This window comes from Garra rufa, chromosome 14 (genome assembly GCF_049309525.1).
Source record: "Garra rufa chromosome 14, GarRuf1.0, whole genome shotgun sequence".
NCBI lineage: Eukaryota > Metazoa > Chordata > Actinopteri > Cypriniformes > Cyprinidae > Garra > Garra rufa.
Window position 1 is genome coordinate 3,889,837 of NC_133374.1, and position 142,636 is coordinate 4,032,472.

General features: G+C 33.9%; 3 protein-coding genes across 7 annotated transcripts in view; 2 read left to right on the forward strand and 1 right to left on the reverse strand.

The window, feature by feature from the left end:
• The window catches only part of parlb (presenilin associated, rhomboid-like b), an 8,453-nt gene extending 169 nt beyond the window's left edge, over positions 1-8,284 (reverse strand). Inside the window, exons 1-10 of one of the 2 annotated variants that reach the window (XM_073818017.1) lie at positions 8,132-8,284; positions 5,823-6,024; positions 5,602-5,706; positions 5,447-5,495; positions 5,217-5,312; positions 2,199-2,348; positions 2,028-2,098; positions 1,843-1,944; positions 1,648-1,745; positions 1-319 (exon numbers count right to left, since the gene is read on the reverse strand). The exon at positions 1-319 is cut by the window's left edge and continues 169 nt beyond it. In XM_073818017.1, the coding sequence (XP_073674118.1) occupies positions 205-319; positions 1,648-1,745; positions 1,843-1,944; positions 2,028-2,098; positions 2,199-2,348; positions 5,217-5,312; positions 5,447-5,495; positions 5,602-5,706; positions 5,823-6,024; positions 8,132-8,232 (1,089 nt within the window). In that variant the 5' untranslated portion in view covers positions 8,233-8,284 and the 3' untranslated portion in view covers positions 1-204. Of the gene's footprint in view, positions 320-1,647; positions 1,746-1,842; positions 1,945-2,027; positions 2,099-2,198; positions 2,349-5,216; positions 5,313-5,446; positions 5,496-5,565; positions 5,707-5,822; positions 6,025-8,131 lie in introns of both variants that reach the window. The other variant, XM_073818016.1, reaches the window with a different exon arrangement.
• A 2,012-nt stretch (positions 8,285-10,296) lies between these two features.
• On the forward strand, positions 10,297-25,032 carry LOC141284624 (nucleotidyltransferase MB21D2). The gene is made up of 2 exons (XM_073817619.1): positions 10,297-10,577; positions 20,827-25,032. Exons 1-2 carry the CDS (start codon positions 10,343-10,345, stop codon positions 22,089-22,091), a joined length of 1,500 nt encoding a protein of 499 aa, XP_073673720.1. The 5' UTR covers positions 10,297-10,342; the 3' UTR covers positions 22,092-25,032.
• A 10,528-nt stretch (positions 25,033-35,560) lies between these two features.
• On the forward strand, positions 35,561-121,571 carry LOC141284496 (fibroblast growth factor 12-like). 4 transcript variants are annotated; one of them, XM_073817458.1, is made up of 5 exons: positions 35,561-35,879; positions 103,418-103,528; positions 110,182-110,285; positions 118,491-118,689; positions 120,950-121,571. In XM_073817458.1, exons 1-5 carry the CDS (start codon positions 35,855-35,857, stop codon positions 121,078-121,080), a joined length of 570 nt encoding a protein of 189 aa, XP_073673559.1. In that variant the 5' UTR covers positions 35,561-35,854; the 3' UTR covers positions 121,081-121,571. The 4 variants fall into 4 exon arrangements, with proteins under 4 accessions (XP_073673559.1, XP_073673557.1, XP_073673558.1 ...); XM_073817456.1 differs by lacking the exon at positions 35,561-35,879 and adding an exon at positions 64,088-64,333; XM_073817457.1 differs by lacking the exon at positions 35,561-35,879 and adding an exon at positions 75,301-75,666.
• Positions 121,572-142,636: the final 21,065 nt, after the last annotated feature.

Here is a 142,636-nt window from a genome sequence, read left to right on the forward strand (position 1 = left end):
GCTACTCAGATTCAATTTTCAAATTGGAGGCGGAGCTTGATGACATCACAGTAATACTACCATTACTCACTGTGACTGAAACGGACCTCACCCTATGACTCTCTCACGGCATAAACAACAGTGCATGAATATCTGTGTCCATTTCTCAAACTTGTTTCTTTTTCTCCATGTCACCTGCTCAGTGTCTACCCATGATGCAATGCTCTAAATCGAGCCGTTTCCGCCAGTGCCCGGTCCTCTCGTTCTGAAGTCATGCCACATCTTTACCAGTGGCTCTCTGTTCTTCCAAATCAGCTCATGGCCATAAACTATGTACCAACTAGAGGAAAAAAGAAAGAGATATAAACATGCTTGTTTTTGCATGTTTTCAACTGGTAAAAATAAAAAAATCTCAAGTGGTCAATTAAAACATAATCACTGTTTAAACCCACCATTTAGGAGTTACAATGCATCTCAAATGCTTCTTGTAAACATTTTAAGGCGAGCATCTCAGATTGAGTGAGTACACACCAGGGTTGTTATATTTAACTAAAACTAGAAGCATAAAAAATAAAATTTAGTTAATTAAAAAAAAAATAAACATTACTTGAAATAAAAAAAGCAAAAAAAAAAAAAAATTTAAATTTTTTTCAGCTTCTCATTTTTGATTAGTTTAATGAAGATGTAGCTAAAAAACTAAAAATAATTAAAACATTTTTTTTTAATTTCATTATGCCTTTGTAATTTTTTTATTAGTTTCTGTTTTTTTTTCTACATATTTCTACAGCTTTATTTTAGTATTAGTAATTTTACTACTTAATCACAATTTTTCAAATTTTCTAAAACTAAATTAAAAAAAGAAGCATAATTTTTTTTTTGCTAATATACTTTTAATTTTAATGACTAAAAAGATGCAACTAAAAAACTAAAAATAAGATTTAATCAAAAATAGACAAAAAAACATTTACAAAAACTTTCAAATTAAAGTAAAAAAAACGTTACAAGTAATTTGCCAATGTTGTGGTAGTATTATTTATATACTATTAAAAAACATTAATATCTTGACTTATACTCTATTTTTCTTATATTTTCGGGTTTCATTTTCATTTTAGTTAAAATTTTAGTAATTTCGTTACATGTTTTTGCAATTTTTATTTATTCGTTTCTGTTTTTTTCTATATATTTCTATAGCTTTAAATCATTTTTCATTTTAGTAATTTTACTACTTAATCGTAAATTAAAATTTTTTAGTTAGCTGTCAAGGCAACAGTTCTAATTTTCTAAAACTAAACTAAAACTAGAAGCACAAAAAAATCTTTTTAGCTAATTAAAATAATTAAATGTTTCTTGAAATAAAATATAACACTTTTTTTTTTTCAGCATCTTATTATTGATTAGTTTAATTTTTAATGACTAAAAAGATGTAACAAAAAACTAAAAAGAACAATTAAGAATTAATCAAAAGTAGACAAAAAAAATAATTATTTACAAAAGACTTTAAATTTAAGAAAATAAATCAAATTAATCAAATATTATATATTTTGACTTAATCGGGGCAACATTTCTCATTTTCACTTCAGGTTTTTCATCTGACATTTACATTTAATTTCACCTTTTTTCACTTAACAAAAACAATATTTGAAGATCTAAATGTAATGTGTTACTCACATGCCGCATAAAGCTCCACCTAAATGAGCTGCGTGGTCGAAAAAGCGCCATCCCAGAACCAAGCCTGCGGCATCCAAGGCGACAATGGCCTTAAGTGCCTGTTTGGAGAAGATAATGAGAATGTTGCAATTTTTACTAAACAAAAACTTTGTCTTACACACACACACACACACACACACACACACACACACTTACGTTTCCAGCAGTGAAGGTGAACATGGGGAGGAAGATGATGGCCAGTTTGGCTTCAGGCATTTTAGTGCAAACAGCCGCTAGAACGGCCATGATGGCCCCTGACTGACACAACACAATCATCTGTTCATGACATCCATATAAACACTGATGAAAACCTGAAATGTTTAATCTGAAAACACACTCACCGCCCCTAGTGATGGACCAAACCGACCCATCGCTGTTTTACTCACATAACTGACAAATGTAGAAATCACACCTGAGAACATGGGCACAGAAAGATGAAATCCAGTAACACAGATGCATTTATAGAGACTAGGAGGGTTTTGGCAATCTGTAAACTCCTAAATGTCACAGACCTGAGGAGAGGTAGAGTGCCATGAACTGCTCTTTGCCCATCATGTTGACGATGCTCGTTGAGAAGCTCCACAGCACGTACATGTTGGCCGCCATGTGAAAGAGAGAATAGTGACTGAATGTGGACAGCAGCATGGGCCAGCACAGTGCCTCTGAAACCACATCACAATCCAGATTAAATAACAGTGCAAACCAGATCAGAATACAGAGTACATTACTGTGCAAACCAGATCACAAGTCGATTTAATAACAGCATAAAACAGACAGGAATGCAGAATAAATGACTGCATAATCCAGTTTAAATTACTGCATAAACCAGATTACAATCCAGATTAAACTGCTGCATAAACCAGATCAGAATGCAGAATAAATTACTGGATAAACCGGAATAAACTATGGTAAAAACCAGATTAAATAACTGCATAAACCAGTTCAGAATGTGGTTTATATTCCTGCAGAAACTAGATCAGAATGTGGATTAAATTACTGCATAAACCAGATTAAATAAATCTATAAACCAGTTCAGAATGTGGATTATATTCCTGCATAAACTAGATCAAAATGTAGATTAAATTACTGCATAATCCAGTTTAAATTATTGCGTAAACCAGATCAGAATGTGGATTATATTCCTGCATAAACTAGATCAGAATGTGGATTAAATTACTGCATAAACCAGATTAAATTACTGTGTAAACCAGTTCAGAATGTGGATTAAATTACTGCATAAACCAGATTAATAACTGCATAAAACAGTTTAGATGTAGATTAAATTACTGCATAAACCAGATCAGAATGTGGATTAAATTACTGCATGAACCAGAATAAATTACTGCGTAAACCATATCAGAATGTGGATTATATTCCTGCATAAACCAGATTAAATTACTGTGTAAACCAGTTCAGAATGTGGATTAAATTACTGCATAAACCAGATTAATAACTGCATAAAACAGTTTAGATGTAGATTAAATTACTGCATAAACCAGATCAGAATGTGGATTAAATTACTGCATAAACCAGATTAAATTACTGTGTAAACCAGTTCAGAATGTGGATTAAATTACTGCATAAACCAATTAATAACTGCATAAAACAGTTTAGATGTAGATTAAATTACTGCATAAACCAGATCAGAATGTGGATTAAATTACTGCATAAACCAGAATAAATTACTGCGTAAACCAGATCAGAATGTGGATTATATTCCTGCATAAACCAGATTAAATTACTGTGTAAACCAGTTCAGAATGTGGATTATATTCCTGCATAAACTAGATCAGAATGTGGATTAAATTACTGCATAAACCAGATTAAATTACTGTGTAAACCAGTTCAGAATGTGGATTATATTCCTGCATAAACTAGATCAGAATGTGGATTAAATTACTGCATAAACCAGATTAAATTACTGTGTAAACCAGTTCAGAATGTGGATTATATTCCTGCATAAACTAGATCAGAATGTGGATTAAATTACTGCATAAACCAGATTAATAACTGCATAAAACAGTTTAGATGTAGATTAAATTACTGCATAAACCAAATCAGAATGTGGATTAAATTACTGCATTAACTATATCAGAATGTGGATTAAATTACTGCATAAACCAGAATAAATTACTGCGTAAACCAGATCAGAATGTGGATTATATTCCTGCATAAACCAGATTAAATAAATGTGTATACCAGTTCAGAATGTGGATTATATTCCTTCATAAACTAGATCAAAATGTAGATTAAATTACTGCATAAACCAGATTAAATTACTGTGTAAACCAGTTCAGAATGTGTATTATATTCCTGCATAAACTAGATCAGAATGTGGATTAAATTACTGCATAAACCAGATTAATAACTGCATAAAACAGTTTAGATGTAGATTAAATTACTGCATAAAACCAAATCAGAATGTGGATTAAATTACTGCATTAACTATATCAGAATGTGGATTAAATTACTGCATAAACCAGAATAAATTACTGCGTAAACCAGATCAGAATGTGGATTATATTCCTGCATAAACCAGATTAAATAAATGTGTATACCAGTTCAGAATGTGGATTATATTCCTGCATAAACTAGATCAAAATGTACATTAAATTACTGCATAAACCAGTTCAGAATGTGGATTATATTCCTGCATTAACTATATCAGAATGTGGATTAAATTACTGCATAAACCAGATTAATAACTGCATAAAACAGTTTAGATGTACATTACTGCATAAACCAGATTAAATTACTGTGTAAACCAGTTCAGAATGTGGATTATATTCCTGCATTAACTATATCAGAATGTGGATTAAATTACTGCATAAACCAGATTAAATTACTGCATAAACCAGATCAGAATGTGGATCAAACAACTTCATAAACTAGATCAGAATCCAGATTAAATCAGATGCTGTCGTGATAATGCCTTTAAAACATAGTATTATTCACATAATATTATCAATTAATATTAATTTAATAATATTAGGAATCAAAATATTCATATTTAGAATTACTTTATTATACGTCCATTTCTTGTTTTCATTTGTAGTTATTTTGTTATGTGTTTTTGTCATTATGATTATTTTTTATGAATTTTTCTATTTAATTTTATTTTATTTAAACTTTAGTGTTTAGTTATTTTAAGTTAATCATTGTAATGCTACATTTTTATTTTATTTTAGCTCAAGTCTCCAATAGCAAAAATGTTTTTGTTAGTTTTAATTAAAAACAATATCCCTGTTTGCAAATTCTGAAATACTTCTAGGCACAATCTCGCTAACAGAAATCATGTTTACTGTACCAGAAATCATACTCTTTATTATTCATTTAAGAATCCAGCATAAAACATTTTCAATACCAAAAAAAACCCTGAAAACTTGTCAGATTGTACAATAAAGTATAAACCGGACCATAATTAACTTTTTCTAATCCTACACAAGGCAACATAAACAAGACTGACCCTGAAATAGATTTGTTATTTAAACGCAGCACATTATGAAAGTGAAACAGTTGAGTTGACTCACTGGAGGCAGGGTTAGATGTGAAGTACTTGAGCATGGAGCGCTGCAGAGAAGGAACTCTCCAACAACAAAACACCAACGCATTTGCTGCAATGATGCCTGAAGGAGAGAGAGATTGGTTCAGAGGGAATAGTGCCCAAAGAAATAGATGGAAATGATCTGTTTCTTTAATTAAAACATTGTCTCCATAATATATACTATGGCTGGATTTGGTTTGTGTCATTCAGACTAACCTGTGACTGTTTTCTGTCCATCACTTAAACTGTTCCACCACTGATTCACCTGCAAAAACACCACACGTCCATTAAAAACTTTTAGCAAAACATAAACGTCCATTAAAACAGACACACACCTGTTTGCGCAAATCTCCTTGCTTCTGAGGCCGTACCTTCTCCAGCCAGTCCGCTTTGACATCGTCAAAGTAACTCTGTACTTTAGATTTTAGACTTTCGTATTGCCATATCGCTGCTCCGCCGAATGAACAACCTGTAAACTGAGCTGGAGTTATTACGATATTCTAAAAGATCATAATTCGCACACATATTAGACTTTATTCAAGAAATACAAGCACATGAACGAGGCTCATCAGGTGTCAGTAAATATACCTACCCCTATGGTAAAGACAAGCGGTTTGACCAGTCTGCCAAATGACCTGGTGGGTACGTGTGGGGTGGGCGGGTCTGGCGGGGGAGCCACATTCTTCTTCTGCAGGATTTCATTTTGCTCCGCCTCCTCTGCCACACCCTTTTTTGGCTCCACCTTTTTCGCTAATTTGCGGAAGCCACACCTCTGCTGCGTCTGGAGAGTAAATCTATTTGGACAAAAGTGATAAAATACAGCATAAAAATTTATTTATTGTGATTTTTTTAGTGGGTGGAATGTGATAAACAGTAAAAAATGTTATCTTAATTTAATTATATATATATATTAGGGATGCACCGATATGAATCGGTCGATAATGCTTGCGCGTTTTGTCAGTTTGTTTACTGCTGATTACAGAACCGGCTTTACTGACAAAACGCGCAAGTGATCGGTCGATACATATCGGTGCATCCCTAATATATATATATATATATATTTTTTTTTTTTGTAAAAGATAATTTTTAAAGAAGTTATGCATATATTTATGTAGTGTGAAGTCTGATCTTTGAAATATAAAGGGTCACTAACTTTGTCAATTCTTACATTGTTTTTTTTAATAATTAAAAACTCTTAATAATATACAAATAGCATGAGAGAGATTTATCTTAAATGTTAAATATTTATGTTCATATAGTGTTATTTAATATGAAATATTTTCCCCATGACAATTTTAAACAAAATAAGATCAGAATGCATAATAAATTACTGCATAAACTGGATTAAATTATTGCAGAAACCAGATTAAATAACTGCATAAACCATCTCAGAATGTGGATTAAATCACAGCATAAACCAGAATAAATAACTGCATAAACCAGTTCAGTATGTGGATTAAATAACTGCATAAACCAGATCAGAATGTGGAATAAATTACTGCATAAACCAGACTAAATAACGCCATAAACCAGTTTAGAATGTGGATTAAATGACTGCATAAACCAGATCAGAATGTGGATTAAATAACTGCATAACTGTGTACAATTATGTCAAATAGTATCTGTTAACATTTTTATGCTTTTCTTTTCAATTTATAAAAGTTGTAATTTATTAAACCATGCTTGAAACTGTCAAACCATAGGACAATTTTAAGATTTGACTCAAAAATTTAAAATATTTAATAACACTACAGCTTTTATAACAACAGTTCAGTGTAAGACAAAGAAATGTTTAACCATTTACTGCATTTTAAAATACAAAAGTATTAATTATATGTGACCCTGGACCACAAAACCAGTCTTAAGTAGCACAGGTATATTTGTAGCAATTGCCAAAAATACATTGTATGGGTCAAAATTATCGTTTTTTTCTTTTATGCCAAAAATCATTAGCATATTAAGTAAAGATCATGTTCCATAAAGATATTTTGTAAATTTTCTACCATAAATATATAAAAACTTAATGTTTGATTAGTAATATGCATTGCTAAGAACTTCATTTGGACAACTTTTAAGGCGATTTTCTCAATATTTAGATTTTTTTGCACCCTCAGATTCCAGGTTTTCAATTAGCTGTATCTCAGACGAACATTGTCCTATTTTAACAAACAATATATAAATGGAAAGCTTATTTACTCAGCTTTCAGATGACACAAGAATCTCAATTTCAACAAATTTACACTTATGACTGGTTTTGTGGTCCAGGGTCACATATACATTTTTTTATCTTGTGGGACAGGGAAAATGCCATGTCATATTAACAACCCTTATATTGTTTGATAAAAGTAACCTTGATAGTATTTACATATAATAATAATAATATGGGATGAGCCCTCAATGTATAACATCATATAATATAAAATAACATTATCTATCTATCCATCTATCTATGTGTGTGTATATGAAATATAATATAATAAGTATTATAATACATAATTATAATACAATGTAGGCCAAACTGCATTTTATCTGTCATATATATTCAGAAATGTATTTATTTATTTATTTACTTCGCTTGCAGAGTTTTGGTTGCATAATTAGGAAGTTTTTGAAGCAAGTTATTACTAATATTTATTATTTATCACAATACATAAGCTCCACGGTTATTTCAGGCTCTCTTTAAATATTATTTACATCTACAAATGTCATGACGCAGAACTAAACAGGCTTTTACAATCTAAAAAGTAGCTTATTATCATTATGCTGATAATGATATTGATTTCGTTAAACAGTTGAAGCTGTAGCTGTAATGATGAATGAGTTGATTAAAGCCACTAAAGCTCCTGTGAGAGACGCGATGCGCTCAGCAAATAAACACGCAGTCAGAGGAGCGTTTGTTACCTGTTTGTCAGGTAGTGTTTGTTGATGATGTCCTCTGAAACCCATCTGAACACTGAACCCCTCACCGCCATCATCACTGCTGCGACCCCAATGCTGCTCATGCAGGTGCTGCTTCCGCTTCCGGCTCAGAGCGCGCCCACAGCGGCGCCTGCTGGAGGAGGACGCGCACTGACACGCGCTCAATCTGTGCGTTTGACAAGATCTAATTTTAAAATAAAATAAAAGAAAACGTGTATTTTAAATCTAATGCATATACATTTACAATCAAAATTGGTCAAAAATCACGTTTTGATTTATTTGCATGCTTACATATTTGTTTATTTTTTACTAATCTGTTAAGTGAGCAGGCTTTGCACATTTTTTTGTTTTTATTCACTTACTAGTTTTAGTCAGTTTATTAATTAATTCATTTATTTGCAGGTTTGCACATTTGTTTTTATTTACAATTTTTTTTTACTAATTTGCAGCACAGTTGAATTAAATAATTAATTAAATGTAATTAATTTACTTGTTTTTTCAAGTTTATTAATTAATTACTTTATTGGAAGGTTTGCAGATTTATTTATTTATTTAATTATTTATTTGCAGGTTTGCGAATTTAATTGATTTATTATATTTCAGAGTATTTGCACATTTGTTTTTATATTAGTTTATTCATTTGCAATTTTTTGTCAGAGTTTATTAATTAATTAAATTATTTTAAGTTTGCACATTTGTTTATTTATTTGCAGGTTTTAATTATTTTATTATATTTGGAAGTGTTTGAACATTTGTTTTTATAGTAGTTTATTCATTTACTATTTATTGTCAGAGTTTATTAATTTATTTATTTATTTGCAAATTTACACATTAGTTTATTTTATTCATATTTTTTACCCATTTGCAGTACAGTTTAATTAATTATTTTATCTTTTATATTTATTTAATTACATTTTACTTGTTTTTTCTTTATTGGCAGGTTTGCAGATTTAATTATTTTTTTTTCTTGTTTTTTTTTTTTTGTCAGAGTTTGTTTATTTTTTCATTTTATTATTTATGTGCAGGTTTACGATTTTATTGACTTATTATATTTCGTTTTTATATTAGTTTATTCATTTACTACTTTTGAGTTAATTTATATGCTTTCACGTTTGCTTATTTTATACATTCTTTTTACTCCTTTGCATCACAGTTTAATTATATATTATTTTTATTCAAGTACACACACACACACATATATATATTTTAATATTTATATATTTATATAAATATGTATTTATCTATTTTATAAATATTTATTTATTTATTTGCAAGTCTGCATATTTATTTATTTATTTTATTCTTTGTTATTCTGAGTTTGTTTATTTATTAATTTAATTATTTATTTTCAGGATTAATTAAAATTTATATATATATATATATATATATATATATATATATATATTTTTTTTTTTTTTTTTTTTTTTTTTTTTTTTTTGGCAGAGCTTGTTTATTTCTTCATTTAATTATTCATTTGCAGGTGTATATATATATACATATATATACATACACATATACATACATATAACCTGTTTTTTTTGTTATTAATTAATTCATTAATTTGCAAGTTTGCATTTATTTATTTATTTTTTTTGGCAGAGCTTGTTTATTTATTCATTTAATTATTCATTTGCAGGTATATATATATATATATATATATATATATATATATATATATATATATACACACACACACACACACACACACACATACATATAACCTGTTTTTTTGTTATTAATTAATTCATTAATTTGCAGGTTTGCATATATATATATATATATATATATATATAGTTTTTTGTTTATTTATTAAATGTAAAAAAATTGTCGTAATGTAAAATGTAAAATATTTTAGCAGGTTCTGAGCCTATTTAATTTAATCTAGTTTATTTTTTTACGATTTCTTATTTATTTATTTATTTATTTGCGAATTTGTAAATTTTTTATTCATTACTTATTAATAAAAGCACTATGTGGCACGTTTTTCATTTGTCTTCATGTTTTCCTTCATAGTTTTGTTTTTCATATATTTGTATTTACTTATTGGCTGAGGCGGTGGTTTAGCACGTGTCTAATAAAAAAACAAATCAGTGTGAGTCTGCAGCTGCGCATCACTCACTCACGCCCTCCAGCTTCAGTTCAGTTCAGCGCCTGCGCTCCACACTGCTTCGGTTCCAGCGTCTCCTCACGAACATGGCGGCGCCAGCGCTCTCCAGCCGGGCTGGTTCAGCTGGCAGCAGCCCCACCGCCACCCCGAGCAGCACCAAACACATCCCGAACTCCCCCGAGCTGGACTTCAGGTCCGGAACCAGGATAGAGGAGCTCAACCGGCTGATCGCCGAATTCAGCAAGCACGAGCAGCGCGAGTATGACGACCAGCGGGCGCTCGAGATCCACACGGCCAAGGACTTCATCTTCTCCATGCTCGGTGAGAAAGAGCTCTGCTTCTGCATGCATTCTTAGCGCACCGACACAAAGCAACACATGCATGACCTGCACCTGAAAAGGAAAGTGCTCTTTTTCATCTGTCTTTGTCAAGCGCTTGGCTCTGTGTTGAGCAGCGGATGGGTGTGTTTGCAGCTTCAACACCCTCAACTCGCGTTTGCACCCTTATTCAGATGCTTTATTTGCATCAGATGTCAAAATCAGCGGATCTGCTTGCTGTTAAAGCGACAGCTCAGTCAAAAATAATATTCTGTTATTATTTAGTGACCAGGATGACTTTCTATCTTTTGTTGAAGAAAATGGGGGATGCACACATTTTTAAGCATCTCTGTTTCTATTCAGTGAAAGTGGAAGGTCAGTGACTGTCAAGCTCCAGAAAGAACAAAAAAATGCACCTTTCAAGCCATAAAATGTACATTTTAAGCTGTTGTTCAGTGGAAACTAAAAATATAATAAATGATCTAAAAAGATAACAATCACAAACCTGCAAATAAGTAAATTCACTTAATTATTAAACAAAGTGCTCAACATACATAAAAAAAGGAAATCTGCAAACCTGCAATAAATAAAAAAATGTAAATGAACAAAAAGAAAATGCATAATAAAGTAAACATTAATTACACACACATTAATTTATGTTAGATGAGTAAATAATGCCAGAATGTTAAGAACAAATATTTTGCGAAATAAAAATGTAGCCTACTTTAGGAGCATCTTATTTTTAAGATTTATTTTTAAACAGGATAAATATAGATTATGAAATATAAAATATATATATATATATAGATTAAATAAATTAAATTTAAAGCAGTACAAAATATGAAAATAATATAAATATAATATAAAATTATGCACTTTTGAAGCCATAAAATGTAGATTTGTTCACTGAAAATGTTTGTGTTAAATGTTCAGTGGTAAATAATGACATAATGTTCATTGCTTTGGGTTTGATTATTGTAAGGAAAAACAAACCATAAATAAAAACTGCTCAACATGAAAAAAGAAAATGTGCAACCCTGCAATGAATAAAGTAAACAATATAAAAATTAAATGAATGCATTAATTTAAACTTATGGAGTTAAACAAGCCTTAAAAAAAGCAAAATTGTAAAAAATATTTAGGCCTAAATCAGTGAATGACTGCCAAGCTCCAGAAATAACAAAAATGCACTTTTAAAGCTATAAAAGTAAACATTTTAACTTTAAGCTGGTTTATGCTGAAAATGTTAACCTAAAATTTTGACAATTTCATTGCTTTGGATTTGATTATTGAAAAAGGTGAGACAGCCTGAGGAAAAGCAAAGGTGAAAACTAAAATAAGAAATTAGATTAAATGACAATTATCCCAAATATAATGAATGATCTAAAAAAAATAACAATCTCAAACTTGCAAATAAATAAATAAATAATTAGAAAATGGTCAACATAAATAAAATAAGAAAATCTGCGAACCTGCAATAAAAAAATTAATTGAACAAAAATAAAATGCATAATGAAGAGAATATTAATTACGACTACATAAATTTAACACATTAATTAAAACTTAAATAAAGCATAATTGTATATTATTTAGGCTTAAATCAGTGAAAGTGGAAGGCTATCAGTGACTGTCAAGCTCCAGAAAGAACCAAAAAAATGCACTTTTGAAGCCATAAAATGCACATTTGTTCACTGAAAATGGTCGTGTTAAATGAAAGTTAAGTATAATGACAGAATTTTCATTGCTTTGGGTTTGATTATTGGAAAAAAAAACAAGGCGAGACAGCATGAGGAGAAGCAAATGTGCAAACTAAAATAAGAAATGAGATTAAATGACAATTATCCTAAATATATTAAATGATCTAAAAAAAATAACAATCACAAACCTGGAAATAAATAATTCAATTAATAATTAAACAAACTGTAAAATGTAAATAAACAAAATAAAATGCATAATAAAGTAAACATTAATTGCAAACACGTTAATTAACGCATTAATTAAAACTTGTGAAATTAAATGAGCGTTAAGCATGCAAATAAAGCAAAATTGTATAAAAAATATTTAGTCTTAAATCAGTGACAGGATGAAATTATTGATTATTTTAAGGAAAAACAAGGCATAAATAAAAACGGCTCAATATGAAAAAACAAAATGTGCAAACCTGCAATAAATTAAACAATATAAAAATGTAAATGAATGCATTAATTTAAACTTAGGAAGTTAAACAAGCCTTTAGCTTGCAAAAAAGCAAATTTGTATAAAATGTTTAGGCCTAAATCAGTGAAAGTGGAACAAAAATGCTCTTTTAAAGCTATAAAATTAAACATTTAACAGTTTATGCTGAAAATGTTCACCTTAAATTTCGACAATTTCATTGCTTTGGATTTGATTATTGAAAAAAAACAAAGCAAGACACCATGATGAAAGCAAATGTGAAAGTTAAAATAAGATAAAAGATTAAATGAAAATTATTCCAAATTTAATGAATGATCTAAAAAAACAATCGCAAACCTGCAAATAAATGATTCAGTTAATAATTAAACAAACTGCTCAACATAAATAAAATAAGAAAATGTAAATAAATAAACAATATAAAAATGTAAATGAACAAAAAATAAAATGCATAATAAAGTAAACATTAATTACAAATACATTAATTAATGCATTAATTAAAAAATTATAAAATTAAACCAACCCTGTGCATGCAAATAAAGCAAAATTGTTCTTTTTTTTTTAGAAACTGACTGTATAAAAATATTTAGGCCTAAATCAGCAAAAAAATTAAAGCTCCAGAAAGAACAAAAATTAACCTTAAAGCCATAAAATTAAACATTTTTAACTTAATAATTAATAATGTTAGCTTAAATGGCAAATGGCTGATGGAAAATAAGGACAGAAGTTTCATTGCTTTGGGTTTTATTATAGGAAGTAAAAACAAGGCAAAACAGCATGAGGGAAAGCAAATATGAAAACTAAAATAAGAAATAAAAAAATGGGAATAACAAATTCAAAAACCTCCAAATAAGTAATTTATTTAATAATTAAATGAACTGTCAAACATGAATAAAATCAGCAAATCTGGAAACTTGCAATAAATACATTTAAAAAATATAAATGAATAAAAATAAAATGCATAATGAAGTAAAATAAAATGTAAAAAATGCACAAACTCCGCCAAAGTATTCACGCATTAATTAAAAATATAATAAAAATAAACAAACGCATAGCATGCAAATAAAGCAAAATTGTGACCCTGAACAACAAAACCAGTCATAAGTGTCTTTTTTTTTTTAGGTTGAGATTTATACATCATCTGAAAACTGAATAAATAAGCTTTCCATTGATATAGAGTGCAAAAAAAAAAATCTAAATATTGAGAAAATCGCCTTTAAAGTTGTTCAAATGAAGTTTTTAGCAATGCATATTACTAATCAAAAATTTAATTTTGATATTAACAGTAGGACATTTCACAAAATATCTTCATGGAACATGATCTTAATATCCTAATGATTTTTGACATAAAAGAAAAATTTATAATTTTGACCCATACAAGGTATTTTTGGCTATTGCTACAAATATACTTTTGCTACTTATGACTGGTTTTGTGGTCCAGGGTCATAATTGTTCTTTTGTAGAAACGCATACTTTATAAAAAAAATCTTTAGGCCTAAGTCAGACCTGTATGACTGAAAAATGCATCACATTAAATGTAACAGTTTATGTTAAAACTCTGCAATGCAATTCATAAACACAAGTCTTAAATGTCAGTAAATGTGTTTTGGAGTGTAAATGGTTGTGAGTTAGAATAAAAATGCGATGTTCAGCCAGACCAGCTGGAATAAGTGGCACCAAATTAGCGTCGTGTGGCGCCATCATTACATAAAAATAGAACCTAAATGCTGCGTTTATTTGTTTGAGTTGAATACTCCGAGACGCCGAACAGAAGTGCTGCACTGTGAAGCAGACGATCCGTCCGGACGCATGAGTTCAGGAGCAGCGAGCATGATCCAGCCTCAGGGTGATGCAGGCTGTCTGTGCAGTGACTCTCTGTGCACTGTCTCACGCGTGTTTACTCAGCCGTGCGCTCACACACTCATCTGCGCCGGAGAACAATCTGAGGACAGGATCAAATCAAAACTGACAGTGTTTACTTCTTTAAGTCACATTACCAAAGTAAAATGGGTTGAGATCTCTGTTGGGTCATTCTGTGTCAAGTCAAGAATTTTGGAAGCTTCCCCTGCTAAAACTTTTGGATCTGGTAGTATTTTTTTCTTAACATAAATGGAGATGAAAGCCAGAATATTAAATGGCAGGACGGGGGTCAAAATGTCAATTTTCACCGGAGATTTGGAGCCAAATTACAGGGTGAAAAAATTACTTTTTGAAAGATGGCAGGATGATTATTTTATTTTTACACAGAGATTGGTAGGTCTGTTAGTAAAATATGTTGACTTTAGCAATCTTTGTGGCATTTCCTGCTAATTGAGACAGTTAAAACAGGGTAAAAAGCACTTTTTGTCCAAAATAAAGCATTTTTTCACCAAAGTTTGCATGCCTGTAGCTCAAGAATTATTACAGATATCTAAATACCCTGCTGAAAAACCAGGCTGGTTTTAGCTAGTCATAGCTGGTCAGCAGGCTGGTTTTAGAGGGGTTTTGGCCACTTACCAGCTAAAGACCAGCTAAAACCAGATACTTCCAGCTAAAACCAGCCTAGGCTGGTTTTAGCAGTTTTTTTTTCAGCAGAGTATCCTTTTATATTTTGGTTCTTAAAGGGGTCCTAAAACCAGCTACTTCCAGCTAAGACCAGCCAACCAACCTAGGCTGATTTTAACTGGTTTTTTTTCAGCAGGGTATCCTTTTATATTTTGGAACTTAATTCCTTAAACTAGCTACTTCCAGTTTAAACTAGCTAAGACCAATCTAAGCTGGTTTTAGCGTTTTTTTTTTTTTTTTTTCAGCAGGGCATCCTTTTATATTTTGGTTCTTAAAGGGGTCCTAAAACCAGCTACTTCCAGCTTAAACTAGCTAAGACCAGCCAACCAGCCTAGGCTGGATTTAGCTGTTTTTTTAAGCAGGGTATCCTTTTATATTTTGGAACTTAATTCCTTAAACTAGCTACTTCCAGTTTAAACTAGCTAAGACCAATCTAAGCTGGTTTTAGCGTTTTTTTTTTTTTTTTTCAGCAGGGCATCCTTTTATATTTTGGTTCTTAAAGGGGTCCTAAAACCAGCTACTTCCAGCTTAAACTAGCTAAGACCAGCCAACCAGCCTAGGCTGGATTTAGCTGTTTTTTTAAGCAGGGTATCCTTTTATATTTTGGAACTTAATTCCTTAAACTAGCTACTTCCAGTTTAAACTAGCTAAGACCAATCTAAGCTGGTTTTAGCGTTTTTTTTTTTTTTTCAGCAGGGCATCCTTTTATATTTTGGTTCTTAAAGGGGTCCTAAAACCAGCTACTTCCAGCTTAAACTAGCTAAGACCAGCCTAGGCTGGATTTAGCTGTTTTTTTTCAGTAGGGCATCCTTTTATATTTTGGAACTTAATTCCTAAAACTAGCTACTTCCAGTTTAAACTAGCTAAGACCAGCCTAAGCTGGTTTTAGTGTTTTTTTTTTTTTTTTGTTTTTTTGTTTTTTTTTTCAGCAGGGCATCCTTTTATATTTTGGTTCTTGAAGGGGTCTAAAAACCAGCTACTATCAGTCTAAGCCAGCTAAGACCAGCCAACCAGCCTAGGCTGGTTTTAGCGGGGTTTTTTTTTTTCAGCAGCGCATCCTTTTATATTTTGGTTCTTGAAGGGGTCCTAAAACCAGCTACTATCAGCTTAAGCCAGCTAAGACCAGCCCAACCAGCCTAGGCTGGATTTAGCTGTTTTTTTCAGCAGGGCATCCTTTTACATTTTGTTTCTTAAAGAGGTCCTAAAACAAGCTACTTCCAGCTTAAACCAGCTAAGACCAGCCAACCAGCCTTGGCTGGTTTTAACTGTTTTTTTTTTTCAGCAGGGTATCCTTTTATATTTTGGAACTTAATTCCTTAAACTAGCTACTTCCAGTTTAAACTAGCTAAGACCAATCTAAGCTGGTTTTAGCGTTTTTTTTTTTTTTTTCAGCAGGGCATCCTTTTATATTTTGGTTCTTAAAGGGGTCCTAAAACCAGCTACTTCCAGCTTAAACCAGCTAAGACCAGCCAACCAGCCTAGGCTGGTTTTAGCTGTTTTTTTAAGCAGGGTATCCTTTTATATTTTGGAACTTAATTCCTAAAACTAGCTACTTCCAGTTTAAACTAGCTAAGACCAGCCTAAGCTGGTTTTAGTGTTTTTTTTTTTTTTTTTCAGCAGCGCATCCTTTTATATTTTGGTTCTTGAAGGGGTCCAAAAACCAGCTACTTTCAGGTTAAGCCAGCTAAGACCAGCCAACCAGCCTAGGCTGGTTTTAGCTGTTTTTTTTTAAGCAGGATATCCTTTTATATTTTGGTTCGAAAAGGGGTCCCAAAACTGTATTTTTTTGATTCAAAGTACAGCAAAAACAGTAATAAATTTAAATATTTGTACCATTTAAAATATAAAAAAACTCTTTTTCTATTTAAATATATTTTAAAAAGTAATTTATTATGTGATTTAAAAGCTGAATTTGTAGCATCATTTACTCCAGTCACATGATCCTTAAGAAATCATTCTAATATTATGATTTGCTGCTCAAAAAATGATTATTATTATAATTATGTTAAACAGCTGAGTAGAATTTTTTTTTGTAGGTTTCTTGAATAGAAACAGCATTTATCTGAAATAGAAATCTTTTGTAACGATATAAATATCTTTATCATCACTTTTGAACAATTTAAAGCATCCATGCTAAATAAAAGTATTAATTTCTATCATTTCTTTCCCAACAAAAAATTTACTCTTAAACTGTTTTAAATATTAATAATAATAATAATAAATGATTCTTGAGCAGCAAATCAGAATATTAGAGTGATTTCTGAAGGATCATGTGACACTGAAGACTGGAGTAATGATGCTGAAAATTCAGCTTTGAAATCACAGGAGTAAATTACATTTGAAAATATATTCAAATAGAAAACGGTTATTTTAAATAGTCAAAATATTTTTTTTCTGTAATTTGGATCAAATAAATCCAGCCTTGATGAGCAGAAGAGACTTTTTTTTTTTTAAACAAAAAAATATTAAAATTCTTCCTGTTCAAAAACTTTTGACTGGTAGCGTATCTCAACATAATTTCAAATTCTAGCTTACAATTTTATTTTACTCTCAATGCAACTTAATGTGCAAATTATTAAATTATACACATTTTAAAGTTTCTTCTTCATTCATGTATTTCTTTCAGCAGAAAAAAATATCAAAATAATTGTTTTTAAGCCGGAGAGCCCTGGTTGAGTCAACACAGGGTGACCCTCTTGCATGTTGAGCTGATTTTACTCCACTCTTATTAAGATAGATGCTCAAATTGTGGGCCTGAAGGTATATTTCTGAACGTTGAACTCTCTGTGGCCTTTGGAGGAGTATGACAGATGTTCAACGACCAAACACACACACACACACACACACACACACACACACTAAGTTGTTTTGGTTTTTCTGAGTGTCTCTGGAGGTTCTTCTGTTGCGGCTGCTGGGAGATTTTAATACCCCTGAGTCACTGGCTGGCGCATGCACACTTAATCATAAAGGTTGAGCTCAGGTGTGACTGGGGATTATTTTCTTCAGGAGTCTGTTGGCTGTTTCTCCCAGTGTCTGGTCTGGAATGTTCTTGTGTTTGTGTAAGAAGTGCTTTATAGTCTCTTGCATTTGCTCTGTTGCTCCTGTGGTTATAGATTAACTTTTATGTCAATTGCTTTATTATGAAATTTTCTTCTGTGAAGCAACGCACTTCACTTCCTTTAATGCTGCACTCAGCTCTCGTCAGAATTACTGCAATTGTGAAATAACAAAAAATGGTTAGTTTCTGTGGCAACACCCATGATGCCAAAATGGATCCACTTGCAAAAAACTAAAGATGCTTGCATTCATTTATTTAAATAGACTTAAATTATTTTTGCAATGCCATTTTGTAAGGTGCAAAAATGACACTGCAATTTAATTCACCCACCCATTCTCTTGTAAAACATTAATCAGCTATAATAAAAGTGCATTTTAAACTTCAGTATTTCTAGAGCCACTACTAAGTGTGAGAAGTCATCAGTTTTCAAACTCGTACTGTTTCAGAAACTGTTTCAGACACTATTGTTTTTTTGTTTTATTGTCTATTGTTACTTTCACAAATTGCACATCAGGGCTCCAAAATACACACAAACACACACCCTGTGGTAATAAACGAACAGTCTCTTTGGGTGAATCTCATTAAAACATGTCAGAATAAAAATTAGTTATTATATTTTGCATGAAGAAAACAAAGCCTGTTTTTTTTTTTTTTTTTTGATGCTATTTTCATGACATTTAAACACATTAACAATCATTTTACTTTATAATTTTTAAAATTCACATTAGGTAAAATATATTTTATAAAATCACAATAAATTAAGTAATGCAGTCTCTGTTGTCTTGACATTTGCATTAATGAGAGTTAAAAGGAATAAAATGCTTAATTGTCAAGTGGGTTTCATGAGGTGCATCCCTTAAAAAATCAAAACAGAAATTTGAATTCATGCATTTGAATAATGTATTTTTTTTGTAGTAAATTATATTTTGCATGAAGAATACAAAGCCTATATTTTAGAGCTATTGAGAACATTTTCCATTTTGATGCTATTTTCATGGCATTTAAACACTTTATCATAATTATTTTACTTTATAATTTTTAACGTTCACAAAAAAATCTCAAAATTAAAGGTTATAAATCAAGTATGTAGTGGTACAGAAATACTTTGTAATTTTTGCATTAATGAGAGTTAAAAGGAATGAAATGCTTAATTGTCATGAATAGACTTATTAATTATTTGAATAGACTTACTTAATTATACAGTATTTCAAGTGGGTTTCATGAGATGCATCCCATAAAAAACTTTGTATAATCTACAAAACATATAGGTGCATTGAATAATTTATTTATTTTTTGTAGTAAATTATATTTTGCATGAAGAATACAAAGCCTATTTTAAAACTATTGAGATGATGTTTTTCCATTTTGATGCGACTTTCATGACATTTATAATGTATTATAATATTTTTAATTCACATTCGATTAAAAAGAATTATAAAATCGCACTAAATTAAAGGTTATAAATCAAAAGTAATGCAATGGTATATGAATACTTTGTAATTAGTGTAGTATAGTCTTGACATTTGCATTAATGAGAGTTAAAAGGAATGAAATGCTTAATTGTCATGAATAGACTTATGATTATACAGTATTTCAAGTGGGTTTCATGAGATGCATCCCATAAAAATCTAAACAGAAAACTTGGTTGTATATTCTGCAAAACCTGATATGTGCATTGAATAATTTATTTATTTTTTTGTAGTAATTTTAATATTTTCATCATCATGTTTTGTAATTTGTTACAAGCTGTTTCCAACTTGTAAATTCAACAAAAACATGGATGTTTTTTGCTTATAAACTCAGAGAGATTTACGTTTTATGCAAGCTTGTTAAATGAATCCGAAAGTTGTAGAGAAACATCCAAGCCTTTGTTCAAATTAATGTTCATTAGGATAGAATTTCAATAAAACTTCCCACTTGGAAAAACTTTTATTTCGTCATCAAACACTTCTATAACATTTTGGGTCAAATATATTCCTTTTTACAAGGATATATAGTTCGTTTTTGGTCAAATGTGTCTTTCTAGACCACAAAACCAGTCATAAGGGTCAGTTTTTTTAAAATTGAGATTTATACATGAGTTGAAAGCTGAATAAATGAGCTTTCTGTTTATGTATAGAATCTGAAATCTGAGGGTGCAAAAAATCAAAACAGTGAGAAAATATTTGTTGGAAAAAGTTCTTAGCAATGCATATTACTTATCAAAAATTTAATTTTGATATATTTATGGTAGGAAATTTACAAAATATCTTTAAGGAACATGATCTTACCTTAATAGCCTAATGATTTTTGGCATAAAAGAAAAATCGATCATTTTGACCTATGCAATGTATTTTTGGCTATTGCTACAAATATACCCGTGCTACCGGTGCAAGGGTCACATATATTCACTTTTACAAGGAAATATAGTCTGTTTAATCTACTATTTATAAGTACACAAAATTTGTCCCTATCTAATTATGTCATTTTCTGTTTTCAGGCATGGTGCAGAAGTTGGACCAAAAGCTTCCAGTTGCCAACGAGTACTTGCTGTTGTCCGGCGGGGTCCGGGAAGGCGTGGTTGACATGGATCTGGACGAGTTGACGGTTTACGCACGGGGAGCCGATTACGACATGGACTTCACGTTACTGGTTCCCGCGCTCAAACTCCACGACCGAAACCAACCGGTCACGCTAGACATGCGTCACTCAGCGCTCTGCCACTCCTGGCTCAGCCTGCGTCTATTTGACGAGGGAACCATCAACAAGTGGAAGGACTGTTGCACCGTTGTAGACCACGTCAACGGCGCCACCAATTACTTTTTCTCACCCACGCTGGTGGCCGACTGGTTCTACGAATCCATCAGTATGGTCCTGGCGGAGATTCAGAAGAAGCCGCAGCGTGGCGTCCCACGAGTTGAGAAAGTTGAGCGCAATGCAACCGTCATCTCCATCATCTTGGGCGTCGGAGGCAGTCGGATGCTGTACGACGTAGTTCCAGTAGTGTCCTTCAAAGGCTGGCCAGCGGTGGCTCAAAGCTGGCTAATGGAGAACCATTTTTGGGATGGGAAAATCACGGAGGAGGAAGTGATTAGTGGGTTTTATCTGCTACCTGCATGCTCCTCTACAGGCCAGAAGGAAAACGAATGGCGCTTGTCGTTTGCACGCAGCGAGGTGCAGCTGAAGAAGTGCATCTCTGCGAGTCTCATGCAGGCGTACCAGGCTTGTAAAGCTCTGATTATTAAGCTTCTCTCTCGACCCAAAGCTATCAGTCCGTATCACCTGCGCTCGCTTATGCTTTGGGCCTGCGACCGCCTGCCGCATACGTACTTGGCGCAGGAAGATTACGCTGCGCACTTTTTGCTTGGGTTGATCGACGACTTGCAGCACTGCTTGGTGAATAAGACCTGCCCAAATTACTTCATCCCGCAATGCAACATGCTAGAGCATCTCAGCGATGACACGGCCATGCTGCACGCTCGCAAGTTATCGTCCGTTCGCTCCGACCCAGCAGAACATTTGCGAAGCGCGATAGAGCATGCAAAAGCCGCGTCACGACTCACGCTTGAGCTCCAGTGGCGTGGAGGAAGCTCAAACCTGTCATCTCCGCTGTCAGAAACTGGAGCTGATCAGCAACCGGATGACCGGCTTGCGAAGAAACTCCAGCAGCTGGTCACAGAGAACCCTGGAAAGTCCATTTCAGTTTTCATCAACCCAGACGACGTCACGCGACCTCACTTTCGCATCGATGACAAATTCTTTTGAAGCCACGCCTATTGATCTGACTGGGGAACCAGCTCACTTTCACATCCGTAATACATTTTTGAAAAGCCACTTCCATAGATCTGATTGGATGCTTGCTGCAAATGACATCCTCATTTTTTAATTGATGAGAAATTATTCTGAAGCCACGCCCACTGATCTGATTGGGTGCTGGCTTCAGTCGACTTCATCCAACCTCACTTTTGCATTGATGACATTCTTCTTAAGCCACGCCCATTTGATCTGATTTGGAGCTGAGAACCTCACTATAACATTAATGATAAATTCTTCTGAAGCCACACTCTCAGATCTGATTGGGTGCTGGCTGCAAACGACATCATGCAACCTCATTTTTTAATTAATGAGAAAATATTCTAAAGCCACGCCCACTGACCTGATTGGGTGCTGGCTGCAGACAACCTCATGCAACCTCACTTTTGCATTGATCTACTTCTGAAGCCATGCCCCCTGATCTGATTGGGTGCTTACTTCGGGATGAGCTCACTTTTGCATTGATGACATTCTTCTGAAGCCATGCCCATTGATCTGATTGGGAGCTGAGAACCTCACTATAATATTAATGATACATTTTTCTAAAGCCACTCCCTCTAATCTAATTGGGCACTGACTGCAGACAACCTCACTACAGCATCCATAATCAATTATCAGTTCCTCTGAAGCCACGCCCTCTGATTTGATTGGATGCTGACTGCAGACAACCTCACTATAGCATTAATTATCAATTATTCTGAAGCCACGCCCTCTGATCTGATTGGGTGCTGGCTGCAGACAACCTCATAGAACCTCACTTTCATTGATGACATTCTTCTGAAGCCACGCCCCCGATCTGATTGGATGCTGACTGCAGAAGATGTTACATGACCTCACTTTTGCATCAATGATCAATTCCTCTGAAGCCACACCCTCTTATTTGATTGGCCACTGACTGCAGACAACCTCACTATAGCATTTATTATCAATCATTCTGAAGCCACGCCCTCTGATCTGATTGGGCGCTGAATACAGGTGACCTCACTGTAGCATCAAGGATCAATTCTTCTGAAGCCACGCCCTCTGATCTGATTGGGTGCCGGCTACAGATGACCTCATAGAACCTCACTTTCACATTTTTAAGCCACGCCCCTTGATCTGATTGGCTGCTTACTGGGGACGTGTTTACTTTTGCATTGATGACATTCTTCTGAAGCCACGACCCTGATCTGATTGGGCGCTGACTGCAGACAATGTTACATCAATTCGCATCGATGATAAACCCTTTTGAAGTCACACCCATTGATCTGATTGGGCGCTGGCTACAGACAACCTCACTTTCGCATCCATTACAAACTTTTCTGAAGCCACGCCCATTGATATGATTGGGCGCTGACTGTAGACAACCTCACTACAGCATCAATGATCAATTCTTCTGAAGCCACGCCCTCTAATCTGATAGGGCGCTGACTGCAGACAACCTCACTACAGCATCAATGACAAATTCTTCTAAAGCCACGCCCCCTGATCTGATTGGGCGCTATTTTTTCTTTTTTTTAAGTCCCAGAAGCAGGAAGCCGTGTGTTTTGCACAGCGCTGGAGATGTTAAACGCTTCAGGCTCTGAATATGATGTTAAAAATGGACATGATCCTGTTTCACTGCTGCCAGTTTAAAGTCGTGTTCACATATCTGTTCCTCCCCATTACGGATGCCCAACTTTTACGGGAAGGATAGAGCGGGAGATTTATGGAAGGATGTGGGGGGAGGACAATTTGTGCATGGCTCATGTGGAAAACAGGAAACCCATAACTCCACTCAGAAGTGCAATTAGACAAAATGTGTTTATACGCTTTACTTGTAAGTACACTGTAACATGATACTGTAAACAAGCTATTTTAGACACCATCGTTTCACAAACACACTTACAGGACTTTATTCTCACAAACTGCACATTAGGACTCCAGAAATTCACACAAACACACTCCCTGTGATGACGGATGTTTCTTTTTTAACACAGTCTCTTGGGGTGAATCTCATTAAAACATTTCCGTGTAACATTTTACCCCTACCAAATAGGTATAATTAAATTTTGCGTTTGCATTTGAACATAAATTGCTCTTTGTGTTTTAATTTAATACAATTCTCATTACTGTAATACAGTGATATCTAAAAAAAATAAAATAAGCCTAAATTAAAGATCATGCACCAAGTAAAGTTGCGGTTTAAATGATCTTTTTTTTGCATTGCATTAATGAAAATGTAAAATATGCTTATCATTAAAAAAAACTTGATCCTAAAACCCTAAAAAGTTTTTTTTTAATTGCTTTTGTGAGATTCACCCCTTTAAAAAAATCTGAATGGAAAACTGTATTGCTCTGTTTTATATAAATATATATGCTGCTAAAGATGATAGGTGCATTGAATAATTCTTGTTTTTGTAATAATTTGAGTATTTTGACCATTATGTGATGTGCTTTGTAACTGTACATACTGCTGTAATTAACCCCGCCCACTTCTCCCAGTTTGACCAATCAGCCTCAGCCAATCGTGATGCATATCTTTGAATGTGATTGGTAGGAGGGACGATCAGAACAGACCAAACATGAATTTTCAAGCTCTACAGGGACCAATCGTAATGCCTTATCGTGGAAATCAACCAGTGGGATGTTTTTATTCCGATTAGAGACTCTTTTACAGCCCCGCCGTGCGTTTCTCTTCATATCCGAATCAGGACATATCAGAACTAAACAGAACCTGATTTATTTTAACTGTCGTCATTAGGCTTAATGTCCATGAGAATTGTGTGTACATGTTATTCTTATGCTTAATATATCTCTAAAATGCCAGCGGGCTTGTGGACACCTCAGCAAAATAACATATCTGCTCTGGATCAGTGTTGCATTGCATTTTAAAATTGTGTTTGGTAAATAAAGCTGTACAGAAATGCAAAAATGTGAGACTTTGACTATTCTGTTTTGCAATAACTTTTTTTTTTTCAGTGTAAAAATGCAAATTTAGTTCTCATAAGATTCATTTTATTTGAAGAGACATCTGCTCTCCAAGGCTGCATTTATTTGGTTAAAAAAACAGCAATAAAACCGTAATATTGTTAAATATTATTGCAATTTAAAATAGCTGTTTTCTAAGTAAATATATTATAAAACAATTTATTTCTGCAATCAAACCTGAATTTTCAGCATCAAAACTCCAGTCTTAAGTGACACCTGATCCTTCGGAAATTATTTTAATATGCTCATATGATGCTTAATAACTTCTGATTATTATTAATGTTAAAAACGGTTAATTTTTTGTGAAAACAGTGATGCCTTTTACTTTTCAGGATTTTTTTGATGATTAGAAAGCACAAAAGAACAGCATTTATTTTTCTTTTACTTTTGATCAATTTAATGCATGCTTGCTGAATAATTTCTCACAAAAATATTTGTGAGATTAGTAGATGGCAATATCAACGGATTTTGTTCTTTGCTGTGACTCATGTGTAATCAGTCTGCCAAAAGCTGCTATATTTATGCACAAAATTGGATTGCAAGAATGACATCAATGTTGCATGCAACCATTTGAAGCATTTAACCTCCTGTTTCACATTCTACTTGTTTGAGAAGTTGGCTATATCGAAATATATCGCTATATTACTGCTTCTCCAGTAACTCGTATAGTTAGAGAGAGCACCGTCAGGGATCATAACCCACATGCTGTCAGCTAAATGCTCTTTTACTACTGTATTAAAAGCACTGACGTCGTAAGAGAAACATTTGGATGCAGTTTTTCCTCCAGGAGCTCAGCTCAGCTAAAGTGCTGCGACAGGGAATTGCAGAAGTGTGTGTAAGAAACGTAAATGCTGAGAAGTTTATCAGTACAATAGAACGCCTCTTTGTAAAGTGATGGTAGGTTGTGTGTGTGTGCGTGTAAATGCTGAGAGGTATTGTTATATCTTGCTGACCTGAGGAAGGTGGAGTTTGAAACTCTTTTGCACACATTTAGATATGACACACCTGCTTATTCAGTTTTGCTTAAACAGCTAAATACCAAAATAATCCAGCTCAGTTATATATGAGTGTTTGAGTTTGCGCAGGCCATGCCAGGTTATTTTTGTTTCTTGTCGTCTCAGCACCTGTCTGCCCACCTGCGACTTACCCACTGTTGTGGGTGTGTGTGTGTATGAGAGAGAGAGAGAAAGAGAGAGGTTTTAGGTTTGTTGACGTTCAACGATTTTTTGCATAAGAGAGTGGTGCGGTCATTTGTAACTTGAATGTGCCAGGCTTCTGCACCCATATGTAAAAAATGCATTCAAATATATTTTTTAATTTTTAAAAATGTATTTTTTACCAATATGTAGCCTATTTTCGGCAATTCTTTGTATATTTTTTGTCTATATTTTTAAAAGCACTGGAGAGAAAAGTAGAACGTTGATCTGTTTTTCGTGGGTCTTTCATGCCGAAAACGTACTCGTTTACTAACGTAACCTCAGTTCTCTCTAGGGAGGGAACGAGTACTGCGTAAGATATCTTACGCTAGGGGAAAATCCTTTTCCGCGAGATATTAAAGCCAAAAATTAGCCTTAATTTTGTAATAATGTAAAACGCGTTGCAGCAGCATACAGACATAGGCGAAACAGCTCGCGCGCCTATTGGCTGCTCTGCGGCAACTGCAGCAGCCTATCGAGCGAGGCCTGGCGTGACGCCAGATCCAATGAGGGCATTTCGCGCCCACTACATCGCGTCCCACCGAAAAGGGCGTGGTCTAGGCCTATAAATACCGCTCGCAGGCAGCTATTATCTGGTTTTTCATCATCGAAGCAACCAGAGCGTGCGCGTGCACGGCAAGATACGCAGTACTCGTTCCCTCTCTAGAGAGAAAAGAGGTTAAGTTAGTAACCGAGTACGTTCTCTTACGAGAGGTCTCTCGTACTGCGTAAGATATCTTACGCTAGGGGACCCAATGTAAAACGCCGTGCATGCTGAGATCTGACACCAAAGACCCAAGGGCGAAAACCCGGGGTTCATATAGTTCACAATCACCCAGGGAACTCACAGGGAGTCCGGGGAAGAGGGAGGGGCAAACCCGCACTCTTCCACATAGTGCAGCGTCGCTCAGACGCTAAGTTCATCGTACATACAGGGCGGGGTTACGGCTTGAACTGACGTGGAAATGTGGGTCTTACACAGTTTGCCCAGGCACATCTACTACTTTCACTGTCGACCCTCGAGCTGTGCTCAGTAGACGCAGCATTCCGAGCTGATAGCATCAGGTCAGACAACACTGATTATCTAGACTGACAGCAGCCTGGCCTGTAAGGCGGGAACCTCCAGGTTGTAAAACCTTATAAATGTAGACGGAGAGGCCCAGCCCGCCGCCGTACAAATATCTTGCAAGGCAATCCCACTCTACCAGGCCCACGATGAGGCCACGCCCCTCGTGGAATGTGCTCTGACACCCAGCGGGCACTGCATGCCCTTGGAAGCATTTGCCAGCGCAATAGCATCAACTATCCATCTGGATAAGCTCTGTTTCAACGTGGCCAGTCCCTTGGGACGCCCATAGAACGAAACAAAAAGCTGTTCTGTCTGCCTAAAAGCAGACGAGCGAGACACGTAAGCTCATAATGCCCTGACTGGGCATAGGAGGCTCGCGTCCATTTCCTCGTCAGTGACCGGTAGGGCTGACAGAGCGATGACCTGTGCCCTAAACGGTCTTTTGAGGGATTTCGGAACGTAACCATGCTTGGGTTTGAGTATGACTTTAGTGTCATTAGGTCCAAACTCCATGCACGTCGCGACTCACAGAGAGTGCGTGCAAGTCCCCTATGCGCTTCACTGAAGCGAGAGCCAGCAGAAACACAGTCTTAAGAGACAGGTATTTCAGATCAATCGTCTGCAGAGGCTCGAATGGTCCACCTTTCATGGCCTCTAGTACCACAGAAAGGTCCCATACGGGGACTGAGGGAGGTCTGGGGGGATTCAGTCTTCTAGCTCCTCTCAGGAAGCGGATGACTAAATCGTTCCTTCCTATTGACTGACCTAGCGTTGTCCTCGAGAACGCTGCTATGGCCGCCACATAGACTTTGAGCGTGGACAGGGTTCTGCCCTTGTCCAGCAGCTCTTGTAAAAAGGAAAGCACCTCCATCACACCACAGTCAGTGGGTGACGAGCCGCGGGCTGTGCACCAACCCGAAAACACAGACCATTTTGAGGAATAGAGCCGTCTCGTAGACGGGGCTCTAGCCTGCGTGATCGTGTTTAATACTCCTTTAGGGAGTTCGTCATATATTCGCTGGTGGCCCAGACATGAAGGGACCACAGCTCTGGGTGAGGATGCCAAATCGAGCCGCCGGCCTGAGAGAGAAGGTCTCTCCTCACTGGTATCGGCCACGGGGGAGTGCTCGTCAGCTGCAAAAGCGCTGGGAATCAGGGCTGGTTCTCCCAAAACGGCGCTACCAGCAGTATTGAACATCCTTTTTCCTTGACCCTCTCTATCACCTGAGGTAGGAGAGAGACGGGGGGAAAAGCATAGAGATGATGGCGGGGCCATACGTGGGCCAGCGCGTCCTTGCTTTTGGAGAAAAATTCCAGACAGTGAGCGTTGTCCTGAGACGCGAACAGGTCTACTTCCGCTCTGCCGAATTTTTTTCACAGTAGTTGAACTGTCTGTGGGTGTAGAGACCATTCGCCTGCCGGAACGTTGTTCCTGGACAGTCTGTCTGGCCCTATGTTTAGGAGCCCCGGCACGTGCGCTGCTTTCAGCGAGCGCAGGTTGCGCTGAGCCCATACCAGGAGGCGTTCTGCAAGCCTGTACAGGTTTCTGGACCTGAGACCGCCCTGGCGATTTATGTCGGACACCACTGACATGTTGTCCGAGCGGACTAGTACGTGGTTCCCCTTTATTTGGGGACAGAAGCGCGTCAGCGCGTTCTCTACTGCTAGCATTTCGAGGCAGTTGATATGCAGGAGCTTTTCCCGTTCTGACCACTGGCCAAAAGACGGTCTGCCCTCGAGCAGAGCCCCCCATCCCGAGGTGGACGCGTCCGTAGACACCACTTTTATTCTCGAGGAAGTCCCCAGGCTTACACCTGACTGGTACCAGTCGACTGCTTTCCACGGTTTCAGGGCTGTGACGCACTTCTGATTTACCGTGAGACGAAGTCGACCGGACGCCCACGCTTGGCGCGGTACGCGCGCTTTCAACCAGAACTGCAGTGGGTGCATGCAGAGCAGACCCAGCTGGAGAACTGATGACGCTGAGGCCATGAGACCCAGCATTTTCTGGAATTTCTTGAGCGGGACGGACGCGCCGCAGCGGAACGAGCCCGCTGTGCGCTGAATGTCTACCACGCGCTGTGGTGATAGCCGCGCTATCATTGACAGCGAGTCCAATTCCGTGCCCAGGAAGGAAGTCTTCTGACTGGGAGACAGAGAGCTCTTTGCCCAATTGACCCTGAGACCCAAATTCTCGAGGTGATCGAGTAACATGGTCGTGTGCTCTACGAGCACTGAGCGAGATTGCGCTAGAATCAGCCAATCGTCCAAATAGTTCAGTATGCGCACGCCTTTCAGTCTGAGGGGAACGAGCGCTGCTGCGTCCATGCACTTCGTAAATGTACGGGGTGCCAGGGACAAACCGAACGGCAGGACTGTGTACTGATATGCCTGGCCCTCGAAGGCGAATCTCAAAAACCGCCTGTGACGTGACGCTATCTGTATTTGAAAATACGCGTCTTTCAGATTCACTGACACGTCTCCTTGGCGAACTTGCGCGAGGATTTTTCTGGTCGTGAGCATCCTGAACCGTCGCTTCACCAGCGCTTTGTTCAGTTGCCTTAGATCTAGTATGGGTCTGAGACCCCCGTCTTTTTTCGGTACCAGGAACTATCTGCTGTACAGCCCTCCTACGCTTTGAGCTTGAGAAAGGGGCTCTATGACTCCTTTGCTCAATAGTTTCGCCACTTCGGCTCGAAGTAGGTGTGCTGCTTCTGCCTGCATCGTGGTCTCGACACGCACTGTATAGCGGCGCGGGCGTCGGTGAAACTGTAGCGAATAGCCTCCTTTTATAATGTCCAGCACCCCTTTTTGAAACCCCGGGAAGCTTTTCCCATGCGTCTGCATGAATAGCTAGAGGTTGAATACGAAGCGCGCTCCGTTCGTTCAGTAACGGAGTGGTTTCGGTGTGCTGTGGCACAAGAGACGTGCTCGTGACATTCGAGGCGAGGGCGCTGATAGCGGGAACTCTTATGTCTGTGTGTGGATGTGGTTGTGTGGCAACAGGCACATTTAACACACTGCAAACAACGTTCGCCTGCATAGAGGGAATGCACTTTGGTTTCGTTTTTACAGAAACCTTGGGGCGTGCATAATGTGATGTCTGTGGGCACTGTGAAGTGGCACGTTTACCACATGTGAAGCGCAATCGATCTGAGTCGATTTTATGTGCGTGGGACCTGTGTGACAGGCTGTGCTTGTGTGTAGTGATGGGCACTGGGAAGTGGGCATGCTTACTACACATGAGACACCATCGGCCGTGGCCGGGACACCAGAAAATACACTCTATTGGGGGTTTATCTGGGTAGCCGTGAAAACAACCTTTGTGTGCAGGCAAGCGGGCGACAGAACCGGCTTGTTGGCTGCAGAAAACACTGGAACAGTCACATTTAACACACTGCAAACAACGTTCGCCTGCATAGAGCGAATGCACGTTGGTTTTGTTTTTACAGAAACCGTGGGGCGTGCATAATGTGGTGTCTGTGGGCACTGTGAAGCGGGCACTTTTACCACGTGTGAAGCGCAATCGATCTGAGTCGATTTTATGTGCGCGGGACCTGTGTGACAGGCTGTGCTTGTGTGTAGAGATGGGCACTGGGTAGTGGGCATGCTTACTACACATGAAACACCATCGGCCGTGGCCGGGACACCAGAAAATACACTCCTTTGGGGATTTATCTGGGTAGCCGTGAGAACGACTTCTGTGTGCAGGCAAACGGGTGATGGAGCCGGTTTGTTGGCTGCAGAAAACACTGGAACAGTCACATTTTCTGGAACTGGACGAGCGAATAACTTTGGTGGGGGTCCGGCGACAGCGGGACTCGTACACCGTCGTTTTCCTAGTTGTGCTAGGACGACTTCAGAGGCTCAGGTTTCAACTCAACTCCGGCGGGGCGGCGGCCAGACGAGCGTGAACACGGTCTCGCGCCTTGAGCCTGACAGAAGATCCGAATAGGCCAGTGGGTGAGAGCGGCGCGTCGAGAAATGCGGTACGCTCAGACTCAGACATGTCAGAAAGCGTTAGCCACAGGTGCCTCTCAGCAACGGTGAGAGGCCATGTTACGCAGCGCTGACGCGGCTTGGCGGCTGCGAAAGCGCGGCGGAGCAGGTTTGACGTCTGACGGCAAGCTTTAGAGGGGAGGGCCGACTTAGCACGCCGTCCAGCGTGGACTGCTATCGCCTCTTCGACCGGCGGTAGAGAGAGGTATCCTCTATTCTCGGCGTCGTCCACTGTGGAGAACACCAAAGAAGTGGATGGACGCACTCTCGCTGAGCAGGGGGCATTCCAGGACTTAGTCAGTTCTTCGTGAAGCTCAGGAAGAAAAGGCGATGGTTTTGACGCATGCGCGTTCCCCTTTTGGCGGGAAACAGGAATCCTCTTCCTCCTTCATGGCCCCCTCGTCAGCGGCGTCGATGGAAGCGGTGGCAGACAGCGGCCGCTTTACGTCCGGAACAGAGGCTGACGAGGTCGGTGAAGCAGGCGGGCGAACCGGCGAGCTTTGTCGGCTGGGGGAAGGTTCCGGGGCCCGCTGGGCACGGCGCTTTTTATGGCGCGACACCGCGGCGGGCGGGGGAGCAGTCTCAGTGAAGAAGGCCAGGCGAGTCCTCAGAGTCACCATTGGCATCTGCACGAGCCTCAGGAAGGCATCTTTAAAAAGACGCTTTGCTCTTTTTAGAGAAACAGTGTGTATCGCAGCGGCGGCACACACTGTAGATTATAAAGGATATGGGCCCCGGAAAGCGCAGCAGGAAGGCAATGAAGGCGGCGCGGCCAGCAGCTTCAGTGACTCGTCCCGCTGAGATGCTCTCGATCGACGGCGCGGCTTCTTCTCCAGCTCCATCGATGCATGTGCTCCGCTTGAAGGATGAACAATCAGATAATAGCCGCCTGCGAGCGGTATTTATAGGTCTAGACCACGCCCTTTTTGGCGGGACGCGACGCAGTGGGCGCGAAATGCCCTCATTGGATCTGGCGTCACGCCAGGCCTCGCTCGATAGGCTGCTGCAGTTGCCGCAGAGCAGCCAATAGGCGCGCGAGCTGTTTCGCCCATGTCTGTATGCTGCTGCAACGCGTTTTACATTATTACAAAATTAAGGATAATTTTTGGCTTCAATATCTCGCGGAAAAGGATTTTCCCCTAGCGTAAGATATCTTACGCAGTACGAGAGACCTCTCGTAAGAGAACTCTGCTCATATTTTCTGCATAATGATGCATTAAAAAGTTAACGACCAAACGGGTGTTTATAAAAGTTCACATTGCTGTTGCAGATTAAATATAACACAGATAAGATTAAATAAATATTTTTACAAGGTGAAATGTAGATTATTAGTAAATTGAACTCCTTTCTAAACATCTCTACCTAACCGCCGGTCGCGCACATCTGCCATGCTTGTAGTTTTTTAACACGTTTTATTCGTGTTTGTAGTTCTGGACCGATTCCTTTGCCAAAGCGTAATGGATTGTGGGAAATATTAGCCATTAGAGTGTGCATGGATCCACACTTCAAAAATCGACCTGAAATAGTAGACTTTTGGCATACTCTTTCATACTATGCTTTGGGACACGCTTCTGGTAATCGCACATACTATTTAGGATGGATAGTTTGAACATTGGGAAGCAGGGCCAGCCTAATTAAAATGATTCTGTGAACCACCATTTCAGATCGGGATTTTGGAGCGTGTATCACGAATCATTCAATTCACAAATTGATTCGCAAACCCGCTTTTGTAGATCTGAATCAAAAAATTCACAAACCGGTTTCAAAATCATAATCTAAATCAAATTATTTGCGATACGCAATTTGAGGTCCCGATCTGAATCAAATGATTCACGAACATACTCCGAAGTCCTGGTCTGAGTAATGATTCACGAACCACAATTTCAGATCGTGATTTTGGAGCGCATATCGCGAATCATTCAATTCACAAAATGATTCGGGAACGCTCTGAAGACCTGAATCAAATGATTCATGATTTGAAGTCCCGATGTGAATCAAATGATTTGCGAAACGTGATTTGAGGTCCTGATGTGAATCAAATGATTCACAAACCCACACTAAAGTCCCGCTCTGAATCAAATGATTGGCGAATGCGCTCTGAAGTTATTATCTGAATCAAATGATTCGCGATCCCGCACCAATGTCCCGATCTGAATTAAATGATTTGCGAACCCGCTCCGAAGTTCTGATCTGAATCAAAAGATTTGCGAACCTGCACCGAAGTCCTGATCTGAATCAAATGATTTGCGAAACCCACACTGAAGTCCAGACCTGAGTAATGTTTCGCGAACCATCGATCAGAACTTCGGAACACAGATTGTGAATCATACAATTCCGATTGAATCAAATGATTTGTGAACCCAACACTGAATTTCTAAACTGTAGCAAATGATTCGCAAACCCGTCCCGAAGTTTCGATCTGAATCAAATGATTTGCGAGCCCACACTGAAGTTCCGATCAGAATCCAAAGATTCACAAACCCCTTTCGAAGTCCTGACCTTCGGTGCTTGGCCCCTAATGATTCCATACACGCTTTGAAGTCTTAAATCGATTAGAGGGCTTCGAAACAGTGAATCATTTTAAACTGAATTTGGAGTTTCACCCATCACTATACCTGTTTTTTTTTCATCAAGCGATGTTGAAATTCGAAAATGAATAGATCTTTTGATCTGGGTTTTGAAGTGAAGTGAAGTGAATCGCTTGAACTGAATGATCGAAGTCACGAGTTTGAATCAATCGGAGCAGTTCCAGAGCAAACGCCTCACTCAATTGAATCGGTTTGTCTGTTCCTCCGCTTCTGGCCTGGCGTCCTCAGCCATGTTTACAGGACACTGTCAGTACTAACTCGCTAGTTTTATGATATTAACTGAAATAAACGAAAAAGAATGTTGTTTGCAAATAAAATAGGCCTATTTAGCTATATTTCTATTCCACGATAACATCCATCACAAATCAGGTGAGGTAAACGGTTTATTGTTAACTAGTAAAACACTCCTAGTGAAATACTATGATATTTTGGTGGAAATGTTTTTGTAAGACAGAGTTCCATGTCAGAGTTCCAGACAAAAATGTCTAAATTATTATTATTATTTTTTTAGTCAAAATACGATTCATGTCACGGAGTCAACCTGACATCATTTGGTTAGACCAACGAGTATTTTTGGAATGCTGTCTTGTTTAATAAATAATTAAATTAATACATAATCTTTTTTTATTTTATTTATTTATTTTTAATGATTATTTTGGACCTTAGTATAGGCTAGTATGGTTGTATTTGAAGATTAATCAAAATCAAATGCGTCTTGTTTAAAAACCTAATTTTACAGACCTGCATTTGCAGATTTCTGAGAAATTACCTTTTTTTTTTTTTTACCCTGTTTGTGTTTGTAGGCTGTTTTTATTTCTTATTTACTTAGCCAATTTTATAAAGCATTTTGATTAAGTTGTATCGACTTACTTTTATATTAGCGGTATGCAAATATTTATATAGCCTATTCATTATATTATATATTTTATTATATTTACTGTATTATAATTACTATATATGTGACCCTGGTCCACAAAACCAGTCTTAAGCAGCACGGGTATATTTGTAGCAATAGCCAAAATGACATTGTATGGGTCAAAATGATCGATTTTTCTTTTATGCCAAAAATCATTAGGGTATTAAGTAAAGATAATGTTCCATGAAGATATTTTGTAAATTTCCTACCGTAAATACATCAAAACTTAATTTTTGATTAACAAAATGCATAAGAACTTCACTTTAACAACTTTAAAGGCGATTTTCTCAATATTAGATTTTTTTTGCATCCTCAGATTATTTTCAAATAGTTTTATCTATCCTATCCTATCCTAACAAACCATACATCAATGGAAAGCTTAGGCTATTTATTCATATGTATAAATGCCAGATAATGTACAATAAATGAACCCTTATGACTGGTTATGTAGTCCAGAGTCACATATAAATATATAATTAGAATTATTTGATTCTACTAATAGGTATATTTTAGTCTTGTAAATAATATTTTTGTTATACTTATGCTCTATATTAATTAATACGAATATATCAGAGTAGCCTACCCTGGTAATACAATCTGATACCATTTGTGCCATGGTGGGGTTGATCTGAGGATCACTTCGGGACTCTTTTGTGAAGTGTCACATGACACCTGCGCTGACGTCACGCCCGTGTGTCTGATAGCGGCGGAGCTGCGGCAGCTCCCGTTAACGGCGCGCGGAACGAGCCCCCGGTCAGACACACGCACACTCACTCACGCGCGCTCCAGCATCAGCAAACACCACCACGCCCGCGATTCCTCAGTCGCCTCAGCACCGGCCGCCGCGTGAAGTGATTGACAGCTGCTCTCACGTGAGAGTCGCGCCCGCGCGCCGCAGCGCAAGCCAGGAACCGACGCGAAGCGGACGGACGCAGCGAACAACGTGTCTTCATCATCGGCATCTTCATCCTCCGTGACCGACAGCAGCGCAACGGGAGATGGAGAGCAAAGACAAGAGCGCCGGTGAGCGACTTACGCCATTTCACGGACAGGGTGCTGTGTGTGCGTATGTACATGAGTGTTATTGTGTAAGTGTATGTGTGTCTGTGTGTGTGTGTAGACTGCGGTACTCAGGTCTGCTGTCCTGACGGGGTCTGGGTGGGGTGTGTGTGTGTTTTTGTCTGTGTGTGTGTGAGTGAGTCTGTGTGTGTTCATATGTGATGCTCATCAGATGTCAAGGGTGTGTGTGTGTGTGTGTGTTATTCATCTGCAGATGTTGTGTTAAAACATCCTGATGCAGCAGAAATGCCTCCCTCATGGGGTTCGGCCAGGGAAGGGTGGTCTTTCTCCACACATCACATCCATCACAGTCCTGGGCGTGTGTGTGTATGCGTGTGTGTGTGTGTGTGGCGGGGAGCTGTCGATACATTGAGTTCCTTCACATGTTGAGACACCTGTCTGCATCATACAACATATTTTTGAGAGTGTTTCGGAGTGTAGCCGATTGTTTTTATCTTTTAACATCAGTTTATTGATTTCAGGAGAAGTACAGATGGCATATGGTGGTGTTCTTCCATGCAAGTCATCAACATTCAGCAGGGGTAGCGCTTTAGCTTTACTGCACCTGAATGTTCAGGGGAAATATATGGAGTGTGTAGGAATATTTCTGATGTGGCCTGGTAGCATCGCATATCCCTCAGTAGTTACTGCACCTGAGTGTGTGATGTTGCTGTGTTTTATGGCCTAGTATCCAGCACTAATAAATGGATTTGGGTCAGTCTGAATCTGATATATGTAGCTGTTCGTATGTGCGGTAAACACAGCGGCCCCAAAACCTATATAGACTCTTAATAAATGTTCTTTATTGCCGTCTGTGGTTGTGTGAGGCACCTTTGGAAGTTTCCATTGTACAAAAGGCCCTTTATAATGGTATAAAATTTTTCGAATTGTTCTTCTAAGAACTGTTCTTTGAAAAATTCACTCTTAAATAGTTGATACACTCTTAAAAATGTTTATTCAAAAACAAAACTTTTTGCATTGACTTTTCAAATCAATTAATTGCTGTGGTAATGATTTTAGTGAATCTATGAAGCAAATTATGCACAAAACATGCAAGTGCATGAGCAGAAGTTGCTGAATTGTATCCACCTTATTCTTTACCGCAATTCAAGCTATGCTCTTAAAAACAGGATCTTTATTGGTATTGATGGTTCCATGAAGAACATTAATATCCATAGAGCCTTTCTAAGGTTCTTTATAATGGAAAAATGTGATAGTTTGTTGAATTCTAGTTAAATTGTTCTTTACTAAAAAAAAAATGGTTCTGATTGCTGAAAGGTTTTTTGGCGAGCCAATAATGCTTAATTGTCACACAGAAGTGCTTAAATGTCTAATTAGATGCTAAATATCCAATGTGCAACCAAATGCGGCATCTTTTTCTTAGAACAAACTTCTTGCATTAACATTTTAAAATTAATTGTTGTGGCAATGATTTTTACTGCATGTATATGAAGCAATTTATGATCAAAACATGCAAGTGCATGAACAATTTTGTTTTCGTGAGTTGCTGAAATCTATCCACCTTATTTTCACTGCAAAGCAAGCTACAGTCTTCTAGACAGACAGTTTATTGGCACTCAACATTAACATTCATGGAAACTTTCCAATGCACAAAAGGTTCTTTATAATGAAACATATTATTCAAATTGCTCTTAAATCTAAAACTGCTGTAGCAGTCATTTTAGTGCATGTTAGAAGCAAGTTATGATCAAAATGCACAATTGCATGAACACGTTTGTTTCATGAGTTGCTGCATTCTATCAACCTTATTCATTAATGCAGAAGCATGCGATTCTCTTAGAAACAGGCTCTTTATTGGCGTTGATAAATTGATTAAGATTCAAGTAATCTTTCCATTGCACAAAAGGTTCTTTATAATGACAAAAGGGTTATTTGAATGGTTCTTTTAAGAACTGATCACTAAAAGGTTGTTACATTCTTTAAAATGTTTATTCAAAAAGTGCTAAATAAAGTGCAACCAAATGCTGCAGGATCTTTTCCAAGAACTAACTTTTTGCATTGATTTTTCAAATCATTTAATTGCTGTGGCAATGATTTTTAGTGAATGCTTAAAGCAAATTATGCACGAAACATGCAAGTGCATGAACACAAGTTTGTTTTCAAAAAAGAGGATGACAGAATGCAGAAAATTACCTTGAAATTATGTTTGTTCACATACTTTGATGTTTTGGTCATATCTTTTGTGTTGCTCCTCTTAGATAATTGGAGATATTTGTAATTCTGTTTACTTTAACTGAAAAATACATCTGCTGAAAATCACTGCCACACCAACTGATTAAAAAAAAAAGCTATTAAAATGCAAAAAGTTAGTTCTGAATAAAGATGTTTCAGCATTTGTTTGATATTTCAGATCTAATTATAGACATTCAAGTAGTTTTAAGTCTGACCTTTGTTAAAAAATAAGGTGAATAGAACACAGCAACTCATTAAAACAAACTTGTGTTCATGCATTTGCATGTTTTGGTCATAACTTGGTTTATATATCTAATAGATGCATGCATGATAATTTGCACATCGACATTCAATCATTTTTAGTGAGATTTACATTTTTATTAAAAATAAACATTGTAAACAGGGGTTTTGGAGAACCATTTTGGGTTCCCCAAAGAGACTTTGAGTGATCACTTCTTAGAGGAAGCATTTCTTCCTTGACCAAGAACAATTTAAAGAGCCTTTTTCCACTATTTAAAAAGGTTCCATGGATGTTAAAGGTTATTCATGGAACCATCAATGCCAACGTAGCTTGCCTCTGTATTAAAAAAATAAAGCGGACTGAAGGCAGCAACTTGTGTTCATGCACTTTCAGGCATAACTTGCTTCATACATCCACTAAATAACACTGTCACACCAGTTAATTGATTTAAAAAGTCAATGCAAAAATGAGTTCTGAGAGAAAAAATGCAGCATTTGTTGGCACACTTGATACTTTACATCTAATTATAGACATTCAAGCATTTTTGTGCATGACTTGCATTTTTAAGAGTGTGACATTTTGGGCTCCACAAAGAACCTTTAAATGAACAGTCTTTCTTGGTGAAGAACATTTTTCCATTATAAAGAAACATTTGTGCAATTACAAGGTTCTATGGATGTTAAAGGTTTTTCATGGAACCACCAATGCTAATAAAAAGCCTGTATATAAGAGTGTAGGTTGCTTCTGCATTAAAAAAGATAAGGCTGATAGAACGCAGCAACTCATGAAAACAAACTTGTGTATAATTTGCTTCATATATGTGACCCTGGACCACAAAACCAGTCTTAAGTCGCTGGGGTATATTTGTAGCAATAGCCAAAAATACATTGCATGGGTCAAAATTATTGATTTTTCTTTTATGCCAAAAATCATTAGGAAATTAAGTAAAGATCATGTTCCATGAAGGTTTTTTGTAAAATTCCTACTATAAATACATCAAAATGTAATTTTTGATTAGTAATATGCATTGTTAAGAACTTAATTTGGACAACTTTAAAGGTGATTTTCTCAGTATTTAGATTTTTTTGCACCCTCAGATTCCAGATTTTCCAATAGATGTATCTCGGCCAAATATTGTCCTATCCTAACAAACCATACATCAATAGAAAGCTTATTTATTGAGCTTTCATATGATGTATATATCTCAGTTTTGTAAAATTTAACCTTATGACTGGTTTTGTGGTCCAGGGTCACATATGCACTAAAAATCATTGGCAAAGCAATTAATATATTAGATATTTTGCATCTAATTAAAGAAATTCAAGCATTTTGGGCTCAAAGAACCTTTTAGTGATCAGTTCCTTGAAGAACCATTTTTTCTTTAGTGAAGAACAATTTGAATAATCTGTTTCCATTATAAAGAACCCTGCAATGAAAAGGTTCACCTTATTTTTTATTTTATTTTTTTTATTTTTTGCCACAAAGCAAGCTACATTCTTAAAAACAGCATTGATGGTTTCTTGAAGAACATTAACATTTATAGAACCTTCCATTGCACAAAAGGTTCTTTATAATGGAAAAAGGTTCATCCGATTGTTCTTCATTTAAGAAAAAAGGGTTCTTTCAAGAACTGATCACTGAAAGGTTCTTTGGGGAGCCTAAAATGCTTGAATGTCACACTCAAAAGTGGTTTAATGTCTATAATTAGATGCAAAATATCAAGTGTGCAACCAAATACTGCAGGATCTTCTAAGAACTAACTTTTTGCATTGACTTTTCTAGTAAATTAATTGCTGTGGCAATAATTGTTAGTGCATATGAAGCAAGTTATGATTGAAAGACATGTGCATGAACACATTTGTTTTCATGAGTTGCTGCGTTCTATTAGCCCTATTTTTTAATACAGAAGCACTTAAAACTATGCTTTTTTTTTTTTTAGCATTGATGGTTCCACGATTAACCTTTAACATCCATAGAACCTTTCCATTGCACAAGCGATTGTTTATAATGCAAAAAAGGTTTTTCAAAATGGTTCTTCCAAGAACTGATCACTGAAAGGTTCTTTGGGGAGCCTAAAATGCTTGAATGTCACACTCAGAAGTGCTTTAATGTCTATAATTAGATGCAAAATATCAACTATGCAACCAAATGCTGCGGGATCTTCTAAGAACTAACTTTTTGCATTGACTTTTCTAGTAAATTAATTGCTGTGGCAATAATTGTTAGTGCATATGAAGCAAGTTATGATTGAAAGACATGTGCACGAACACATTTGTTTTCATGAGTTGCTGCGTTCTATTAGCCCTATTTTTTAATACAGAAGCACTTAAAACTATGCTTTTTTTTTTTTAGCATTGATGGTTCCACGATTAACCTTTAACATCCATAGAACCTTTCCATTGCACAAGCGATTGTTTATAATGCAAAAAAGGTTTTTCAAAATGGTTCTTCCAAGAACTGATCACTTATAGGTTCTTTGGGGAGCCTAAAATGCTTGAATGTCACACTCAAAAGTGCTTTAATGTCTATAATTAGATGCAAAATATCAAGTGTGCAACCAAATGCTGCGGGATCTTCTCAGAACTAACTTTTTGCATTGACTTTTCAAATCTATTAATTGCTGTGCCAGTGATTTTTTTTTAGTGCATGTATGAAGCAAATGATCAAAACACACAAGTGCATGAACACATTTCCTATTTTTTAATACAGAAGCAAGCTACACTCTTAAAACAGGCTTTTTATTAGCATTGACGGTTCCATGAAAATCCTTTAACATCCATAGAACCTTCCATTGCACAAAAGGTTCTTTATAATGGAAAAAGGATCTTCAAATTGTTCTCCACCAAATAAAACTGTTCATTTGAAGGTTCTTTGTGGAGCCCAAAATGGTTTTTACACTCTTAAAATTGCAAGTCACCATCAACAATGCTTGAATGTCTATAATTAGATGCAAAGTAGCAAGTGCCAACAAATGCTGCATTATCTTATCTCAGATCTAGATTTTTGTATTGACTTTTCAAATCCATTAATTTAGTGAATGTATAAAGCAAGTTATGCCTAAAAGTGCATTAACACATGCTGCTGCATTCAGTCCGCCTAATATTTTAATGTAAGGAGGCAAGATTGATGGTTCAATGAAGAACTTTTAACATCAATGAAAGCTTTCCATTGCATCAAAAGTCTAGTGGAAAATTGCTTTAAATTGCTCTTCACAAAAGAAAAAAATGTTCTTCCAAGAACTGATCACTGAAATTTTCTTTGGAAAACCATAATGATTCTTCAAAAACATTGCAAAATATTGCAATATTTATTTTAAAGTGTGTAAATGACATTAAAAATAGTTGTCTATAATTTTTATTAAACGTATAAATTAAGTTATGACCGAAACATGCAAGTGCATGAACACAAGTTTGTTTTCATGAGTTTCTGAGTTCTGTTTACCTTATTTTTTAACACAAGTCACACTCAAAATTTTTGCCTGTCTATAATTCAGTCAAACATATCAAGGATCATTAGTGGATATGACCAAAACATGAAAAAAAGACAATTTCAAGTTCTTAAAAGTACTGTTTTAATAATGTTTAAGACATTTTAATAATCTGAAGAAGGATTTCCACTATAAAGAACCTTTTGTGACATTAAAAAGTTCCATGGATGTTAAAGGTTTTAAATGAACAAAAGGCTTTTTTTTCAGCAGATTAATAAAAATGGTTCTTTTTGACAACTGTTCACTCAAATGTTCTTTGTGGAACCCAAAATGGTTCTTCCATTGCATTGCATGAATCACATTTACTATGAAATGTTTTTAAAGTATCTGAATGCCTTGTGGGGCCACTATCTATAACACAAAGGAGAAGAACAAGGAAGGTTTCATTGTTATTGTATATGTTGATCTGTGTTTGCAAACTGATAGTTAGTCGGGTGATACTCGCAATTGATTTTGGCTCGGGCTGTCAAATGGCGAGACAACAAAGCTAAACACTGTTTCACAGTATCTGTGAAACACAATATCTCAGTATCTGCCGCTGGAGCAGTAAATCAATGTCAATATATTCTTTTGCAGTCTGAATTGTTCTTTATTGTGGCTTGGCTTCATTTAAGGTCAGCGGGTGAATGTTATATTTAGCTAGTCTGAGACTTCAACTTGATAAGTAAAGTCTGGTCCACATCGCAGCTTATTCCAGCCAAAAAAACGCCTACTTAGAAAGAGTTCTCAGACTACATTGAGCATCACCATGTGAAATCTGTTGTTTGATGCATTTAGTATTAAAGGGGTCATTGACAGCAGGTGGCAGTATACAGTGAGCAAATGACAGAGAAAACCTCCATCAGAATAATTTCTGCTCACGCAGTGAAGACATTATATCGTAAAAATGAAACAGGGGTTTCTAATGGACATGAAGAGAAAATATCTATCTGTGTGTGTTGCATTAGTGTGAACTGTCTTTTGCTGACTTAAGGAGAGACACTGCAGGCAAAAACAGTTTTTTTCGTGCACCTCTCAAGAGAATTTGGGCTTTTTGGTGTTTCATAAAGTGTTTTTTCAGACTAGTGGAAGGAAAACGCCCAAAAGACACTGTTAAGTGTTTCTTTTATCGCACTTTATCTATTTGTGTCAATAGATTTCAATTACTATACATATTTTTAAAGGCTGAGTTTTTTTCTCCTTCACTGAGTTATAAATCTCCGCTTCAGTAGCAATTACACAAACCAAACTTACATTTTTATTCCTGTCTATATCCTGAAGGTTTTTACCGAGGGATTTGTTCATATATAATTTGCTTGATTTTATACAACATTTTATTTCCCCCCAAAATGGTAAAAATACATTGTTTTCTGTCTAAGTATTTTCTGAATTATGGAGTGACAAAATAAGATACTAAAAATCACCTCTGTAAAAACATTTGACTCTAATATGTCAAAAATGTTCATCCAGTGTTTAGATTGTTGTACTAGGATTGTATACAAATTAGGGCTGGACGATATGGCAAAAATTTATATCACGATATATTTCTTAATTTCGGTCGATACGATATAATTCCGTTATCGATATGGACAATATTAAAAAGCCTAAGGAAAAAGCTGCCGAGGACACACACAATGGATGTCTGTACCTACAAATGTCTGCAAACTGAATTTGCAAAGTCTATAATACCTCCAGGCTCCTCCTATTAAAATTATATATTTTTTTAAATAAAAATAGTACAAAATTCAATTCAATTCAATTCAAGTTTATTTGTATAGCGCTTTTCACAATACGAATCGTTGCAAAGCGCTGTACAAAAGTTTAGGCTACTACAATATATTTAGTAATTTTAGTATTTAGTGGTGAATACTGTATGTCAAGTCGATGTACATATGATATAAATGTTAAAATCAGTAACTGTGTAATCAAACAGATGATGAACACTAATTGCAATGATTATGTGCTGTGATCAAACTTGTAAGAAAATTATGTAGTGCTGTATGTTGTTTCAAGGCTGGCATCATCTGCGGTCCTCTGAGGGGTCGGCATCATCTCTTCTTCTGAATCCAGACTGAATCTTGTGTAAATCCTAGTTACCACGGGATGGAAATCCCGTGGCAGAAACAGAGAAACAAATAGAGAAATAATTAGCGTAGCTGCTGTTCCAACTTCCAACCAAACAAAAATGATGTGTTTAGCCCAAGCCGAAGAATATTAATGTGCATTTGATCAGATGTAACTGAAGTACAAGGTTATGAGATACATTATGTGAATGCTTGGCTAAAGAGATGAGTCTTTAATCTAGATTTAAACATAGAGAGTGTGTCTGAACCCCGAACGTTATCAGGAAGGCTATTCCAGAGTTTGGGACCCAAATGAGAAAAGGCTCTCCCTCCTTTAGTGGACTTTGCTATCCTAGGTACTACTAAAAGTCCAGAGTTTTGCGACCTTAGGGAGCGTGAGGGATTGTAGCGTAGTAGGAGACTAGTTAGGTATGCAGGAGCTAAACCATTAAGGGCCTTAAAGGTAAGAAGTAATATTTTGTAAGTGATACGGAACCTAATAGGTAGCCAGTGTAGAGACTGTAAAACTGGGGTAATATGATCATATTTTCTTGACCTGGTAAGGACTCTAGCAGCTGCATTTTGGACTACCTGTAGCTTATTTATTGAAGAAGCAGGACAACCACCTAGTAGTGCATTACAATAGTCCAGTCTAGACGTCATGAATGCATGAACTAACTTTTCTGCATCAGAAACAGGTAACATGTTCCGTAGCTTAGCAATGTTTCTAAGATGGAAGAATGCTGTTTTAGTAACATAGGAAATATGATTTTCAAAAGACAGGTTGCTGTCTAATATAACACCCAGATTTTTGACTGTAGAGGAAACAACAGTACATCCGTCTAATTGCAAGTTGTAGTTTAGGAGATTCTGTGTACTCTTTTTTTTGGTCCAATAAGTAATATCTCAGTCTTATCTGAATTTAACAGTAGAAAATTATTGGTCGAGTTCCGGTTACGCCACCAAGAGGATGACAGCCTAATTTTCGAGTTCCCCGACGGTTTTGTAAAATAACCCCTAAATATTTGATTTTGTGAGACCTTGTGAATATTTTACATAACAATGGAGAAAGGGGTTACTACTAGAAGTAGGACAACGGCGAATGTAGCAGAAAATGACCCTGAAGCAAGACAAGATAGCAGAAGCAGCTCTCCGACTTCATTCCCTCATGGCGAAGATAGCTCCGATGTGAGCTTGCGATGTATTCTCAACGAACTCCGAGAGTTCAGAAGGGACAATAAGGTACAGCTTTCCGATATTAAACAAGAGTTAAAGAGAACAAATGACAGACTGGAGGAAGCAGAGGAAAGAATTGAAGAAACAGAGACCGCGCTTCAAGTTGCGTCAACGCTAATCAAACGGCTAACACAGCGCCAAGCTAATCTGGAAGCCAAACTGATAGATCAGGAGGGTCGTGCTCGTAGAGACAATTTAAGGATTTACGGAATAGCCGAAGATAAAGAAGGTACAGATATGATTGACTTTCTAGATAACTTGTTGAAAAGCGCACTAGACTTTCCCCCGGACAGAGAACTTGGGATCGAACGGGCACACAGAGCATTGGTACCGAAACCCAATAATCCGCAAGCAAAGCCACGGTCTATAGTAGTCAAATTTGGCAGTTACCGGACAAAGGAGGAGGTGCTTCGCAGAGCTTGGCAGAAAAAAGAAGTGTTCTGCAACGATGTTCGCTTCTACGTTGACAATGATTTTCCTCCTGAAGTGCTCAAGAGACGAGGGGAGTACGCGGAAGCCAAGAAAGTGTTAAAAGAAAAACAAATAAAGTTCCAGACACCGTACCCGTCAAAGATGCGCGTATTTTATGAAGACGGCACTCGGCTGTACCAGGATGCTACGGAGGCAACGAGGGACATGGTTTCACGAGGATTCTCCGTTACAGTGGTGAAGTCACCCACTACTACGGAACGGGAGGAACTCGCGCTACTATCTACTTGGCAAGTGGCGGGGAAACGACGCGACCGAGGCAGGGATCAGGAATCTGGAGCAACAGACGGTTGCACACTACCCAATAAAACTGCCCGCCCTCAATATAAAGAAAAACTCCAAAAGTTCAGAAAATGATCACCCATGAAAAGTCCACCTGAGTCATAAATGCAGATAAGTTCTAACTGACTTTTACAGTTATACTTTGTATCTTGACTGCTACTGACTTTTATTTAGTGTAAATCCTACGGTTCTATTCTTTGACTAATTCAAGGAGTCGGGACTTGTTAATTGGAGAGTTATCCGAGATTGTTTTGTTTTCGTTAAATTATTTACAATTTAATTTGAAGGACCGTACGACCATATAGTAGGGCCCCACCTTTGTCACGACGTGGGACTTTCCCTTACGGAGGCTTTGACTGTATGAAGCCCCCCAAGGCTCTTTTGAAACGAGCCTCATCACCGGAAACAACTGTTCATGTTTGTTATGGTGGCGTTTTGTTGTTAGAAATTGTTCTAGTTTGGTTCTTGTTTACTGTTTGTAATTGGGGAGAGGTACTGGTAATGTGTAAAATGAATACCAATAGCAACACTGGGAGAAGTTAAGCTTGTTATCCAACAAAAAAGACTATGAATAAGCACTTACTCAAAGTTACTACATTTAATGTGAACGGTATTCTGAACCCAGCTAAGAGAAGTCAAATACTGTTAAAAATGAAAAGGGAAAATGCAGAGATTGTACTCTTACAAGAAACGCATCTCACTCCAGTAGAACATGAAAAACTAAAAAGAATGGGATTCTCTAAGGTGTATTACTCATCCTATAAGTCAGGCCATAGAAGAGGAGTAGCAATTTTAGTATCACAAAAATTATCATTTGAATACCTCTCAGAAATTTCAGATAAGGAAGGGAGATATATAATAGTTTCAGGGAAAATAGACGACACTATCATAACAATATGTAATATTTACGCCCCCCCTGGAACTGACTTTGCTTTTTATAGGAAAATATTTGATTTGATGATAGGAGCCAAAGGAATTGTCTTATGTGGGGGAGACTGGAACATCCGTCTTATCCCAAAATTAGATTCATCAAAAAACTCAAATGTCACCTCATTACATAGAAAAATGAATGTACTAATGACAGAGCTGGGTATATTAGATCTTTGGAGAGATTTTTATCCATCAGGCCGAGACTATACTTTTTACTCATGCCCGCACGATGTATACTCAAGGATAGACTATTTTTTTATACTAAAGCGAGATCGCCATAGAATACAAAGTTGTGATATAGGATCTATTGATTTGTCTGATCATGCACCTCTCTCTTGCACTATACAAATTAGAGATAATCCGGGAAGAACACAGTGGAGGTTAAATACAAGCATTCTGAATAATCAACAATTTCTAACTCAAATTAAGGAGGATATAAGAATATTCCTTGAAGAAAATGATAATGGGGAAGTTAACTCAGCCATAGTATGGGATGCCTTAAAAGCAGTCATTAGGGGTAGAATTATATCCTTTTGTGCCTATGAAAAGAAATTAAAGCAATTAAGACTAACAAACCTCAATCATGAACTAAAAGATCTTGAGATGCAACACAAAAAGGAACAAAAATCAGACCTGATGATTAAGATAAAGAAAATTAGAAATGAAATAAATATAATGTACTCTCAAGAAATTGAAAGAAAGATGGTATTTACAAAACAGAAATACTATGAATCAGGCTCTAAATCAACTAAACTTTTGGCAAGGAAGTTACAGAAACAACAAACGGATAATACAATATATAAAATAAGGGACTTAAACTCCAAAAATATACAATATAAACAAAAGGAAATACTAAAAACATTTAAAAAATACTACAAGTTATTGTATACACAACCACGCCTAGAGGATGAACAACAGATTGGACAATTCCTTGATTCCCTCAACTTACCAGTTATAACAGAGGAACAAAATCAAACATTAATAGCTGCAATAACTGAAACAGAACTAAATAACGCCATCTCCATGCTCAAGACGAATAAGTCTCCTGGTCCTGATGGCTTTACGTCAGAGTGGTACAAGACTTTTCGATCTGAATTAATACCGAGTCTGCTTCGGGCTTGCAACACATCTTTAACGGAAGCCAAAATGCCTCCATCATGGAGCGAGGCAGTCATCTCAGTTATCCCAAAAGAGGGAAAAGATAAATTAGAATGTAGTTCATACAGACCAATTTCGATCCTGAACGTCGATTACAAATTATATACAAGCATCCTTGCCAAAAGACTAGAAAAGATTCTCCCACAACTAATACATAACGATCAGACTGGGTTTATCACTCAAAGACAAACTCATGATAATATTAGAAGATCTCTGCAGATATTAAGTCATATTCAACAAGACAAACACGAAGCTCTTTTAATTAGTTTAGATGCAGAAAAGGCTTTTGATTCTGTAAGTTGGCCTTTCCTATATAAAGCTCTTGAAAGATTTGGCATTCACAACATTTTTGTTAGGGGCATCCGCACTCTATATAATAAACCATCTGCCCGAATAAAAGTAAATGGGTACCTTTCAGATACCATTATATTAGAACGTGGATCAAGACAAGGATGTCCAATTTCACCACTGCTTTTTGCACTCTATATAGAGCCTCTTGCACAGTGGATAAGGCAGTCTGAAAACATCCAAGGCATCTGTATTAATAGAGAAGACCACAAATTGGCATTATATGCTGATGATATTTTGATTTATTTAAGTAAACCCACTAACTCATTTCCTGAATTAATGAATCTTCTAGAAAAGTTTGGCAGATATGCAGGATACAAATTAAATATACAAAAAACGCAAACCTTGACTATAAATTATAGACCACCAAAACATATTAGAGATAAATTCCATCTTAAGTGGCATCAGAATTCACTGAAATATTTGGGAATATACTTAACGAGAGAAATTTCAACGATAGCAGAGGTAAATTTTGACCCACTGTTAACAAAAATCAAAGATGATATTCATAGATGGAATGCTATCTCTTTCCTTAGCCTTAGTCATAGAATTGACTCAATAAAAATGAACATCCTTCCGCGGTATCTCTATCTGTTTCAAGCGCTCCCTGTAGAAATTACCTCAAAACAATGGTCTGAATTAGATAAGATAATTTCCAGGTTTATTTGGCAAGGGAAGAAACCTAGGATTAAATTCAAAACATTACAGCTTTCAACGGAGGAAGGAGGTATGGCATTACCCAATTTTAGGGATTATTTTTATGCGGCCCAGACTAAATATTTAATTAACATATGTAATCCAACGTATAAAGCTAGGTGGAAAGATATTGACCTTTCAATAATGAATGATCCTCCAATTCAAGCAGTATTGGCACATAAAAACTTGGGAAGATTTATAGATAAGGTGCAAAATTCATGGATTAAAACCCAACTAAAAATCTGGAATACAATAAAAGAAGAGTATAAATTGGATTGTAAATTACAAATAATTCAATGGTGTGCTTATGACCCTGAATTTAAGCCAAATAGAATGGATTATAGATTCAAATCTTGGGTCTCAAAAGGAATAACAACATTCTACTCTCTTACGGAAAAGGGAGATTTGAAAGACTTCGAAAGTCTGAAGAAAGAATACTGTCTTGAGAAATATGATTTTTATAGATATCTTCAGTTACGCAATCATTATGAAAACAACATCAAAAGTAAAACAGACTTCGATGACCCAATTGTCAAAATATTTATAGGTGCATATCAAGGTGATTTAAATAAGGGTGTCATATCTAAATTTTATAAAGGTCTTAGGATAAAAAAAAATCATTCTACAGAATACATTAAAGAAAAATGGGAAAAAGAGGGTAACTTTTTTATATCAAATGAGGATTGGCTTAATGTATGTAAATTCCCATGGAAGTGTACTAACTCTCACATATGGCGGGAATTTGGGTGGAAGTGCCTTATAAGATTTTTTATTACACCAAAACAGAAAGCACATATTGAGGGAGGGGACACCAAATGTTGGAGACAGTGTGGGTCTCGGGAAGCCAATCACTGGCATATATTTTGGGAATGCCCTGTGATAAAAACTTTCTGGGCAGACCTTCGTAAAGCAGTGGAAAGCATACTTAACACTTCAATACCTTTGCACTTTTCCACATTATTTTTAGGTAGTGCTGACTTCCAGATAAGATCCTCTGAGAGATACCTATTTGGCGTTTTAATATCTGCTGGTAAAAAAGCGCTTACAAGACGTTGGTTGCTTCCTGAACCCCCCACAATACAAGAGTGGATGGATATAGTAAATGATATTTATTTTATGGAAAAGATTACTTTTTCTCTTCGTTTTCAGAAGAATGTGTTTAGAAAAATATGGTCTAAGTGGGTCAAATATATAAAACCATTACGACCAGACTTTGTGGAGGTATAAATCAATTGATTTTGCCTTTTTTGAATGGAAAATGACATTGTAATCTCTGTTGTATGCCTTTTTCACACCGGAAACTAGGGGATTTTCTCCCATAATTCCCCATCATAGACCAAGAACAAACACTTAACATTATTCAGTACAGAGTATGAATATTAAGATTATATCTGACCTCCCCCGAATAATACAAATTATTTTTGTTGTTAATTTTATTTGAATTTTATTTTATTTTGTTTATTTCGTTTTGTATTATGTTAAAAAACAAATTTGATTAGCAGAGAATAATGTCATTACATCTGTTTTGAAATAAGGTACTGTTGTTCACATGCTGCTATATCAAAAAAAAAATTAAAAAAAAAAAAAAAAAAAGAAAATTATTGGTCATCCAGTCTTTCACATTTTTAACACACTCTGTTAACTTTGCTAAGTTAGAAGTTTCATCTGGTCTTGTTGAAATATATAGTTGAGTGTCATCAGCATAACAATGGAAACTAATCCCATATTTCCTAATAATATTACCAAGGGGTAACATGTAAATTGAAAATAGTAGAGGACCTAGGACAGATCCTTGTGGCACTTTTTATTTGTATTTAGCCTTTACAAACAAGAAATGTGAAATAAACTATCAAATAAATAAAACTCTCAGACTCAGATTATTAACAATAATATATTTCCATTTAAACTAGAACAGGCTTATTTAATTGAGAGAGCTGTGAATAATATATACAAATATGTATGTCTTGACTAAAGACTAAATTAATTCCCTATAAAATCGCTTGAAAAGGGGGAAAGAAATCAAAAATTATGCCACTAGGCCAACTAATTATTAATCCTCTTCCAGAAGGAGGTGCTGTTTCCCGCATTTTCCTGGTAACATTTGGACACAAAGTAGCGCAGTGGTCATGAATTACTTTATAAGGAATTATAGTAAAAAATTAAATGAAAATGACAGAAACTACAGTAAAGTTTCCTTTTTAGACACATTCATTAAAAAAAAAAACAGCGCCACATTTTGACTGTGAAACGTGCTGTGCTCATTTTTATTTAACGAAGTCAAAGCCTTTTTGAAAATCTATTTGAAGCGGTCAGCGCTGATATTATGGCAAACATTTGCATGAACTGTGTATAACTTACCAATGGCAGAGTTTATCCGAACATAAAAAGCCGAACCACTTCCACACCACTGTCTTTCCTGTCTTATCAACTATTTCGTCTGCCTTCTTACTTGTGGAAGCTTGTTCATCCACATTTGTATAGGGGTTATGCCCAACAGGCTTCCGTTTTCTGCTAAACAGGTCTCGTTGCTTCCGGTTCACGCGTTTTGCATATCCCTCTTTAAATATGAACATGATTTACTCAAGATTCATTTAAAGTAGACACTAAAAATGATCATAACCAATGTCCATCACATATGTGGGTTGATATATAAAAGTTTTAAATTTTTATTCTTTTCACTAACATTTATATATAAATATCGAATGAAACGTCCACAATAAACAGCTGGCTTGTTTAACTGATTACCTTAAAAGTCCGTCGATATCGCCATTATTTATTACGGCTATTAACACGTTCTCCGACAAGCGGAAGCAATGAGACCTGTTTTCCGGGGTTGGTCATGTGACGTTCGGCATAAAGCCTATTGCGGTCAGGGGTATATATATATATATATATATATATATATATATATATATATATATATATATATATTAGGGCCGGGACTTTAACGCGTTAATTTAGATTAATTAATTACACAAAAATAACGCGTTAAATTTTTTAACGCATTTTAATCGCACTTAGTTTTGCACCGATTATACTGGAGCACCAACTAGCGTTCAGGTTCAGACAAGCTGCGTCCGTCCTAAATAGTATTGTATGTCCCAAATCGTAGTATGTTTAAAAAAGTATTCCAAAGATTCCCGGATGGTCTACTACTTAATGATCAATGCACACTCTAACGGCTAATATTGCCCGCAACACACTGCGCCGTGAACGAGGATTCGATTAGAACTACAAACACGCATAAAAAGTGTTAAAAAACTACAAACATGGAGGATATCCGCGACCAACGGACAGGTAGAGAAAGGGGTTTGAGCAGGCCCGGTTCCAGAACTAAATCACTGAGGGTGCTTCCTAAATTAATGAGGGTGCTCTAACATTATACCATCATAGTCGACATTAGGGCGCGACACTGATGGCGCGCGTTGCTATTTTAAAATCAAAATACTTCATTTTTGTATGTAATGGCAAATTGATTATACTTTCGTTTTTTTATTAACTTAATTTAGAAAAAAAAACGTTTGGAGCATTTTTGTTCGTAAAATATAAGTTTTTATTTTATTTTATTATTATTATTTTTAAGGAACAGCGCCCAGCGGTAGACTGATCAGTCTGTTAATTTGATCAGTTTGCCTACTCAAATCATCACGATTTGCATAAAATCTAGATATGAAATAGTTCAAGTATAAAACAATGTTAGTTTAAACGTTAAACCTAGAGATAAATGTGCGGTATTTTTGTGCAGAGAGTGGAAGCTGAAGACGCAGGACATGGGCGCCAGTGCATTTTTTTCAGTGGAAGCAATTTAAAATTATCTGTCATTTTTGCTCACAAAGGTAAGAGTAGGTTAATACATCATTCGGTACTGTAAAGGGTGTACTTTTATTTGTGTGCACTTAAAAAAAAAACGTATAAAATAGTTTTAAATTATTACTTAACGAAATAAAACAAATAGAAAACAAAAACTCTCTCATTATGTAATCCGAAAAGATAAATTTCTCTTTAAAGGCGCGTCCAAAAAGGATTTTTGTTACACTGACTCAGAATACACTAGTTTATTAATGTATAATTTAAATAAGCTTTACTCTTTCCGGCCCGGCACATTCAGTGTTATTTATTTACCTTTGTGGCAATTTGCAGCATATTGTGTGCTTGAGCGCGGATCTGTTCCAGCTGCGCTGCAGTCCGTGCCCGGTCTCGAAAGTGAAACCGAAAGTGAAGTCTCCTGTTGTTTCCACCAGCGCGGCATTTTTTTCTTCACCACAATTTATGGATGTCTAAAATATTAAAATAAGGAGAAACCTAAAACAGATAAAACCGGTGCCCGTCCGCCTCTGAACTTTGACGTGAAAATTGGCCTGAAGCCCAGCAACTAGAGGTGTAAAAAAGTCGGGCTAGTCGGCTGAGGCTGAAATGCAACGCTCTAATTGACTGCTTTGATGCGTTACAATATGGTAGGGCATTGTTTTAATGCTTACAGCAGAAAAATAAATGTTTTTTTTTAATGATTACTCACTGGATTGTTATCTAAATCTGCAATAAAATGACATTATTACAGCTTTAACTGAGGGTGCTATTGATTTCGTTTGAGGGTGCTTAGCACCCTCAAGCACCCCCGTAGAACCGGGCCTGGGTTTGAGTGATAAATAATCAGTGTGTAACCTGATAAAAATATTTTTTAAATGTTATCCGCGTTATATTCCATGTGCAGCAACATTTATAATGATAGGTTTGGTCATTAACGTTTAAATGCATAATTAAACAAACACAAGAGCAGAGTTCTCGGCATGAAAGACTCGTTAAAGAATGTGCCTCTTGCTACACTTAATGGCAATATTGCACTGGTCTGTTGGACTTGGTTGAACAAAAATAAACAATATTTTGTTGCTTAAGCTTATGTATTCAGTCATTATTCAATGGTATACTAAAAATCCATGTAAAAATCTTAATTCTCACTGTTCTCAGGTCAAATATTTATATGCGATTAAAATGCGATTAATTTCGATTAATTAATTACAAAGCCTCTAATTAATTAGATTACATTTTTTAATCGAGTCCCGGCCCTAATATATATATATTAGGGATGTAACGGTATCAAAACTTCACGGTACGGTAATACCTCGATATGAATGTCACGGTACGGTATTTATTGAATCATTTACAGGAAAAACAAAACTAATGAAGAAACTCGAAAAAAGTGCCAGAAGTGCTTATTAAACAGTTTACATGAACACTGAAAATATCAATGATGGCATACAAATTAGCCATCTATCACTTTGAAACAGGAACTTCAATTTTAATAACAAAAAATTATTAAACCATGTAAAAAATAAAAATAAAGTTTCAATTTAGTATTCTTGAAAACTCAGAAAAAATAAAAATAGCAGCCTACTTATTGCAGCTGGCCCATGTGCTGAATGAGTATTTGAGAACAATCACCTCATTCACTCACACACTCACTTATTCAGACAGAGACAGGTTTTTTAAAGGAAAATTAGCATATTAACATTATCTGGTAAAAGCTGGGATCTCTGGGCATTTACAATGTCCCCTGCAACACAAAAAACCCTCTCACTTGGGACCAGAGTATGTGAGCGGAGTGGAGCGGCAACAATTTCCCCTCCGCTCTCTGTGCATTTAATAATCGCTCCGCTCCAGCTCCAGCTCCGCTCCGGGTTCACAATTTTCCGCTCCCGCTGCACTCCTCGCTCACTGATATCAGAAACACCGCTCCGCCTTCGCTTCGCGTCAAAAACAATTCAGAAATAATGTTTGAAATATAACGGTCCTGTTCATAACACATATTAAAATTAAACATACTAAAATAAAATAAAATAACAGTAGAGTTTGGAACACTAGTGTGCAAACTTTGTTCCTACCACATACCAAGCTAATAACATTGTCAGCATTAAAAGAGTATAACTGCTGCTTTATGCAGTGCAAAGTTTGTAATGAAAATAAAAAGACATTTTCGTCAGTTATATTACTTATGGATCGCTGCATTTTTGACAGATTTCTGCTTACATTTGTTTTAATGCATTAACAGAGTGATTGCGTGTGAATAAGTGCTGTACCTGTTTAAATGATGCTTTCACCTGAAAATATTAAGTATCTAGAAAGAACAAACTTGTGAACTATAATTTACCGCTCATATGATGTCCATTGCCGTAGCCTTCACATTATTTCTGATGTGAGTGATCCATCTCTATCGAGCGAAATATGTTTAGCATGTGAATTCCTGCTTAATATGCAGTTATATTACGGACAATTGGCATGAATTGTACTGATGATGGAGCGGTGGTGGAGCGGTCTTGGAGCGAGTTAATACCAAGACGCTCCGACTTTTCAAAAATCCGCTTCTCCCTCCATTCAGAATCACACCGCTTCACTCCGCTCGCATACTCTGTAGCGACAACAGACCGCAAAGGATGATGGCCGCCCACGCCTGGGCTGATGGGAATTGTAGTTCCCGCTACCTCCCGTTCGCTCCATTCGCCTGAGCAAACTTTTCTCAGTAGACCTATCGTTTTATCGAGTGATGCGACCACGGTAGTATCGAAAAAATTTGCTATTGCGGTACGACGGTATTTACAATACCGTTACATCCCTAATATATATATATATGCAAATGTATATCGAAATATCGGAAATGGGTTTAAAAATCGTATCACCATTATTGAAAAAAATTATATCGCGATATATATTGATATCGAATTATTGTCCAGCCCTAATACAAATTAGCTCACATTTTATGAAATAATGCCTCATTTGCATATTTAAACCTAAGATTTTAGAAAACTTGTAATACAAAAAATTAGTTAATTTTTGTACCTTATTCACCTGCAGTGTCTTGCCTTAAAGATCTGTCTATCTAAATACATACAGAAGATGGAGTGCATCTCTGAGTCTGTCTGAACCTTTCTACACATTCATATCATTGTCTACTTCATTTTGTCTGTGTGAGTTGTTAATGAAATCATTGATTTGTGTTTGTGTGTGTGTTGTGGCCTCTTGACCTTGGATAGATGAAAGTGTGTTTGATTTAGGCCTGTCCACATGACCAATGTCACCTTTGACCTTTCCCTTGCATAATCACTCACAAACACACACTCTCTCACACACACAAACACACTCATTTTGTACGATTTTGTACTAGATCAAAATATGTCCCCACAAGGACAAGGATTTTGTATATTGCCATCTTTGTTGGGGCATTTTGTCCAAAACATAGCCTCCTGAGACCAGGGAAAATTGTAATTTTTTCATGCCATTCAATTGTTTAGAGCATAAAAAAAATTATTTAATTTATAAGTTATGCTTGGTAAAGGACATTAGGATTTAATTAAAAAAATAAAATAAATAAATAAACTGAACATGCATAGAAAAAAAAAAAAAGATTTCAAATCACTATTTGTTGTTTTTTTATTTATTTTATTTTTTACTAAACCCTGTATAAAGATAAGTGTCAACTATGTTATAACAGAATGATTTTATATACCATTTTTCCTTTATGTAAATGACCATAAACAGGTTTTCTCATTATATACAATGTATCTATAAACTCAATCTAATTTGCATATTAATGTTTTTGGGGCAACATTTAATGAAAAAAAAAAGAAGTGTAATAATGGGAGTAATTTTCAAAAATATATTTTCAAAATAATATATAATATTTCATAGGAATATTGAAATATAATTTCTTTCCCTATTCATTTTTTTTCTCAAAACCCCATAACATTTTCCTGAGATGTTGATTTATGATACACAGTTAAACAGATTTAAATGATAATTACAAAATAATTATGTTTCCATAAAAATGTCGCGAAATTAATTTTAAATTAAAATTTAACAGAAAACTAGAAATGTTGCATTGGCAACTAACTGAAATAAGTTGAAGTACTAAAATTACTAAAATGGAAATAAAAATTATATATACCAAATAAAACATAAAATTATTAAATCAAACAAATCTTCAAATATAAAAATAAAGTATCATTCAAAATATTAATAATACTACAATAGCTATGATTCTAAAATCACTATAACTATTATAGTTAAAAATAACTATAAATAATAGCAAATAGTGCAAGACAAAATTACTCATTCTTTTGTAATCAGTTACTTATGACAACATAATATAAGCATTGCAATATCACTTTTTATCAGTAGTGTTACCAGTATTGGCCTTGTGCTCAAAACACTCATTCAATTGCCAGCTTACATTTGATTCATTTGTGCCCAAAAATATGTGACCCTGGACCACAAACCAGTCTTAAGTAGCATGGGTGTATTTGTAGCAATAGCCAACAATACATTGTATACACTCTTAAAAATAAAGGTGCTTCATGCCGTAGAAGAACCTTTGTGTTTAAATGGTTCCATAAAGAACCTTTAACATCTGAAGAACCTTTCTGTTTTATAAAAGTTTCTTTGTGGCGAAAGAAGGTTCTTCAGATTGTAAAAAGGTAAGAAAGAGATGGTTATTTAAAGAACCTTTGACTGAATGGTTTTTTGAGGAACCAAAAATGTTGCACTCAAATTCCAAAACCCAAATAGACTTATCTAGGCCAAATACATTAATGAAAAGCTTGTTTATTCAGCTTTTAGATGTATAAAGCTCAGTGTAAAAAAAAAGTACCCCTATGACTGGTCTTGTTGTCCTGGGTCACATATGTATTACATATCATTGCATATTGCATTTCACATATGTGACCCTGGACCACAAAACCAGTCTTAAGTCGCTGGGGTATATTTGTAGCAATAGCCAAAAATACATTGTATGGGTCAAAATTATTGATTTTTCTTTTATGCCAAAAATCATTAGGAAATTAAGTAAAGATCATGTTCCAAGAAGATTTCTTGTAAAAATCCCTACTATAAATATATCAAAATGTAATTTTTGATTAGTAATATGCATTAAGAACTTAATTTGGACAACTTTAAAGGTGATTTTCTCAGTATTTTGATATTTTTGCACCCTCAGATTCCAGATTTTCAAATAGATGTATCTCTGCCAAATATTGTCCTATCCTAACAAGCCATACATCAATAGAAAGCTTATTTGTTGAGCTTCTATATGATGCATACATCTCAGTTTTGTCAAATTTAACCTTATGACTGGTTTTGTGGTCTAGGGTCACATATTGTAAGTAATATTCCTGGGAAAACATGTTTGATTGCAGTAATCAGATCAGTTTATGTGGTTGTGTGAGCGTGTCAGTCAGGTTACCAGTCGCCAAAGTCTGCTCTGTAAACTGTTTCAAGTTGCTTCGTCTGATCTGCTGACGCTCAAACAGCCCGACACGTCACTTAAACCCTTCAACACATGTGAAATAGTGCTTGTGTAAGTGAAAACCTCACATCTCTTGCTTCTAAAAATATGTTTTTGTCTGACCATGACAAATAATGTGCAGAAAGACTTTCTATTGGCTGATTTGTCACAAGCAGCCCCGCCCAGGGTAAAATATCTTTGGTCAAAAAAAAAAAAAAAAAACTAAACATCAGATACAGTATGTTCTGATTGTCTTTAGTGTTGGGTTACAGCTGTGTATCCCAAAATGATCCTGCTTGAGTATTTCACTCCAAGGAGGCGTAATGTTTCTAAGAAAGCATGGATGCGTGCAGGTCTCGTTCTTCTGAGATGAATGGTTTGCTGACTGTTGTTGTTGTTTTGTCATTCTTGTTATAGTATTGTGTTGTGTTGTGATGTTAAGAGCTCATCTTTTTCATTGATTGTCACTGCTTTTGAGGTTTGCAGATCAGGTTTTGAGGTTTATATACTAAAACTACAGTTGAGGTCAAAAGTTTTCATATACCTTGCAGAATCTGCAAAATAACAGGGATCATGATCATACAAAATGCATGTTATTTTTTATTTATTTTTATTTTTCTTTAGTGATAGTTGTTCATGAGTCCCTCATTTGTCAGTTAAACTGTCTGCTGTTCTTCAGAAAAATCCTTCAGGTCCCATGAATTTTTTTTTTTCAGCATTTTTGTGTATTTGAACCCTTTCCAACAATGACTGTATGATTTTGAGATTCATCTTTTCACACTGAGGACAACTGAGGGACTCATATGCAACTATTACAGAAGGTTCAAACACTCGCTGATGCTTCAGAAGGAAAAAAAAAAACATGCATTATGAGCCGGGAGTGAAAACTTTTGAACAGAATAAAAAAAAAAAAAAAAAAAAAATATATATATATATATATATTAGGGCCGGGACTCGATTAAAAAATTTAATCTAATTAATTAGAGGCTTTAATTAGGCTAATCGAAATTAATCGCATTTTAATCGCATATAAATATTTGACCTGAGAACAGTGAGAAGTAAGTTTTTTTATATGGATTTTTAGTATACCATTAAATAATGACTGAATACATAAGCTTAAGCAACAAAATATTGTTTATTTTTGTTCAACCAAGTCCAACAAGTCCTACAGACCAGTGCAATATTGCCATTAAGTGTAGCAATAGGCTCGATGTGCTGCGGTGATATGCGAATTCCTTGTTGGTGTATGCGAATTCCTTGTTGAATTCCTTGTTGCATAGCTTAACATATCTACATTTCCTACCGTATTAGAGAGAAATTAAGAGGCACGTTCTTTAACGAGTCTTTCATGCCGAGAACTCTGATCTTGTGTTTGCTTAATTATGCATTTAAACGTTAATGACCAAACCTATCATTATAAATGTTGCTGCACATGGAATATAACACGGATTACATTTAAAAAATATTTTTTATCAGGTTACACACTGATTATTTATCACTCAAACCCATTTCTCTACCTGTCCGTTGGTCGCGCATATCCTCCATGTTTGTAGTTTTTTAACACTTTTTATGCGTGTTTGTAGTTCTAATCGAATTCTCCTTCACGGCGCAGTGTGTTGACTGCAATATTGGCCGTTAGAGTGTGCATTGATCGTTAAGTAGTAGACCATCCGGGAATCTTTGGAATACTTTTTTAAACATACTACGATTGGGGACATACAATACTATTTAGGACGGACGTAGCTTGTCTGAACGCTAGTTGGTGCTCCAGTATAATCGGTCCACCGAATCTCATCCAGTGAGAAACGTTCCGCGGTGCAAAACTAAGTGCGATTAAAATGCGTTAAAAATTTTTAACGCGTTATTTTTGTGTAATTAATTAATCTAAATTAACGCGTTAAAGTCCCGGCCCTAATATATATATATATATATATATATGTATATGCGTTTTTTTTTTTCATTTAGCACTGCGCTTTAGAAGCTACAGAAGATGCTTACATGTTGCCCAGAAGACAAAATAAGTTAAATTTACCTTGATCTTCAAATTCCAAAAGTTTTCTCTTAATGCATGGTTTTCCCTTCTGAAGCATCAGTGAGTGTTTGAACCTTCTGTAATAGTTGCATTTGAGTCCCTCAGTTGTCCTCAGTGTGAAAAGATGGATCTCAAAATCGTACATTCACCATATTGGCTGTTTTTGCTCTATTTTGCCAACAAAAATCATTCCAAACACAGCCACTGCACTGTTTTGCATCTCTGAGCAACATGACAGTGTTTCGTTCCTGAATGAATCAACCGTTTAAAAGATTTGGTTCAATTGCAATGACTGCCACCTATTGGTCTGTATTCAACGTTTTATGTTTAAAATATCAAAAATATTATTTATGCATTTGTAACTGCAGGTTAAAGCATTCCATGTCCCTTCTGGGCTTCATTAAAACAGTGTGTAAATGTAAAAAGTTAGATGCAACTTCTGCAAAGATGAATTTTGTTGATACTGATTTCATTTGTTTGGAAACAGCCTAAATGTATTATTATAATTGACTTATTAAATGTTAGAATTGTGCTTAAAAGATGATGCAAAAAAAAAAAAAGACTTTATAAAGGTAAAAATCAATGTAAACTTATTGGAAAAGATTAATTTCTATCACTGTAGTGAACTGGCCACACAGAATATGAAGAATATCAAAGAATTCAGGAGTCCATACACAATAACACATTCTGCATGTAGTGATGTAGTTTATTTCAATGCAAGTATGTTAGAGCCCCCTGCTGGTCAACAACGGCAACAACAACATCACAAACTTCCATTAGCAGGTTGATTTTGCACACAGACACAATTACAAACTCTGTTCCACGACGACACGCATTCTCCCACAAACACAGTTGATTACAGCTGCATTTAACCCTGCCCTTTTTGTGCAGTTGAGCTCTGTATGTGTGTGTGTGTGTTATGAAGAATCCTCCTGCACAGCGCTTTGAATCTGTAAACAGCATTATAAATAGCTCTCGCTCTCAGTAACACCAACTTCACTCTCAGAATAGACGCCGATGGCTCTATTACGCATGCAGGACGCACAGATCCCGTTTCTCACACCGGTGTTTCTTACAGACATTCTTAATTACTTCTGATAGATCGTGGCTGGAGACATGTGTCCATGTGCATTGAAGGTAGTTACAGACAGCATTATAGAGACAGATGCAGATGCACATGACATTTAGAAAAGATCAGCGTGTCATAATAAAAACACAGATGAATAGTAATGCATGCAAACTCTATACAAAGATGTGTTCAGAATAGCATACTGCCATACTATTTTGTGCAGTAGGCATACTGTACACAGATTTTTGGAAAGTGTCTAGTAGGCAAGCAATGCACTTAATTTCACGTTTTACATCCAGTGTAATGCATATATGCAAGAGAGTAAACCAGATGAGAGATTAATGTATGAATAATTTATAGTATGATGCTAAAAGTTTAAAAAAACGTCAATTTTAATCTTTAATCGCATAAAATGTGAAACAAATAATAATAAATTATTTTACGCTAAGGTATGTATACACTGTCTTCCTAATTGTGCTGCATTTAATTTATACTGATTTTAATGCATTTGAATAAATCTTAAAAAATAACCCCCAAAGTAGGTTTGACTCTTATTATGCAAATAAAAAAAAAACTTATAATAATGATTTAATGTTAGGAAGTGACATTTTTAAACAAAATGTAGACTTTATACATTTCCCTCACATTTCTCAGAACAAATGATGTATTATTTTAATATATAATACTTTATATATATATAAACCTTTTGTCATATATTGTACTGTTGATTTATTTAATTACTCAAGTGAAAATTTTATTGAGGTTTTATCTTACTGTTTAAAAAGAAATCTTAAAAAATAATAATAAAATAGGCTGGATTTTTATAATGCAAAATGTTTTTTCTTAAAATATGACATTTAATATTTTGTAAGATTTACCCCAAATTAACAAAGTTCAGACATTTTTACACCAAATTCATCTATAATCACATTTCCCCCCACATTTCTCACAACAAATGATGATAAATTATTTTAATATTTAATACATTTATTTTATAAAGTAACCTTTGTGATATCTTCATTTATACAGCATTTATTATTTAATTATTATTTATAATTATTTATTTATTTTTAATAAAGTGCAAATTGTATTCAAATTTTGTCTTACCGTTTAAAAATATTTTTTTTAAAATAGTATGCTCCTAAAATAGGCTGCATTTTTATTATAAAAAATATTTTTCATTAAATATGATATGATATATGATAATATCTAATGTTTTGTAAGAGTTATCCAGAAAGTAACAGAATCTTTAGGCATTTCTACATCAAATTAAATTTTCCCTCACATTTCTCACAAATTATGATATATTATTTTAATATATGATATAATTATCTTATATAATGATTTGTCATAATTTGTAGTGCATTTATTTATTTATTATTAAATATTTTTTATTACTTAATAATTTTTTACAAAAGTGCAGATTGTGGTCAAATTTTGGCTTAATTAAAAAAATTTAAAATAATAAAAATAATTTATTTTTGCAAAATATTTTTTCTTAAACTATGGTGTTTAATATTTTGTAAGATTCACCCAGAAAGTGACAGAAAGTTCAGACATTTCTACACCAAATTTAAACTATAGCCTATAATCAAATTGCACTCAAATTTTGTTTTACTGTTTATTAATAACTCTTAAAACTAAAAGGTATCTCACACTGCTCACAGCGAATGTTTATATTTTTTTTTTAATTGCTAAATATTTCTAGACTATTTTCATATTTTTTACTGCATTTAATTTATTAAATCTTTTTTTTAATTATCATAAATCATACATTTATATCAGACTCACATTTCTCATAACAAATGATAATATATTATTTTAAAATACAATATAATTATTTTATATATAAACATTTGTCATATTTTGTACCACATTTGTTTATTTCCTTAACTATTATAATTTGAATTATTATTTAATTATTTATCTTTGAAAATTGTATTCAGAAACAGAAAGTGACAGAAAGTTCAGACATTTTAGCTATAGTCTAAAATCACATTTTCCTTTCACATTTCTCACAAATTCTGATATAATTTATATAATGCGATTATTAAGAAATTATAATATAATTTTAAATGCAAAATATATATAAACCTTTGTCATTTTGAACTGGATTTAATTGTTAGTTTTAATTTATAATTATTTTTCATAAAGTGCAAATTGTATTCATATTTTGTCTTACTGTTTAAAAATAATTTTAAAAAATAATATGCTCCTAAAATATGCTATAAAAAGACAAAATATTTTTCATTAAATTATAACATTTAACATTTCATATGATTCACTCAGAATTTTTTCTGCATAAAAAAACTATGTTATAGTACTGTGTGAAATATTTATAGTTGCATACCATAAAATACTATAAATATAGTTTTTCTTTTTTTTTCTTTTTTTAACACTATTTCTTCAAAATGTCACATTTAATTAATTGTGTTGCTTTCAATGTCTTTGCAATTATTTCTGGCATTTAAAAGCAGTTTCTTTAAAATTTCTTTTTTTCAGTTTTACAGTATTTTTATAAAAATAATAAGCAGTATACAAAACAGTATTTACTTTAAGTAAGTGCATTAAGCAGCAAGCAGTGCATTAGTATTGCATTCTGAACCACACACACACACACATACACACTCGTCTCTATTACAGACACACCCCTACACACACACACACACACACACACACACACATTTGCACAGGCAAATATCAGGGGAGCATAGACGGTCACTCGCTCTGACACTGTTTTACATACAGAGAGAGACCTAGAGAGACAGATTTTGATAGTTCAGACACACATTTACTGGTCTAGTATTTTTAAACACACTTAGACGTGTGTGAGAGGCCATGACGCGTTACTGTAGTCTGTTCCGCCGGCTGCTGTCTCACGGCAGTAAAGGAGAGGATGAGGATGAGGAGGAAGGCCCGGTGAAGACCATCAGCACTGAACCCGGTCAGTCTCTCTGAAGTCATTAGAGCTGCATTAGTGTCAGACCGACTGGAGCTAATGAGTTTGTCCTTTTCTGATCCTGTTTACAACGATTTCACTGCATGCTCTTCTAAAGAAGTTTGTCTTTATTATCTTTTGTCAAACTTTCTCTGCCTCTGAAATTTAGCTTTGCTTTTCTGCTGATGTAATTAAGGCTGTGTGGATGTGGAAAAATAATATTAATCAATATTATCAGAGCCTTACCTTATCAGACTATTTCCGCTTCTCTCAGTAATACACTTTTTAAAGAAATTAATACTTTTATTAATCAAAGACGCATTAAATTGTTCAAAAGTGATGTAAAGACATTTATAATGTTACAAAAGATTCTATTTCACATAAATGCAGTTCTTCTCAGCTTTCTGTTCATCAAAAAATCCTTAGAAATAAAATGTATCACAGTTTTTCCACAAAATGTTACATTGACAATAATCAGAATGTTTCTTGAGCCCACCCTCTCCGTTTATCTCAGTAATACACTTTTTTAAAGAAATTAATACTTTTATTAATCAAGGATGCCTTAATTTGATCAAAGGTGATTTAAAGACATTTATAATGTTACAAAAGATTCTATTTCACAGAAATGCAGTTCTTTTGAACATTCTATTCATCAAAGAATCCTGAAAAATAAAATGTATCACATTTTCCACAAAATGTTACTTACTGTAGGAAAGAAGCGGAATGATTCTTGAGCCCACCCACTCCGCTTTTCTCAATAATACACTTTTTTTTTAAAGAAATTAATACTTTTATTAATCAAGGATGCCTTAAATTGATCAAAAGTGATCTAAAGACATTTATAATGTTACAAAAGATTCTATTTCACATAAATGCAGTTCTTCTCAGCTTTCTGTTCATCAAAAAATCCTTAGAAATAAAATGTATCACAGTTTCCACAAAATGTTACATTGACAATAATCAGAATGTTTCTTGAGCCCACCCTCTCCGTTTATCTCAGTAATACACTTTTTAAAAGAAATTAATACTTTTATTAATCAAGGATGCCTTAAATTGATCAAAAGTGATTTAAAGACATTTATAATGTTACAGAAGATTCTATTTCACAGAAATGCAGTTCTTTTGAACATTCTATTTATCAAAGAATCCTGAAAAATAAAATGTATCGCTGTTTCCACAAAATGTTACATTGAAATAATCCGAATGTTTCTTGAGCCCACCCTCTCCACTTTTCTCAATAATACACTTTTTTTAAAGAAATTAATATTTTTATTAATAACAAATATGCATTTAATTGATCAAAAGTGATGTATAGACATTCATAATGTTGCCAAAGATTCTATTTCACATAAATGCAGTTCTTTTAAACAGTCTATTTGTCAAAGAATCTTTAAAAGTAAAATGTATCAGTTTCCACAAAATGTTACATTGAAAATAATCAGAATGCTTTTTTTTTAAATAAATTAATACTTTTATTAATAAGGATGCATTCAATTGATCAAAAGTGATTTATAATGTTACAAAAGATTCTGTTTCACATAAATGCAGTTCTTCTGAACATTCTATTCATCAAAGAATCCTTAAAAAAAGGATGTATCTCAGTTTCCACAAAATGTTACATAAAAATAATCCGAATGTTTCTTGAGCCCACCCTCTCCACTTTTCTCTGTAATACACTTTTTTTTAAAGAAATTAATATTTTATTAATAACAAATATGCATTTAATTGATCAAATGTGATGTATAGACTTTTATAATGTTGCAAAAGGTTCTATTTCACATAAATGCAGTTATTTTGAACATTCTATTCACCAAAGAATCCTGAAAAATAAAATGTATCGCAGTTTCCACAAAATGTTACATTGAAATAATCCGAATGTTTCTTGAGCCCACCCTCTCTGCTTCACTTCTTAAAAAGAAATTAATACTTTTATTAATCAAGCATGCATTGAATTGATCAAACGTGCTTTTTATTCATCAAAGAATCCTGAAAAATCAAATGTATCACAGTTTCCACAAAATGTTACATTGACAATAGTCTGAATGTTTCTAGAGATCACTCTCTCCGCTTCTCTCAGTAATACACTTTTTTAAAGAAATTAATACTTTTATTAATCAAGGATGCCTTAAATTGATCAAAAGTGATTTAAAGACATTTATAATGTTACAGAAGATTCTATTTCACAGAAATGCAGTTCTTTTGAACATTCTATTCATCAAAGAATCCTGAAAAATAAAATGTATCGCTGTTTCCACAAAATGTTACATTGAAATAATCCGAATGTTTCTTGAGCCCACCCTGTCCACTTTTCTCAATAATACACTTTTTTTAAAGAAATTAATATTTTTATTAATAACAAATATGCATTTAATTGATCAAAAGTGATGTATAGACATTCATAATGTTGCCAAAGATTCTATTTCACATAAATGCAGTTCTTTTTAGCTTTTTATTCATCAAAGAATCCTGAAAAATCAAATGTATCACAGTTTCCACAAAATGTTACATTGACAATAGTCTGAATGTTTCTAGAGACCACTCTCTCTGCTTCTCTCAGTAATACACTTTTTTTAAAGAAATTAATACTTTTATTATTCAAGGATACATTGAATTGATCAAAAGTGATGTAAAGATATTTATAATGTTACAAATGAATCTATTTTACATAAATGCAGTTCTTTTGAGCTTTCTATTTATCCTGAAAAATAAAATGTATCACAGTCTCCACAAAATGTTACATTTTAAAATAATCTGAATGTTTCTTGAGCCCACCCTCTCCGCTTCTCTCAGTAATACACTTTTTAAAGAAATTAATACTTTTGTTAATCAAGGATGCCTTAAATTGATCAAACGTGATTTATAATGTTACAAAAGATTCTATTTCACATAAATGCAGTTCTTTTAAACTTTTTATTCATCAAAGAATCCTGAAAATAAAATATATCAGTTTCCACAAAATGTTACATTGAAAATAATCTGATTCTTGAGCCCACCCTCTCCACTTCTCTCAGTAATATACTTTTTTAAAGAAATTAATACTTTTATTAATCAAGGATGCCTTAAATTGATCAAAAGTGATTTAAAGACATTTATAATGTTACAAAAGATTCTATTTCACATAAATGCTGTTCTTTTGAACATTCTATTTATCAAAGAATCCAAAGAAAAGTAAAATGTATCACAGTTTCCACAAAATGTTACATTTTAAAATAATCAGAATGTTTCTTAAACATCAAATCTGCATATTAGTATGATTCTTGAAGGAACATGTGACACTGAAAGGCTGGAGTAATGGTGCTGAAAATGTAGCTTTGATCACAGATCAACTATATATTCACATAGAAAACACTTATTTAAATTATAATAATATCTCACATTTTACAGTATTTTTGATCAAATAAATGCAGCCTTGCTAAGCAGAAAAGACATTTGTTTCATGTTGTTAAATGTTGATGAACTAATTAGTGAAGCTGCTGGCGAATGACTCATCAAATCTAAAGTTGGTTTGCTGTAGAGCTGTTGGTGAATGAGTTGTGTGCTGTTTAATTAAAGTTACTGTAAGGCGTGCTACGGTTATTAATATCATGGCACACTGTCACATTCTGGAAGTGACTGTGGTGTTTTAAATGTCTGAGCTGATGCTGTGAAGTTTTGGAAGAGTCTAGTGGTTAAATCTTAGACGCGTGACGATATACAGTAATACGATATATCACGATTATGAACATGTGTGATATTGTTCTCGCGGGGGACGTCAAAATACCATGAATAGTTATTTATTATTCATTACTTTCCATCTACAGTTGAGGTCAAAAGTTTACACCCCCTTTTAGAATCTGCAAAATGTTAATTATTTAATCAAAATAAGAGGGATCATAAAAAAATGCATGTTATTGTTTATTTAGTACTGAGCTGAATACAATATGTCACATAAAAGATGATTACATATAGCCCATAAGAGAAAATAATAGTTGAATTTATAAAAATGACCCTGTTCAAAAGTTTACATACTGTACACTTGATTCTTAATATTGTGTTGTTACCTGAATGATCCACAGCTGTGTTTTTTGTTTAGTGATAGTTGTTCACAAGTTCCTTATTTGTCCTGAACTGTTATTGGCCGCGATCACACCGAACGCGTTTTAGCAGTTGGAGGCGCCTCTTTTGAATGGTTTTCTGTTGGCAGTGAGCGTTCTGCGCGCCGCTTATGCGCACCGGGCGCCTCGCGTTTTCGCCGCCTGCTGCGCCTCGCGTTTTTGCAGAAGCGCTCTGAGCGCCTGAAGTTGAAAAAAAATCAACTCTGAGCGGAAAAACACCCAACGTCATTCGCGTTCTTTTCCATTGACCAATCGAATGAATGGAGAGGCGGGCCTTCTGTTGTGGTGACGAAAGTTTACCGTTGCTTAAAAAGTCCGGAGACTGCAAGAAATAAAGGAGAAACCTTTGGTGTCTATCGTGGGTAACCCGGAGCTGTATTATTTAGGCTTTCTGCTAATATGACAGTTTACTTAACAGCAAAAAACTAAGATTTTAGAGCGCTCGCGCTATAATCCTTTGATTTGACTGACAGGACAGCTGTTTTGGTCGTTGCTTAGCAACATAAAAAAACCGCAGCACACTGCTCTTTTATTAAAAGTCACCAAAAAAGGCAGTGCTGTGCGCCTCGCGTTTTTAGAACTAAAAGACGCGTTCGGTGTGATCGGGGCCTAAACTCCCAGCTGTTCTTAAAAAAAATCCTTCAGGTCCCACAAATTCTTTGGTTTACCAGCATTTTTGTGTATTTGAACCCTTTCCAGCAATGACTGTATGATTTTGAGATCCATCTTTTCACACTGAGGACAACTGAAGGACTCATATGCAACTATTACAGAAGGTTCAAACACTCACTGATGCTCCAGAATTAAACATGCAATAAATGCATTAAGGACCAGGGGTGAAAACTTTTGGAATTTGAAGATCAGAGTAAATTGAACTTATTTTGTCTTTAGGGAATCTTCTGTAGCTTCTGAGTGGTACTTAATGAATAAAAATATTCTGTTCTGTTCAAAAGTTTTCACCCCCGGCTCTTAATGCACGTTTTTTCATCAGTGAGTGTTTGAACCTTCTGTAATAGTTGCATATGAGTCCCTCAGTTGTCCTCAGTGTGAAAAGATGGATCTCAAAATCATACAGTCATTGCTGGAAAGGGCTCAAATACACAAAAATGCTGAAAAACCAAAGAATCTGAAGGATTTTTTCTGAAAAACAGCAGGCAGTTTAACTGTTCAGGACAAACAAGGGACTCATGAACAACTATCACTAAACAAAAATTCATTCATGTAACAACACAATATTAAGATTCATGGGGATGTAAACTTTTGAACAGGGTCTTTTTTATCAAATATATGTAAACGTCTTTTATGTGAAATATTTATTCAGGTCAGTACTAAATAAACAAAAACACACATTTTGTTTGATCCCTCTTTTTTAGTAAAAAAATTACATTTTGCAGATCTGTCTATTGTTGTATCTGTTGTTATATCTTGCATGAAAGCTTCTGCTAAAGCCAAAGCATGTGTAGTTTGAGGGTTGCTGCGAGTTCAGCTTCACACTCACCCTTGTGCTAAATTAACAAGCTCCCAGAGTGCACTGGGGTCACTGACTGCGCCTGAAATAAGAGAAGTTCACATCACATTTGACAAAGGCTCTGTGAAGTTTTTCTCTGTCATTTTTAGCAGTGCCTGTGTTATCTTTTGTCTGACTGGGTGCCGGACTGGATGTATAGTTGTGTTAGTGTTGTTTTTGTGTGCGTCTCAGATCCAGTGTGATAAACATGAGCACAACAGATGATGGCGATGATGATGAAGAGGGGATTTGTGTGTTTGTGTGGATGTGTATGTGATGCTCTCTTTGCAAATGGCAGCTGTAAAAGAAGCTCAACACTGGATAAAAATACTGTAATAAATATATCAATTGCACTCTCCACTTCCTCACACCATTCTTTATCTACTTCTGTTCATCCTCCTTGCTCTTGCTGTGCTGGCTTCACTTTTTAGAAGAACTTGAACACTTGAAATACACTACCTGTCAAAAGTTTTTGAACAGTAAGATTTTTAATGTTTGTTTTTTTTTTTTTTGCATTTGTTTGGAATAAAATACAGCAAAAGCAGTAATATTGTGAAATATTTTTACTATTTTAAAAAACTGCTTTGTATTTGAATATATTTTTAAATGCAATTTATTTTTGTGATCAAAGCTGAATTTTCCATCATTACTCCAGTCACATGATCTTACAGAAATAATTTCTAATATCTAATATTCTGATTTGCTGTTTATTATTATTAGCAATATTTAAAATATTTGAGTACATTTTATTTATTTTTTGATTAATAGAAAGATCCAAAGATCAGCTTTTAAAAAATAAAAAGCTTTTGTAACATTATACACTATACCATTCAAAAGCTTGAAGTCAGTATAATTTTTTATTTTTATTTTTTGGGAAAGAGTATATAGAAATTAATACTTGTAGTTATGAAGAATGCTTTAAATGGATCAAAAGTGATGATAAAGACATTTATGATGTTACAAAAGATAAATGCTGTTCTTCTGAACTTTCTATTCATCAAAAAAACCTGAAAAAAGGTTTCAACATAATAATAATATTAACTGTTTTTTGAGGAGCAAATCAATTTTTGAAGGATTATGTGACTGGAATAATGATGCTAAAATTCAGCTTTGATCACAGGAATAAATTACTTTTTAAAATAAATGGAAAAAGAAAGCAGTTATTTTAAATAGTAAAAATATTTTAAAACTGTGTATTATTTTACTGTGCTTTAGATCAAATAAATGCAGGCTTGGTGAGCAGAAGAGCCTTTAAAAATCTTGCTGTTCAAAAACTTGAAAGACTGGTAATATAAATCTCACAAAGCCAGCCAAAAACATGTCATATTTCACCACAAAATCAAAAGAAAGAATTGAAAATTGTTTTTGCACACAGACAATTATAAAGCTTACCTTTCAACACATTGAAGAATGTGTTTAATGTCTTTATGGTCCTAAAATAGGCTGTTGTTTTGTGTGTATGTGTTGCAATATGACACTGATATGTTTTCATGAAACACACTATTAGTTTTATAGTCCTAAAGGAAACAGAAGTCGTCCATGTTGATGCGTTGCTCTGTAATTTGATATTGTAGTGAAACAGAAAAGTGCAGTGCACACTTATCTTTCATCTTATCACTCAGCAGGTTATTAACTCATATTTTGTGCATGCGATTATCTGTGTGTCCAGCTGTGTTTTCTCATTTCAGCCCCGACACAAATATTTCATCACCTTGTAAATGAGACTGAGAGAGAGAGAAAATGCTTTATATAAGACTTTTTTTTCACTATGGCGTTTTATATGCACCTGTAGACAAGATACAGAAATACACTACCAGTCAAAAGTTTTTGAACAGTGAGATTTTTTATGTTTTTTTTTTTTTAAAGTCTCTTCTGCTCACCAAGCCTGCATTTATTTGATCCAAAGTACAGCAAAAACTTGAAATATTTTTACTATTTAAAATAACTGCTTTCTATTTGAATATATTTAAAAATGTAATTTATTCCTCTGACTTCAAAGCTGAATTTTCAGCATCATTACTCAAGTCTTCAGTGTCACATGATCCTCCAGAAATCATTCTAATATGCTGCTTGGCTGCTCAATAATTATTTTTATTATTATTATCAGTATTTAGAACAGTACATCTTTTTTTCTTCAGACATTATAGCAATACATTTAGCAAGGATGCTTTAAATTGATCAAATTGATTTTCTAAAGATTTCTATTTCAGATAAATGCTGTTTTTTGAACTTTCTATTCATAAAAGAAACCTGAAAAAAAATATTTTTCAACATAATGAATAATAAATGTTTTTGAGCAGCAAATCAGAATATTAGAATGATTTCTGAAGGATCATGTGACTGGAGTAATGATGCAAAAAATTCAGCTTTGAAATCTGAGGAATAAATTACATTTTAAAATAAAGTCAAATAGAAAACTGTTATTTTAAATAGTAAAAATATTTCGTTTTTGCAGTTCTTTAGATCAAATAAATGCAGACTTAGTGAGCAGAAGAGACTTCTTTAAAAAACATAAAATCTTACTGGTAGTGTATTAAAAAAAATGTTTTAGTTATTTTTATTACATTTATGAAAAAAAAAAACATAAATCCTTAAGTAAAAATCTGAATCTGATAAACCTACAAATCAGAATTAAATGAAAATCAGAATTTAAATGTGAAATGTGAAACAAATTATGCTAAAAACAAATTATTAAAGTTTCATATTTTTTTCTGTAAGAAAATAAACCTTAAACATGAATTAAATAAATAGAATCGTAATGGTTCTAAAATAGGATTAAATGTGAAATCTTAAAAATCTTAAATGAAAATCTAAATGGAAAATCATCAATCATGTCATACATTTATGCTTTTAGAAATGTAAAAGAAACAAAAGTTATACACCTTTAAATATAAATATAATTCTATTAAACTTAAAATATTACATTAAAATCTTAAAATTGAATGATTGATGATCTTAAAATCGAAATGTATTTCACCTGAAATGTGAAACAAATAATAATCTATTTATTTACTTGTAAATTATTTATGCACCATCATATTATTTGTACTGCATTTCATTTTTGATGATTTTAAATAAATAAAATTATATTCAAGTTTTAATTTACTATCAGAAAATAGACCTTAAACATGAGAAAATGTAATCAAATGAAAAATCTAAATGTAAGATACAAGTTTATATCATTTTTATCCTTCACATTTGGTTAGGCGTATTGTAACGGCAGTGTATTTTTATCCGTGAAACATAACTGTGGTGTATTCTGATGAAATCAGGGAATAGTGGTGGATCCACGATCACCCACGCACATCACAGGAGAGCCGGTGCGCTGCGTCACAGGCTGGTTGGTGGGTGCAAGGTGTTTCTAGTGGGTTCTGCTGCCCCCACGTGTTTCAAAGCATCCTCACCGCTGCAGACATGAGTCCAAACACCTAAAATAGGATTACAAAACATTAAAATCACAAATGGCCATTTATTCTGAATTAGAATGTGGAAACTGTCAGTCAGTGAAAGACTGCTGTTTTTTTTTTCTGTGAAAATGTAGCCTATATCCAGTGATGCCAGATATATTCATAAATGTACAGTTCTGCAGTTGCATGCTTTCTATGAGTTTAAAGAGTGATAGAACTCCAGTTCAACCCTGTAAAGCCTGACATATTACATAACAGTCAGAAAAAAATTCAATAGCCAAAAATACATTGCATGGGTCAAAATTATAGATTTTTCTTTTATGCCATAAATCATTAGGATACTAGGTAAAGATCATGTTCTATAAATATAGTCTGACATTTCCTACTGTAAATATATCAAAATATAATTTTTGATTAGTAATATGCATGGCTAAGAACTTCATCTGGACAACTTTTAAGGCGATTTTCTCAATATTTAGATTTTTTTTTTTTTGCACCCTCAGATTCCAGATTTTCAAATGGTTGTATCTCGACCAAATATTGTCCTTCAGATGATGTAGAAATCTCAATTTCAAAATTGACCCTTATGACTGGTTTAGTTGTCCAGGGTCATGTTGTGGGTTTTTTCTCATATTTGCTATACGTCATGCTTTTATGGCTCATATAGTCTGATATAGGGAGAATATGTGGAAAAACTGCCATATATATTCATAAATGTACTGTTTTGCAGTTGCATGCTTTCTATTATCTGGAAGATTGATAGAACTCCAGTTCAACCCTGTAAAGCCTGATATATTAAATAATAGTTTAAGTTGTCCAAATGAAGTTCTTAGCAATGCACATTACTAATCAAAGATTAAGTTCTAATATATTTACTGTAGGAAATGTACAAAATATTTTAATGGAACATGATTTTTACTTAATATCCTAATGATTTTTGGCATAAAAGAAATATTGATAATTTTGACCCATACAATGCAATTTTGGCCATTGCTACAAATATACCTGTGCTACTTAAGACTGGTTTTGTGGTGCAGGGTCACATATGCTTTTATGGCTCATATAGTATGATATATATGCAATCCTTTGTATAATTAGACATTTGTTTCAACACCTTAAAGCCATGTGACAACTAGCCTTGGTCTCTTACATAGATATTAGTTTAATATGTACACTTGTTATAATGTATTCCTATGGGTCATATATGTGACCCTGGACCACAAAACTAGTCTTAAGTAGCACAGGTATATCTGTAGGAATATCCAAAAATACATTATATGGCTCAAAATCGATTTTTCTTTTATGCCAAAAATCATTAGGATATTAAGTAAAGGTCATGTTCCATAAAGTTATTCTGTAAATTTCCTATTGTAAATATATCAAAATTTTTGATTAGTAATATGCATTGCTAAAAACTTAATTTTGACAACTATAAAGGTGATTTTCTCAATATTTATGTGTTTTTCTTCAAATAGTTGTATCTCGGGCAAATATTGTTCTATCATAACGAACCATACATCAATGGAAAGCATATTTATTCAGATTTCAGATAATGTATAAATTATGACTGGTTTTGTGGTCCAGGGTCACATATTAGTTTAGTATACACTTGTTTTGCTATATTACTTGATATTCCTAAGGCGCAAATGTTTAAAAATGCCCTCACATATATTGTAAAACCTGTTTAAACCGACTTTAGAACATTTCCAAGGTCCTCTGTGGAAAAAAAAAAAGTTACTAAATTGGCAATCTAGTGTCTTAATTAACATCTAATAAGGTTTCTGTGAGGTTTACGCCTATAGAATATAATTAGATTAATTTAAAATCGCTGTAAGGCAGTGAGATGTTCTCAGAAGCGTGTTTTTCCTTTCAACAAGCCCCTGCACGTGACGTCAGCGAGTCCCCCGTGACGTCACCGCCCACGATTACGCACCAGTGTGTCGCTCGGCGTCTTCCCTCGCGCCCCACGCAAATAACGGAATGAATAACGGTCATTAGCTCATCACGATGCTCGCCGGAAGGATTATCGGTTACTGTGGCTCGGCCCGCGTGTGTTACCGTGCGAAGCTCCGTGAGGATGTGTCTGATGTGCCGCTGTAGCGTCTGGAAGTCTTTTGTCTGCGGCGCGCAGAGACTCAACCGGAGCGCGTAAAAACGATGGTAATGATGATGATGATGAAAGTGATGGTGAAGGCGTCTCTGTGAACGGTCGGATCGCGGGATTGTGGCGGGATTTTGCGATGAGGATTGCGCGGCTGCTCCGGCAGAAAGGAGCGCACATGCTGCGGTGTCTGTGTGCGCAGAGAACCGAACCGAACAGCACCGACACCGGTGAGACACTGCAGCCGAACAACACACACACACACACACACACACACACACACACACACACACACACACACACACACACACACACACACACACACACACACACACACACACACACTGAACGGGGACAAACAAAACTTAGTCATTTTACTATAATTACGCTAATTTATTATATTTAGAAGGTTTATTTGAGCTTTAAGGACATAATTGAAGGGTTTTGTAAGATTTAGCCAACTTCTGGCGATAATTTTGTAAGTATGAACGCTCACAGTCATACACTCACTAAATGAGAACATAAACTTGGAAACTTTATTTTTTTTCTGTATCAAGCTTATAATGAAAAAAAAAAAAAAAAAAAAAAAAAAAAAAAAAAAAAAAATATATATATATATATATATATATATATATATACATACATACATACACATACTTTTTTAGGATTTATAATTATTATAATCATTTTACCGTTGAGGACATCCTTCATGCAAGGTTTTGTCTCAAATTGCTTTTTTTTTTTAAACAAAAATACTTGTGAATGTATTATTATAATAAAATAAACCAAAATACTAAACAATTAGATAAAAATATAAATTCAAATTATTATTTTACCTTTGGGTAAAAGGTTTTGTCAGATTTAGCCAACTTTTGGCAATAATTTTGTAAGTATGAACACACTCACAGTCATACACTCACTAAATGAGAACATAAACTTGAAAACTTAATTTTTTTTCTGTGTCAAGCTTATAATGAAAAAAAAAAAAAAATATATATATACATACTTTTTTAGGATTTAGAATTATTATAATCATTTTACCGTTGAGGACATCCTTAATAAAATAAACCAAAATACTAAACAATTAGACAAAAATATAAATTCTATTTATTATTACTTTACCTTTGAGGTCATAATTTAACAAAGATTTTGTCAGATTTTGCCAACTTTTGGGGATAATTTTGTATTTTGTAAATATGAACACACAGTCATATACTCACACTAAATGAGAACATAAACTTGAAAACTTTAATTTTTTTTCTGTATCAAGCTAATAATGAAAAAAAAATAGATTAATAATATTTAGGACTTATAATTATTATAATCATTTTACAGTTGAGGACATCCTTTATGCAAGGATTTGTCTCTTATTGTTTTTTTAAACAAATACTTGTGAATGTATTATTATAATAAAATAAACCAAAATACTAAACAATTAGATAAAAATATAAATTCAAATTATTATTTTACCTTTGGGTAAAAGGTTTTGTCAGATTTAGCCAACTTTTGGCAATAATTTTGTAAGTATGAACACACTCACAGTCATACACTCACTAAATAGAAACATAAACTTGAAAACTTTTAATTTTTAAAAATTACTTTAAATTTTTTTCTGTATAAAGCTTATCATGAGATATATATATATATATATATATATATATATATATATATATATATATATATATATATACACAGTGGGTACAGAAAGTATTCAGACCCCTTTAAATGTTTCACTCTTTGTTATATTGCAGCTATTTGCTGAGACCATTTAAGTTCGTTTTTTTTCCTCATTAATGTACACACAGCACCCCATATTGACAGAAAAACACAGAATTGTTGACATTTTTGCAGATTTATTAAAAAAGAAAAACTGAAATATCACATGATCCTAAGTATTCAGACCCTTTGCTGTGACACTCATATATTTAACTCAGGTGCTGTCATTTCTTCTAATCATCCTTGAGGTGGTTCTACACCTTCATTTGAGTCCAGCTGTGTTTGATTATACTGATTGGACTTGATTAGGAAAGCCACACACGAACTTAAATGATTTCAGCAAATGGCTGCAATATAACAAAGAGTGAAACATTTAAGGGGGTCTGAATACTTTCTGTACCTACTGTATATATATAATAATTAGAATTTATAATTATTATAATGTATAAATAAAATTTTACCTTTCAGGACATCCTTGTTGCAAGGTTTTGTCTACGTGGGAACACAATTTTTTTAACAAAAAATACTTGAATGTATTATTATTATTATTATTACTATTATTATTATAACTAATCATTCATAATACATTAATCCAAAATACTAAACAATTAAACTAAATTATAAATTATTATTATTTTACCTTTGAGGACATAATTTAACAAAAATTTTGTCAGATTTAGCTAACTTCTGGAGATAATTTTGTAAATATGAACACACTCACAGTCATACACTCACACGAAATGGGAACATAAACTTAAAAACTTTTTATTTTTTTTCTGTATCAACTATCAAACTAATCAATCATTACAAAATAAACTAACAATCTCATCAACTATAAATAAAGTATAATTTTAAATTGTTATTATTACTATTTTACCTTTGAGGACATCCTTTAAGGAAGGTTTTATCTAAATGAGAAGAAAAAAATATTTTTTCAATATCAAGCTAATCAAAAATAAAATACTTGTATGAATTATTATTATTATTACTATTATTGTAATATATTGTAGTATTATTATTATTATTATTATTATTATTATTATTAATGTAATTTATATGATCTGTATATAAAATACAGTAATTCATTGTTAGTTTATGTTAGTTCACAGTGCATTAACTAATGTTAACAAACACAACTTGTGATTTTAATAATGCATTAGTAAATGCTCTAGAAATATTGTTCATTCTTAGGTTAACTAATGTAGTTAACTAATGTAAACTAATGAACCTTAGTGTAAAGTGTTAACAACTTATATTTTCTTTGCTAAACAAGAATAAAAAATATTTATTGAAACATACCAGTCTTTAGATGAGCAGGAAGGTTTTTTTTTTTTTGTAGAGAAATGCCCTTATTATGTCATACAGATGCTCTTTTTAGGTCTGGAGATCCTTAAATGTTAGATGGTTCTTTATGACTTACTGGATTACTATATGTTGCTGTTGGAGCATTTTGTGTTAAAAAAACACTCTTCAATACAAAGATTTACATGGTGTTTGGATTTGTCCCCAAAGTAGGACACATTTAATGCAAAAGTACATCAAAATCTTAGGGTTCTTAGTTATGATTAGCTTTTGGAAGCAAAACTTTCCTACAGTTTCCCAATAAATTAGTCCTGTCTCATGAATTTGAGTTTGAACATAAGCAGCTTTCTTAGACATAAGAAAGGTCTCAGTCAGGTCTCATCAGATCATGTCACAGTGAGCCGCTCTGATTCCGATATTTGACATCAGTGCTGAAGTGCATGTGAAGCTCACAAGAACAAATGTGCCTAAATTTACGTTTCAGCACCACGGACAGCAGGGGAGACTCTTCTCTCCTTTTCTACTTTGTGACAGAAACCTGTTTAATGGCACATGCAGCATGTATAGAGTCTGTGTGTAAAATTTAATTAAAAAAAATTGCGATTTTAAACTTAACAAAATTTGTTATTTGAGACAATTAGGACAAATTCAAAGTGTTTGCACTTAATTCGAAAGATTTTAAATATTGAGAGATTTAGAGGAATGAAATTCACCGTATTTTTTTCTAAATGCATGTTATAGATCTTATTGTGAATGATTCATCCTTGTCTTTAACCCTTATGTGTTGTTAGGGACGTTTTCGTCCACTGAGGGGTGCTGTTGAGTCTTAATTTGGCCACAACTTTTTCTCTGTTAAAGCAAATGGAATGATTTTTGGTGATGATCTTATTTTGATACATATTTTGGGAAAATGCTTTGAAATTTTTCAAAAACTCAACAGTACACTGTGGGCAAATTTACTAATTTTTTTTGCATAAATCTATTAATCAACCTCAGTCCTGCTCAAAAATAATAAATGTTTAAAAAAAAATCAGGTTTTTAACTCTTTAATTGCCAAATTCCTAAATGATGTCACTGATTTGGGAAAAAAAACCCACAAGATTATAAATTTTAAATATAAAAGGTAATTGTGGCCTGGATTTTTTTTTACCTTTTTAACAGTCTTGGACATGTGAAAGATTAGTAAGAAGATTGGCTTTCATGCATTGTTAGTTTTGGCGCAGCATCAGATTTTCTTTTTTTCTCCCTCATTTATTGTTTGTGGCTGTTTTTGCCCCATTGACTTCCATTATAACCACATTTTTTGATTGCAAAGCCATGACACCATATAATGCTGAATTCTTGATTGTTTGTGGTTTTCCCTGTTGGGAAGGGGTCAAATTTGTAAATTGTGCTGTTGATTATCAGTTGGCCCCATTAACACTTTAGATAGGCCTTTGCAAAAAAAAGCTTAGTTTTACATAGAGTTCTATGGAGTTTAACGGCATATTATAGTGTGCGTGTGTGTATGTGTGTCTAAGTGTGTTTGAGTGTGTGAAAGTGTGTGAAAGTGAGTGAAAGTGTGTGAAAGTGTGAGAGAGACCTTTGTGCACCTTGATACCCCTGAGAAAATCAAAATAAGCACCTCAGCTCTCAGAACAACATGGAGTAAACAAAAATAAAGAAAGTATATTTATGTATTTGTTTACCATATAGTTCTGAGAGCTGAAGTGCTTTTTTTTGATTTTCTGAGATGTATCAAGGTGCACAGAGGTCTCTCTCACACTCACAGACACTCACACACACTCTCATACACTTTCACACACTTTCACACACTCACACACGCTCACAAACACATACACACACGCACACTATGATATGCCGTTAAACTCCATAGAACTCTATGTAAAACTAAGCTTTTTTTTTTGCAAAGGCCTATCTAAAGGGTTAATGGGGCCAACTTATAATCAACAGCACAATTTACAAATTTGACCCCTTCCCAACAGGGAAAACCACAAACAATCAAGAATTCAGCATTATATGGTGTCATGGCTTTGCAATCAAAAAATGTGGTTATAATGGAAGTCAATGGGGCAAAAACAGCCACAAACAATAAATGAGGGAGAAAAAAAGAAAATCTGATGCTGCGCCAAAACTAACAATGCATGAAAGCCAATCTTCTTACTAATCTTTCACATGTCCAAGACTGTTAAAAAGGTAAAAAAGAAACCAGGCCACAATTACCTTTTATATTGAAAATTAGTAATTTTGTGTTTTTTTTTTTCCAAAATCAGTGACATCATTTAGGAATTTGGCAATTAAAGAGTTAAAATCCTGAATTTTTTTTAAACATTTAGTATTTTTGAGCAGGACTGAGGTTGATTAATAGATTTATGCAAAAAAATTTGAAAAAAATATTTATCTGATAAATTTTTACAGCAGTTTAAAGTAGTGGCTGTTTTCAGCCACGAAACATAACGAAAGGTTGTAAATTGAAACAATGCACAAGGGTTAAAATTCTTTTAACCTCATAATTAAATCTTCTAGTAAAAGAACAGCAACTTGTGCAAAATCAAATCAACATGGCAGTTTCTCTTTTTTTGAAAATTTGTTATATTTGATTTGATTTATCACAAAACTCGCTACTTCTGTTTCAAAAAAATTGTTGTATAAACAATTTTCACTCAGATTGCTAATATTTTACAAATAGTTATAAAGAAACTGCAAGTACATATTGAATTGCATGTGACTTTTTAAAGTAGAACTGTAAAGCTGAAATAGGTTACCTTGTAAAACGTACTCTAACAATCTGTATTATTTACATCTTTTAAATATCCTTTTTACAGTCTATTGCATTTGCATAATTTTTATCTAGTTCTGAATGTTTTGTCTGAGGTGGAGATGCATCTATGAGGTAAATATTCTGATTGAAAATAACTGATACATTCACAGGCATTTTTGTTCCTTCATGTACAAAATTCTGGTTGCTGAAACTAGTTCATTGAAATTATATTTTGATCAGAATTGTTGTTGGACTGTATTGTTTCACAGCTGCATTGTGGAATCTCGTCAGTGGCTCTGAGCCAGATCCCAGATTCCATCAATGCATTTGGAAATGGCCCCAGCTTTTAATCAATAACTTATCTATTTAAACAAACACACACACACTCACACACACACAAGATTCGATTACTGCTGCCATTACAGACAGAGCTGCTGCTTTACAGATCCACTCAACTCACATCATAACAGGTAATTATTCATGCCAGTACTATAGCAAACTATGACTTTCTTCTGTGGAACACAAAAGGCAATGTTTAGTGGAATAGATGTGTTTGTAAGGCAGGGTTGTTTTTGTTAACTAAAACTGCAATAAATAAAAAAATATGTTGCTTAAAGTAAAATAAATGTTAACTTACATAAAATACAAGAAGCTTAACTTATATAATTTGAGCTAATTGTCAAGGCAACATTTGCCATTTCCATTTAGTTTAAGTTCTAAAATAACTAAAACTGAATAAACTTAAGGCAATGCCCAAGTCAAATTTGAGATTTTGGGCCATCCATAACATTAGAGTTTCAGAGTAATAGAAAGAAAACCCCTAAAATACACTTTTGTGTGTTTATTTAACTGCACTTTGTTTCAGGTTTTTAATTATTATACAGATTTTAAAAGGCAGTTTTCTTAAAAATGTGTTTGTTTCTCCACTTCAGTAGCACGTACATACACCAAACTTAGACGTTTTATTCCTGTCTATATTCTAAAGATTTTCACAGACGGGTTTGTTCATATGTATTTGCATGGTTTTGTTATTGCACTTTATCTAGTTGCGTTTCAATTTTACCATTTACGCCATTTGGCCAAATAAGTTTGTTTCTCCACTCCAGCCGCACTATCATACATCAAACTTAGCAGTTTTATTCCTGTCTATATTCTGAAGATTTTTACTGAAGGGTTTGTTCATATGTATTTGCATTGTTTTGTTATTGCACTTTATCTAGTTGCGTTTGTAGATTTCAATTAAGGCATTTTGCCAAAATTAGTTTGTTTTTTTCACTTCAGCAGCACTTACATACACCACACTTAGCAGTTTTATTCCTATCTATATTCTGAAGATTTTTAAAGAAGGGTTTATTCTTATGTATTTGCATGTTTTTTTTATTGCACTTTATCTAGTTGAATCTGTAGATTTTATTTCACAATACATAAAGGCATTTTGCCAAGACAAGTTTATTTCTCCACTTCAGCAGCATTTACATACACCAAATTTAGAAGTTTTATTCCTATCTATGTTCTGAACATTTTTAAAGAAGGGTTTATTTTTATGTATTTGCATGGTTTTGTTATTGAACTTTATGTAGTTGCATTTGTAGATTTCAATTACAGCATTTTGCCAAAATCTGTTTGTTTCTCCACTTCAGCAGCACTTTCATACACCAAACTTAGAAGTTTTATTCCCATCTATATTCTGAAGATTTTTACAGAAGGGTTTGTTTATATGTATTTGTATGGTTTTGATATTGCACTTTATCTAGTTGCGTTTCTAGATTTCAATTACACCGTTTTGTCAAAATAAGTTTGTTTCACTATTTCAGCAGCACTTACATACACAAAACTTAGAAGTTTTGTTCCTGTCTATATTCTGAAGATTTTTACAGAAGGCTTTGTTTATATGTATTTGCATGGTTTTATTATTTCACTTTATCTAGTTGCGTTTGTAGATTTCAATAACGGCATTTTGCCAAGATAAGTTTGTTTCTCCACTTCAGCAGTTTTATTCCTGTCTGTATTCTGAAGATTTTTACAGAAGGGTTTGTATTTGCATGGTTTTATTATCACACTTTATCTAGTTGAATCTGTAGATTTATTTCACAAGACATAAAGGCATTTTGCCAAAATGAGTTTGTTTCTCCACTTTAGCTCTACATGCATACACCAAACTTAGCAGTATTAATCCTATTTTTTGTTTTAATCGATATTTTGAAGATTTTTACTGTGGGGTTTGTTTATTTGTATTTGCATGGTTTTATTAGTTGAATCCGTAGATTTTATTTCACAAGACATAAATGCATTTGGCCAAAATAAGTTTGCTTCTCCACTTCAGCAGCACTTACATACACCAATCTTAGCAGTTTTAATCGTATTTTTTGTTTTAATCTATATTTTGAAGATTTTTACTGTGGGGTTTGTTTATATGTATTTGCATGGTTTTGTTTTTTCATTTTATGTAGTCGCGTTTGTAGATTTATTTTCACAATACATAAATAAAATTAGCCAAAATAAGTTTGTTTCCCCACTTCAGCAGCACTTAGATACAATAAACTTAGCAGTTTTATTCCTTTCTATTTTCTGAAGGATTTTACAGAAGGGTTTGTTTATAAATTATTTGCCTGATTTTATACAGCATTTTTCCTTAGTTTTATTCCTTAACAATAGTGAAATGTAGACAGTATTTTCAGATTAAAAAAAAAAATCTATAATAAAAAGAAAAATCTAAAGTCCCCTCTGTTTAAACTTTCTTAACAAAATGATTCAAGAATTTTATACCTGGCTTTATCCATTGGTCATGGTTATGTTCTGGAAATGTATACAGATTCATGTAATGAGTCATTTGGATAAGTATTGTAAAATCTATTAGTTAATGTTTTTTACCTTGTTCAACCAGAGTGTCTTGTCTTAACATAATTAATAAAAAATAATAAATAATATAGACAAATGAAAAGAAACAAAAAACTAAATTTTTACGCAAAATTAATCTGATTCAATATATTAACTATAACAGTACATCGGTAAATCTAAAATAACACTGTTGTGAGATTGTTGGTATATTTACTGTTGTAAAAGCATAAAATGCTTCTCCTATGTTGACAGGAACCACAGAGGAGGTTTCTATGTGTCATAAATAAACCAGAGTGACACTCATGCATGCCAAAGATCACAAATCACACACAGTGTCATTTGAAAGAGTCCTGAGATATTTGATTGTGAATGAATTGCATCACTGAGACAAAATCCATGTCTCTGTTGCCATGGAAACCCTGTGCCTGTTGTGTCAGTTTTGCAACAGTGTTCCGCATTTTTTAGTGTACTTGTTTAGGCGTAGACTTGAGAAACATCATCAGTAATGTTCTGGCAGAAATAATTCATGAATCGGGTTATTTATAGCAGCCTGACCTTGATTTTTCTTGCAGTCGTAGTTTAAATGCTTTTAATGCGATGAACGCTGTAATAGTTCTGTCATGTCACACGTCATATCAGTGCATACGCCGCAGCAGACTCTTTTAAACAAATCTGCACCCAATCACTTTTCTCATATTGATGTGTTGCCATAGCTACAGCACTTCCCAACACTTTGCATCACCATGGCAACTATTCTCTCCTCAAAGTTGTTGTGTCACTGCAGGGGTGCCATTGCGTGGCGTTGACGTCAGCCGTGCATTGTGATACTTGCATATGCAGTGCAGTGCATCTGTTCTTATTCCATCACTGCATGTTGCATTTAATCTGCAGGATTCTCAAATGTTCACAGAGAAGTGCATTGAATGCATAACTAGTTAAGTTGAGTTCAGGACAGAGTGTTTGAGCTGTATTTGCGCTTGTTCAGATTGTTATTTTTTCTTTATGGCTGTTGGTAAGGTTTGTTTAACATTTGCATATGAAAAGTTCACTGTGGAGTGGCTGTAATGCATGTTTTTACTCTTATTCTGTAAAATACTGTCTATTAGCTGTGTATGTATGCAGGGTTTGTACAAGGTGCTTAAGGTGATTGAATTTGACTTTTTGAAATTTAAGGCCTGGAAATCCCTTATATATGTGACCCTGGACCACAAAACCAGTCATAAGGTTAAATTTGACAAAACTGAGATTTATACATCATATGAAAGCTCAATAAATAAGCTTTCTATTGATGTATGGTTTGTTAGGATAGGACAATATTTGACTGAGATACATCTATTTGAAATCAGAAATCTGAGGATGCAAAAAAATCAAAAAGACTGAGAAAATCACCTTTAAAGTTGTCCAAATTAGGTTCTTAACAATGCATATTACTAATCAAAAATTACATTTTGATATGTTTACAGTAGGAATTTTACAAAAAATCTTCATGGAACATGAACTTTACTTAATTTCTTAATGATTTTTGGCATAAAAGAAAAATCAAAAATTTTGACCCATGCAATGTATTTTTGGCTATTGCTACAAATATACCCCAGCGACTTAAGACTGGTTTTGTGGTCCAGGGTCACATATAATCCCTATTATAAGACAATGTATCTATGAAATATGATTTTTTTTTTAAATATATCTTTTATATCTTTTTATGCAAAATTCATCAAAAGAAACATACTTTTTTGCTTTTACTTTTAATGTCAGAAAACCAACGAGCTAAGCCAGGAGTAGTACTAACAATGTCGCGTAAACATGGCTGGAGACGCGAAAAGAGAAATAGATTAACTGAATCAATTGAATGAGTCATTAACACTGGAACCGCTCCAATTGATTCAAACTCGTGACTTTGATCTTTCATTTCAAGCGATTCACTAGCAAAAACAGATTAATTTAAAAGAGCTATTCTTTTTTTGAATTTCGACATCGATTCTAATGATTTTAAAAAGCACATAGTAATGGGTGAAACTGAGCTTTGCGAAACGCGATGATTGGCTTAGATTGAGTAAATTTCCATTGTTTGCCAATCAGAGGCAGAGTAGTGCGGGTGTTCACACACATGCACACACACGATCAGTCTCACACACCAACATCCAGGAGTCACAACGATGGCAAGTCCAACAAGTTCAAAGGTAGCTTTCGCAAACTGGAAGTATAAGCACTACTTTTCCCTCGCTGAGGTGAAAGGCAAAAATATTTATGTAACGTGCAACTTATGCCCAGGAAAAAAAGAGTCTCTCTGCGTCGGTCTGTGCAATAAATATTTAAAGTTCTAAACCACCTATTGTGCTTTATTGTTCCACTATAGTAATGATAATATTTATAATAATATGTTGAATTTGATAGTTGTCTCTGACGTTGTCCCATAACAACATTAAAATAGTGTAGATTAGTGTACAATGTTTTATATTTATTTTATAGTTATATTAAATTAGATTTTTTTTTAAGTAACGCAATAGTTACTTTGCCTGGTAATTAGTTACTTTTATAATGATGTAACTCAGTTACTAACTCAGTTACTATTTGTGAGAAGTAACTAGGAACTATAACTAATTACTTTTTTAAAGGTAAGTGCCCAACACTGTGAATGATACAGTTGATGGGAAAGCCTCGGTGCTTCGAAAAGCTTAATTTTCCCATCACTACTAAAAAGTGCAAATAAAATGTGTGTCGTTTCTTCTTTTTCTCCCAAAGATGAACCCCGGCTGGCTGGCCATCGGTCCCTATCTGTGTCAGACTTAACTTTGTTTGTAGATAATTCCGCGAGTGTGGCTTGAGAAAGTGACGTCGCCTGCGGTTTAGGCTAGAAGGGATACAGCTCTGGCTACTGGGCATGCGCACATCAATCTAACGTTGTAACACTTCGTTCATCTTGTTTTCATCAACGAAAATAAAGAGACATTTTAGCATAGATTTTATTTTGTAAACCACATTTAGTCTCGTTTTTATTCGTCAACGATATTGCATTATACATTTAAAGGTGCCATAGAATGGAAAACTGAATTTACCTTGGCATAGTTAAATAATAACAGTTCAGTACATGGACATGACATACCATGAGTCTCAAACACCATCGTTTCCTCCTTCTTATATAAATCTAGTGTTTGCAAAAGACCACCGAAAAATAGGTCAGTTCCAACATAACACCGACTGTTACGAAACTTTCCCGAGATCGTTAATAGTTACGCCTCCAACATTTGCATCGCCCAATCATCAGTAACGTCAGCACATCAGTTAAACAAGGAGAGTCACTGAAGGGACACGGTTAGCTTAATGCTAGCGTTAGCCTGTTACATTGCAATACATAGGATTTCACTTACCACATAAACAGAGAGATGACTGCGCTGATGATGGCGAATGATTTACAGATCTTGGGAATCACTGAGGAGCAGCTCAACTTGTGTGGTAAGTACTTGTGTCTCTGCATTGTAACTTTACACAGAGAACATGCATCACAGTAATGAGACTAAAATGTCCGCGATTCAAAACGGCAGATTCAACAAACCACTTATTAAAAGCGGCGAGAGCTCCTAATTATATATATATTTTTATCCATGTGTGAGCTATTGAGACCATAGATATATATATCTATGATTGAGATGAGCAGCTCTGTGAAACAGCCAATCAGAGCAGAGCTCATTAATATTCATGAAGCTTCCAAATAAGGCAAAAACAGACTGTTTCATTCTAGGGACAAATCCTAGGGTTGTAAATGGACCTGTAAAACCATTTCTGGAGATTTTTTGCCCTTTCCTATGCCATATACCTTCTATGTAGATATCAGAGAACAATTTAAAATATTCTCTCAATGCATTCTATGGCACCTTTAATTATAGTCATCATCACATGACCAGCATTTTTGTTTCGTCTCGTCCAAGCGGCAACCTCCCGCTCTCTCTGTTGAAACCAACACGGAAGTGGCTTAAACTGCAATTCATCGACTGGCCGCTAGAGACTGGCTGCAAAAGGGTGTCAGTCCCATAGACGCCCCATATTAAGTTGTCAATATCAAGTTGTTGCCCAACTTTACAGCAGAAAAAAAAATGTTTACAGCCTGGTTCAAAAAGTGGTTTTGGACTATATAGCTAATTTCGCCCTTCATGTCAACTGTGAGGGGGGTGAATTTTTTTTATAACACATCCGTTTAAGTTATATTAAGCCATAAAGTTCTCCATAATTAAGGGCGTGGCCACTTGAGTGACAGGGGGATTGCCGCTGCTGTCACCACTGTTGCATTAGGTGGGCGTGGTTTCAGCATCCAGCTCCATCCACGTCCCGCCTCTTTGCCCATTTTCGATTGTCCGGGAGTGACGGCGAATCCCGCCCACTATAGGCTTCAAAATCGCTCAAAAGCGCTCTTCAGAAACCTATGGGTGATGCCACGGACACTACGTCCATATTTTTTACAGTCTATGGTCTCGTCTCGTTTTCGTCACGTGATAAAGGTTCGTTGACGACGATATTTAGTTATAATTTTCGTTGATGAAAGCAACACTAATCGGGCCTTCAATTCGCCTATTGCTAATCATTTGATTTAGATCAGAACTTTGCACATTGCGAAAAATTTGATTCAGATTGGGACTTCGGAGTCCTAACCTGAAATGATGGTTCGCAAATCATTATTTAAATTGGGGCTTTGGAGCGGTTTTGCAACTCTTTTGCTTCAGATCTGAACTTTCGAACACAGGTTGCAATTGTGAATCATTTGATTCAGAACGGGACTTCAAATGGGTTTGTGAATCATTTCGCGATCCGTGCTCCGAATCCTAATCGGAAATTCTATTTCGCAAAACATTATTCAGATTGGGGCTTCAGAATCGCAAATCATTTGATTTAGATCGGAACTTCGGAGCGGGTTCACGATTCTTTTGCTTTAGATTGAAACTTCGGAACACAGGTTGTGAATGTGAATCATTTGATTTAGATCGGAACTTCGGAGCTGGTTCGGGAATCTTTAGCTTCAGATCAGGACATCAGAACACAGGTTGCAAATTATTTGATTCAGATCGTGACTTCGGAGTGCGTATTGTGAATCATTTGTATCAGAACAGAATTTCAGAGCGGTTTCCCAAATCTTTTTTTTCAGATATTTCCCTAAACAGTAGAAAACATCAAACAGTTAAGTTATTACAGTTCTAACCATAAGACAAAGAAAAAATAACACAAATACACAAATACAAATGCCTTTCTTTATTAATAAGTCATGTAATGCCATGGTTTAAATACATACACGGCTAGTTTTTTGTTGTTGTTGTAATTTAAAAGTAATTTTTGCAAGATTAACAAATTCTCATCTTTGTCATTCAAGTTAGATTTGTTTATAACTCTGCATTATCTACAAACTATTTTCAATGCATCACATAAATCCAAGGGTTTAAAGTTATTGGTTGTTTTATAGAAAGGTATAAAACACATGCATATAAATACATTATCTTTCAGAAAGTTTGAATGTTTCATTTGATCTTTTTCTTACCAGAGCTGCATTCATTTGATCACAAATACAATAAAAACTGTGAAAAATTATTACACTTTAAAAGAACTGTCTTCCATGTGCATATCTTTTAAAATGTAATTTATTTCTGTGATCAAAACTGTATTTCCAGCATCATTGCTCTTGATCCTTCAGTAATCATTCTAATATGCCGCTCAAAAAACATTTCTGATTATTATTAATGTTGAAAACAGTTGTGCTGCCCAAACATTTTGTGGAAACCATGATATATGTATTTTTTCAGGATTTTTGGATAAAGTGATCTTTATGATCTTTATGATGCTTTTTTAATGCATCTTTGATGAATAATAATATTAATTTCTCTGATTTAAAGAAGTGAAGCGCAGGAGCAGGATGTTTAGTCTGTGTTTGTATTGTGCTGACCTCTAGTGGAGTTCATCCAGACACTCTTTCTCTTTTTAAAATCAAAATAAGCTACAATAATAATAATAATAGAGCATGATGATCTCATAAAGGACTGTATAAATGAATGTTATTCATAATTGTATGTGTGCTACATTATAACATAAGTCAAGAATTCTGTTGTTGCTATGGAGACAACAAGTAACACTTTATTGCTTGTTTTTATTAGAGAACGAATGAATGTTCATGTTTGTTTATAGACATGGAGACATTGTTATATAGTTGTTGGATGGTGCTGGTTTTAAAGCTGCATGTGGATGTGAGTGCAGGCTGAGAGGTTTGAAGACGGTCGAGTTTTCTCATAAATGATGCAGAAGCTCAGCATAAATGATTGCATCACGCAAATACACACATGAAACATTCATAATGCTCTCTGTAGTGTTTATTTGCGGAGCTGCTGCTGTTGTGTTAGTGGATTGTGATGAGGCTGCGCTTCACACTGTTTACCACTAACTGGCAGCATAGAACCACAGACCTGTAGTAGTGAGCTGCCTAACTAGACTGCACTGTTTAGGCATCATGAGGGCAATGTCTGTTTCAATAGTGGTGTAATTGTGTTTAGCAAACTTAATTTTGGCTTGAATGCAATGCAATGGAGTGAGTCATGATTATAGATGTAGAGTATAAGGAAAATATACTTTTCATTACTCCCACTAGTGTATGATTGCAGAATAAAACACATGGATTTATAGAACATTGATGGATTTTGAGGCAAGATAAATCATAAAAGTTGTTTTGTTTAAAAATATTAGAAATGTTTGAGGATATATTAACTAAATTAAAATGTTTTGCGTAATATCTAAGTTAATACTTTTTTCACTCATTTTCTAATGCTATTTTCTATTTATTCTGATAAATAAAATAATTTATTTTTGTTTAATAAATATGCACGTTATTAAAATGGTCATTTTGAAAATGTAAATAAGTAAATATCCTGTATATTTTATTGTATGATATGGCTAAAACAAGTTTTTTCATTATAATTATAGTGTATTTTTCTTTTCTTTTTCTTTTATTGGTAAGGTGGACAAATTAATAATAAAAATGTATTTATTATTAATAATAAAATTACTCATTAATAATTGACCTTTGTCTCACAATATATATATATAAAAAAACATAAATTCAATCATAATATCTAAGTTAAAATACTTTTTCCATTCTTTTTCTAATGCTATTTTATATTTATTCTGTTAAGGTAAGGTGGACATCTAACTTAATAATAAAATTACTAATTAATAATTGAGATAATTTTTATGTAATTTTACAGATTTTCATTTACCACAGAAATCTATAATATTAAAAAACAAAAATTAAATAATAATATCTAAGTTAATACTTTTCCATTCTTTTTCTAATGCTATTTTCTATTTATTTTGATAAATAAAGCAATATATTTTTGTAAAAAATATTTCATATATTTTATTACATGATATGTTTAAAACAATGCTTTTTCATTATAATTAAAGTGTTTTTTCTTTTCTTTTTTATAAGGAGGACAGCCAACTTAATAATAATTACTAATTAATAATTGACCTAATTGACTTTTGTCTCAAAATATATTCAGTCATTTTACTGATTCTCATTTACTACATAAATCTATAATATTTAAAAAAACATAATATCTAAGTTAATACCTTTTCCATTTTTTATTCAGATAAAAGAATAAAACCCAAACAGCCGACTTAATAATTACTAATTAATAATTGACAATTGACCTTAGTCTCAAAATATATTCAGTCATTTTACTGATTCTCATTTACTACATAAATCTATAATATTTAAAAAAACATTAAATATTAAATCATAATATCTAAGTTAATACCTTTTCCATTCTTTATTCAGATAAAAGAATAAAACCCAAACAGCCGACTTAATAATTACTAATTAATAATTGACAATTGACCTTAGTCTCAAAATTTGGTATTTAGTAATTTTACTGATTCTCATTTACTACATAAATCTAAAATACATATTCAGAAAAAAAACATTACATATTAAGTCATAATATCTAAGATAATACTTTTTTCCATAGTTTTTCTAATGCTATTTTCTATTTATTCTGATAAATAAAATAATTGATTTTTGTTTAATAAATATGATCTAAGTAACATCTAATCTATAAGTGAGAGACATATTAATTATAGTAAATCAGTGTTGTGTTCATGCAATTGCTAATTATAAATGCTGAGAAAATGTATAATTGCAAATATATAAAAACTGCAAATACGCCTTTGTCTCAAATTTTAAAAAATGGTTTCTGTATATTTTATAAGATGATATGATGTTTAATACAATGGTGGGCAGCCAACGTAATAATAATTACTAATTAATAATTAACATAATTGACCTTTGTCTCAAAATATAAGTAATTTTACTGTTTCTCGTTTGCTACATAAAACTATAATAAAAACATTAAATGTTGAATCAAATTAGTGCAGAATTATACTCACAAATGCTATATTTATTTGATCAAATAGCAGTAAAAACAGTAATAATGTTAAAAGTTATTGCAATCTAAAATAGCTGTTTTCTATGTTAAAATATATTGCAAAATCGAATTTATTCCTGTTATCAACTCCTTCAGAAATCATTCTAATATGTTGATTTGCATGATTGCATCAATAATCAACCACTTTTCCACATGCACAGTGATTTTTAGCAGTTCTTTGATCAATTTTTATGCAATATAGTGGTTTAGAGGAGAATAAAATCAAATGCACATTTTAATCCCTACTTATAATGAATTCAATATCTGTAAGTGTTTCTACAAATATATTCTGTTAGCAGATTGCATGTTTGCAATGCTTTATTTATATGTATGTGTCCATGTGAAAGGGTCAAGATATTGATTGAAACTTCATAGTTGTTGATGACCTCTGTGTGTGTGGGTGGGTGTTGAGTTTTCTGATCAATTTCCAAACTGCTCCATCAGGGGTCATAATAATGACAGATAGCACCAGCCTGCCATTGGTTTTCTCCTTTGTGGACAAGCCAATCAGAACACAGCTCCCACCAACCCCCCCAGACACTAAATACAGATTATAGAGTTTCAGTTTCCGTCTCTTTTCTTAATTTTCCACATCTGATCTCTGTCTTTGAAACAGACACTGATTTTGGGATCCGTTTTGAGGGCAGGTTACACACACTCGCACAGTGCTGAGACGGGATACTACTCCTGAATCATTAGGGGTCATCGTCAACGCTCACACTCATCTTTCAGACAGGATCTGATGAAGCACGACCCTCCTCTTCCTCCTTATTCTCCCCCTGTTCTTTACAGGTCACCGATTTAGTGCTGACTCAACACAGTAGCACAATTTTATTCACAGGTCATGCTTTTTTATTGCCTTTTTTCCCTATCACATATGTGATCCTGGACCACAAAACCAGTCTTAAATAGCACGGGTATATTTGTAGCAATAGGCCAAAAATCATTAGGATATTAAGTAAAGATCATGTTCCATGAAGACATTTTGTAAATTTCCTACCGTAAACATATCAAAACTTAAATTTGGAATATTAATAAGCATTGCATTGCTAAAAAGTTCACTTGGACAACTTTAAAGGCGATTTTTCTCAAAATTGTATTTTTTATTTGCACCCTCAGATTGTATCTCAGCCAAATATTTTTCTATCCTAACCATACATCAATGAAAAGCTTATTTATTCATCTCAATTTATGATTGATTTTGTAGTCCATGGTTATATATATATATATATATATATATATATATATATATATATATATATATATATATATATATATATATGTGTGTCAGTTCAAAATCCATTCCATGATGTATTTATAAATTTGTGGCTGGAAAATGCATAAAACATCTATGGAGTTATTTTTTGATATAGCACCTAAACAAAATCAATATTTGTGATATCAACTTCAAATTTGGAACATAACTTAGACATATGGCTTTGATCCTAAAGTAATTTTTAATTGTATAATTTAAAAAAATGTTTAGGTTTTAATAAATATATTTTCTAATGTTTTATACATTTTTCTTTTTTTTTCTTTTTTCTTTTTTTAAAATAATTTTACAGTAACCCTCTAAAATCTTTTAAAACTTTTTTACACTTTTTTTTTTAAATGCCTTCACAAAATATTTTTTTAAGTCTTAAGAAGCACGGGTATATTTGTAGGAATAGCCAAAAATACATTGTATGGGTCAAAATTATGCCAATAATCATTAAGATAATAAGTAAAGGTCATGTTCCATGAAGATATTTGATAAATTTCCTACCAGAAATATATCAAAAAACTTAAATTTTGATTAGTAATATGCATTGCTAAAAAACTTTATTTGGACAACTTTAAAGGCGATTTTCTCAATATTTAGATTTTTTGCACACTCAGACTGCAGATTTTCAAATATCTCAGCCAAATATTGTCCTATCCTAACCATACATCAATGGAAAGCTTATTTATTCGGCTTTCAGATTATTTATATATCTCAATTTATGACTGATTTTATGGTCCAGGGTCACACATTTTAGTAGTCATCCAAATTAGATATCATTCACAAGATTAAGCAAGTTCTGTGATGTGTTTATAAAAAATGCATAAAACATATATGGGCTTTGGGTGTCACCCATTGGCTATTTTTTTTGTATAACACCTCAAAAAACTCTTAATTTTTGTGATATCAACTTCAAATTTGAAATATAACTTAGCTAGACATATGGCTTTGATTCTATAACAGATTTTATTTATAATTTTTTATTTTTTATACATTTATTTATTTTTTACACATTTTTCATTTTTTTATTTTAAAAACTTTAACCCTATAAATTCATTTGAAACTTTTTACACTTAATTTTTTTTAAATGCCTTCACAAAATATTTATCTTTTAAAGAACCAACATTAGGTCTGTATTCCAAAGCATTCATGAATTACAGTCATTTATATACAGTTAGGAGGTAATTTTTGCCATCTTCTATACTTAACTTAAAGGGAAACTACTTCTTGAACAGCGCTTTGCTGTAATGGAGTTCTTACCTCATGAACTATTCATCTCAAAATGAGTAGTTATCCATATTTCATACTGTACATTATAATGTTGTAATGTTGAAATTCACTAAAAAAATGGAACATGCTTGACCAAAATTATCAGCAAGGAATATGAAATATTATTTGAACAATTTGAAATAATAATAATAGGCTTTATTTATATAGAACCAATAAGTTGCAGTTCAAAATGCTTTACATAATCAAAAATGACATAAATATCAAGTTCAAAGATACATAAACCTTAATTTTTTTTTTACATTATCAATATTTTAAATGAACATTATAAATGAATCCATTGTGACATTTGTATCATGAATGCATTTTTTGATGCAAACATTCCAACATAAAAAAACACAACTAAACCATTTTGTATCATGTTATACATCAATTATTCAATTATAATATAATATGCTATATTTATATAAACACTATAAAAAATGGTTCATTGCAGTTTAAATGCATATAATTTTAAAGGAACTTAAAATAGATTTTATTATCTGAATGATAATGGAAAAAATATTCCCTTGATTTATTGATTTTTTTTCATGCCTTATTGACTTATGCATTGATTTACTGATATATATATATAGAGAGAGAGAGAGTGAGAGACTTATTAATTGTAGTAAATTGGTGTTGTGTTCATGCAAGATTTTGTGGTGCAGTTCTGAGTTTATATCTTGCAATTTTGAGTTCATATCTTGTATTGTGCATGTTTTTTGTCACAGAATAAAAAATAAAAAAGCTAATTGCAACTTTTTATCTCACACTTCTATTTCTAGATGTATATCTTGCAAAATTTAAAAAATTTAAAAGGTAATTGCTTCTTTTTCCCTCTGAATTCTAAGTTTGCATCTCACAATTCATTTTTTTTGTTCCCGCCACAACATAAAACATACAATTGCGACTTTTTGTCTCACAATTCAATATATATAGCTTAAATAAAATCAGTAAGTGGATCTAAGCATTCATGCATTACTTGTAGGGGACTCAAATCTGTGTGTGAGTGAAATAGTGTGCACAAGTACTACTGGCCTACTCAGCGGAGACTATAGATAGACATTCTCTCTTTCTCTCTTTTCTCCACTCTCTCTCTCTCTCTTTCTCTCAGTGATAAAGTAATCAGTGTTGTGTGATGAAGGTTGAATGATGTATCTGGGTCACAGTGATTGGCCTCTTTACTGGCGACTTCAGAAAGCATTTCTCAGCACCTGACAGCTCTGCGTATTCGATACGATATCGGTACCTGAGTCAGCAGCAGTGACAGCGGCTCCATCACAGACCCGCAGGGCGTCTCAATTCACCTGCCCGCGCAAATTAACACTGTTCATCATAAAAAGCAATCACATGAAGCCGAACCATCCATAAATGTAATTATCCAACTGCATTTGAAATGCCCTAATTAAACGTCGTCCTAACGATACTGACTAACAAATGTTGTTCTCTTAGAATGCTCTGTGTTGTAATAATTTATTTGCAATGTTAGTTTTGTACTTGACATTGCAAGCTTGTGAAATGACCTTTGTGCAATGTTTTTTGAATTTTTAATCAAAGCTGAGCTGTTTCAAAAATGAACACTTTTCAGAATACACCTTCAGACTTCCATTGGTCCGTAGCAATTATGTAATTAGGTGGGTGTGGCTCTGGGGCTCCGCCTTCAAGTGAAAACATGAACACACTGGACAGCTACATTATAGTAGAAATTAAATTTGTAATAGTAATTGAAAGCAGCACTTGTTTAATACTTTAAAGCAATCTAATAATCACATCCACCTTATTTTGCAATGCAGAAATTATATCACAATTGTACATTTTTTCCAATTCTTCATTTGTATTTTTTTTTTAAATATTGTATCATGGACTTCTTATTGTGATATTATTTGTATCGTGAGATTTGATTGTTACATCCCTAGCAGAAATGGGATGTTCACTATATTTAATTTTTTTTTTTTACTCCTAAGCGAAGAACAAAAAATAATTTTGCTTAAATATTTCTGGGTCTTGATATGGAAGCTTGTTTCCACCACAAGATAAACAAAAAAATATATATTGTACAATTTAGATTTTTAAAAAAAAATGGAATTCTAAGAAAATTCTGAGTTTATGTTTTGTTGATAACTAATTGCATGATATTGTTTAACAGGTAGTTTGTGTACTTTACATAGATAGATAGATAGATAAGTCACAGCAAACTTTAAAGTATTATTAGACAGCCGTCAAACGATTAATCACGATTAATCGCATCCAAAATAAAAGTTTATGATTACATACTATATGTGTGTGTATATATTATGTATATATAAACACACACACACACACACATACATGTTTATTAAAGAAAAATATTTTAGATTTATATATAAAATATTTATAAGTCATATTAATTCATTTTAATCTATACATGTATGTGTGTGAATGTATATATACATAATAAATATACACAGTAAACACACATTTAGTATGTAAACAAACTTTTATTTTGGATGCGATTAATCGTTTGACAGCCCTAATTATTAGAGAAGAAAAATATTAATTTTGTTTAACATGTAGTTTATGACAGATACAAATACAAAAGATAGATATACTGCAATAAATATGGAGCTCATATTATGACAAAACTTTTTGAATTTGAATTGTACAAATTTGAATTATTATTCAAGTCAAGTCAAGAGAGTCAAGAGATCTCAAGTATGATACAAAGCTATAGACAACTAACACAACCTTTTATAGCCCGCATACTAATAACAGCCTAGATATGTATGTAGTCTAATTTGTTGGGGAGTCGCTCTCCAAACATCGGGTATTAAAATTGCCTTTGAATACGCGTGCGCGTTTTGCATTCAGTTTCGTTTTACGCAAAGCCGTGTAACTATGTATACACTGCCATCTTGTGGCCACGACATATTATCACGTACCCACGAGTTAATATGATGTTCCCACGAAATAATAACTTGTGGCCACGGCGTATTATCACGTACCCACGAGTTAATATGTTGTGACCACGGCAAAACTAGCCTAAGTGAACCAAGCATGCCCCCTCTCGGTCACAGTAAATGCTTCGTTCGACTTTTCGTAGATCATCTACTCTTCCCTGTGCATAACCTCTGACCTACTTTCTGTACGATCTGAATTTCTGCGCTTTGAATTTTGAACACTGAATTTGATGTTCCGAATTTTTTTCATCTTGAAAACTTGAAGTTGTATTTTTAAAAACTGAATATTTGAAGTCTTACAAATCGGAACAAAAATCTGCTGTTTGAAAATACATGTCTATTTGAAAATCTGCGATTTGAAAATTCAGTTGTGTTCAATTTCAAATGTTCAATATTCAAGTTTTAAAAAATTGAATTCAGAACTATGTTAAATACCATATAATATTCAGTTTTGTGAAATGACACTTGTCAATAATTCAAATTTGTACAATTCAAATTCAAAAAGTTTTGTCATAATATGAGCTCCATAAATAAACACCTTAAAATATCAATAGAGTATATACAATTTCAGATCAAATTTAAATAAATACATAATAAAAACATACACATTAGATATAAAATATTTTCTGAGTTTATGTATCGCAATTCTGTTTTTTTATTGCCTTTTTGACTACTTTTTCCTCAGAATTCCGAGTTTACATCTCACAATTCAGTTTTTTTTACTGTTTTTGTTGAGTCAGACATTTTCAGAATAAAAAATGTAATTGAGATTTTTTGTCTCATTTATATGGAAGCCTGTTTCCGCCATTGAATAAAAAATAAGGTAATTGCAACTTTTTATCTCACATTTCTGACTTTTTTCTCAGACCTGTGAAATGTCACTCTTAACAATGCATATTACTAATCAAAACTCAGAAACTAATCAAAACGCGGAATTGCGAGATAAAGACTTGCTTTTTTACTCGCAATTGCGCGTTTATATCTCCGAATTCTGACTTTATAACTCACAATTCTGACTTTATAATTTGCATTTCTGACTTTATTTCTCAAAATTATGAGTTTATATCTCCTAATTCTGACTTTATATCTCACAATTTTAAGAAAAAAGGTCAAATTGTGAGTTTGTATCATGCAGTTCTGAGAAAAAAAGTCAGAATTGTGAGAAGTTGCAATAACCTTTTTTTTAATTTATTTTTTTCAGTGGTGGAAACGGGCTTCCATACATTTCTGACTTTTTCTAGAAATTTTAAGTTTACATCTCGCAATTCTGACTTTATATCTCACAATTCTAAGAAAAAAGGTCAGAATTGTGATAAGTCGCCATAACTTTTTATTTTATTTTAATTTTTTTATTCAGTGGCAGAAACGGGCTTCCATACATTTCTTTTTCCAGAAACTTGAAACTATCTTGCAATAATAACTTTTTTCTCAGAATTCTGAGTTTACATCTCACAGTTCTGTTTTTTTCCCCCACTATGGAATTAAAAAAAAAGATAAGTGTGAGTTTTTGTCTTGCATTTTTAAATTTGTAATCTCTATTCTAGAAAGAAGTAAATTCTGAGAAAAGTCAGAATTCAAGATACAAAATTAGAATTGGAAAAAAACAACAATCTCACACTCTGAAATGTGAGAGAAAAAGTCAGAATTACCAATTTAACATTTTATCCCGTGGGAGAAACAAGCTTCCATACCTCAAGGAAGAGGAGATGCACCACTTACAAACCCATTTTTGTCCAGCAAGTTTTTGTGTTTCTGGTTGTGCTCCCGCTGCGACTATGTCATTTTTTCGGGAAGCTGTTGCTTTGACCTCCCCCCTCTGTTCCCAGTCGAGTCGCTCTCCTTCTATCAGACCACACACGCATTACTCCCCCTCCCTGTCTCTCTTTCCCTCAGCATCATTCTGAGCTTCATCTCCTCGGCTGGAATCACACAAGATGCATCTGTAGGCTGAAAATCAGTCTATTGGATTTTCTAAGGCTTTTCCCTGCACCGGATCTCAGATAGACGCTGGAAACGCACTGTGGATGGAACGGAGATGGGATGAGGGCTGTTAAAATCAACATGTTGGGGAGGACGAACCGGACCGTACTGAGGAGAAGTTAAGAAGCGGACGTCGGTCGCTTCATCCGTCTTTTCAGCAGCGGGTTTTGAAGCTCTTCATGTCATGAATAACTGACGCTCCCGTTAGGACTCTCGTTTTCGGACGGTTTCTGTGTTGTTATGTGGTCTAATTGTGCGGTTATGTAACTCTAAGTGCTTTCCGTGGTAGGAAATACCGAGTCTATCGGTATCGCTCATGCTCCGGTGCATGCCTGCACGAGAGACGCGCGCGCGCTCGCTCCCTCGCGCCGGTGCTCCGCATCGTGAATCTGCACCGAATCTGCACGACCGTCCCCGAACCGACCGGACCCGCGTCCCTCCCTCTCCTGTGAGATGGCCGCGGCGATCGCCAGCTCGCTCATCCGACAGAAACGCCAGGCGCGCGAGTCAAACAGCGAACGAGCGGCGTCCAGTAAGCGCCGCTCCAGTCCCGGTAAAGAGCCCTCCGGCAAAGGCTCCCTGTGCGAGCGGCACCTGTTCGGACTCTTTGGTAAAGTCCGATTCTGCAGCGGGAAAAAACGACCCGTGCGCCGGAAACCAGGTCAGTTCATTCACACCTCGCGCGCGCACACATACACACACCTGTGCACGCGGAGCTCCAGATAAACACGCGCCCGCGCGCTCCTCGCGTGACGATCACCTGTTCGCGCGGACACCAGTGATGGAGAGTTTGATGTTTACATTGATGATCATGCTATATGCAATTGCACGTAAGATTTTGCGTCAGTAAACACTTTAAAGTAGTAGAGATTGAAAATATTAATTTGGTTAAAGAATATAAGAGACAAAATATTAATATAGCTGAATATATGATTGTTTTATTGATAACTTTGCATTATATTGTTTAACAGGTAGTTTGTGTACTTTACATACAAAAGATAGATAGACAGATGGATAGGCCACAGTAAACACTTTAAAGTAGTAGAGATTGAAAATATTAATAATATAACAGAATATTAATATAGATGAATGTATGATTGTTTTGTTGATAACTAATTGCATGATATTGTTTAACAGGTAGTTTGTGTACTTTACATAGATAGATAGATAGATAAGTCACAGCAAACTTTAAAGTATTATTAGACAGCCTTCAAACGATTAATCACGATTAATCGCATCCAAAATAAAAGTTTATGATTACATACTATATGTGTGTATATATTATGTATATATAAACACACACATACATGTTTATTAAAGAAAAATATTTTAGATTTATATATAAAATATTTATAAATCATATTAATTCATTTTAATCTAAACATGTATGTGTGTGAATTTATATATACATAATAAATATACACAGTAAACACACATTTAGTATGTAAACATAAACTTTTATTTTGGATGCGATTAATCGTTTGACAGCCCTAATTATTAGAGAAGAAAAATATTAATTTTGTTAAATAATAGTAGATATTTATAGTTTGTTTTATTGATAACTTTGCATTATGTTGTTTAACATGTAGTTTATGACAGATACAAATACAAAATATAGATATATTGCAATAAACACCTTAAAATATTAATAGAGTATATACAATTTCAGATCAAATTTAAATAAATACATAATAAAAACATACACATTAGATATAAAATATTTTAAGTTTAAGTATAAGTTTTTGGTTGATAACTTTGAAAATAAACAGTAAAATATTCATATAGATTGAACATTAATATAGTTATACAATGTTAGATATTACTATAGTTAAATATATAAAAGTGCATTAACATTTATAATTCTTAACAGGGTTATGCAAATGATAAGAAATGCAGATATTTGAATATAATTTCAATATGTATTAAGTTTTAACTTTTTGTTTCTATAATGATTAAGTAATGCCATGATGTTTGATGTTATTAATAAATGTCATTATAAAGTGTGAACCTGAACTGCAGCATGTTACTTTATTCTGAATGGTGACAGGTGTGTCTTATTAAATTTAAAATTAATTCATTTCAATTTTATTTTTATTGCTCTTTTCAGATATATGACCTTGGACCACAAAACCAGTCTTAAGTAGCACAGGTATCTTTGTAGCAATATCCCCATAAAAAAAACAAAAACATGTAAGGGTCAAAATGATATATTTTTCTTTTATGCCAAAAGTCATTAGGATATTAAGTAAAGATCATGTTCCATGAACATATTTAGTAAATGTCCTACTGTAAAAATATGAAAGTTAATTTTTGATTAGTAATATGCATTGCTAAGAACTTTATTTGGACAACTTTAAATATTTAGATTTTTTGCACCCTTAAGATTGCAGATTTTCAAATAGCCGTATGTCATCCAAATATTGTCCTATCCTAATAGACCATACATCAATGGAAAGCTTTTTTATTCAGCAAAAATGTGTCCTTATGACTGGTCCAGGGTCGCATATCAGCTCTTTTTACATATTGTTTTGAAAGCAGCTTCACAGAAAATGCTCAATTTCAGTGTTACAATCAAAAACTGTTCTTTTATATATATATATATATTAATGTTGGCAAAATCCATTCTGTTCTTGGTCTGTATCATATTTGACTACTCTTTCCTCTTTTCTCAGCTCATAATGTTCGACTGAGCTCTTCTAAAATGAGAAATAGTACAAGTGTGTCTGTAATTCAAATTTCATTGGTCTTTTTATAGCGCGTGACCTTTTTTAAAAATACTAAATATTGCAGCGAAACACTTGAAAACATGCTGGGAGTGAGACAGTGTCACAGATGTCAGAGCAGAAGGGGAGATGGTTTACTAACGTAATTAGCTAGGTACTAAAACAATTAACACATTTTAATTGGTTTGCAGCACTTGCTGTGTCGGTAACATGACAGGTTCCTTTTTAAATTCATTTGTTAAGAACAACACTAAGCATTATATGATTACAGTTCAGCTTGCATTAGGATGCATCCATCCTACTGAAAACTTGTGCTTGTTTGTATGTGTGTGATTGGTTTACTTAAAGGTTTTGAGAAGGTTTTTACATTATGAGAACTTTTTAAATTCCAATAAAAATCATTTTGTGTCGTCTAGTTGTTCATAAGCGTATCAGAAGAACCTATAATGTAACATCAGACACTTTATAATCTCCAAAGAACCGTTTAGCTCAACTCAGGAAGCTGAAGTGCACACACTGTAAAAAAAACTATTTGTTGAGTCAACTTAAAATAACAAGTTTAGTCAACTTCAGTCAACTTAAAATGTTAAGTTGTGCTAAGTGACAGCTTAGATATTTGAGTTGATTCAACTTAAAATTTTAAGGCAGCAGGGTAACAAATTATTTTAAGTTGACTCAACAAATAGTTTTTTTGTTGTATTTTTCACAGTGCAGGTTTCATGTTTTTGTGACATGTGTGTTTCAGAGCCTCAGTTGAAGGGGATAGTGACCAGGCTCTTCAGCGAGCAGGGCTTTTACTTGCAAATGCAGCCGGACGGAACCGTCAATGGGACCAAAGATGAAAACAGCGACAACAGTAAGTCTCTCTTTCTGTTTCTAGTGTACTCTGTGTTAGAAACTGATATGCTCTAAAATGCAAAAAGGATCGAAGATGCTTTGGATTTCGGAGGGTGTTAAAGCAGATCTTATATATATATAAATATTACCATTTAAAATGTGATAGACATTTTATAATGTTACAAAAGATTTCTATTTGAAATAAATGCTGTTCTTTTGAACTTTCTATTCATCAAAGAATCCTGACAAATACATTGTATCACAGTTTTCACAAAAATATTGGGCAGCACAACTGTTTTCAACATTGATAATAATCAGAAATGTTTCTTGAGCAGCATTTCTGAAGAATCGTGTGACACTGAAGAGTAATGATGCTGAAAATTCAGCTTTGATCACAGAAATAAATTATATTTTAAAATATATTCACATAGAAAACATTTTTTTGAAGTATTAATAATATTTCACAATATTACTGTTTTTACTGTATTTTTGAACAAATAAATGCGTCTTGATGAGCAGAAAAGCATTTTAACATAACATTTTACTGACTGTTTTTAATTTGAATATATTTTAAAATATAATTTATTACTGTGATTTCAAAGCTGAAATTTTAGCATTATTACTCCAGTCGCATGATCCTTCAGAAACCTTTGTAATATTCTGATTTGCTGTTTAGAAAACCATTTTCTTATTATTATGTTGAAAACAGCTGAGTAGATTTTTTTCAGGTTTCTTTGATGAATAGAAAGTTGAGAAGAACAGCATTTATCTGAAACAGAAGTCGTCTCTAACATTATAAATGTCAATATCAATTCAAAGTTTCTTGAATAGGAATAAAATACATTTTAAAATATATTCAGATAGACATTTATTTTAAATAGTACAAATATTTAAAAAGTGCTCTGTTTTTGCAAATAAATCAAAAAAATGCAGGCTTGGTTTTCTTAAAAAAAAAAAAAAAAAAAAAAAACTTTTGACTGGTAGTGTATATAAACCGAACAAGAATAAACCAGTTTAAATTACATTGGGGAATTATTCCAAAATGCCCTCCTTTCTAATTACACACAAAAAATTATTCAAACTTCTTTTACAAGTAACAAAACCATTCACAAAACAAAAACAAAAATTCATATGTACTGTACATAGATATTTGATTCAAAGTACAGCAAAATTTTACCATTTAAAATATATTTTTTTATTTTATATTATATATACATTAAAATGATATTTATTCCTATGCAAAAAAATTTTTTAATTATTATTATCAATATTTAAAACGGTTGAGAACACTTTTTTATATGTATATAATGTTATCATATTTTTACATCAAGTAAAATTAGGCCAGCTGCATTACAATAATAAGAATTTGAGGGGAAAATGTGTTGAAATGAATCATTTCAATTTAAAAATTATTCATTTCTTTCTATTGATTCTTAGCTGACATGAGCGTATTCTTAATAGAGCAGAGAACCCTCATCACGTGTGTGTTTGTGTGATCTCGCCTGGCCTCACAGTTTGCGTGTATTTCTCAGATCTGCATATGCATTAGTGAGCGTGAACACACACACACACACACACACACACACACACACATTTCTGAGCTCATCTCCCCGGGGCGCTAGAGAGGGATGTTTGACTTCTAAAGCTCAGGATTTTGGAGCGTTCCATCTCTTTTCCAGCTCGTGTATTCTCTCTCAGTGGTTTGAAGGTGCCCACTCATGTTTTGAATCTCCTCTGAGATGCTTTTGAATCACACAGCCTTCCTCCTTATCTGCTGAAGTCACATTAGCGAGTCCAACAGGCTTAGACACAGGGTCTTTGTGTGACACACGTGAGACACACATTACTGTGTTCAGCCCTCACATTCAATGTTAAACACATGAAATGCACTTTGCATATGATAACATGAGTGAAACAATCAATGAAACTGAAAGTTTTCGTCTCGATTTGATGAAAGATTATAAACAAACACTTCTTTTTACACTTTAACATAATTAAAGACAGTAAATAGCATTAGTTTTGAGTTTAAGGACTTTTCATTTTATCATTTCGTGTAGCTTTTAAGCTTTGGGGAATTCTCATATTACATAATTACGTTTACTCAACAACTGTGGGCAAACATGTTTTCATCCAAAGTGAGAATATTGATCAGCTAGAGGGTTGAAACACAATATCTGGTCGGCTTCCAGCAAAATGAGGAACAGCTGACGAACAAGCTGAAGTGGAAAGAAACAGAATTGCATGAAATCTTGTTCAGCATGTTGTTCTGTTGTACTCGAGGGGGTGAAATAATTTCTTGCAAATGTCTGTCACTTTATACTACAGGTCAAACACCTGAAATCATTCGTTTTTTTGAAAGAAGTCTCACCATGGCTGCATTTGTTTGATCAAAAATACAGTAAAAACAGTTAAATATTATTACTGTTTATCTATAGTTCTATCTATAGTTCTATCGTTCTGTTAAGATTTTTTTGAATTTGAATTTTGCTTTGTTACATTCAAACTTGGATTGTAATTCTGCATCCTATCTATCTATCGTTCTATCATTCCATCTGTCCTTCTTTCGTTCTATCACTTATCTATCGTTCTATCTGAATTTTGAATTTTAAATTCCAATTTTGCTGTTATATTTAAATTTGAATTGTAATTCTGCATCCTATCTATCCATCTATCTATTGTTCTATCATTCTATCTGTCATTCTATCACTTATCTATCGTTCTATCTGTTGTTCTAACTTTTGAATTTCAAATTCCAATTTTGCTGTGATGTTTACATTTGAATTGTAATTCCACATTGTTTTTCTATCGTTCTATCATTCTCTCGTTCTAAGTTTTTTTTTGAATTTCAAATTTGAATTTTGCTTTGTTACATTCAAATTTGAATTGTAATTCTGCATCCTATCCATCCATCTATCTATTGTTCTATCATTCTATCTGTCATTCTATTATTCTAGCACTTATCTATAGTTCTATCTGTTGTTCTATTTGAATTTTGAATTTTAAATTCCAATTTTGCTGTTATATTTAAATTTGAATTGTAATTCTGCATTCTGTTTTTCTATCATTATGTTGTTCTATCTATCATTCTATCGTTCTATCTGTTGTTCTAACTTTTGAATTTCAAATTCCAATTTTGCTGTGATATTTAAATTTGAATTGTAATTCCGCATTCTGTTTTTCTATCGTTCTGTTGTTCTATCTATCATTCTATTGTTCTATCATTCTCTCGTTCTAAGATTTTTTTGAATTTCAAATTTTGCTTTGTACATTCAAATTTGAATTGTAGTTCTGCATCTATCTATCTATCTATCTATCTATCTATCTATCTATCTATCTATCTATCTATCTATCTATCTATCTATCTATCTATCTATCTATCTATCTATCTATCTATCTATCTATCTATCTATCTATCTATCTATCTATCTATCTATCCATGGTTTTGTTCTGTTGTGCTTGTTAAAACGTTCCTTGCAAATGTCTGTCTGTCACTTTATACTACAGGTCAAACATCTGAAATCATTCATTTATTTGAAAGAAGTCTCACCAAGGCTGCATTTATTTGATCAAAAATACAGTAAAACAGTTAAATATTATTACAGTTTAAAATAGCTGTCTTCTATGTAAAAATATTTTAAAATGGAATTTGTTTTTGTGATCAAAGCGGAATTTTCAGCAACATTACTCCAGTCTTCAGTGTCACGTGATCATTCAGAAATCATTCTAATATACTGATTTGCTGTTCAAGAAACATTTCAAATTATTATCAGTGTTGAAAACAGTGATACATATATATTTTTTTTGGATTGACAGATGAATAGAAAGTTCAAAAGACCAGCATTTGTTTGAAATACAAATCTTTGGTAACATTATGAAAGTCTTTGCTATCACTTTTGATCAATTGAATGCATCCTCACGCAATAAAGGCAGCACTGTTTTCAACATTGATAATTAGAAATGTGTCTTGAGCAGCAAATCAGCATATTAGAATGATCTTTGTAGAATCATGTAACACTGGAGACTGGAGTAATGGTGCTGAAAATTCAGCTTTGCATCACAGCAATCAATTACATTTTACTGTATATTCACATAGAAAACAGCTTTTTAATTTCTAACAATATTTGATAATTTTACAGTTTTTACTGTATTTTTTATCAAATAATTGCAGACTTGGTCAGCAGAAGAGACTTCATTTGAAAAACACTTTATAAAATCACAATCATTCCAAACTTTTGACTGATAATGTATTTATGTTGTAAAATTACGTCGTATAGAATATGTTTCTCATGACATGAATATCGCTGTAAACATGAAATCTCTCTCATATTCTGCTCTCAATCCCACACGAACACACTCATCCCTTGTTCTGGTTCTCTGATCTCTCCTCCCCCTCCATCCCTCCGTTATCCTGCTGCACTCCTCCGCTGCTCCTGTTTTTTCTCTCCTCTGGGTTTTTTCCCTCCTGTCGATTTTTACGGACTGCAACTGAATCAGCAGCAACGTTACGAGTGTTTGAAAGCGTCCTCTGACACTCGGTAGATTCATTTCGCTCTCTTTTTCATTCCATCCCTTGGTTCTCTGTTCAATATTGTGTTACATCTGAAACATCTGCTCTAAGACCCTGAGAAACGAACTAATTTTTCACATTTTCTCTTACATTTGAATTGTAATTCTGCATTGTTTTTCTTTCTACAGTGAGGAAAAAATTATTTGATCCCCTGCTGATTTTGTATGTTTGCCCACTGACAAACAAATAATCAGTCTATAATTTTAACAGAAGGTTTATTTGAAGAGTGTGAGACAGAATAACAACAAAAAAATCAATTTTAAACACATTTTAAAAAAGGTTATAAATTGATTTGCATTTTAATGAGTGAAATAAGTATTTGATCCCCTATCAGTCAACACGATTTCTGTCTCCCAGGTGTCAAGGAGCTGACATTAGAGCACTCTCTTAAAGGGACTGCTCCTAATCTCAGTTTGTTACCTGTATAAAAGACACCTGTCCACAAAAGCAATCAATCAATCAATCAATCAATCAGATTCCAAACTCTCCACCATGGCCAAGACCAAAGAGATGTCCAAGGATGTCAGGGACAAGACCTACACAAGATCGTCGCCAAGCAGTGAGAAGGTGACAACAGTTGGTGCGATTATTTGCAAATGGAAGAAACTGTCAATCTTCCTCGGTCTGGGGCTCCATGCAAGATCTCACCTCGTGGAGTTTCAATAATCATGAGAAAGCTGAGGAATCAGCCCAGAACTACACAGGAGGATCTTGTCAATTATCACAAAGCAGTTGGGACCATAGTCAGCAAGAAAACAATTGGTAACACACTACGCCATGAAGGACTGAAATCCTGCAGGGCCCGCAAGGTCCCCCTGCTCAAGAAATCACATGTACAGGTCCAATGAACATCTGAATGATTCAGAGGAGAACTGGGTGGAATTGTTGTGGTCAGATGAGACCAAAATCCAGCTCTTTGGCATCAACTCAACTCTCCGTGTTTGGAGGAGGAGGAATGCTGCCTATGACCCCAAGAACACCATCCCCACTATCAAACATGGAGGAAAAACCATTGCTTTGGGGGTGTTTTTCTTCTAAGGGGACAGGACAACTGCTCCACATCAAAGGGACGATGGATGGGGCCATGCACCATCAAATCTTGGGTGAGAACCTCATTCCCTTATTGTAAATGGGACAGTGACCTAAAACACACGGCCAAGGCAACAAAGGAGGTTGCCAAACGTCAGCCTTGAAACCTTAATGACTTGGAGAGGATCTGCAAAGAGGAGTGGGATAAAATCCCTGAGATGTGTGCAAACCTGGTGGACAACTACAAGAAACATCTGACCTCTTGCCAACAAGGGTTTTGCCACCAAGTACTAAGTCATGTTTTGCAAACGGGATCAAATACTTATTGAAATGCAAATCGATTTATAGCGTTGACATGTGTTTTTTATCTATCTATCTATCTATCTATCTATCTATCTATCTATCTATCTATCTATCTATCTATCTATCTATCTATCTATCTATCTATCTATCTATCATTCCATCCATCCATCCATCCATCTATCCAGCTATCCATATATCCATCTATCTATCGTTCTATCTATCTATCGTTCTATCCATCCATCGTTCTATCCATCCATCGTTCTATCCATCCATCGTTCTATCCATCCATCCATCCATCCATCCATCCATCCATCCATCCATCCATCCATCCATCCATCCATCCATCCATCCATCCATCCATCCATCCATCCATCCATCCATCCATCCATCCATCCATCCATCCATCCATCCATCCATCCATCCATCCATCCATCCATCCATCCATCATTCTATATTTTGTTCTATCTGAATTTTGAATTTCAAATTAGAATTTTGCTGTTACATTTAAATTTGAATTGTAATTCTGCATCCTATTTGCTCCTTCAGTGTAAATGCATTAATTTAACAGGAATTCCCAATTAAATTCAAAATGGTGCACAACCAAATATTGTTATCAACCAAAATACTGTGTCTTTTTATTAATTTTTTCCCCCAAGAAATTTGAAGAGAAAATTTTGAGACTCTAGATGGAACATACCTAAGAACTCCACCAAGTCTCCAGAGCAGCATCAGAGCAGTAAGATGTTGTTGTTGTTGTTGTTGTTGTGTTTCAGCTCTGTTTAATCTGATCCCGGTGGGTTTGCGGGTCGTGGCGATACAGGGCGTGAAAGCCGGACTCTACGTGGCCATGAATGGAGAGGGTTTCCTCTACTCCTCGGTAAGAAAGTCCTCCTCACATCTGTGTGTGTGTTGATGCGAGTGTGTGTGGATCATGTCTGCTTTATCTGAAATTCACCGCTTTTCATGTGATCATACAATCTGTTTTGTTTCTTTTCTCTGTAGCGTTTGTCGGGGTATGTACTATTACACAATTTTGGTGTAGTGTGTGTGTGTGTATTATTGTGCGTTTGTGAGTATGTGAGTGTGTGTGTGTTGTGGAAAGCAGGACAGGCTGTCATTGTGTCACGGTTGTGATGTTTTGTGTTTTGGTGTGTTTTTACAGGTTGAATTGTGTGATATTATGTGTGTGAATATATTGTTTGTATTGAGGAGGTGTGGTTTGTGTTTTGTTGGATTTATTGCAAGTCAGAGCATCAAAATTGTAATAAAAATGATTGACATTTTTATTATTGCCAACAGCTGTTTACATATGGGAGGACCAAATCTGCAAAAATTAAAAGTAATTAAATGCATAAACTGTAAAAATAGGAAATTAAAATACTTAAGTTCTTAAATTTTGTCACTTATTTTTCCTTAATTATGTTTTATATAAGTGTAATACTGCTTTAAAATGTTGTTGTTTTTCCAGAAAAATATTACAAAGTTTTCTGTTTAATTTTATTGCATTTTTGTTTTCGTTTTTCTGAGCAAAAAATAAATATCGTACATTTTTCCCTAATTTGCAGAAGGCACCCATTAAAATGTCATTCAGTGTAACAATCTTGTCTGGCATATTTACAACAATTTAAATTACTTTTTAATTATACTATTATACATAAATGTATTACATATTACAAGAGGAATTATTTTCACCCCAAATACTAATTATTTCAGTTTTTTACAGTAATTTAAAACACAATAAAATTGAATATGCTCCCTTATCCTTTTATATATTTTAATATGCACAAGTCAGAATAAGCATGTTGTTTGAATGTTTACATAAATATTATATAAATTACAATATAACATTATTTCAACCAAATTTTGACCTTTTATTCTACAAAAAATATTTGAAACCTTAAAAGTAGACACTTTACTTACATTTAATGTGCTTTGACTTTGACCCATATATATTTTTCTTTGCTTTTATTATTGCTTATATTCTGTCATTTATTTTTGAAATGCATTTATTTATTCCCACATGTATTTACATCCATGTTTATTTATCTATTTTTAATTTTTGCAGGTTTTGTCCTTCTTGCTATCTATATCTATTTTGATTTTTTGATTTTTGTCTTGCATTAATATCAAATATTTGTTAATTAAGAGAAATGCTGGAAATTGAGTAAAATGCACACTGTAAATATTGGTCTGAAACTAAAGAATAGTTCAAATTTTGCCTTCGTCTTTGGTAAAGTTGGTTTGTTTTTGTAGTGATGCTCCTGTGGTTTCTTGTGATGTTAAGCTTTTATGTTTCTGGATGTGTTCAGTGCAGAAAATACAAGTCAAAGGATAGATTTTAATGCTAGCTTTCTTTCATGTAGTCTAAAACACAACAGCGAGAAGGTTCTGGAAGCGGCAGTCATGTGATGGAGAGAGTGAGTCTCTGCTCCTGTCTACATTCATAATTCACAGACTTGTTCTATTAAAATTTCAAGTGTAGCTCCTGAACTACATTGATTCACAAAGAAAGCAAGCCGTGTAACGGTGTTTTTAGACACACACACACACACAAGGCCATCTCTGCTGTCAGTTTGCTCTGAAGTTCAGTGTGAAAGGACTTTAAATCTCATGACAGCAGTATGGGCCACTCTCATGACTCAGCTGTAAGTAAAAATGGCATTTGAAATCTCCATTGCAAAACAATTTTAGCAGCAGCCCGGCCCGCAAGAAAGAAAAGGTTTTAGAATTCATACCGCTGTCATTTTACAAAGTTCTGCACATTTTCTGTTGATTTCTTAAATATTTCATGTGATCTGATGATGCTTTCAGCAATTAGAGTCTTGTTCATTTAATTTTTTACTACATTTAAATTCATTTTTTAAAAATTGGCAGATTTTAGCTTAACATCAGCGGAAAATACGGGGCCTTGCAAAAGTATTCATTTTTTCACATTTTGTTTTGTTGCAGCATTATGTTAAACTGCTTTTAATTCGTTTTTCCCCTCATCAGTTTACACTCCATGCACCATAATAATGACAAAGCAAAAACCAGATTTGCAAATTTGACAAATTTATTAAAAGTAAAACACTGAAATAGTTACATTGCATAAGTATTCATACCCTCAACTCAGTACAATAGTTGAAGCACCTTTACAGCCTCAAGTCTTTTTGGGTCTGATGTGACAAGCTTTGCACATCTGCATTTGGCAATTATCTGCCATTCTTTGCCTCACCTTTTCACCTCTCCATCTCTGTCAGCTTGGATGGGGCGGGCAGACATTTTCTAGAGTCCTAGTTGTTCCAATCGTCTTCCATTGTGGATAATGGAGACTACATGCTTCTGTGAACCTTCAATGCAGCAGATGTTTTTCTGAACTTTTCCCTCGATCATTGCCTTAACGCAAGTCTGTCACTGAGCTCTACAGGCAGTTATCTTGACCTCAGGACTTGGTTTTTGCTCTGATATGCATTTTCAGCTGTTAGACCTTTTCTGAGAGGTGTGTGCCTTTCTAAATCAGACTCATTCAAATGAATTTGCCACAGTTTAACTCCACTCCAAGTGTAGTAACATCTAGAAACAATATGAATGCTACTGAGCTAAATTTCGAGTGTCCCAGAAAAGGGTATGAATACTTATGCAACGGGATCTTTTCAGTTTTTTATTTTTAATAAATTTGCACAAATGTTAAAAACCTATTTTTTGCTTTGCCATTATGGAGTAGGGAGTGTAGATTGATGTGGGAAAAAACAAGTTTGTTCCTAACAGACTGTAATAAATTGTTGACCTGGAAATGGAACTTTTAGAGGTTTTTCACAAATTCCAAATACTTTGAATCAAATGTTCAGTTAAATTTTAAAAACCCTTTTTGAAAAATGTGAGTGGAAAAATACTTCTGAGAAAGTACAGCATCATTGTTGTGTCGTTGCAGCTTGATCTTTTATGCATTATGACTCATACAGACTGAACTTATAGAAATGCATATTAATGAAAGTTTATATTGGGTGTTATGTGTGTCAAGATCAGCTGTTCTGGATGTTGTTCTATCTTTGGGGTGAGAAAGTGTTAATTAACTCAGTTTTAGTGTGATAATGAACTTCTGCCAAAGTGTGACAGTCAATGCGTGTGTGTTTCTTTGTCTGGGTGTGTGTTTGTTGTAATGCAGTAAGTGTGTATGCAAGAAATAATTGACAATTGATTGAAAATTGACGTAATTGATGTTTAGTTTTATGAAGAATTCCGCAGTGCAATGCAAAATAACAGTTTGTGTTTACTATAACATATACATTATAGCACTAATAAAATGATTTTGTGGTCAAGTAAATAGTACAGAAAAACAAATGTGATTTCTACATTAAATAATTGAGTTCAGACAACAATTAAAAATAAATAAATTCAATATTAGTACTTAATTTAAGCTTGTAGAATTTAACATTTTAACTTATAAGTAGGCTATATTTTACTTGGAATTGTTTGTTATTTTTACAAAGATTGTTTAAGTAAATATCAAAGTCATGATCCCATTGTTCCCATCATGCACTTGGGCATGAATAAATAATAAGGTAAATTTTTTTTTGCTGTTTTCGAGATGTATTTACACTGATTTATGGTTGCTTTTGTTGTTAGGTTAAATAACTTGCTGTTTTGTCACATCTAGAATTCATTTTCAACCCAAATGGCCCATTCATACTCAAAAAACTATTCACTGAGGTCTCTGTGTTCATTTGGTTAGTAACTACATTGACTCAACATATAACCCTAAAAACAATAAGGCCTTTCGTCTACTTCCTTACGTACATGTTTGTAAGTGAAACATGCTTTAATGGACTGCAGAGTAAACTTAAAATAATTAAGTAGAAATTACTCATCAAACTCTAACTGCACATTAAATTTACTTATTTCCTTTGCTAATTTTACTTAAATTAGTTAAGTAGATTTTACTTAATTCCATACTTAAATTTTACTTAAAAAATGTGCGTTTAAAATAAAAATTAAGTAAATTTACTTATTGCTTTTTTCAGTGAGGGTCATTCTGTGTCAAATCAGCCAAATTTCCAAAACTTCCCAGGCTCAAATTTTTGATTTTGCTAATATTTATTCTGAAGAAAGATAGACATGTATAGTGATGAAAGCCAAAATATTAAATGTAACGGATGAATATTTACTGAGAAATCCACTATTTTGTAGAGGGAGGTCAAAATGGCAGTTTTCACCTTAGATTCAGAGTCAAGTTACAGGGGGGTAAAAATTACTATAGAAAGATGGCAGCATCATTATCTTATTTTCACACAGAGATTGGTAGCTCTATTAGTAAAATCTGTTGACTTTAGCAATCCTTGTTGCATTATGTGCCAATGGTGACCATTCAAAAATGGAAAATCAGCACTTTTAAAGTTTTTCTCCAAAGTTTGCATGCCTGTAACTCAATAAGTTTTAAAGATATTTTAATGCCCTTTTCGATATTGGGTCTTAACAAACTTTAATTTTGCCATCTTTATTTTTAATGCCCTATGAGATTTGGTTCCAGAGATATTGGAATTTTAATATGGCTCGGGGTGTAAATCATTAAAATGTACACATTTTCAGTGGTCAAAAACCAAATGTGGGTCAATTTGCAAAAATATGATACTTCTTTATTCTGACGAAAGATAGACATGTATAGTGATGAAAGCCAAAATATTAAATGTAATGGATGAATATTTACTGAGAAATTCACTATTTTGTAGAGGGAGGTCAAAATGGCAATTTTCACCTTAGATTCAGAGTCAAGTTACAGGAGGGTAAAAATGACTATAGAAAGATGGCAGCATTATTATCTTATTTTCACACAGAGATTGGTAGCTCTATTAGTAAAATCTGTTGACTTTAGCAATCCTTGTTGCATTATGTGCCAATGGTGACCATTCAAAAATGGGGAATCACTACTTTTCAAGCTTTTCTCCGAAGTTTGCATACATGTAACTCAAGAAGTATTAAAGATATTTTAATGCCCTTTTAGATATTGGGTCGTAACAAACTTTCCTTATGGCATCTTCATTTTTAATACCCTATGAGATTTGCTTCCAGAGATATTGGAACTTCAATATGGCTCCAGGAGTAAATCATTAAAATGTACACATTTTCAGTGGTGAAAAACCAAATGTGGGTCAGTTTGAAAAAATACAATATTTATTTTCTTTTAAAAAGGAATGTCTAAAAAAAAAAGTATGTTAAAACTAGAGATGTATCTTGTTTCTTTCTGTCAAGACAACTGCATTGAACATACCAGTCTGAGTGCCAAAAATATTCTTTTTCCAAAGTTCACGTGCCTATAACTCCAGAAGTATTAAATATATCACAATATGATTTTAGATTCTAGTTCTTCATAAACTTTTCTTTTAGAATCTTAGGGGATCTCAGTGAGGCTGCATGTCCAGATTGTTAAATATTACTCATTTTCAGTGGTTGAAAACCAAATGTTGTTCTATTTGTATACAGCTGACACTTATTTTATTTAAAGAACAATGTCTGAGGAAGAAATAATGTGGAAATTAGAATAGTATCTTGTTTCATTTGTCATTAAATTGGTTTTGTTTTGTAAATGTATTTTGATTTATGCATTAAACGTCTTTCAGGTTAACACTCCGATCACATCATTTTTGTTTTATTTTTAATTAACCTTGATCGTTTTGTGTTTCAGATTTGTGAATTTGTAAACACACAAATATCTCCCCTCAGATTGCTGTTGTTGTAATGTGCGTGTGGTGTGTATTATATTTTACTGAGTGTGTTCAGCAGTTTTATTGTCTGGATGTTGTAGATCAGGATTGTATATGTGTGAGAGGTTTTCTACCCGTTATTTAGTGGTGACGTTTAATCTGCTAAAGTGGTTTGAGGTGCTGAGATGGCAAAGAGCGCACATCTCCCTTACTTGACTCTGTGTGTGTGTAATATACAATAGGGTTCAAAAGTTTGAGCATGCATTGAAAATAAGGGAAATGAACGCATACCTAGAAATGTAGCATTCAAATTTGAAAACATAGAACCATAAAGTGCTGCAACCATGATGTCAAAACACAGAAGACTTATTTACCATGGGTTGAGTTTTTATAAGGGAGTTTTTCAATTAATGAGTAAAATATGGCCTTTGGCAAATATAACTTTACGATACTTGGACATTTTATTGTGCACTCCATATTAATGTAATATATGACATATATTGCTCTATTTTAAGAGTGATATTGTCACTTATGTTACCTATAAGTTAGTGGAAATGTCATTTTTACATGCATATGTTCTCTGGGTAGATCAAGATGTAAGTTTATAACATAAATAAAATCTCCATAGTAAAATTTGCATGTGCATATGCATATGTTATCTATACATATGGTTGTTTGCAGCATGTCTACAACAATGTTTAACCACAACATGTAGTATATTCAAACATCTGTACATTTTTAAAAATGCAATACAATACATATATATTATTAACATGTATTGATGGGTTTTAGGATTATGTACACTATCAGTCAAAAGTTTTTGAACAGTAAGATTTTAAATGTTTTTAAAAGTCTCTTCTGCTCAGCAAAAACAGTAAATTTTGAAATATTTTTATTATTTAAAAGAACTTTTTTCTATTTGAATAGATTTGTAATTGTAATTTATTCCTGTGATTTTGAAGCTGAATTTTTAACATCATTACTCCAGTCACATGATCCTTCAGAAATCATTCTAATAGTCTGATTTACCGGTCAAAAAACATTTATTATTATTCTTTTTTATGTTGAAAACAGCTGAGATGAATAATAAAGTTAAGAACAGCATTTATCTGAAATAAAAATCTTCATCTTCAAACATTATAAATGTCTTTAATATTGTCTTTTGATCAATTTAAAGCATCCTTGTTAAATAAAATATTAATTAATATTAAATATTAATTTCTATAATTTCTTACCTAAAAAAAAAAAAAAAAAAAAAAATATATATATATATATATATATATATATATATATATATATATATATATATATATATATATATATATTCATCAAAGAATCCTGAAAAAAATGTATTAAATATTGATAAATAATAATAGTATAAAAACAATAATAATAAAATGTTTCTAGAGCAGCAAATCAGCATATTAGAATGATTTCTGAAGGATCATGTGACACTGGAGACTGGAGTAATGATGCTGAAAATTCAGCTTTGCATCACAGGAATAAATTAGATTTTAATATATATTCAAATAGAAAGCAGTTATTTTAAATAGCAAAAATATTTCAAAATTGTAAAAAAAAATTTTTTTTGCTGTACTTAGGATTAAATAAATGCAAGCTTGGTGAAGAGGAGGGACTAATTTAAAAACATTGCAAATCTTACTGTTCAAAAACTTTTGACTGGTAGTGTGTATATGTACATATTTGCGTATAAACGCTTGTATGTACTTATTACAAACAACAAACAAAAATAAGCGCTTCACAAATTCACGTTTTTAAGATGTATGCGTGTATGTGCTGCATAGCAAAATGCTTAAGTATCTTAAATTTTATATTTAGCACAAATCTTGTTTTACTCAAGCCCTATTGTAAATGTATGTCTAAAAAGGTAAAAATGTATGTAAAATCAAATATTACAAATATTCTAAATAAATAAAAAAACATAATCCATAGAATTTTTATTTATTTATTTTTATTTATTTTTATATTTAATTATTTCAGAATTGAATGTTTTTCTTGCTACTATTGAACTACATTATGTACAAATCATATGCATTTCAGTTACATTTTTCACTTGCATTGTTATTCTGATGTGTAATGAAAATGATTTGCACATTTCCAATGCAAAATATAAGCATTTTCACAGGTGGTCTCAGGTTTTTATACCCCACTGTATGTAACGTATACAAAAGGTTAATTGTGTCAAATGTGTGTTTGTTCACCGGAGGTGGTTTTCTGCTCTGGTTGACGGCCGTCTCCACCTTCTCCACCTGTGCATGCAAAGACTTTATAAAGAAACTGGGACAAAGACTCTATAAAGACACACACACACACACCTGAGAGCTGTAATTGTGTTGTAACATCTCTCTCTATCTCTGTTTCTGTCTGTCTGTCTGTGTGTGTAGGACATGTTCACAGGGGAGTGTAAGTTTAAGGAGAGTGTGTTTGAGAATTATTACGTGATCTACTCGTCCACACTGTACCGCCAGCATGAGAGCGGACGCGCTTGGTTCCTCGGACTCAATAAAGATGGACTCCTCATGAAGGGAAACCGGGTCAAGAAAACTAAACCGTGTTCACACTTCGTGCCCAGACCCATTGAAGGTGAGAACACACACACACACACACACACACACACACACAGATAAGTAGGGCTGGGTTATGCATGAAATATTTTGGTCCCATTTAAATTAGGTGGGCTTAACTACTGTTTTTACATCAGTACTTGCTTCCCATGAGCATACACTACCAGTCAAAAGTTTTTAAGATTTTTAATGTTTTTTTTTTTAAAGAAATCTCTTCTGCTCACCAAGCCTGCATTTATTTGATCCAAAGTCCAGCAAAAACAGTAAAATTCTGAAATATTTTTATAATTTAAAAAAACTGCTTTCTATTTAAATCTATTTTAAAATGTAATTTATTCCTGTGATATTAAAGCTACATTTTCAGCATCATTACTCCAGTCTTTAGTGTTTTATGATCCTTTAGAATTCATTCTAATATGCAGATTTGCTGTTTATTGATTCTTCGATGAATAGAAAGATCATAATCATAAAAATAATAATAATAATAATAATGTTTTTTGAGAAGCAAATCATGTGACACTGAAGACTGGAGTAATGATGTTGAAAAGTCAGCTTTGAAATCACGGGAATAAATCACATTTAAAAATGTATTCAGTTATTTTAAATAGTAAAACTATTTCGAAATTGTACAGTTTTTGATGTATTTTAAAATGAAATTGTAATAAAAATAACTAAATAACTAAAAATCTTACTGTTCATAAACTTTTGTCTGTTATAGTATTTTATATATTTTTTTCAACAGTATTTAGAGTAGATGATGATGTGTTAACGTCTCTGATTTCAACTTCAAGTGAAAAAAAGTGTTTGAATGTTTTAAAAGTTTAAATGATTTACACTAATTAGTTCTTTTAAATGGTTTTAATGAATCAGTTCAAAATTCAAACATTACTCAGAAATGTTCTGTGTATGGAATTTTAATTGGTGTTTTAAAATTTAAATTGTAACATTTTTGAAAAGTTTTGAAAGTGCTTTAGGTGCCTATGAATAAGGTAGAAATAATACAAATATTCTCTCTTGTGTTAAATGAGATAAATGAAATAAAGTGAAAATGATAAATTAGTTATTTTTAACTAGATTTTTACTGTATTTTACTTTTTTATACTATACTATATGTGAATCTGGACCACAAAAACAGCCATAAGGGTAATTTTTTCTTAAGTTGAGATGCATACATCATAATAAATAAGCTTTCCATTGATGTATGGTTTGTTAGGATAAGACAATTTTAAATTATAAAATCTGCAATCTGAGGGTGCAAAAAAATCAAAATATGGAGAAAATCGCCTTTAAAGTTGTCCAAATTAAGTTCTTAGCAATGCATATAACTAATAAAAAATTAAGTTTTGATATATTTACAGTAGGAAATTCACTAAATATCTTCATGGAACATGATCTTTACTTAATATCCTAATGATTTGTGGCATAAATTTAAAAATGTATCATTTTGACCCATACAATGTATTTTTGGCTATTGCTACTAATGACTTGTTTTGTGGTCCAGGGTCACATATACTATTTATACTATAGATAGATAGATAGATAGATAGATAGATAGATAAAAAAATTCAATATTTGTCAGTTGTTTTTATAATATTCACAATTTACTCTACACACATATATATATATATATATATATATATATATATATATATATATATATGTGTGTGTGTATGTGTTGAATTGTATATAAAATATACTTTTTATTACAATTTATTAAGTAGGGTTTTTTTTTGTCTACATCACCCAGACCTACAGACAAATATGTGTATGATCAATTCTGATTAATTATCACACACACATTCATGCAGATGCAGATTTATGTAAATGTTTCACTTTTTCATCTTCATACTGGTAATTTGTTATGAAAAATTCAATTAGTGAATAATGCACAACCTAAGTTTTTTTTCTCATACTGTATGTGACCCTGGACTACAAAACCAGTCTTAAGTAATGTGGGTCTATTTGTAGCAATAGCCAAAAATACATCGGATCAAAATGACCAATTTTTCTTTTATGCCAAAAATCATTAGGATATTAAATAAAGACCATGTCCCATGAAGATATTTAGTAAATTAATTTGATTAGTAATATGCATTGCTGAGAACTTGATTTGAACAACTTTAAAGGCGATTTTTCAGATATTTAAATAGTATCTGTATATTTAAAAAAATGACTGGTTTTGTGGTCCAGGGTCACATATGTTTGAACTGCACTGTATTAATGCACCACTAGCTGCAAAAACAATAATTCTGATTTGTATTTGTCTCTCTGTGTCTCAGTGTGTATGTATAAGGAGCCGTCGCTGCATGATATTGACGAGAAGCAGCGCTCCAGGAAAAACTCAGGAACTCCCACTATGGGCACCAGGAAAGAGATCAACCAGGACTCTACTGATCATGAAGGCTCATAGCCACACACACACACACACACACACACACAGATCTGTAAATGCACACACACATATACACACACTTACACACACACATACGGTGACCCCTGGAGCTGAATGCTTTCTTACACCCGAACAAACAACAGCAACTTCAGCATCGACAAACATCAACCGAAACAAAAATTAACAAAGTAACGTGAAAAAAAAAAAACATATTTAAAAAAAAAAAAGCTGAATTCTTGCCTGTGAAAATATTTTAGGAGTCTCTGAAAAATCAGGACATGATTTTACATTTTATGCAAAGTCTGGCAAGAGTCTGTTCGCGTCACGTGCTCGAGGAGACGCGTGAGGGTGTTTTCTTTCGGGAGTCTGAGCTTTAAAGCCATGTTCGATGATCACACGTTGATTTATGAATGCCAAAAGCACTTTCACTCACCGCTATACGTCGCTCACCTCATTAATATCGAATGTTCTCATCGATTGTGTCCTCCAATCATTGCTCTGTTTTTTTATTCCGGGTGGGAGGGGGAGGGAGGGAGGGAGGGAGGGGCTTGCAAATTCTGCTCTCGGATTGGCTGGAGGGTTCAGGAACATGCTCTGCTGATAGGCTCTGACTGGATCTGCTTCATCGCATTCCGCTGTGTCATCTACACTTCTGTAGCATTTTACTTTACATTTAAATCCCCTCTCAACGTCTCTGAAACAGGCTCGCTACTGTACCTTTAAGACTTGTACATGTGAATGAACTGTTCTGATTGGTGAACACCAGCACGCTGGTGTTGTTTATTTGGGGCGGGCCGCTGAATGGGTGTTGATGTGTAAATTTGGGCAGAGAAATGTTAATGAGCTTATGGTTATGATGTCATAATCATGATTTCTGAGCATCCACATAGAACTCTTATTTTCAAAGAGCGAGGAAAAAATATCTGTGGTGTTTTGAATGTACACAAAATCAATCAGAGATTTTGCATTCAGTAAACCGAAGCGTCTGCTCTCATTTCACCGTACGCCTGTTTTTCAAACCGCTCTCTTTGAGAGATCAGGGTTTTTAATCCTGCCAAAAGCACAGACTGCCCTCCGAGTAACTAAACTGGACGAAACCACTTTAAGCCAGAAAATATACTGCCCCGGCTTTCCTTCACTCAGTGTTTTTTGTTCAAAAACAGGCTGTGTTTAGAATGGAGTCCTAGTGTACTCCTTACTGCGCAGTATATACTCAATACTGCCTCATTTTTTAGTGCACTTGCAATAATAAACGTTATAGTAGTGTGCTATATTTTTTCACTATGTTGCATGTCTAATTCAGCAGAGGTCTGAAATAAACCTTTTTGCATGTTTAATCCGATTTTGTGCAAGACATCCATTAAAATCATGCGAAAAGGTGCATTTTTCGTGCTGTAAATAGAAGGTCGAATGCATTGCATCATTGCATTGTGGGATAGTGTTCTACTTGAACTTTGCAAGATTGCTACTGAATTTTTCATAACTGATGCATTAACAATGCAACATCTGTATTGTATAAAGCGCTGTATAAATAAGCCGCTTAGCTTTAGGTAAATGTCTTAGGAACATTTGCATACTGTGCACAGTATGCATACTATATACTGCAGAAATGGTGAGGTTAGTATGCTGGGATGCCATTCGGAACACAGCCACTTTCCCTGATTCAGCTCAGTGCGTTTCTGATTGGTTACTGGAGTCCAGGTTCCTTCCCCTTTAAATGCGATCGACCTGTTCATTGGTCAGATCCATCAACGTAAAGGCCAATCAGCCATCGGCTGGGTTTCTGAGAAGTCTTCCATTAGTGGAGCTGCACCAGCATCAACGAGGGAGGGGGTCAAAGGTCAGGGTCAGGGTCCCGCTAGCGATACGAGAGAGAAAACAAAGAGGTCACGGACCGTACTACTAAAGATGTCTGCCTGTTTTGTTTTGTTTTCATAGAAGTTGTTCTGATTATTGCCATGCTGAAATGATCTTCTGCTGACCTGGGAAGTTCTTTTGTGTTTGCTGATGTTTGCACCTTAATTCTGAACACGTTCATGTTCATTATGTAAAGAGTTCTGAATAAAGCATTAAACCTGCCACAGGAGGAAAATATCATTTAAAAAATAAAAAAAACGATTAAACTCTGGTCTGGTTTCAGCGTTTCTTCTGCCATCAGCACAAACACACGGTGCTTCAGATCTGTTCCAAATCCTCATAATCTGTCTTGCTGTTGGCCAAAATAATGTTCAATATGGGAAGAGTTAAATGTTTCTGTCAGCGGTTACTGCTACTGCAAAGTTCACACGAAGTTCACAAATTAAAAGCTTAAGCTATTTGACTCCAGGAGGATTCTGATTGGCTGTCAATGTTTTAGAATGATCATTAACGAATTTAAACGAAGTACAATAACTATAAAGATAACTGTAATGGTAACTACATTGTCATCCACACCAACAGCCATTCTGTTTATACAAAGCGTCAATGTCCTAAAAGTAAGTCCAACCATACATGTAAGTGTGGAATCTACCTCATTCACATAGAGTTAGAATTTAGTTTTTTAGTTTTTAAAAAATATTATCTTTATTGTTTAAGATAAGGCCCAATCACACTATGCAAGAACAGTAACTATTCACCTTATTTTTCCCATAAGAGTGGCCATTTGAGACCCTGGCCTACAAAACCAGTCATAACTGTCATTTTAATTATGCTGAATAAATAAGCTTTCAATTGATGTATGGTTTGTTAGGACAGAACAATATTTTCCTGAGATACAACTATTTGCAATTGTATATAACTATTGTTTTATTGCTCTTTTGTTGATTTTGATTGCTTCCATTGTCCTCTTTTGTAAGTCGCTTTGGATAAAAGCTTCTGCTAAATGTCTAAATGTAATGTAAATAATTATTTAAAAACCTGGATTCTGAGGGTGCAAAAAAATCTAAATATGGAGAAAATCACCTTTAAAGTTGTTCAAATTAAATTCTTGGCTATGCATATTACTAATCAAAAATTAAGGTTTGATATATTTATGGTAGGGAATTTACAAAATATCTTCATGGAACATAATCTTAATATCCTGACGATTTTTGGCATAAAAAATGAGAATTTTGACCCATGCAATGTATATTGTTGGCTATTGCTACAAATATACCAGTGCTACTTAAGACTTTTTGTGGTCCAGGATTACATTTGTAAATGTTATGGGTCTGGCTTCCAGTGTCAACTGCATCCAGCTATTTTCAGCTGTAAAATGCTGCTTGATATTGCAAATTGGTGTCTTGCCTTATTTTAATGTATTGTCTTAATTATGAACACGATGGTTTGTAATGCAAACAGTTTTACTGTTTACTGCATGTTGTTATTCTCGTTATTCCCTTACTTCAGTTTTGTCATCTGCTGCTTTAAATGCTCAACCTTTTTAATCTATGAACTATGATTTTATTGTTTATCAGTGGGGAAAATAGATTTCTGAGAGTGATTCCAACCATATCATTCTTCTATGTCCTTATCGTTATAGTTGTAGTGTGGACTTGTCACAGAATTAAAACGATAATTACAACTCTGTAGGTATACTTATATATATTCTGTAGGTATACATTCTTTAAAAGACATAATATAGGTCGCTTTGCTTTTTTTATTTTTTGGAGAGTCTGTTTGGTGTTTACAGATACACAAGTGACCAGCCGAACGTGAAAGCTTTTTGAAAGGTATTTTTAGTTTTGGTGAATAAATAATGGTACGTTGTGTTCACGCTCACTGATGTTTGTGTCTGAAATCTGCCTCGTCTTAGTCCTCAAATGTCATCTTTTTCTATTTTTCCTTTGCACCTGAATGTTTCTTATTGTGTTGTTCTGATGTGTGGCATAAAAAAGTCTGCAAATGTCTTACACAAAGAGAACAAAAAGTTAGATATAAATATATCCTGTTAAAGTTTTTTAATGTTTCTGAAAGAAGTGTCTTCTGCTCCTTAAGGCTGCATTTATTTAATGAAAAATACAGTAAAAACAGTAATAATGTGAAATATTATTACAATTTAAAATAAACTCATTTCCTATTGAGCTGTCACCAACAGAACTGCAGTGATCAAACTATTTTAAATCTAGTGATTTAAGCTACAACTTCGTCATAATGCACAATGTTTCCATCTAACAATCATTTTGAGGTGCAGCTTGTCATATTAATGGAGTGTTTTCACTAGTTTGTAGCAAGATTGTGCAGTAACTAGTTACTTTTTACTAGTTAAGATTTTTTTGTTGTTGGTTTGATTTTTTTCAGGAGAAATGATGAATCATTTGATTCAGATCGTGATTTTGGTGCAGGTTGGCAAATCATTTGATTCAGATCGGGACTTTGATTGAGATTGGAACTTCTGGCTTTGATTCATATCAGAACTTCAGGAGAAATGATGACCGCAGTGCGAGTTCGATAATCATCTGATTCAGACCAGGACTTCAGCAGATCGGGTGAAGTCCGCAAATTGACGGTGAGGGTCGCGCAAATCATTTGATTCAGATCGGGACTTCGGTGCGAGTTTGTGATGCATTTGATTCAGATTGGGACTTTGGTGCGGGTTAGCGAATCATTTGATTCAGATCGGAACTTCAGGGTCGGATCGCGAATCATTTAATTCAGATCGGGACTTCGGTGCAGGTTTGGGAATCCTTTGATTCAGATCAGGACTTCGGTGCGGGTTTGCAAGGCAAGGCAAGGCAAGTTTATTTATATAGCACATTTCATACACAATGGTAATTCAAAGTGCTGTACATAAAAAGGAATTAAAATCACAATAGCATAAAAATCATAAAAAATTAAAATAATAATCACAACAATAAAAACAAAATTAAGAACATTTAAGATGATTTTAAAAAAGAAAATGATTTCAAATTAATTAATACAGTAAAATGATTATACATAAAATAATGCAATCTGTTCGGACGTAGCACAGTGCTCATTCAATAAATGCACAACTGAACAGATGAGTTTTGAGTCTGCATTTAAATTTGGCTAATGTATTAGCACATCTGATCTCTTCTGGAAGCTGATTCCAACTGCGGGCGGCATAATAGCTAAAAGCAGATTCCCCTTGTTTTGTGTGAACCCTTGATATTACTAACTGACTCGATCCTAGTGATCTGAGTTGTCTGTTAGGTTTATATACAGTGAGCATATTTGCAATGTATGTAGGTCCTAGGCCATTGAGTGCTTTATAAACAAGTAAAAGTACTTTAAAATCTATCCTAAACATAACTGGAAGCCAGTGTAAGGACCTGAGGACTGGTGTAATATGCTCAGATTTTTTGGTTCTAGTCAGAATCCTGGCAGCAGCGTTCTGTATGAGCTGCAGCTGTCTAATGGTCTTCTTGGGAAGGCCAGTGAGGAGACCATTACAATAGTCTACCCTGCTGCTGATAAAGGCATGAACAAGTTTCTCCAAATCTTGACAGGAAACAAAACATCTAATTCTTGCAATGTTTTTAAGATGATAGTATGCTGATTTAGTTACTGCTTTGACATGGCTACTGAAACTGAGGTCTGACTCCAGAATCACACCCAGATTCTTGACTTGATTTTTTGTTTTTTGACCCCTAGCGTCAAGGTACGCATTTACCTTATGGACTTCATCTTTGTTTCCAAATGCAATGACTTCTGTTTTCTCCTTGTTTAACTGTAAAAAGTTTTGGCACATCCAACTGTTAATTTCATCAATGCATTGGCAGAGAGAGTCAATGGGGCTGTAGTCATTTGGCGATAAGGCTAGGTAAATCTGGGTGTCATCTGCATAGCTGTGATATGCTATTTGGTTCTTTCTCATTATTTGACTTAGTGGAAGCATATACAGGCTGAACAACAGCGGCGCTAGAATTGAGCCTTGTGGGACTCCGCATGTCATGGACGTCCACTTAGACTTATGTTCTCCTATACTCACGTAATAACCTCTCCTTTCTAAGTATGACCTGAACCATTTGAGAACCATCCCAGAAAGCCCGACCCAGTTTTCCAGTCTATCTAAGAGAATGTTATGATCGACAGTGTCGAACGCAGCACTGAGATCTAGTAATACCAGCACTGATATTTTGCCGGAATCTGAATTTAGGCGAATATCATTTATTATCTTTATGAGCGCTGTCTCTGTGCTATGATGTTGTCTGAAGCCAGATTGGAAATGGTCCAGGTATCCATTTGAGTTTATGTAGTGATTCAGCTGATTGAACACAACCTTTTCAATAATCTTACCTATGAAAGGAAGATTTGATATTGGTCTATAGTTGCTCAATATGGTGTTATCAAGATTTTTCTTTTTCAGAAGGGGCTTAACAACTGCAGTTTTCAGGGAGTTTGGAAAAGTCCCAGAAAGAAGTGAGGTGTTCACCACTTCTAAGAGATCTGCCTCTAAACAGTTAAGCACACTTTTGAAAAAAGATGCGAATCATTTGATTCAGATCGGGACTTCGGTGCGGGTTTGCGAATCATTTGATTCAGATCGGGACTTCGGTGCGGGTTTGCGAATCATTTGATTCAGATCGGGACTTCGGTGCGGGTTTGCGAATCATTTGATTCAGATCGGGACTTCGGTGCGGGTTTGCGAATCATTTGATTCAGATCGGGACTTCGGTGCGGGTTTGCGAATCATTTGATTCAGATTGAGACTTCGGTGCGGGTTTGCGAATCATTTGATTCAGATCGGGACTTCGGTGCGGGTTTGCGAATTATTTGATTCAGATTAGGACTTAGGTGTGAGTTTGTGAAACATTTGATTCAGATCAGAACTTCAGGCTCGGATCGCGATTCATTTGATTCAGAGCAGGACTTGGGTGCGAGTTTGTGAATCATTTAATTCAGATCGGGACTTCGGTGTGGGTTTGCGAATTATTTGATTCAGATCGGGACTTCGGTGCAGGTTTGTGAATTATTTGATTCAGATCGGGACTTAGGTGTGAGTTTGTGAAACATTTGGTTCAGATCAGAACTTCAGGCTCGGATCGCGATTCATTTGATTCAGATCAGGACTTGGGTGCAAGTTTGTGAATCATTTAATTCAGATCAGGACTTCGGTGTGGGTTTGCGAATTATTTGATTCAGATCGGAACTTCAGGGTCGGATCGCGAATCATTTAATTCAGATCGGGACTTCGGTGCGGGTTTGCGAATCATTTGATTCAGATCGGGACTTCGGTGCGGGTTTGCGAATCATTTGATTCAGATCAGGACTTGGGTGCGAGTTTCTGAATCATTTAATTCAGATCGGGACTTCAGTGTGGGTTTGCGAATCATTTGATTCAGATCGGGACTTCGGTGCAGGTTTGCGGATCATTTGATTCAGATCGGGACTTCGGTGCGGGTTTGCGAATTATTTGATTCAGATCGGGACTTTGGTGCGAGTTTGCGAATTATTTGATTCAGATCAGGACTTCGGTGCAGGTTTGTGAATTATTTGATTCAGATCGAGACTTAGGTGTGAGTTTGTGAAACATTTGATTCAGATCAGAACTTCAGGCTCGGATCGCGATTCATTTGATTCAGATCAGGACTTGGGTGCGAGTTTGTGAATCATTTAATTCAGATCGGGACTTCGGTGTGGGTTTGCGAATTATTTAATTCAGATCGGGACTTCGGTGCGGGTTTGCGAATCATTTGATTCAGATCGGGACTTCGGTGCGGGTTTGCGAATCATTTGATTCAGATCAGGACTTGGGTGCGAGTTTCTGAATCATTTAATTCAGATCGGGACTTCAGTGTGGGTTTGCGAATCATTTGATTCAGATCGGGACTTCGGTGCGGGTTTGCGGATCATTTGATTCAGATCGGGACTTTGGTGCGAGTTTGCGAATTATTTGATTCAGATCAGGACTTTGGTGCAGGTTTGTGAATTATTTGATTCAGATCAGGACTTCGGTGCAGGTTTGTGAATTATTTGATTCAGATCGAGACTTAGGTGTGAGTTTGTGAAACATTTGATTCAGATCAGAACTTCAGGCTCGGATCGCGATTCATTTGATTCAGATCAGGACTTGGGTGCGAGTTTGTGAATCATTTAATTCAGATCGGGACTTCGGTGTGGGTTTGCGAATTATTTAATTCAGATCGGGACTTCGGTGCGGGTTTGTGAATTATTTGATTCAGATCAGGACTTCGGTGCAGGTTTGCGAATTATTTAATTCAGATCGGGACTTTGGTGCGGGTTTGTGAATTATTTGATTCAGATCAGGACTTAGGTGTGAGTTTGTGAAACATTTGATTCAGATCAAAACTTCAGGCTCGGATCGCGATTCATTTGATTCAGATCAGGACTTGGGTGCGAGTTTGTGAATCATTTAATTCAGATCGGGACTTCGGTGTGGGTTTGCGAATTATTTGATTCAGATCGGGACTTCGGTGCAGGTTTGTGAATTATTTGATTCAGATCGGGACTTCGGTGCGGGTTTGCGAATTATTTGATTCAGATCGGGACTTCGGTGCAGGTTTGTGAATTATTTGATTCAGATCGGGACTTCGGTGCAGGTTTGTGAATTATTTGATTCAGATCGGGACTTCGGTGCGGGTTTGAGAATTATTTGATTCAGATCGGAATTTCGGTGTGGGTTTGTGAATTATTTGATTCAGATCGGGACTTCGGTGCAGGTTTGTGAATTATTTGATTCAGATCGGGACTTCGGTGCGGGTTTGCGAATTATTTGATTCAGATCGGAATTTCGGTGTGGGTTTGCGAATTATTTGATTCAGATCGGGACTTCGGTGCAGGTTTGTGAATTATTTGATTCAGATCGGGACTTCGGTGTGGGTTTGCGAATTATTTGATTCAGATCGGGACTTCGGTGCAGGTTTGTGAATTATTTGATTCAGATCGGGACTTCGGTGCAGGTTTGTGAATTATTTGATTCAGATTGGGACTTCGGTGCAGGTTTGTGAATTATTTGATTCAGATTGGGACGTTGGTGCAAGTTCGCGAATCATTTGATTCAGATCGAGACTTCAGTGTGAGTTTGTGAATTATTTGATTCAGATCGGGACTTCGGTGCAGGTTTGTGAATTATTTGATTCAGATCGGGACTTCGGTGCAGGTTTGTGAATTATTTGATTCAGATTGGGATGTTGGTGCAAGTTCGCAAATCATTTGATTCAGATCGAGACTTCGGTGTGAGTTTGCGAATCATTTGATTCAGATCGAGACTTCAGTGTGAGTTTGTGAATTATTTGATTCAGATCGGGACTTCGGTGCAGGTTTGTGAATTATTTGATTCAGATTGGGACGTTGGTGCAAGTTCGCGAATCATTTGATTCAGATCGAGACTTCGGTGTGAGTTTGCGAATTATTTGATTCAGATCGGGACTTCGGTGTGAGTTTGCGAATTATTTGATTCCGATCAGGACTTCGGTGCAGGTTTGTGAATTATTTTATTCTGATCGGGACTTCGGTGCAGGTTTGAAAATTATTTGATTCAGATCGGAATTTCGGTGCAGGTTTGTGAATTATTTGATTCAGATCGGGACTTCAATACGGGTTTGCGAATTATTTGATTCAGATCGGGACTTCAATACGGGTTTGTGAATTATTTGATTCAGATCGGGACTTCGGTGTGAGTTTGCGAATTATTTGATTCCGATCAGGACTTCAATACGGGTTTGAGAATTATTTGATTCAGATTGGGACTTCAATACGGGTTTGTGAATTATTTGATTCAGATTGGGACTTCGGTGCGGGTTTGCGAATTATTTGATTCAGATTGGGACTTCGGTGCGGGTTTGCGAATTATTTGATTCCGATCGGGACTTCAATACGGGTTTGAGAATTATTTGATTCAGATTGGGACTTCAATACGGGTTTGTGAATTATTTGATTCAGATTGGGACTTCGGTGCGGGTTTGCGAATTATTTGATTCCGATCGGGACTTCGGTGCGGGTTTGAGAATTATTTGATTCAGATCGGAATTTCGGTGCAGGTTTGCGAATTATTTGATTCAGATCGGGACTTCAATACGGGTTTGCGAATTATTTGATTCAGATCGGGACTTCCATACGGGTTTGTGAATTATTTGATTCAGATCGGGACTTCAATACGGGTTTGCGAATTATTTGATTCAGATCGGGACTTCCATACGGGTTTGTGAATTATTTGATTCAGATCGGGACTTCAATACGGGTTTGTGAATTATTTGATTCAGATCGGGACTTCGGTGCGGGTTTGAGAATTATTTGATTCAGATCGGAATTTCGGTGCAGGTTTGCGAATTATTTAATTCAGATCGGGACTTCGGTGCGGGTTTGCAAATTATTTGATTCAGATCGGGACTTTGGTGCGGGTTTGAGAATTATTTGATTCAGATCGGAATTTCGGTGTGGGTTTGTGAATTATTTGATTCAGATCGGGACTTCGGTGCAGGTTTGTGAATTATTTGATTCAGATCGGGACTTCGGTGCGGGTTTGCGAATTATTTGATTCAGATCGGGACTTTGGTGCGGGTTTGAGAATTATTTGATTCAGATCGGGACTTCGGTGTGGGTTTGTGAATTATTTGATTCAGATCGGGACTTCGGTGTGGGTTTGCAAATTATTTGATTCAGATCGGAATTTCGGTGCAGGTTTGCGAATTATTTAATTCAGATCGGGACTTCGGTGCGGGTTTGCAAATTATTTGATTCAGATCGGGACTTTGGTGTGGGTTTGAGAATTATTTGATTCAGATCGGAATTTCGGTGTGGGTTTGTGAATTATTTGATTCAGATCGGGACTTCGGTGCAGGTTTGTGAATTATTTGATTCAGATCGGGACTTCGGTGCGGGTTTGCGAATTATTTGATTCAGATCGGGACTTTGGTGCGGGTTTGAGAATTATTTGATTCAGATCGGGACTTCGGTGTGGGTTTGTGAATTATTTGATTCAGATCGGGACTTCGGTGTGGGTTTGCAAATTATTTGATTCAGATCGGGACTTCGGTGCAGGTTTGCAAATTATTTGATTCAGATCAGGACTTTGGTGCGGGTTTGAGAATTATTTGATTCAGATCGGAATTTCGGTGTGGGTTTGTGAATTATTTGATTCAGATCGGGACTTCGGTGCAGGTTTGTGAATTATTTGATTCAGATCGGGACTTCGGTGCGGGTTTGCGAATTATTTGATTCAGATCGGAATTTCGGTGTGGGTTTGCGAATTATTTGATTCAGATCGGGACTTCGGTGCAGGTTTGTGAATTATTTGATTCAGATTGGGACGTTGGTGCAAGTTCGCGAATCATTTGATTCAGATCGAGACTTCGGTGTGAGTTTGCGAATTATTCGGTGCAGGTTTGCAAATTATTTGATTCTGATCGGGACTTCAATACGGGTTTGCGAATTATTTGATTCAGATCGGGACTTTCGGTGCGGGTTTGAGAATTATTTGATTCAGATCGGGACTTTCGGTGCGGGTTTGAGAATTATTTGATTCAGATCGGGACTTTCGGTGCGGGTTTGAGAATTATTTGATTCAGATCGGAATTTCGGTGTGGGTTTGCGAATTATTTGATTCAGATCGGGACTTCGGTGCAGGTTTGTGAATTATTTGATTCAGATTGGGACGTTGGTGCAAGTTCGCGAATCATTTGATTCAGATCGAGACTTCGGTGTGAGTTTGCGAATTATTCGGTGCAGGTTTGCAAATTATTTGATTCTGATCGGGACTTCAATACGGGTTTGCGAATTATTTGATTCAGATCGGGACTTTCGGTGCGGGTTTGAGAATTATTTGATTCAGATCGGGACTTTCGGTGCGGGTTTGAGAATTATTTGATTCAGATCGGGACTTTCGGTGCGGGTTTGAGAATTATTTGATTCAGATCGGAATTTCGGTGCAGGTTTGCAAATTATTTGATTCAGATCGGAACTTCGGTGCAGGTTTGTGAATTATTTGATTCAGATCGGGACTTCGGTGCAGGTTTGTGAATTATTTGATTCAGATCGGGACTTCGGTGCGGGTTTGAGAATTATTTGATTCAGATCGGGACTTCGGTGTGAGTTTGTGAAACATTCGATTCAGATCAGGACTTGGGTACGAGTTTGCAAATCATTTAATTCAGATCGGGACGTTGGTGCAAGTTTGTGAATCGTTTAATTTAGATCAGGTCTTTGGTGCGGGTTTGCAAATCTTTTGATTCAGATCGGGACTTCGGTGCAGGTTCACGATTCATGTGATTCAGATCGGGACTTCAGGCTCAGATCGTGATTCAGATCGGGACTTCAGTGCGGGTTCGCAAATCTTTTGATTTAGATCAGAACTTCAGGGTCAGATTGCAATTCATTTGATTGAGATCGGAACTTCAGAATATGGATCTTTTAATTTTTTTAAAGTACAAAATATAGGTAAGTACACTTATAAAAACAAAATATTTAAATAGATGTTAATTTAGATGTTCAATATTTTGATCAAACAGTTAAATATGTTTTCTGCTGTTATGTCCCTACCAATGCCAAAAATTAAACCTACGCCATTGCAAAGATGAAATTTCAGCATCATTTGATAGAAAGTTTAAAAGAACAGAATTTATTTGAAATATGTGCATTTATATGAAATTAATACATCCTGCTGAAAATAACAATTAAACTATTTGTATGCGAAGGCATTCAATATATTTTACTTCACAAACTTTGTTTTAAAAAATATTTTTATTTAAAAACTTAAAAAAAAAAAACCTCTTACAGCATTTTATAGTACTTCGGTTTGGTTTAAGTTTGTAGGTTATGTGAGTTGGAGTTTTGCTGAAATGATGCTGTCAGTGTCGTAACAGTGTGACTAATCGGTTTCCTGAAGGTTTTACATTCTGAAGGCTAAATAATTATAAAATCACAGAGGAGCAGATTCACGGAGAGGCTTTAAATGAAGCCTTTCTTCTCTTCAACACCAGAGGCTTTAAAGGCTGATGTGTTCGTCTTGACGGCATGGGCGTAAATCCCGGGGGGGACGGGGGGGACATGTCCCCCCCCCATCCGAGGGTTGTCCCCCCCCCTCGAAAAAAATTATTTAAAAAAAAATCGCACTCTCTATTGTGAAAAATATATGTATGTATACCTACTCGTGTAAGTAGAAAAACCCCCCGCAAAAAATGCATTTAGAAACAGTTGAGTTCCCCCTCCCCTTCCTTACAGTGGTTTGGCCCACTGCCTGCTTTAGGGGCCGTTCACATGTCGCGCCTAAAAACGCGTGGAAAACGCTAGGCGCGCCGCTTTCTTCCTTGTCAACAAAGCGCTCAGGCGCTTGCGCTCCGGAAGCGTCTGCCGTTTCTAAGCAACCATCAGCTGCGCTCTAGCTCCAAGCTGCGGTGCGCTTGCGACATTCTGAAAAGTTGAGATGTTTTTATCTCGATGCGGCGCGGACGCGCCCGGAAGAAACGAGCGCGTCGCACCGCGTGCGCGTCGCTTCCAAAATGCGCGCGCAAGCCGCGCGTCTCCATTTGAAATAACGAACTTGCGCGCGCAAAAGACGCTTCATGTGAACGGCCCCTCACACACACGAGTCAGGTGTGTGGCTGCGGCTCAGTTAATGCTGAACTCCAGTAAATAGGGTATTTCATTAACTTTAAATAAAGCGATTCTCTTTAATGTAGTTGATGCAGACTCATTCATAAATTAGTTGCGGCAAAAATGCTGATTACCGATGTAATTTTCCATGAATCTGCTATATTAGCAATTAAAACATTACTTATCTAGTTAACGTTAGCTTGTTTACCATAGCTTGTTGCATAATGCAATGCAAGACGCCAAAGCCGTTTCCCATGCATTGTTTTATTTGTGACGACTTGGCATAATGTTAACTTAACATTAACGGCCACAATTAGAATGTTGCAGGTATACCTCACTTCCCTAATGTCAAGAGATAAACTAGCGAGCGTTATCAGTAGGTCCAGCCTTTAGACTTTTTGTTAGCGCGTCCGCCTCCCGTGCCGGAGACCCGGGTTCGAGACCCGCTCGTGTGTGGCGTTTCATTTAGCTGTGCATTTACTAAATGAGCACTGTGTTACGTCCGAACAAACCTCACTATAAATAAAATTGTAAACCTTTTTTTGTTTTTGTTTTTATTGTTGTGTATCTTTATAAGTACAATTTGACTGTATTATTTTGCGTCCCCTTCAAAAATTGCTCATGATAAATTTTATATTTATTGTCCCCCCCTACTGTTAAATGAAATTTACGCCCATGCTTGACGGTGCTTGAAATGCAAACTAAATCCTCTCACATCCAGCTAAAATTAGCAGCCGGTCTATTCTGAAAGCTCAAAGCTAATGACAGATGTTTGCAAGAGACGCTTTTCTACTCTTCAAGCAAAACTTCTCCAGAGGATTCCTGAAGACTCTCACCTGCGTTCACGCTTTATTAGAAGCAATGTTTTCACATGACAGGATTTCAGGTGCTGGAGATGTTAAGTTAGATTTTTTTTTTTTTTTTACTGCAATAACACTGTTTTATATTATAAATTCTGAAAAAAATATTATATATTTTAGATTATATATATATGTATATATATATATATATATATTATCTTAATTATTTTGTAATTATTTTGAAAATATAATTTGTTATTTATTTTAAATCTCTAACATATTGTCACGTATCTGGTCTATCTCATCATGAACTCTTGCACACACATTCTGGACTTCAATCCCCATAAGCCACTGCACCAATCACTGCACACAGCTGCTCCTCGTTTCCCACTGAACTGATTGCTGCATACACCTGTTTATCATTTACCCACATGCATTTAAGCCACTCACACACACAGCCACCTTGCGAAGTCTTATTGTTTCCCTATGGTCGTAATTCTAAGCGTGTTTCTCTGTGTTGGATTATCTGTGTATGACTCTGGACTGTGTACCCCGTTGACGATTCCTGCTTCCTGCCATTGCGACCATTCTCTGTCTATCGAACTGTTTCCCGGATTACCTACGTTGTTCCTGTTTTCTGGTGATTATTCCTGCATGTTGACACTTCTCAATAAAGCCTTGCAAATGGATCCGCACGTCTCAGTCTGACTCCCTGTGACAGATATAAATAATGTATTATTTAAAATAATACAAATAAATAAAAATAACAAAATAATAGTATTGTAATTTATATATAATACACACATATATTATACATTAATATCACTGAATCTTTTTATTTATAAATAATGTTTTGTTTTTTAACAATATAATATAATATGAAAATAATACTATTATTATTTATTTGTTATTGTATTTAATAATATACATTATTAAAATAATAAATTCCTATATTCTTTTAATAATTTTTAATTATTTAAAAATAAAATGTATTTTATTTTAAATATTTAATACATAATATAAAAAATGTAAATATATAAAATAATTAAAATATATAAAAGAAAATAATAGTTTATTTATATATAATACATACATATATTATTTTCAATGTTATTATATAAACATAATTTTATTATATATTATTTAAAATATAGCATATGTATTTTATATTTGTATATATATATATATATATATATATATATATATATATATATATATATAATGATTTTGGGCATAAAAGAAAAATCAAAAATACATTGTATGGGTCAAAATTATTGATTTTTCTTTTATGCCAAAAATCATTAGGAAATTAAGTAAAGATCATGTTCCATGAAGATTTTTTTATAAAATTCCTACTATAAATATATCAAAATGTAATTTTTGATTAGTAATATGCATTGTTAAGAACTTAATTTGGTCAACTTTAAAGGAGATTTTCTCAGTATTTTGATTTTTTTGCACCCTCAGATTCCAGATTTTCAAATAGATGTATCTCGGCCAAATATTGTCCTATCCTAACAAACCATACATCAATAGAAAGCTTATTTATTGAGCTTTCATACGATGTATACATCTCAGTTTTGTTAAATTTAATATATAATATTTGTTTTAAATTAATTAATTAATTATTTTCCCTTTTCTAATTACGTTTAAAACACTGTGTTGGAATTCTATTTAATATTTCTTTTATTAATATTTTCAGCTGTTAAACGGCGCCACCTGCTGGTGTTGTGCTGTCAGTGCAGTGATGCCGCAGTGAAGGATGTGGGCGAATGAGATGCGCGTTCACATGTGCGTTTGTAAATTCTGTAAACAAAACTAATGTCGCATCAATTTGAAGATGTGCAGCAAGGTCACCTTCTCTCTTCTGGTTTATAACTCGCCAGGTTTTAATCGTTAAAAGGATTAACAGCGAGGTAAAAGTGCCTGTAAATGTGCCAGCGCAGCAGATATTGTGCTGACGCAGCGCACGTATATTTACAGCGGTCAGCAGGGGGCGCAGGAACCGCAGCTGTCGCACATCAGCGGGATTCAGGCGGAATACTGACATCCGCCGCTAGATGGCAGCATTTAACCATTAAAACCACATGGGAAAAAATGAATGTGTGAAAAAAATAACCATAACAATAAATAAATAAAAAATATAGAATACAAAATTAGGTTTAAAAAATAACAAAAAACAAATTCAACAATCAATGCCAAAAATAATCAAGCAAAATAAGTAATACATTTATTTTAATGAAAAAAAATTGTATTTATTTCATGAAGTAATGAAACAAAACCATATTCTATTCTAATCTGTTCCAAAAATAAAAAATAAATAAAAAATAATTAAATAATATTGAAAAAATACATATGGGATAAATAAATTTAAACATAAAAAAAGTAAAAAATAAAAAATAAATAATGCATACAGGAAAAATAAGTAATACAAAAATGAAGACTAAATTTAATTTAAAATTAATTATATTTATTTTACTAAATATTCTAATGACCTTATATAACACAATTATGGAAATAAATGCATGTGTGAATTATTAATCATAACATTAAATAAAAAATAAATGAAAGAAAAAAATACACTGATAAATAAATAAATAATATAATTTAATTAAACAATATTGCTTTTATTTTATCAAGTCATTTCTTTATGACTTATTAATTAAAAAACAGCAGACAGTAAACTAAATGTGGAACCTATTGATGGCAAAACCTGCCAAAACTTCAAATAAATATATGTATAATAAAAAAATAATACTGAAATAAATACATATACATGTAAATACAAATAAATGTAAACATAAATAAAAACAACAATAATAAAAATGTATATAAAAAAAATAAAGGAGTAATACAAAAATTGTCATGACTAAATTTAATAATAAATGTATTTGTTTTTATTTTATCAAATATTTTAATTATCTTATTTAATAATTATTATGGAAATCAATACAAGTGTGAAAAAATAAATATAATAATAAATAAATATTAAAATAAGAACAAAAAAATGAGGTTTGAAAATAACAAAAACTCAAAAATCAATTCCAAAAAGTAAAATTAATTAAAGTAAAGTATTTATTTCATTAAGTAATTAAATGAAACCATATTCTATTCTATTCTATTCTATTAAAAATATAAAATAAAACAAATATATTTAAAAATAAATACATGTGGGAATAAATAAATGTAAGCATAAATAAAAAAAATTATAATTAAATCAATAAATAAAGTAAAAACCAATATAAAAATAATAAAGGAAAAATAATTAATTTAATTAACTTAATTTAATTAAAAATGAATTATATTTATTTAATCAAATAATTTAATTACCTCATATAACATAATAATGGAAATAAATACATATGTGAATAAATAACCATAACAATAAATATATTAAAAAAAAGAAAAAAAAGATGGCTAAAAAAACCCAAAAAACTAATTCAAAAATCGATGCCAAAAATAATAAAGCAAAAGTAATAAGTAATACATTTAATTTAACTTAAAAATGAAAAATAAAAATTAATTGTTTTTATTTTATGAAGTCATTAAACTAAACCATATTCTATTCTATTCTATTCTATTCTATTCTATTCTATTCTTTTAAAAATATAAAATAAAATAAATATATTTAAAAATAAATACATGTGGGAATAAATAAATTTAAACATAAATAAAAAAATCTAATAATTAAATTAATAAATAAAGTAAAAACCAATATAAAAATAATAAAGGAAAAATAATTAAAAATTAATTATATTTATTTAATCAAATAATTTAATTACCTCATATAACATAATTATGGAAATAAATACATGTGTGAATAAATAACCATAACAATAAGTATATATATATAAAAAAAAAAAAAAAAAGATGGTTAAAAATAACAAAAAACTAATTCAAAAATCGATGCCAAAAATAATAAAGCAAAAGTAATAAGTAATACATTTAATTTAACTTAAAAATGAAAAATAAAAATTTATTGTTTTTATTAAACTAAACCATATTCTATTCCATTCTATTCTATTCTATTCCAAAAATAAAAAATAAACAAACAAAAATATACATATTTATAAATAAAAAATAAATACATACATACATACATACATGCATGTGGGGATAAATAAATATAACAATAAATAAATACAAAACTAAAAATTAAAAAATTAATTGAATAATTAATTCCTTTATTTATTGATCTATTGTTACATTTATTTATTTAAAACAGAACTGAAGAATAGAATAGAATGCATTCTTTGAATATACTGCTTTACAAAGAAATGTACGCCAGGTGCATAAATGCAAAATGCAAAAAAAGAACAAATGATTAGGATAAAAGAGTTGTTTTAATGTGTGTGATGAGCTCAGGAACTGCTGTGGTGTTCATTTAAGAGTAAACCTCCGTAAAGAAAGCGGCGGTCTGATTATTCTCCTGCACATAAACACACATAAACAGTATTAATTAAAGTTCACAGAAAAACGCATGAGTCAGGAGGGCGCTGGATGTGAATATCGATAACATAAACAGTACTGGCTTTGATTTACAAATGTGATGCAGATCCATAACTGTAAATCACACACGCAAACATTATAAGCCGTGTATCACAGGACTCGCATTCACAAACACACACTAAATCACACGTCTGACCGCTCTACACAACATACATCTAACTAACCTTCTGTCTCTACAACTCAAACATTTCACTCTTATAGCACTATAATATACAGTCACATAGGAAACACAAAAATGATGTGGAAGATTAAATGAACTGCATAGTTACACATGAGACACTGGGCTGAGTAGCATAGAATAGAATAGAAATTAATTAATTAATTAAAAATATTTTAGAAAATATCATTATTTTATTTAAAATATTATATATATATTAGTGGTGGGCCGTTATCGGCGTTAACGTGCTGCGTTAACGTGAGACTCTTATCGTGCGATAAAAAAAAATATCGCCGTTAATCTATTCTCAAAATTGGGTTGGGAGCTGGGTCTAAACTACGCAAGCTATGATGACTTTCACCTTGATAGTTTAACGCGGATGTATACCGAAGACTATAGAATATGGTCGCGCGTTTATGTCTCCTCCGCCAAAACACAGACGGGGTCGCGTCATCCTCCATTCATAAAAACCGAATCTACTATAGCGCGAAATGCCACGTAAATTCGTAGTTTTTTTAATTCATAAATCAAATGTTGGTCTGTCACTTAATTCAAATCGCGATATGGACTAGTGTATGTGAAAACTGAAATGCAAAAAGACCGTTTTAATATGAATCCGGTATGTTCCGTTTGCCTGTATGTATGAAATTCATACTATGAATGATGGAGACGAGCTTTTACTACACGCATACTGAAACACACGTGACGCTCCCGGTAATTTTTGGCATTTGCATCTCACATGAACAGATAAACTCAATCTCCCAAACTGCTGTGAGTGTCACTTTTACCGTTTCATTTGAGAAAACTAGCATCATATCATACTGTATACACAGAAACTTCACGGCAACCTGTCAAAATAAAAGTACGGTGTAACATGAACGTAGAAGTAGTGGAAACGTAGGGGAAACACTGGCTACCATAGATATACATACGTAGATGTATATTTTTTTATCACACTGTACAACAATAATACTGTTTTTTTTATTACAGTAAGGGCTAAATTTAGGGTTGGGTAGGTGTTGACGTTAAAAAAACACAATCCAATAGGTAGAAAAAATAATTTCATTGTTAGTTAGTTAGTAAACAGTACATCTTATTGAACATAATTTATTTTCATCAACAAATTATCATAGAACAGCTTTATGAGCTTTATGATCCATTCTCAAAGACTTACTTTTAGTCATTATTTGGGTAGCACACATATTCTGAATGCCTTCAGCAGAATTCAAATTAGCCATTTTAATCTAGATTAATCTAGATTAATTCCGAGATTTAATCTAGATTAATCTAGATTAAAAAAATTAATCTATGCCCACCCCTAATATATATATTTATATATATATATATAATTTAAAAAATATATATTAATAATAATTATTAATCATTTTAATAATATACTATAATATTAAAATAATAATACATATTTATTTATTTAGTAATTATTTTATTTAACATTATATATACATACATATTTATTTAAATTTATATATATTATTTTTAAATATAAATTATTATTTTATTTTAAATCTCTAATATATAATATAATATATTATTTAAAATAATACTAATTAAAAATAATACAAATAAATACAAATAACAAAATAATAGTATTGTAATTTATATATAATACATACATATATATATATAAATATCATTGAATCATTTTTTTTATAAATAATGTTTTAATTTTTTCTAATATAATATGAAAATAATACTATATTATTGTTTATTTGTTATTGTATTTAATAATATACATTATTAAAATAATAATTAAAAAATAATATATATTTATTTAAATTATTTTCAATTATTTGAAAATATAATTCATTATTTAATTTTAAATATTTAATATATAATATAATATATAAATACTATATTATAAAAAATATATATAATAATAGAATAATAGTATTTTAATTTATATATAATATAAACATTATTATTTTCAATGTTATTATATATAAATATCATTTTATTATCTTTACATATTTAAAATATCTTTTTAATTACTAATATGTGACCCTGGACCACAAAACCAGTCTTAAGTCGCTGGGGTAAATTTGTAGCAATGGCCAAAAATACATAGTATGGGTCAAAATTATTGATTTTTCTTTTATGCCAAAAATCATTAGGAAATTAAGTAAAGATCATGTTCCGTGAAGATTTTTTTTGTAAAATTCCTACTATGAATATATCAAAATGTAATTTTTGATTAGTAATATGCATTGTTAAGAACTTAATTTGGACAACTTTAAAGGTGATTTTAATTTTTTGCACCCTCAGATTCCAGATTTTCAATAGAAAGCTTATTTATTGAGCTTTCATATGATGTATACATCTCAGTTTTGTAAAAATTTAACCTTATGACTGGTTTTGTGGTCCAGGGTCACATATGTAATATAATATATAAATAATATAATTTATAATGTAAAATATAATTTAAAATATATAGTTTTTTATTTATATATATACATGTATATATATACATATATTATTTTCAATGTTATTATTATATAAATATCATATTATTATCTTTATACATTATTTCAAATATATATATATATATATATAATATTTATAATTTTATTTAATAATATATTACTAAAATTAAATTTAATTATTACTAAAATAACAAATA

What these genes read in the sequence shown, in the direction of transcription:
- LOC141284496 (XM_073817455.1), top strand. Translation starts at nt 100,403, where the DNA reads ATGGCCGCGGCGATCGCCAGCTCGCTCATCCGACAGAAACGCCAGGCG. An exon ending in ACCCGTGCGCCGGAAACCAG is followed by an intron (nt 100,611 to 103,417) that starts GTCAGTTCATTC and finishes TGTGTGTTTCAG; the next exon opens with AGCCTCAGTTGAAGGGGATA. An exon ending in CGTGCCCAGACCCATTGAAG is followed by an intron (nt 118,690 to 120,949) that starts GTGAGAACACAC and finishes TCTGTGTCTCAG; the next exon opens with TGTGTATGTATAAGGAGCCG.
- LOC141284624 (XM_073817619.1), top strand. Translation starts at nt 10,343, where the DNA reads ATGGCGGCGCCAGCGCTCTCCAGCCGGGCTGGTTCAGCTGGCAGCAGC. An exon ending in CTTCATCTTCTCCATGCTCG is followed by an intron (nt 10,578 to 20,826) that starts GTGAGAAAGAGC and finishes TTCTGTTTTCAG; the next exon opens with GCATGGTGCAGAAGTTGGAC.